This window comes from Dendrobates tinctorius, unplaced genomic scaffold (assembly GCF_039654945.1).
Source record: "Dendrobates tinctorius isolate UK_male_01 unplaced genomic scaffold, ASM3965494v1 ptg000162l, whole genome shotgun sequence".
Taxonomy (NCBI): domain Eukaryota; kingdom Metazoa; phylum Chordata; class Amphibia; order Anura; family Dendrobatidae; genus Dendrobates; species Dendrobates tinctorius.
In genome coordinates, this window is record NW_027361829.1 from 29150221 (window position 1) to 29294399 (window position 144179).

The 144179-nt window shown below is 46.3% G+C and overlaps 1 long non-coding RNA gene across 1 annotated transcript; it reads right to left on the reverse strand.

Moving 5' to 3' along the window:
* Positions 1-23097: 23097 nt before the first annotated feature.
* Positions 23098-104598, reverse strand: LOC141052574 (uncharacterized). The gene is made up of 3 exons (XR_012220843.1): positions 104547-104598; positions 97907-98012; positions 23098-23435 (listed from the first exon to the last, which is right to left on the reverse strand). It is a non-coding gene; the product is annotated as an uncharacterized lncRNA (long non-coding RNA).
* Between the last annotated feature and the right edge of the window lie 39581 nt (positions 104599-144179).

Below are 144179 nucleotides of genomic sequence, written 5' to 3' on the forward strand. Positions count from 1 at the left end.
TCCTCGCAGTGCCTCCCAGGGTCGTCGGCGACAGCAACGCGGCGGTCACCAGCGTGTAAGTATAAATATTTTTGCTTTTTTTTTTGCACTTTTTATTTCATTTCTTTTGTGGAGGCTAATTATGTTATTTTTGTATTTTTCTTTAACAGCCTTCACAGCGTGCTCCCGACTCTGACGGTGAGGATGGAGGACTCGATGTGGACCACCTCATCGATCTCGTCAGAGAAAGGGAGCCGCTCTGGAATATGGCTGACCGCCGCCACGCTGACCTTATCGTTACCCGACGACTCTGGGAGGAAATCTGTTCGCTCCTTGTGGGCCGCTGGGAGGACCTCGATGTTCGGGCCCAGATTAAAGAGCGTAAGTATATACAGTACCGGTTGCTTGATGTAAACCAGTGCTTCCCGAACTCCAGTCCTCGTGGTCCCCACGGATCATGTGTTCAGGATTTCTATTTACTATGGAAATCCTGAAAACATGACCCCTGGGGACCATGAGGACTGGAGTTTGTGAAACACTGATGTTGTATACTAACCACTCCTTTCTCGTTTCAGGGAACAGAATTGTGAATCGGTGGCGGTCTGTGAGGGATCGTTTCAAGAAGGAGTTCAATAAAGAGATGCGGGCCCAGAGTGGATCTGGAGGACGCAGGAGCAAGTAAAAGTACGCACAAGCCCTGTCGTTCCTCCGGGAAACAATGGTCACTAGAAGGTAAATATTACACACCACATGTGAAAAAAAATGTTAGATGTAACTTTTTTTTTTCAGCCAGGGCCATACCATGTCAGTATTTTAATTGTTTTTTTTTCTCTTTATTCCACAGCACGGTGAGTAGCACTCGGGAGCCTGCACGATTGGACCCTTCTGAGGCGATCCCTGAGGAGACCGGCACCGAGGGACACTTAGACCGCCCCGGTACATCTGCACCTTCCCAGCCTTCCCACACATTCGACCCATCTGTCCCATCCACCAGCACAGGAGCATCGTGGCCGCCTACATTACATGAAGCTGCTGGTGAGGAGATCGCTTTCCCTTTACCCCACCCTTCTGCCCCTGCCACCTCTAGTACACCTGCGGGTACTGGGCGGCAGCGGCAGAGGGGTCAGGAAAAGAGTTATGCGCCAGAGTTCTTGCATCTGAATGCATCTTTCCAGAACTGTCTAAAAGTCTTGTCAGAGCAAATCTCCGCAGGCTTTCAGCTGATCAACTCCAGCATTCTGGAGGTGAAGACACTTCTGCAAACCATGCATTCAGAAGCAAGATCTTCGCCAAACCACACCTTTTTCAGGTCTGTTGTGGAGCGCATGGCAACACTATCTCCTACCCAGCAGATGCATGTAATGCATTCGTGCCACGGTGCTCTACAGCAGGTTACCTCCCAACCTCCACCTCCCACCACTGTAGTTCCTCCACCTGCACCCCCTCCAGCCACTTTCCATCCTCCCCCTCCTATTACATCTGCACCCCCTCCAGCCACTTTCCATCCTCCCCCTCCTATTACATCTACACCCCCTCCAGCCACTTTCCATCCTCCCCCTCCTATTACATACCAGCAACCTCACCAGTACCAGCAACCTTCCCAGTACCAGCAACCTCCCCAGTACCAGACATCTCCCCACTTCCAGCAACCTGCCCCGTACCAAACTCCTTCCCCGTACCAAACTCCTTCCCCGTACCAAACTCCTTCCCCATACAACTTTCCATCAACATCATCTGCTCCTACAGTCCCTGCCCAACCCTCCACTCCACCGCCCACCACCTCTTCTGCCTTCCACATGTCCACCCATTCTGTAGCTTTTTCCACACCATCACCTCTAACTGTTCCTTCCCCACCACGATCCCAGTCCTCTCTCCACACTCCCATTGTCGAAGTGTCCCGCAGCCCCTCCAGCAGTATTTCCACCCCACACTACACCGAGTTATAATGTTTTTTTTGTAATAAAAATGCCCATTTGGTTGGTTTCAAACCTTTATTAAAAAAGTTTTTTTAACTTTAAAAACAGTTTACACAAAAAAAAATATTTTAAATAAAAGTTAAATTATTGTTTACACTGGTTGTCTGTCATTTCTTTCTGCGGCGAAATATGTTTAAAAAAAAGGTTAAATACAGGGTATTTAAAAGGTAAAAAGGTATTCAAAACCAGGTATATAACTGTGGGTAAATTTTAGCTTTTTGCCACAGTTGTGTTCCTGGTTGTGTTTGAAGCAAAGTATTTCACCTGAAAAGTTGTGTTTATTGTTGGTGATTTCCTAACAATGTACACAACTTTTGTTAAAAGGTGAAATACTTTGCATAAAACACAACCAGGTACACACCTGTGGCCTAAAGCTAAAAATAGTAAGACCATGACAAGATAGCCAACTTTGGTTGGCAAAGGTATATACTGTTGGTCCAGAAGGTACACAAGTTTGGTTAGGGCACAAATCTTTCACACTCTGTCATCCTGCCAGTGTACTCTGCCTTGAGGTGACATAAAGTATAGTGCAAAATTGTCCCTCATTACTGAAACCGTCACAGAACTTCTAGTGGTAATATTTCCAATGACAACATCCATCTTCGCCAGTAACTTGCTCTTCTCTCCAACCTGCACTTTCTCCTCTACAACCTGTCAAAGAAGGGCTGTAGGAACATGCTATATATAGTTTTCCAGTAGCCAATCCCGTTCGGAAGGCCACAAGGGTCAATTTTAAAAACCAGATCCGGCGTAATCCGTCGAAAAACGGATAGAAAAATGGATGAACCGGATGAGACGGATCCGGTTTTGTCTGTCAAGAACAAGACGGATCCGGCAGAAAACCGGATCCGGCACATCAGGTTTTACAAAACATTTGCCGGATCCGGCATTCCGGCACGACGCCGGATCGCGCCTGACGCCGAAAACCTGATGTGTGAAAGTAGCCTTAGACATTTAACCACCATGCACTTGCAAGCGTGGACGGACTACCAAAACTCACGTACCACATGTGCACCTGCTCCCAAAGAAGGTAGTCAGCAACACTACATTGTTTCCCCCACTGTAAGCCCACTGGTTAGCACACCCCAAGCAGCAAATGTTGAGTTGTCGTCGCAAGGGCAAATCAGTCAGGGAATTACACTTTTATTGCAAGGAAAGACTGAATCTAGGCCATCAGAAAGAACACCAACTCCATCACCATCATCAACCCTCTCTCAGTCCACCATGTCCACCGCTAGTTCCACCATATGCAGCTCTCAAGTCCAGCTCACCCTAACAGACACTATGAGTAGGACAAGAAAGTACTCATCCTCTCATCTGCGCCCACATTGCCAAAGTAATCTCGTTAGAGATGATGCCCTATCGCTTGGTTGAAAGCGCAGCTTTCCGCGAACTCATGGCCTACGCAGTACCACGCTATGACCTACCCAGTCGCCACTTCTTTTCGCGCAAAGCCATCCCAGCCCTCCACCTTCATGTGAAAGACCGCATTGTCCATGCACTCAAGCAATCAGTTAGTGGAAAGGTGCACCTCACAACTGATGCATGGTCCAGTAGGCATGGCCAGGGCCGTTACGTGTCCATCACTGCGCATTGGGTTAATGTTGTGGATGCAGGGTCCACAGGGGACAGCGGTGGTGGGACAGTGCTGCCTAGCCCACGGTATAGGAAACAGCTGGCTGTAGGTGTTCGACCCTCCTCCTCCAGAAGCGAAAGCTCGTCCACAGAGCGCAGTCGCACGAGCACTCCATCCGCAGCTGCCAGTGTTGCACACAAGGTTTCCCCCTATCGATCAGCTAGTGGAAAGTGTCAGCAGGCTGTGTTGAAGATGATGAGTTTGGGCGACAGACATACCGCGGAGGTACTAGCCGACTACTTTCAGCGACAAACTGAGTCATGGCTGGGCAGTCTACATCTTGAGGCAGGCAAGGTAGTTAGTGATAACGGCTGGAATTTTGTGGCAGCCATAACCCTTTCAAAACTCAGACACATACCTTGCTTGGCTCACACCTTGAACCTTGTGGTGCAGTGCTTCCTCAATAATTATCCGGAGTTAACAGGCCTGCTCCATAAGGTTCGAAGACTGTGCTCGCACATCCGCCGGTCGCCCGTACACTCCAATCGTATGCAGAAGCTGCAGCGACTGCTCCACCTTCCCAAGCACCACCTAATTATCGACCTTGCAACAAGGTGGAACTCCACCCTGCACATGGTGGAGCGGCTGTGCGAACAGAGGCAGACTGTAATGCATTTATGGGAGGATACACGGGCAGGCACTTTGAGGGAAGACATGGAGTTGTCAGGTGTGCAGTGGTCAAAGCTGAAAGACCTCTGTAAAGTCCTTCAGTGTTTTGAGGGATGCACACGGCTGGTAAGCGCAGACGACGCCATCATAATCATGAGCATGCCACTTATGCGTCTGCTCATGCAAACCTTGACGCACATTAAGGAGCAGGCGTCTGCAGCCGAGGATGATGAGGAAGAGGAGGGAAGCCTTGATGACAGTCAGCCAATGCCTGCTCAGGGACCTCTCCTGGACGAGGTGGAGGAAGAAGAGGAAGAGGAGGAGGAGATTGATGATGGGGATGATTATTTAGGGGAGGAGGATGATGATGGGGATGATTATTTAGGGGAGGAGGATGCTTCTCATGGGGCAAGAGAAAATGTTGGCGTGGCAAGGTCTGGTACAGGCTTTGTGCGTGACTGGAGGGATATGGATTTGCCAGAAAGTGCTCCTCCACCCAGCACTCGCAGCGCATCATTGACACCGGGAACATTGGCCCACATGTCAGATTATGCCTTGCAGATCCTAAAAAGGGACCCCCGCATTGCCAAAATGATGAACGATGACAACTACTGGTTGGCCAGCATCCTGGATCCATGCTATAAAGGCAAATTCCAAAACATCATGCCACAGGAGAACCTTGACCTAATATTGGCTAACAAACAAGCAACTCTGGTAAACCGGTTGGTTGAGGCATTCCCAGCACACAGCAGCGGTGATGGTTCTCACACGAGCCGTAGGGGCCGGGGGCAACTTGGAAGAGGTGTTGGTGGTGCACACATCAGAAGTGACGTTGGAGACAGGGGTTTCATGACCATGTTGTGGACTGATTTTTTAAGTCCCACTCACACGACTGGTAATACTGCATCGATTGAAAGTGACAGGAGACAGCACTTGTCAACTATGGTTACAAACTACAGTACTTCAGAATGTTACCCCATAATAAGGATTGACGATTTTTTTTCTCTTATGTTGTTATTCGATATATGTTATTCTATGTCTATTTGTGGGTTCTCTAGTTTTCAAATTTTTTTCCGTACCTGTACAAGGTTGTTTATTCCCCACTCCCTTCCCTCCCTTCCTACCTTCCTTTCCCTACCCTGTTTATTTCTAAAAAAACAATAAAATTATTTGAAAACAAACTACTTCTCATCCCATATCGATGTTCTCCCTCACAGGTGATTCCCATTTGACTATTGGGCTGCTAAACTGGACGCCTGGCCTGAATTGGCCCAATATGCCTTACAGGAGCTCGCTTGCCCAGCTGCAAGTGTGCTATCGGAAAGAGTCTTCAGGGCTGCTGGATCAATCCTCACAGAAAAAAGGACCCGTCTCTCGACCCAAAATGTGGATGATCTAACCTTTATTAAAATGAACCAGGCATGGGTTTCCAAGGATTTTGTCACACCTTACCCTGATGACACATAGGTTGCCAGAAAAATGGCTTTCTTTGGTACTCCTCTTCCTGGGACTTGACCAATTTTGCCTTTAGCAGCAGGTGAATGTCCCACATCAACATATGCCACTTTGTAAACCTCACTAACTGGGCTGCCTCCTCCCCCCATGGTCGGGGTCACCACCTAGTGCATGCAACCGTGCGAGTGCCGTTGCCCTGGACAGGTGGGTGGGCCGACTCTTGGGCGCGGGCACTGGCACAGGGTCCCTCATAGTGCAATCAAGTGTCTCTGATGGTGGGGATGCACACCCTCCGTCAGACACACCGCTGTACTATGAGGGGTCCAGTGCCAGTACCGACGCCCACGAGTGTGCCCCCCTTACTTGGGCAGGGTCCCAGCATTTGCAATGTTTACCTCTCCCTGCTCCTCCGCTGTGTAGTCTGGGCTGTCAAATCCTTCACTGGGACTGACACTACAAATTTGGTGAACTGATAGAAGATGATGGTTAAGACGTAGCTATGCCCTGTCTCGCTGGCCGGGATCTAGCTTCAGATGATCAACGGCTTCCATTTCTTATGGACGTCGACTCGCAATGAGATGCAGTGGTGGTTTGTCATCAGCTTTCACAGTTTTCCTACTCACAGACGTGTGACATTCCAGCGCACATTTTTAAATGTGCCCTCTCATGCCAATCCAATTGAATCACCTACGGCCTATGGCTTCTGTGTTTTGCACTCCAAAGTTATGTGACAGATCATGATAGGCAGTGAGCACCATGTTTACATCTCTCCCTGTGATCAAAATTGGATGGATATGAGTAACGGCGATGGGATCAACGGTACTGCGATACAGCAAGACTTTCTTCACAAACAAATGGTTTTTGCTGTCTCTACACACTAATTAATTGAGGGTCAGCATCAACTCTGTGAATTGTGACAGGAGTTTTTCCCGTGAATAGTAATTCCTAGATTTCTGCAATCACTAGACTTTATGTCAGCAATTGTATGCATCTCATTTTCTATTGCGGAGAGTCTGGACTGTCTTACTGAGACAGAAATATAAATGAAGATCAAAAAGTGCCACCAAAAGTGTATACTGGTCTACGCTTCAAATACATTTCCTTTTTTCGACTTTTTAGATTGTTGTCTAATCCATACTGAGAACACGGAGATTTTAAATGTTTAAACTATGCTATATATACCTGCTTTCCAGTGATAATGCACGTACCCTTTCTCAACTTTGTACAATCTGGTCAAATCCATACTGGGCCTGAGAACGTCTGAGTCTGCCTCCTGCTCTATAGACATAGGTTTTTAATGTGTAAACTATGCTATACATACCAGTTATCCGGTGATACGGTACCCTTTCTCACCTGTGTCCAATCACGTCTAATCCATACTGGGCCTGAGACTGTCTGAGCCTGCCTCCTGATCTATAGACATAGGTTTTTAATGTGTAAACTATGCAATACATACCAGTTATCCGGTGATACGGTACCCTTTCTCACCTTTGTCCAATCACGTCTAATCCATACTGGGCCTGAAACCGTCTGAGCCTGCCTCCTGATATATAAACATAGGTTTTTAATGTGTAAACTATGCTACATATATACGTGTTATCCGGTGAATCTGTACCCTTTATCAACTTTCTACAATGTTGTAGAATCCATACTGGTCCTGAGAACGGCTGCCGAGCTGTTAAGCAAGCTACAGCACCTGTGGTTTGGACACGTTATTTTTTCATTTTTTCTGGAATGCCGGTTAGACCTTCCGGAATTGCGGTTGACCTGCACTTACTGGGAAATCATTGTTCGCGGGGAATAATTGAAATTCCAGATCCCCATCACTAACGGTGTTCAGCGGGTTATCTGCACCTGTAAGCGACAAAAGCTGGTCCTTTCAGTGTAGCGCGCATGCAGCCCCGGACATGTAAGGGCATGATAGACCTGATATTGCTTGATCTCGCGTGCCAGAGCCTCGCGTATCCCTCTAGTAAGCTTGACGCGTACCACGGGGGCATGCCGGAGTCTCTGTCGTTAACGGAATAAAGCTGACAAATCGCTAGCACAACTACAAACGGACATACCACACCACACACAGAATCGACAAAGGTTTCAATGTGTGCATCTTTTCTTTAGGTGGCATGGTTGTGGTTTCCCGGGTGGAAGGACAAATGATTCTGTATGGAGAAATATATGGGCCTCATTACTCTGTATAGCACACTATGCGGTGGCCATAATACTGTATGGAGTAATTTACTGTCCGTTTTTGGAGCTATTGGAAAATTTAAAATGTATATCAGTCATGAGATGTAAAAAGTGAAGTATTGTCCATTGTACTATACCGCTATTTCTCTGCTGTATAGGAGCCTCATGAATTGTGCTATGTGTTAAAGGGGCGCTCTTTGGCCCAGGGCACATGAAAACCTGGAGCCAGTCCTACCCCCCCACAAATTTAGCCAAATAACCCACATTTTTCAGTGCACAACTAGTATTATGAAGTAAATTAAGGTTGAAATGCTTCAGTAATAAGAATTGATGTTTTTGGCATTCAAAAGGGCACTGTAGGTGTGTTTCCTGTCCTCCACTCCCTGCCAACTTTGCTTCCCCATTGAGTTGCATTGGGTTTCGTGTTTCAGTCGGCCTTCGACTTTTCACGATAATCGGCCGATTTCGTTCGACCCGACATTTGCGAAAGTCGGGTTTCATGAAACCAGACTCAACCCGAAAAAAGGCAAAGTCGCTCATCTCTAGTGGTGAGATTTGGGATGAAGTGGCATGGGATCGGGTCAAGTGCACAGGTGGTGAGATGTGATCTTGACAGTAGAGTGGAGAGTCGATTTTCTGTAATGGTAGAGAACTTGGTTTTAGAGGAGGAGGACTGAGCACTTCGGAGGAAGGGCTGTCGTGATTGTCGACTAAAACTGTCTCTGATGCTATTAATCTTCTTCCTGAAAAATGAGGCAAAGTCTTCGGCTGAGATGAGTGGAGAGGGAGGGGGTCCTGGGGCCGGAGGAGAGAGTTGAAAGTGTTGAATAACTGTTTAGGGTTATAAAACAGGGAGGATATGAGAGAAGAGAAGCAAGTGTTTGTTTTACTGCAGCCAGTGTGGCCTTGAAAGTAGTGAGGGACTGTTAGAATGAGATGAAGTGCTCGTTGGAGTGGGATCTTTTCCATCTCTGCTCAGCAACCCTGGTAGCCCGTCTCTGTTGTTTGGTCTGGCTGGTGTGCCAGGGCTGTCTGTTGATTTTGGAAGCTTTCGTGTGTGTGAGAGGGGCAATTGTTTCCAGACCTTCAGCTATAGTGGTGTTATATAGAGCAGCAGCAGTATCCGCATTGGGTAGGGAACTTATGGCTGTAAGAGGGAGAAGGGATTCAGACAGTGAGTGTAGATTGAAGTGTTTAAGATTTCAGCGAGGGTGTGCAAGTTTGTGGAGTGGGGATTGTGGACAAGGAGTGGAGAGGGAAGAAAATGTAAGTATGTTGTGGTCAGAAAGAGGTAGAGGTGAGTTAGAGTGGTTAGATAGGGAGCAGAGGCAGGTGAAGATGAGTTCCAATGTGTGGCCATTGTTGTGAGTGGCTGCAGAAGACCATTGATTGAGGCTGAAGGAGGAAGTGAGAGATAGAAGTTTAGTGGCAGCGGAGAGGGAAGTGTCAATTGGGATGATGAAGTCACCCATGATGATAGTGAGGATGTCAGCAGAAAGGAAATGAAGTAGCCAGGTGGTGAAGTGGTTGAAGGTGGTGGATGGCCCTGGGGCGGTAAATCATAGCCAGTTGGAGGTTCAAAGGGGAATAGATGAGCACAGAATGCACCTCAAACGAAGGGAGGGTAACAGAGGGTGGTAGTGGGATTGGGGTGAAGGAGCAGATATCTGACAGGAGAAAAACAAATCCTTCACCATGCTTGCTGCTGGGGCAGGGGGTGTGGGAAAGGTGGAATCCACCATACGAGAGTGTAGCAGTAGAGGCTGTGTCAGAGGAGGTGAGCCAGGTTTTGGTGAGGGCGTGGAAGGAAAGTTTGGGAGTAATGAAAATATCAAGGATGTAGGAAAAATTGTTGCAGACAGAGAGGTTTCCATAGAGCTCCTGCTAGTGGGACTGGGGAAGGGTGGGCTGGGCAAATGGGTATAAGGTTAAAGAGGTTACGGAAAGTTGTGATAGAGCGTGGATGGGAGGTAGAAATGACTGAGGGGATGTGGTGAGGAGGACCAGGATTTGGAGCAATATCACCTGCATTGAAGAGGAGCAGATAAAGTGTTAGCAGGTGGGAGCAGGAGAGGGCATGAGGGGGCTGTCTGTGTTTGGAGACAAATGATTGTATGTGGATGAACAGTGCTGAGGAGGAGGTGAGATGGATGGGGAGAATTGAAGAAGAGATGAACAGTTCCTTACTAGGTATAGGGATTTGGGGGATTACCGGAAAGTGAAGGATTATAGGGGTGAGAGTGAAAACTAACAGAAACATTGTTTACAGTGACTGTCCAGTTCCCTTCTGGTTCAATTCTGGATTCATTCTGAGAATCACACTTGATTCACACGAGAATCACACGTGAAACACAACGCAGACTGATAGTCTTGACAAACATAGGGTCTGCAATATATTTGCTAGAAAGTGCATTCAGGTGTGAAGCAGAGAGGAGTGGTCTGTGCTTATCTTGGTCAGATAATTAAGAATGAGCCAGATGCATGTGATCAAGGCAGTGTCAACAAACTCATAAATAGTAGCAATGTATGTTGCTAATTGAATACGTCGTAGCACCCTGTACATTGCAGCACCCATTAGGATGTAGTGCGCAGGTCATCTGGAGACATACACCTGTAAATTATGTGGGCTCTCATAGCTAAAGAAATGTCAAACATGTGGACACTAAATGCGGTTTAGGCACAATGTGGGGCTCAGAACAGATGTGGGCGTTTAGATATGGGAGTGCAAAATTTGCTGGATTTCTTTGGAGGCCGAGGAGTCATAGTGCTTTTCCAGAGCTTTTGTGATACCATTAACATGGAAGCCCCTATATTTCCATTGACACATGAGGGACCTCAGGTTGCCATAGCAATGATCGATCCCTTGCTATGATGAGGCTGCATTTACAGCTCACTTTGATGTGAGACGTGACAATGAACTGCAGTGACCTCAGTGAGATCACCACTGCCACCATGATAAACAGTCTCACGGTGCAGTGCTGAGCTCAGTGAGTTTACCGCAGTTCACCGTGAACTGCAGTGAGCTCAATGCTGAACTTTGAGATTGCTCCTAGCTGGGAATGCAGCCTCAGTGACCTGAGGAAATGAGGTGACGTTGATGACGTTACCACTAGTCACTGATGCTGCGCACGCGACAGCTCATTCTCCCGTGGTCTTCAACCTGGACGGTGCCAATATGTGTCCACTTATCGCAAACATTGATTAAGGTGTAGTACAGAACGTCGGACAGGTGAAGGATGTGTTTTTTTTTTTACAGGAGACCATGGCTTCAACAAAATGCGTGTTGTTTATTATTTTCTGTTTCTATAGGAGACGATGGCTTCAATGGAATAGGCATTAAGTGAGTATAACTGTGTTTGTTATTTTTAAATAAAAAAGTAAAAATGTGTTTTTTTATTTCGAATAAAGGACTTTATTCTGGCTGTGTGTTTATTAGCAATATACTGTAGCTATATGATTAGTAATTGAAAGGCATCTTATAGACACCTCTCCATTACTAACCGTGGGCTTGATGTCACTGGGCAATATAAAGGTGACATCAACCCCACAAATATGAAACCCACTTGCAATCACCACAGAGTGGGGTAAAGTACCAAAATTGGTGCATCTAATAGATGTGCCTTTCTGGAGTTGCTGTGGGCTGATATTTTTAGGTTGGGGAGAGCAATATCCATGGACCCATACCAGCCTGAAAATACCAGCCTCCAGCTGCCTGCTTTAGCTTGGCTGGTTTTCAAAAATGGGAGTGAACCCATGCCTTTTTTTTAAACAACTTATTTTAATAATTTAAAAAAAATGGCATGGGAACCCCTCTATTCTTGATAACCAGTCATGATAAAGCTGACAGTTGAATGGTATAGAAGAGACTCCATGCAGTTTTTTGCTCATTTATTTAATGCGCAGGTGCTGACTGGGGAATACTCTCATCATCGGTGCTTGCTCTTGCTGTTATCAACCATAGCAGGCATAGGCTGATGGGGGTACCACTCTCCCAACAGCCAATGCCCGTGACCAGAGGTAAACTTTTTACCACTGGTCACAGCTGCTCGCTCACACTGTCCTCTGATAGCTTGGAAGCTGATGTGCTCAAACCAGTAGTAAAAAGTTTACCCACTGATCAGTGCTGCCAGTGTTTCTCATGCTTTCATGCAGATAACTGCATGGGAATCACCTGATGTTTGTGATTTGGAGAAGTCCATGTTCAGGGTCAGTGCACGAAAAATAGGTGTTCAGTACAGACTGTGAACTTTACTGTTTGGGTTTGCCCATCTCTACCGATAAGGGTAGGTGCACATGTTGAGTAAAATTTCTGTACCATTTCTGCATCTCTTGGCAGGAAGAATGCAGCTGCAAAAATGTGCATTTTGGTGCGTTTTTGCATGCGTTTTTGATTGATTTGAGTGCAGTCAATGGTGAAAAATGTAGTCCAAAAACGCACAGAGAATTAACATACAGCAGATTATTTTCTGCACCAAATGTGCAAATCAAAAATACTTAACGTGCATGACACTTTACAGTAGGTTTCTCATTCACTTTGGTGACATCAGGTTTTGCTTCAGGTTTTGTCACGAACCCGCGTAAAAAAAATTACAAAAATGCACCAAATCTGCAAAGTGTGCATATACTGTAGCCTAAAATTTTGCACAAGTTTTATGAGGCTTATATAGCAACAAACTGTACCCAAGAAGGTACAATATTCTATGGATCAGCAATATAATACTGATAAATTTTGAATAAGTTTTTTGACTATTATATAGCAACGAAATGTACTTCAGACCACAGAATATTCTTTGGGCGAGCAATATAATAACGATTCATTTTTCAACAAGTATTTTGAGGCTTACACAGCAACAAAATCTACCCAAGAATACGTAAACGTCTGAGGACAAGCAATATATTATAACAATCAATTTTTTAACAATTTTTTTGAGGGTTATATACCATCGATATCTACCAAAGGATATGTTATAGTCTATGGATGAGCAATATAATGCTGATACATTTTTGAACAAATTTTTTGAGGCTTAAATAGCACTGAATTGTACCCAAGAAGATGTAATACCCTATGGATGAGGGATGTATTACTGAAACATTTTGAACACATTTTTTGAGTGTTATATACCAAAGAAATGTACCTAAAAGCAAGTAATACTCTATAGATGAGCACTATAATACCCATACATTTTTAGCAAGTTTTTGGAGGCTTATATAGCAACAAAATGTAAGCAAGAGCACATTATGCTGTGTGGATAAGCAATATAATACCGATAAATTTTTGAACAATTTTTTTGAGGGTTATATAGTAAGGAAATATACCCAAGAATACTTAACACTGTAAGGCTGAGAAATGTAACCCAGCAAAATTTTGAAACTCTTTTTAGCGTTATATATCACCAAAATGTATCCCAGAACATGGAACAGTGTAGGGTAAGAAATGTAAACAAACAAGCAACATTTTTAAACTCTTTTTGTTGTTTGCTGTGTCATGTTGTGAATTGTACCACCAAAAATTTGACAGAAAGCATGTAATATTCTATGGATGAGTAATCTAATCCAGAAATATTTTTCTACTTTTTTTATCATTAAAATCCCTATTATAATTGCCAGACCTGAATTAACAAGCACTTTTCACCTACCTTGTCCCCCCTATTTCCTTGTAGATTGTAAGCTTGTGAGCTTGTGAGCAGGGACCTAATGTCACTAATGTCACTGTTTAAATTGTCTTAACTAGAGTTGAGCGACTTTTGGTTTTTTAGGGTCGCGTTTCGTTTCGTGAAACCCGACTTTTCCAAAAGTCGGGTCGAGCAAGATCGTCCGATTATAGGGAAAAGTCGGGGTTGTCCCGAAACACGAAACCCAATGTAAGTCAATGGGGAATAAAAGTCGGCAGTGAGAGTAGGACAGGAAACATACCTACAGTGCCCATTTGAATGCCAAAAGCATCAATTCTTCTTACTTAAGCTTGTCAACCTTAATTAACTTCATAATACAAGTTACGCACTGAAAAATGGGGGTTATTTGGCTAAAGTTGTGGGGGGGGGCTGGCTCCAGGTTTTCATGTGCCCTGGGCGAAAGAGCGCCCCTTTAACACATACCAAAACTCATCATGCTCCGATACGGCAGAGAAATAGCGGTATAGTACAATGAAAAATACTTCACTTTTTACATCTCATGACGAGGCCCATCTATTTCTCCATACAGAATCATTGGTCCCATATAATGTTTGAAACAGTATATGATGAGCTCCACATAATGCTACAGTATATGTTGGTCCCCATGGATGAAGCTCCACTGTCTTATGGGCTCAAATAATGCTCCAAACATAATGGGCCCCATTTCTAATGCTCTAGTGTATAATGGGCCCTGTAAATGCTGCTCCAGTGTCTGATGTCCACCTTTGGAATGTTCCAGTGTATGGTGGGCCCCATCTATCATTCTCCAGAGTAACGTGCTCCCCAAAAATTGCTGTCCCAACATTGAAAACAATCAAATAAGTCTCCTCGCTAGGGAATCCCTGTACTAGTCTGGACTCCTCGTCGTCCCCATCTTCCATCTCACTGCACAGTATTTCAACCTTGCAAGTGCTGTGATCCTGAGCAAGCAGGGGGGGCCCACTCGTTGGCGACGGCACTGGCACAGGGCCCCTGATAGAACGGTGGTGTGTCTGATGGCGGGTGGGCCGAACCTGCACTTTCATCTGCAGCTTCCTCTTTGTCACCGTGTAAGATGGAACTGTATATGGGAAGGGTAACCTGAGTTTCATCAGGGTCAGATTCAGGCCGTGTAGCGTGCGAGGGGAATGTAGTGGTCTGGGTCAATGTACCAGCAGATTCATCGAGCAGTGGCTGGGCATCAGTGCACTTGTGTCGCCCCCAGGAGTACGGTCGCCACAGTGGCATTACCTTCCTCCTAGGGAGTGTGATGTCATGCTTGGGAGCAACAAAGGATCTCTCTAGCAGGTTAACTGATTGGGCGGCGTTATTCCCACGAGTCATGACCCTCCAAACAGCGTTCATGAAGGCAAATTGTTTGTTTTACGTGGGCAGTATGGTTGCAAAGCTGAACCTTAAAGGAATGTCCAGAAGGGCACCACCAGGAGTGGAGCCTACGGTTAAATTCGACTCCACCTGGGAAACCTCAACCATGCCAGCTACAGAACAGATGCACACATTGCAAGCTTAATTCCGTTAACGAACGAGACTCCGTCATGCCCCGCGGTCCGAGTCCGGCTTACTAGAGGGACACGTGAGGCTCTGGAACATGAGATTGGCCAATAACTGGTGTGTCATGCCCTTACATGTCCGTGGCTGCATGTGCGCTACACTGAAAAGGCCAGCGTTTGTTGCTTACAGGTGCAGATAACCCGCTGAACAACGTTAGTGATGGGGATCACTGATTACAATTATTACCCGCGAACAATGATTTCCCAGTAAGTGCAGGTCAACTGCAGTTCCGGAATTAGGCCTAACCGTCATTCCTGAAAAAATGAAAAACTTACGTGTGCAAACCACAGGTGCTGTAGCTTGCTTAACAGCTCGCCAGCCGTTCTCACGCCCAGTATGGATTACACGTGATTGCACAAAGTTTAGAAAGGGTACCGTATCCCCAGATAACATGTATGGATAGCGTACACATTCAAAATATATGTCTCAGGAGGCAGGCTCAGACGGTGTTAGGCCCAGTATGGATTGAACGTGATTGCACAAAGGTTAGAAAGGGTACCGTATCCCCGGATAACATGTATGGATAGCGTACACATTCAAAATATATGTCTCAGGAGGCAGGCTCAGACGGTGTTAGGCCCAGTATGGATTGCACGTGATTGCACAAAGGTTAGAAAGGGTACCGTATCCCCGGATAACATGTATGGATAGCGTACACATTCAAAATATATGTCTCAGGAGGCAGGCTCAGACGGTGTTAGGCCCAGTATGGATTGCACGTGATTGCACAAAGGTTAGAAAGGGTACCGTATCCCTGGATAACATGCATGGATAGCGTACACATTCAAAATATATGTCTCAGGAGGCAGGCTCAGATGGTGTTAGGCCAAGTATGGATTGCACGTGATTGCACAAAGGTTAGAAAGGGTACCGTATCCCCGGATAACATGTATGGATAGTGTACACATTCAAAATATATGTCTCAGGAGGCAGGCTCAGACGGTGTTAGGCCCAGTATGGATTGCACGTGATTGCACAAAGGTTAGAAAGGGTACCGTATCCCTGGATAACATGTATGGATAGCGTACACATTCAAAATATATGTCTCAGGAGGCAGACTCAGACAGTGTTAGGCCCAGTATGGATTGCACGTGATTGCACAAAGGTTATAAAGGGTACCGTATCCCCGGATAACATGTATGGATAGCGTACACATTCACAATATATGTCTCAGGAGGCAGGCTCAGACGGTGTCAGGCACAGTATGGATTTGATGGCCCAGATTACACAGCGGAGGAGCAGGGAGAGGTAAAGATTGCAAATGCTGGGGCCCTGCCCAAGCAAGGGGGGCCCACTCGTGGGCATCGGTACTGGCACTGGGCCCCTCATAGTACAGCGGTGTGTCTGACGGCGGGTGTGCACCACCACCGTCAGAGACACTTGATTGCACTATGAGGGACCCTGTGCCAGTGCCCGCGCCCAAGAGTCGGCCTACCCACCTGTCCAGGGCAACGGCACTCGCACGGTGTCGTGCGCTAGGTGGTGACCCTGGCCATGGGGGGGGAGGCAGCACAGTTAGGGAGTTTTAGAAAGTGGCATATGTTGATGTTGGACATTCAGCTGATGCAAAAGGCGAAATAGGTCAAGTCCTAGGAAGAGGTGGACCAAAGCAAGCCATTTTTCTGTCACCCTATGTGTCATCAGGGGAAGGTGGGACAAAATCCTTGGAAACCCATGCATGGTTCATTTTAATGAAGGTTAGATCATCCACATTTTGGGTTGACAGACGGGTCCTTTTTTCTGTCAGGATTGATCCAGCTGCACTGAAGACTCTTTCCGATAGCACACTTGCAGCTGGGCAAGCGAGCTCCTGTAAGGCATATTGGGCCAATTCAGGCCAGGTGTCCAGTTTAGTGGCCCAATAGTCAAAGGGGAATGACCTGTGTGGGAGAACATCGATATGGGAGGAAAAGTAGTTTGTAACCATGGTTGACAACTGCTGTCACCTGTCACTTTCCATCGATGCAGTATTACCAGTTGTGTGAGCGGTATTTGAAAAATCAGTCCACAACATTGTCATGAAACCCCTGTCTCCAACGCCACTTCTGCTGTGTGCACCACGAACACCTCTGCCAAGCTGCCCCCGGCCCGTACAGCTCGTGTGAGAACCATCACCGCTGCTGTGTGCTGGGAATGCCTCAAGCAACCGATTTACCAGAGTTGCTTGTTTATTAGCCAATATTAGGTCAAGGTTCTCCTGTGGCATGATGTTTTGTAATTTGCCTTTATAGCGTGGATCCAGGATGCTGGCCAACCAGTAGTCGTCATCGTTCATCATTTTGGCAATGCGGGGGTCCCTTTTTAGGATCCGCAAGGCATAATCTGACATGTGGGCCAATGTTCCCTGTGTCAATGATGCACTGCAAGTGCTGGTTGGAGGAGCACTTTCTGGCAAATCCACATCCCTCCAGTCACGCACAAACCCTGTACCAGACCTTGCCACGCCAACATTTTCACTTGCCCCACGAGATGCATCCTCCTCCCCTAAGTAATCATCCCCATCATCATCCTCCTCCTCCTCTTCTTCCTCCACCTCGTCCAGGAGAGGTCCCTGAGCAGACAATGGCTGAATGTCATCAATGATTCCCTCCTCCTCTTCCTCCTCATCAACTTTGGCTGCAGACGCCTGCTCCTTAAGGTGCGTCAAAGTTTGCATGAGCAGACGCTTAAGTGGGATGCTCATGCTTAGGATGGCGTCGTCTGCGCTTACCAGCCGTGTGCATTCCTCAAAACACTGAAGGACTTTACAGAGGTCTTTCAGCTTCGACCACTGCACACCTGTCAACTCCATGTCTGCTCTCAAAGTGCCTGGCCGTGTATCCTCCCACAAATGCACTATGGCCTGCCTCTGCTCGCACAGCCGCTCCACCATGTGCAGGGTGGAGTTCCACCTTGTTGCAATGTCGATAATGAGGCGGTGGTTGGGAAGGTGGAGCAATCGCTGCAGCTTCTGCATACGAACGGAGTGTACAGGCGACCGGCGGATGTGCGCGCACAGTCTTCGCACCTTCTGGAGCAGGGCTGTTAACTCCGGATAATTTTTGAGGAAGCACTGCACCACCAGGTTCAAGGTGTGAGCCAAGCAAGGTATGTGGCTGAGCTTTGAAAGGGCTATGGCTGCCACAAAATTATGGCCGTGATCACTAACTACCTTGCCTGCCTCAAGATGTACACTGCCCAGCCATGACTCAGTTTGTCGCTTCAAGTACTCGGCCAGCACCTCGGCGGTATGTCTGTCGCCCAAACACATCATCTGCAACACAGCCTGCTGACGCTTTCCACTAGCTGCTCGATAGGGGGACACATCGTGTGCAACAGTGGCAGCTGCAGATGGAGTGCTCGTACGACTGCGCTCTGTGGACGAGCTTTCGCTTCTGGAGGAGGAGGAGGAGGAGGAGGGTGGAATGCCTACAGCCAACTCTTTCCTATACCGTGGGCTAGGCAGCACTGTCCCACCACCGCTGTCCCCTGTGGACCCTGCATCCACCACATTAACCCAGTGCGCAGTGATGGACACGTAACGACCCTGGCCATGCCGACTGGACCATGCATCAGTAGTGATGTGCACCTTTCCGCTCACTGACTGCTTGAGTGCATGGACAATGCGGTCTTTCACATGATGGTGGAGGGCTGGGATGGCTTTGCGAGAGAAGAAGTGGCGACTGGGTAGGTCATAGCGTGGTACTGCATAGGCCATGAGTTCGCGGAAAGCTGTACTTTCCACCAACCGAAAGGGCATCATCTCAAACGAGATTAGTTTGGCAATGTGGGCGTTCAAACCCAGTGTACGCGGATGAGAGACTGAGTACTTTCTTGACCTACTCATAGTGTCTGGGAGGGTGAGCTGGACTTGAGAGCTGCATATGGTGGAAGTAGCGGTGGACAGGGCGGACTGAGAGAGGGTTGATGATGGTGATGGAGTTGGTGTTCTTTCTGAAGGCCTAGAATCAGTCTTTCGTTGATATAACAGTGGGATTCCCTGACTGCTGTGGCCTTGCAACGACACCTCAACATTTGCTGCTGTGCTAACCGGTGGGCTTACAGTGGGGGAAACAATGTAGCGTTGCTGACTACCTTCGTTGTGATCAGTTGCACATGTGGCACTTGAGGTTTGGTGTTGTGTCCACGCTTGCAAGTGCATGCTGGTTAAATGTCTAAGCATGCAACTGGTATTCAAATTTTTCAGATTTTTCCCTCGGCTAAAGGTCTTTGCGCACTTCTTACAGATAACCTTGGCCTGATCATGAGGATTTTGTTCAAAAAAGTGCCACACTGCACTCTTCCTACTTTGGCAGACATTTTGCGGCCTAGCACGCTGTGATCTTTTGACCCTCTGGACAAGCTGTCCAGCAACTCTTTTGATGTTTGGAACCTGTCTTTGGAGTGCTCCGGGCCTGCCAGATAACAGCTGTTGCGATGTCGATGTCTGCTGTGGATGCTCCTCATCTGAGCAATTGGAAGCAGCACCCTCTTCCCCCAATGGATGCCAATCTGGGTCAACAACTGGGTCATCCATCACCTCCTCTTCTATGTCATGTGCACCTTCCTCTGTGTCACCGTGTATGGTGGTATAGTGTGCGGGAAGGGGCACCTGAGTCTCATCAGGGTCAGAATCTGGCTCTGTACACTGCGAGGACAATGTAGTGCTCTGAGTGAATGTACCAGCAGAATCATCCATCAGCGGCTGTGCATCAGTGCACTCCATGTCAGATTCATCTTGGCCTGGGTAATTCACCATTTGACTTGATAATCCAGGCATGGTATGTGAAAACAGCTCCATGGAGTAATCAGTAGTATGGCCTGCGTCATCCTTCAATCTTGGTTGGGGTGAAGGACACAAGGAAAGGTGTGGTTCATGAACATGAGCCTCCAATGACGACTCAGTGCTTTTACTTTTTACAACTGAAGAAGAGGAGGCGATAGAGCTGGAGGCTGAGTCAGCAATGTAAGACAAAACTTTTTCCTGATGCTCTGGCTTTAAAAGCGGTTTGCCAACTCCTAGAAAACTAAGCGTTTGAGGCCTTATGTAGCCAGACGATGACGCAGGCTCAACACCTCCTGCATTCGGTCCTATTTTGCTCTTGCCACTACCATCAGATCCACCACCAACACCATCATTACCAGCTGCCAACCCCCGCCCAATTCCACGGCCTCTTCCACCAGCCTTCCTCATTTTTGGTAGAAATGTAGACAAAATCCAACAAACTATATAGTATGTAAAACAAGGTACAAGGTGTCTATAGGACAGGGGAGATTTTGAATTTCTGCACACACTTTTGGACACTGGACACTTTTGGATTGTGTGAGGCCCACTGATATCTGAGCGCTATGTGACAGGCTCGATGGCACAGCTGTGACCTAAGTGACTAGAGGATAAGTGAGATTTTGAATCTCTGCACACACTTTTGGACACTGGACACTTTTGGATTGTGTGAGGCCCACTGATATCTGAGCGCTATGTGACAGGCTCGATGGCACAGCTGTGACCTAAGTGACTAGAGGATAAGTGAGATTTTGAATCTCTGCACACACTTTTGGACACTGGACACTTTTGGATTGTGTGAGGCCCAATGAATATCTGAGCGCTATGTGACAGGCTCGATGGCACAGCTGTGACCTAAGTGACTAGAGGATAAGGGAGATTTTGAATCTCTGCACACACTTTTGGACACTGGACACTTTTGGATTGTGTGAGGCCCAATGAATATCTGAGCACTATGAGACAGGCTCGATGGCACAGCTGTGACCTAAGTGACTAGAGGATAAGTGAGATTTTGAATCTCTGCACACACTTTTGGACACTGGACACTTTTGGATTGTGTGAGGCCCAATGAATATCTGAGCGCTATGTGACAGGCTCGATGGCACAGCTGTGACCTAAGTGACTAGAGGATAAGGGAGATTTTGAATCTCGGCACACACTTTTGGACACTGGACACTTTTGGATTGTGTGAGGCCCACTGATATCTGAGCGCTATGTGACAGGCTCCATGGCACAGCTGTGACCTAAGTGACTAGAGGATAAGGGAGATTTTGAATCTCTGCACACACTTTTGGACACTGGACACTTTTGGATTGTGTGAGGCCCAATGAATATCTGAGCACTATGAGACAGGCTCGATGGCACAGCTGTGACCTAAGTGACTAGAGGATAAGTGAGATTTTGAATCTCTGCACACACTTTTGGACACTGGACACTTTTGGATTGTGTGAGGCCCAATGAATATCTGAGCGCTATGTGACAGGCTCGATGGCACAGCTGTGACCTAAGTGACTAGAGGATAAGGGAGATTTTGAATCTCTGCACACACTTTTGGACACTGGACACTTTTGGATTGTGTGAGGCCCACTGATATCTGAGCGCTATGTGACAGGCTCGATGGCACAGCTGTGACCTAAGTGACTAGAGGATAAGTGAGATTTTGAATCTCTGCACACACTTTTGGACACTGGACACTTTTGGATTGTGTGAGGCCCAATGAATATCTGAGCGCTATGTGACAGGCTCGATGGCACAGCTGTGACCTAAGTGACTAGAGGATAAGGGAGATTTTGAATCTCTGCACACACTTTTGGACACTGGACACTTTTGGATTGTGTGAGGCCCAATGAATATCTGAGCACTATGAGACAGGCTCGATGGCACAGCTGTGACCTAAGTGACTAGAGGATAAGTGAGATTTTGAATCTCTGCACACACTTTTGGACACTGGACACTTTTGGATTGTGTGAGGCCCAATGAATATCTGAGCGCTATGTGACAGGCTCGATGGCACAGCTGTGACCTAAGTGACTAGAGGATAAGGGAGATTTTGAATCTCTGCACACACTTTTGGACACTGGACACTTTTGGATTGTGTGAGGCCCAATGAATATCTGAGCGCTATGTGACAGGCTCGATGGCACAGTTGTGACCAAAGTGACTAGAGGATAAGGGAGATTGGATTGCTTTTAAAAAAGCAGTTTGCGGAGCAGTGGGTAAACAGCAATGCCAGCCTGTCAGGAAGCCTTAAAAGGCAGCCCAACAACCAACACTACTGATACACCACAATATAGCCTCCCCTTGCACTGCACACACAGTGACTGGTGTGTTGTGCAGGCCAAATTGCTATCAGCAGCAGAAGCAGTTTTTTTTTCTTCTCAGCAGGACAAAAAAAAAAAATTGGGATTGCTTTTAAAAAAGCAGTTTGAGGCCCAATGAATATCTGAGCGCTATGTGACAGGCTCGATGGCGCAGCTGTGACCAAAGTGACTAGAGGATAAGGGAGATTGGATTGCTTTTAAAAAAGCAGTTTGCGGAGCAGTGGGTAAACAGCAATGCCAGCCTGTCAGGAAGCCTTAGAAGGCAGCCCAACAACCAACACCACTGATACACCACTATATAGCCTCCCCTTGCACTGCACACACAGTGACTGGTGTGTTGTGCAGGCCAAATCGCTAGCAGCAGAAGCAGTTTTTTTGTCTTCTTCCCTGCCTAACGCTCTCCCTACAGAATCAGCAGCAACCTCTCCCTATGCTAAGATCGGCAGAAGTAAGATGGCGGTCGGCGTGCACGCCCTTTTATACCCCCTGTGACGCCCACCAAAGCAAGCCAATCACTTGCATGCCCTTCTGAAAGATGGTGGTGACCCGTGCCTATGTCATCACGTTGCCCACAGTGTCCGTGGATCCTGATTGGCTGAAAAAGAGCGCAAAACAAACTTTTGAAACGCGACTTTGGCGCGTAAGTCGCCGACCTCGTGGCCGACCTCATCCTAGGGTCGGGTTTCGTTTCATGAAACCCGACTTTGCCAAAAGTCGGCGACTTTTGAATTTTTTCGACCCGTTTCGCTCAACTCTAGTCTTAACTTGTATTGAATTTATTGTCTGTACATGTCCCCGCTTAATTGTAAAGTGCTGCAGATTATGTTGGTGCTATATAAATAAAAATTATTATTATTATTATTATTATTATTATTACTGTAACGAATGGAAGCGGAGGCAGAGATGGTGAAGTTCACATTCGTTTTTATTTTTAAAGTGGGACCTCGGGACCACGGTTCTGGGGGCTCCGAAGGGGGCGTGATTAGTGAGCCCCGGGTACCCGTAGTAAAGCCCCTCAGACAGGGCCAGAATGCAATACCCGGAGGACACAGGTGCTACCTCCAGTTAGACCCCGAACACGTGGCAGCTGTCCCAGCGGGACAAAAAGGGATAACAGTAGTTACAGCAGAGTCCGTAATGGGCCGGGTCCTGGATCCGGGTAGATGGTAAGGAGTCGGTTCCAGTGATCTTCTCACAGTCCTCAGACACGGATGGCTGCTGGCGGAACGGGATGGCTTTCGCCCAGATGGTTGCAGATATAACCAGGAAGCAAAGGATACAGATATGCTGTGGAGACAGACAGCATTAGTAAATGCACAGAGACTGGAGATGCAGCGCAGACAGGGTAGCATGAGAACCGGATGTAGCAATGATAGATACTCGTTGCTCCGGCTCTCTCCCTATGGAGGAGAGGCCAGAAATAGCAGCCAGTGCTCTGCCATTGGTTAATTGCATTTTTTGAATAATACACGCCGTCCGTTTCAGAAGGCAGGAGAGCGGGCGGGCGTGCCCTAATAGCCTTAGCTACAGATCTCCCCACAGGACGCAAGGAGGTGGAGGCAGGAGGGAGACCAGAACGCTGACCAGCAGCATGAGATCCAGAGGAGGCCAGCTGCCGCCCATGGACAGCACGTAAGGCTCGAGGTGAGTGCCCAGAACGAGGGGCAGCAGCAGACTGGGAAGCAGTGCCAGGACGGTGACCAGGTGTAACAGTGGTAGACCTGGGCGCCGCGCCAGGACAGGGTCCGAGTGTAACAATTACATACCACCATAATGCAACAATAATCATGTTAAACTATATAGAGAAGTCACTCAATCCATAAAAAAATCTTAAATTTTTTGAAAGTGTACTTTATGTATTTATACACTCATAAAGGCATTACAGAAAGTGCAAAGCCAGAGAAAAATTATGAGGAGGTTCATCCATAGACCTCTGAAAGTCAACAACTGGTGGGTCTCATTCAAATATTTTAAAAATATATTATAACGGATTTGCACAATGCTGCAGCAGCTCAAGGATTTTATGGCTGTTCTCAATTCTAATTCTTACAATACAGGGATAATTTATAGATATAATCTGTGAAAGATTGACTTTCTGGATGTCAGCCTGGAGGTGGATGAATTCTTGTCCATCCAGACTGATATCTATCAAAAAGAGACGTCAGTAAATTCTTTGATTCATGCGAAATCAGATCACAGCCAAGCCACCATTAGGGCCATCCCAGTTGGACATTTCCTGAGAATGAGGCAGATATGCTCCTCGGATGATAGATTTGAAACACAGGCGGATGATCTCAAGACCCGATTTGAGAAAATGGGTTAAAGCAGGAGATGTATATGTCATGAGTATGAAACGCACCCCAGGGCCGGGGGTACTCGGTACCGGGCCGATCAGGCTCTTTCACAGGGGAAGTGTGTCACGATGGTGCTAGTGACCCGGTCCGTGGCCCTGGGTGTCCAGATGTAGATGATGGATGTGCAGATGAAGGGGAAGAATGTAGGATAGTTGAAGGGGAAAATGAGATTCGTGACGCCACCTGTGGTATTCAGCAATGCAGCTGTTAAGCCGATGCTGCTCTGCAGATCCTCTGGGACGGTGTTAGGGCAGCGGGGATGGTAAAGCTCTCCACAGGTAGAGCTGTGTCCCAGGGCATTTGAGCCAGTGACGGTGGTGGTGAATGCGGTGTACGGCAGGCAAGATGTAAATGATGCAAAGGACACAGTTGGGTGCAGTTTCAGGGTCTTTACTCACAATTCCTGCATGCGGTAGCCCACTTAGTACTGTGTCCTCCTGGTGAGGGGTCCAGCCAACTCCCAAGTAGATCAGGAACACCTTTTCAGGACTCCTCTTTATGTTCTCCTTTCTTGGCCGTCTCTCTCTGCGCTGATTTCTCCCTTCTTTCCTGCTCTGCGCTTTCATAAGCAGTGTCCCCAATCCAGCAGCCTCAGACCTTGCCGAGTGACGTGGGTCAGGCCCCGGGGTCCTTTCTCTCTACGGCTGCCTTTTTAAGGAATGCTTGTGGATTTGGCTGTCGCACTAAAGTCGCTACAGCCTCCGGTTTTCTAGCTGAGCTTTGTAGTTCTCCACTAGCCTCGGCTTTCGCACTATCCGCACCCCTATGACCCCTTCCTTTCTCATGGGAGCTTCTTCTTATTAGCGGTGTCTCTCTTTCTCTAACTCTCCCCACGTCAGTCCTACTCCTCCGCTGTCTGGTCACGGACTGACTAGTTTCTGGAAGGATCTATTTACCTCAGAACTAGCTCCTCCCACCAACTGTCACCTTTCTCTCCCTAATTGGATGTCCTCAATCACTCCACTGCCTTAGCTCCTCCCCCTCTACCTACCTTTCCCAATCGCTTCCCAACACCCTTTCCTAGCCAGCCTGGGATGAGGCCATCCTCCCAAAGGGTACACCCAGATGCCCTGACTAAAGCCCCCTTTACACACTGTGATATCGCTAGCAATATCGCTGTAAAGTCACCGATTTTGTGACGTTGCAGCGATATTGCTAGCGACATCGCTGTGTCTGATACTTACCTCCGACCCGCTCCCCCGCTGGTTATCGCTGATCGCGCGAGAAGCTGCTGGACCATTCCACGTCGTCCACTTCCTGCGGCACTTCCTGTGACGATGAGCGACGCGTGGAGCCGGGCGGGAGGACGCAGGATCGCCGCGTCTGACAGGTAAGTAGCGATCCCCGTCCCCTGCGATGTCGCTGGTGAGATCTGCCTGAGTGGCAGCTCACTAGCGACCACCTAGCGATTCACCAGCGATCCTGACCGCGTCATATCGCTGGTCGGGATCGCTGGTGAGTCGCTAGGTGTAACGGTACCCTAACTAGCGTGTGTTGTGTGCGAGTGATAGGAGTCCTGGGTGGTGCTCCCTCCTTTCCTGAGGGTGGAGCACTACACCTCTGGATGAGGTGCAGTACCTCTGTGGCGACTGGACCCTCAAGGGCGCCACAAGTACATTAGGGCTAAGTCCAGTCCTGAAATCATCTCTTATACCAGAGTAAAAAGGAGAAAAGGGACAAGAAAATCCATTTAATCTCTGTGTTCAATCATTAGTGGGACAACATGAGAACAATTCTTAACAGGCACTGGCCAATAATGAGTACCAAACCCTCCATGGGACCCTTTCTGGATGACTAATGACCCCACACAGATCTAAAAATCTTAAAAACCTATTGGTCAGAAGCCACTATATCGTACCAGCTGTAAATCCTTTTGGCTCAAGGGGACTTATCAAGGGATGTTACACCTGAGGGCACTGTCTTGCTTGGGCCAATGTCCTCCGCTGCACCTCCTTTGATTCTGCAGATTGCAGGATTCATTTTCAAATTATAGATACTATTTCTTGTAGACGTACAAACATCATTTATTATGCTACCTTCTGTTGCCCATTTATTTATGTGTGGCTTCCATCAAGAGAACTTAGGGTGAGAGTGCGGGATCATGTGCTGGACATTGTCATTGTCATGACCAAGACCCCTCCAAGCTAAAAACCATACTCAGGCATTTTAAGGCCTTCACAGTTGTGACTCTTGGGTATTTATGGTTAGGGGCATTGAGCCTATTCACACTGTGATAAGAGCTGGAGTTTTTACTCCATTTATTGCATGTATGCATCTCTGGTGGAAGTAATCCTTGGCTATTGCCTATATTGGTCCTGTTACATTGGCTCAGGACTGCTACATATCCTATGGTTTCTGTCTTAGCAATTTTGTTTTACACTGGGATAAGAGGTTGCAATTCCAAGCAGCTCCTAGCCCAGTGTGAACTTAAATGGATTGTCACACTGGGAACTATGACACAAGACGGTCTAAATGAGTCACTTAATGTTGCTCCTTTTCTATAACAGATCTCCATTTAATATACCAGTTATGGGATATATCATATTCCCTCCTGTTTTAGCTATTAGCAGATTTTAAACATTTGTTTTTTTATAGTGTTAAAAAAAGTGTTTTCTTTTTTCTTTTCTATAGTTTAAGCACTTTAATGGTACTCGCTCTTAAGCCTTTGATTCTCCCTTCTTTTCTGGCAAAAAGAAAATCTACAGTTGTTGTCATCCTACTAAGTTCTATGAACCTTTGGCTAAATCTGTGGCCTCCCAGACAACGAGAAAAAGTGCAATGGCGTTATTGAATTATATTACTGTATAATATGTTGTTTCGCCCATAGACAAATGTTTTTGCATACTCTGTTACCTTTTGGGAGGAAAGCAGTAATGGGTCAATCAATACCTAATATTGATTACTACATTGTAACCTTAAGTGTCAGACATGGCTGCTGTGCGCATGCGCTCATCCACTCCCTGCTTCCGACCCGTGATACTCGGTGCCTTGGCATCCCTCACACTTGACTTGGAGCTATGGCAAGCGCCTTGATTTCACTCATGCTCATAGGGGTGCTCTTGCCGCGTTGCACAAAAGCAGCACGGCTGGTCGGGAGCGCATGCGTCGTTACACTGCAGCCATAGATGAACCCGGTCACATGAACGCCATGTGACCGGTTACCAGGGCCACATAAAGGTCCTGTTTAAGAGTACCATAACACCTCCCCATGAGGAAGCATAGGCTACTGACCAGGTGAAACACACATTCGGGTTGTTGAATGTCTGTGTGAATTTCCCATACGTCTATAAACTTGGGTAAGATGTCTTTTTTATACACTTCTATTGTGCTGTTCAGCAATTTAGGCTGCGGTGTAGGCTTAGCTTTTTCTAACAACTTTTTGCTGGAGAGTGCCTTCCACATATACTATGAATCCACATGTACTATTGTCCCTTTACAAATGTGGGGTATGTGGTTACTATACAATTAGAGGCACCTCACTGCAATCAATTACTTTTGTACGGCAACATATCTTGCCCCACTACATAAGTGCTTATAATGATATATGTGGAAAAAAAAGTTTATCTACTGATGGGTATCAATCACAACTGCATGTCCTTTCTTGCACTTTTTTACATGTCATGTAATTGCTTGTCAATTTTATAAATGAAGACTGTTTATACTTTTTCTCCTTTATTGCTATAGGATTTACACAAAGTACAAAGTCAGGAAAAAATTATAAGGATGGTCATCTAAAGACCCCTGAAAGGCAACCACTGGTAGGCCTCATTCAAATATTTTAAAAGTGCACTTGCTGTACTTCTACACTCATAAAGGAAAAAAAATATAAGCAGATTAATACAGTAATCCTCTTTAGGTGTCCGCTGTCATTAGTTACTGAATGCTGGCTCTGCTGTCTGCAGTCCAAAAGAACTCCAGCAGTAATCCTGATATGTATGGTTCTCTCACCCCCAATCCTGATATGTATGGTTCTCTCACCCCCAATCCTGATATGCATGCTACCCCTCAACCCCATATCCTGGTATGCATGGTCCCCTGACCCCCCAATCCTGGAATGCATGGTCCTTTCACCCCCCAATCCTGGTATGCATGGTCCTCTTACCCCCCTTTCGGGGTATGCATGGTCCCCTCACCCCCCAATCCTGGTATGCATGGTCCTCTCACCCCCCAATCCTGGTATGCATGGACCCCTCACGTCCCTATCCTGGCATGCATGGTCCCCTCACCCCCCTTTCTTGGTATGCATGGTCCACTCACCCCCTTTGCTGGTATGCATGGTCCTCTCACACCCCAATTCTGGTATGCATGGTATCCTCATCCCCCTTTCCAGGTATGCATGGTCTCCTCACCCCCCTATCCTGGTATGCATGGTCCCCTCACCCCCCTTTCCTGATAGGCATGGTCCCCTCACCCCCAATCCTGGTATGCATGGTCCTCTTACCCCCCAATCCAGGTATGCATGGTCCCCTCACCCCCCTATCCTGGTATGCATGGTCCCCTCACCCCCCTTTCCTGGTATGCATGGTCCCCTCACCCCCTATCCTGGTATGCATGGTCCCCTCACCCCCCAATCCTGGAATGCATGGTCCCCTCACCCCCCAGTCCTGGTATGCATGGTCCCCTCACCCCCCTTTCCTGGTAAGCATGGTCCTCTCACTCCCCAATCCTGGTATGCATGGTCCTTTCACCCCTCTTTCCTGGTATGCATGGTCCTCTTACCCCCCTTTCAGGGTATGCATGGTCCCCTCACCCCCCAATCCTGGTATGCATGGTCCTCTCACCCCTCTATCCTGGTATGCATGGTCCTCTTACCCCCCTTTCCTGGTATGCATGGTCCCCTCACCCCCCAATCCTGGTATGCATGGTCCCCTCACCCCCCAATCCTGGAATGCATGGTCCCCTCACCCCCCAATCCTGGAATGCATGGTCCCCTCAGCCCCCAATCCAGGTATGCATGGTCCCCTCATCCCCCTTTCATGGTATGCATGGTCCCCTCACCCCCCAATCCTGGTATGCATGGTCCCCTCACCCCCAATCCTGGTATGCATGGTCCTCTTACCCCCCAATCCTGGTATGCATGGTCCCCTCACCCCCCTATCCTGGTATGCATGGTCCCCTCACCCCCCTTTCCTGGTATGCATGGTCCCCTCACCCCCTATCCTGGTATGCATGGTCCCCTCACCCCCCAATCCTGGAATGCATGGTCCCCTCACCCCCCAGTCCTGGTATGCATGGTCCCCTCACCCCCCTTTCCTGGTAAGCATGGTCCTCTCACTCCCCAATCCTGGTATGCATGGTCCTTTCACCCCTCTTTCCTGGTATGCATGGTCCTCTTACCCCCCTTTCAGGGTATGCATGGTCCCCTCACCCCCCAATCCTGGTATGCATGGTCCTCTCACCCCCCTATCCTGGTATGCATGGTCCTCTTACCCCCCTTTCCTGGTATGCATGGTCCCCTCACCCCCCAATCCTGGTATGCATGGTCCCCTCACCCCCCAATCCTGGAATGCATGGTCCCCTCACCCCCCAATCCTGGAATGCATGGTCCCCTCAGCCCCCAATCCAGGTATGCATGGTCCCCTCACTCCCCTTTCCTGGTATGCATGATCCCCTCATCCCCCTTTCATGGTATGCATGGTCCCCTCACCCCCCAATCCTGGTATGCATGGTCCCCTCACCACCCTTTCATGGTATGCATGGTCCCCTCACCCCCCAATCCTGGTATGCATGGTCCCCTCACCATCCAATCCTGGTATGCATGGTCCCCTCACCCCCCAATCCTGGTATGCATGGTCCCCTCATTCCCCAATCCAGGCATGCATGGTCCCCTCACCCCCCTTTCCTGGTATGCAGGTTCCCCTCACCCCCCTTTTCGTGTAGCCACGACCAATCAGCGTCACGGCCCTCTGTTCGCGACCAATCAGCAACACGGCCCTGTAGCCGCGACCAATCACTGCCGCGGCTCTCTAGCATGTAAAAAAATAATATTAAAAATAAAAAAAAGTTATTCTCACCTTCCGACGGCCTCCTGTCTTCTTTCCACGCGCCTGGCCTCGCATTCCCAGTAACGTCGGTCTTCTTTCTTGCTCTCGCGAGAGTGACGCCATCAGTGGTCTAAGCTGCAAAGCATTACTGGGAACGCGAGGCCGGGCGCGTGGAAAGAAGACAGGAGGCCGTCGGAAGGTGAGAATAACCTTTTTTATATTTGAATTCTCTTTTTTACAGATTAAGGCCTGCGCCCGATTGAGCGCTCCGCCCGACTGCGCCTGCCGCTGATTGGTCGATCAGCGGCAGGCGCAGCTTACCGTTACAAACAGCTGCGCTTGTCGCTGATTGGTTCCAGCCTGGCGGGGGCCTGGCGGCCGCGACCGATCAGTGACCCGCGATTTCGGTTACAGACAGACATGATAAGAAGATTATATATATAGATGGGGACCGGTAGATTCATAAAATGAAGAATGTTTGTCTTAGATAATTACTGGAACAAACCGCATTAATAAGGCGGTAGACTGAGATGAGGAAGGAGAGCCTTAAAGGCGATAAGTTTAAATTACTTGCTATAAAGGGGTGGGAAACTAGTATACAGTAGTAACTAGTACAGGGTAGAGACATCACTAGAGCAGTTGGACAGAGAGAGGAGGTTGGATTCTGCATTCAGAATCACTTGTAGAAGAGAACATTTAGATACGGGAAGATGGATTTTTAGTAAGAAGCAGTAATCAGGATGAATATGAATCAGATCATCAAAAACACCGAATGTTACTAATGTATATGTGATTATATTGTAAGGATAACCCCTTTAAGCATATTCAAATTAATATTTAAATATTAATGCATATCTCAAAATACTCTACTACACGTTCTCAAAGGACATCCCTTACGGCCTTTCTAATGATCTAGGCTGCCTGTAGAAAGGTGAACGTTTGCTATTGAGCAATCATTAGGGCATTCATATGTGGGAGCTAGGTTGTATATGTGAAACACAGGTGTGTCAAAGATGCAGAAAAGGATTTAAATACATAAACTTATATCTAATAACTGAAATGGTATATTCAAAGTAGCTTACATGATATTTCGATTAATCTCCTTGAAACATTTTGTATCAATTACTTTACTTGTCCTGTAATGATCCTTGGTTATACCATGTAGTGTAGCTCAGAGTTTCATTTACAATTATATAGGCTTCCGGAATTATATATACAGCATTCCTCTATTGAACATTATCACAAAAAAGTTTGTTTTGCTTCAGTTCTGTTCACACCTGTGTAAAGCTTTGCTTATCTTTTTTCATCTCTACTATGAATAGCAGCACCCTGGAATCTTAGATAGCGCCTTCCCCTGACCTTGTGTCGCCTTCCTCCCTTCCAGATTATAAGCCCCAGCAAGAAAGAGTCGCTATCCTTACAGTATTTGCTGGCCTGTCACTAATTTAGTCGTGTTTATTGTACTTGTTTTATGTTATATGCTGGCTATGTATTGTTTAATACATGTTATGCATTGTAAGCCCTGTTTGCATTTTTTTCACATGTTTAGCTCCCTGGAATTAAGATTGCTTCAAAATAAATATTAATATTAATAATAAACTATGTACAATTAATATACAATACATTTAAAATATATCATACCTTTATATACATTTTTACGCTTAGCAATATTTTAGCTTTGTTATAATATATGATATTTAAAAAAAACAATTGTACAGTTTAGGCGAACAATATTCAGCGTTACAAATTGTATAATACTATGTTGAAAAATCTGTTTGTATAATTAAACTTGAACAAAGTGATCAATTATTATAGGTAATGGAGGTTGATTACCAAAACAACTAGCATTATAACATAATACGGACATTCTAGTACATTAGTTCAATGCATATTATAAGCATGAAATATATGGTTACTGCTCCACCTTGTGGACAAAATTGAAAACTGGGAATGGATTGCACCTATTTTAAATACTAAAGAATAACACTTTACGTTTTCTACTAAAGGTCATCAAATTAGTGGTCTCATTGTGTATAAATCATATCATAACATTTGTCAATATAATAACATAATATTTGTATATTATATTTGATTATTTTAATATTTTTCATACTTCCCAACCATGCCATATTGAGCAGGAAAATATAAATTGTATCCCAAATTTCCTTCAAGCACCGTGTTCATATATATTGAGTGCACCACTCCTGAATGACCTTTATAACATCGCGGTCGCGTGACCTCTACGTCATCAGAGGTCATTCTAGCAAAGCACGCCTGGGAACGGAACTTGCCGGCAGCGCCGCTGAGGACTCCGGGGGCCAACAGAGGGTAAGTATATCCCGATTTTTTTATTTTAATTCTATTTTTAACAGGATTTTGGTACCCAGAGCATGGAGGAGAGTCTCCTCTCCTCCAGACCCTGGGTACCATCCGCACATGAAGCGCTCACTTTACACATGGTGGGCATAGCCACATGCATATAGTGAGCGTTTCAATGCAATCCTAGGGCGGCGGAATTGCTGCAATTCCACAAAATTAATGGACATGCTGTTAGGCATCAAGTTTCACCCACTGCGCAGGGGGATTCTCGAGCTATGTCCTCTGCGGTCTTCCATTTCTCTGCAGCCGCAGAGATTCCTGCTTCGTAAAGACGTCGGTCCAGACGTCTTGCCCAGGCTGATGCTAGGCGTCTGGTTGCTTCTTCTGGCTCTGCTATAACTCCATCCTTGAGTCAGCAACAAGTAGACACTTCTTGGACTCAGTCCTGTCTTTTGGGTACTGAGCATGCCCGTGGGACGACCTCTCATTGGAGGCCAGAGGTCACATGCTCAGGTCCCGTTCCTGCTTGGGTTAGTCCACTACTGGGAAGGTCCCGGAAGGACGCCGCTATAAAAGAGCCGCATGGCCGCTCGGCCAGGAGCTAGTATAGACTCTTATTGTATATTGTGTGAGTGATGATGGATGCATGTATCTGGTGACTGACTCATTATGACTCCCCTCCCTTGGATACGTATGGTATAGGGCTATAGAGTTAGAGTCAGCGCCTACTAGTGGCTTGGTCTGTGCCACAGTGCTTCCATATCTCAGCACCTCACTCAGCGCCATATGGTGCCGTCCAGAGCTGAGCACCTTCAGAGCCGCATTAAGCGGCTGCATCCGCCAGTACGACGCCGTGCGCCAGTCTAGCGCTTTCCTCCATTTTTCCGGGTGGTTAGTGGCATCCGCCAGAGCGGTGCAGTTTGCACATAGTGGGCTTTTGTTCATTTAATTTGTTTCTTTTGGCACCACTGTTGCGGTGCAGAGCACTAGTGTGACTAGAGCGACTCTAACCCATTGTCTCAGGGGTAGATTCCTGTGTCTATACACCAGTGCTCACATTGCTGAGCTCTGTGAGCATAAACAGGCTGCGGCATTTGTGTTTGGCAGTCGGGTGGCTCTGTGAGGTAACAGAGTCCGCCTCTGTACACACTAGGTGGAGTTAACCCCGTGTGTTCCTCTATTGTACCGCCATATAACATCCGCCATTACCGAGCAGCAGTTTGTCATCTCTGCACGATGGACTCCGGGTTGCGATCGCACTTTATTATATTTTATATTTAGTGCGATCCGCAACCCTAACACATGCTGCGGATTTTACCGCTATGCGATTCTGCAGCGGAAAAATCCGCAGAATTGGCACAGCAACTGAGGAATCCCATAGGATTGCATGGGATGCGTTTTGTTAGCGTTTTTTAAGCGTTTCTGCAGCAGCAAAAACACGGCGGAAATGCTTAAAAAATGCAACGTGGGCACACTGCCTTAGAATCACAAATACAGCTGAGTAGTGTTGAGCGACTTTTGGTTTTTTAGGGTCGAGGTTCGTTTCATGAAACCCGACTTTTCCAAAAGTCGGGTCGAGCAAAATCGTCCGACTATAGGGAAAAGTCGGGGTCGTCCCGAAACACGAAACCCAATGTAAGTCAATGGAGAATTAAAGTCGGCAGTGAGAGGAGGACAGGAAACACACCAACAGTGCCCATTTGAATGCCAAAAGCATCAATTCTTCTTACTGAAGCTTGTCAACCTTAATTAACTTCATAATACTAGTTACGCACTGAAAAATGGGGGTTATTTGGCTACAGTTGTGGGGGGGGGAGGGCTGGCTTCAGGTTTTCATGGGCCCAGGGCCAAAGAGCGCCCCTTTAACACATACCACAACTCATGATGCTCAGATACGGCAGAGAAATAGCAGTATAGTACAATGAAAAATACTTCACTTCTTACATCTCATGACTGATATCCATTTTAAATTCTCCAATACCTCCAAAAACGGACAGTATATAACTCCATACAGTGTTATGGCCAGCGCTTAGTGGACTATACAGAGTAATGAGGCCCATATATTTCTCCATATGGAATCATTATTCCCATATAATGTTTCAAACCGTATATGATGAGCTCCACATAATGCTAAAGTATATGTTGGTCCCAATGGATGAAGCTCCACTGTCTTACGGGCCCAAATAATGCTCCATATATAATGGGCCCCATTTCTACTGCTCTAGTGTATAATGGGCCCTGTAAATGCTGCTCCAGTGTCTGATGTCCACCTTTGGAATGCTCCAGTGTATGGTGGGCCCCATATATCATTCACCAGAGTATAGTGCTCCCCAAAAATTGCTGTCCCAACATTGAAAACAATTACATAAGTCTCCTTGCTAGGGAATCCCTGCACTTCTCTGAACTCCTTGTCGTCCCCATCTTCCATCTCACTGCACTTGGCTTTTTAGGCCCTCCCACCGGCAGAGACACTTTTGCGTGCTATACGGTGCCCTGTGCCAGTGCCATCGCCCATGAGTATGCCTCCCCACCTGCTCAAGGAACCTGCACTTTCATCTGCACCTTCCTCTTTGTCACCGTGTAAGGTGGTATAGTATGCGGGAAGGGGAACCTGAGTTTCCTCTGGGTAAGATTCTGGCTGTGTAGAGTGCGAGGGGAATGTAGTGGTCTGGGTCAATGTACCAGCAGCATCATCCAGCAGTGGCTGGGCCTCAGTGCACTTGTGGCATCCCCAAGAGTACGGTCACCACTGTGGCATTGCCTTCCTACTAGGGAGTGTGTTGTCAAGCTTGGGAGCAACGAAGGATCTCTCTAGCAGTGAAACCAGCACAAAACACATTTCCCACTCCAGGCCAGCAGGGAGACCTCTGAACCTGACTGCTGAGGAGCTGCTCTCTGTGGTCGGGAGGAGGTAAGTTAGGGCACTCTGTGCAGGGAAGGGGAAGTGTGTGGACGTGAGAAGGGGAGCTGGAGGATGAGCAGAGTTAAGGCTCACTCCTAGCTGGAGCGCATGGTCCGGATTCCGGTCTTCGAGTTTGTAGGGACACTGACGTTCCTGCAGCAGAAACCGGGGGAAGTAGCAGCTATAAATGCTCTGTACCCAACTAAGGCTCGGAGGCCCCAGCATCGAAGTGTGCGAGGCAGAAGGAAAAGGCTACAGCTGTCTGCCATACAAGTAAAGTCTGAGGAACATCTGTTAGACAGGAGGCGTTTCAGTGAAACACGGTCCTGTGAGTGCTTCCCCCACAAGCGCTAGAAAGGAGACGTTCAGGAAGGTACATGTTGGCGGAGTGTTGGAAGGGAGCTTTCCATTCTGGTCCCGGAGGTTGGCAGAGGTCCTGACCCGGAGGACACAGCACGGAGGCAGGCATCTGTGTAACCTGCAGACTGTGAGTAAAGCTTTGGAACTGCACGCTCTGGTGTCCTACAGTTATTCCAGCACCGCTACATCTGTGTACCAGCACCTACACCGCCTGTGCCTTTCACCCATCACTACATCTGCACTTCCCTGGGACTCCAGCTCCACCTGTGGGGAGCTTCACCATCTTTGCTGCACAACACCATCAATCCCAGAGGATCTGCATGCAGCGTGGGCCTAACATCTATGTTGCCAAACACCACAGGTGGCGTCAAACTATCTATATAAACTCTTTACCATTATACCACGCCATTTACATGGGCGCCCAGGGCCACCGTCCGGGTCACCGCTGCTGCGACACATCCTACTGACACCGGCCCGGTACCGAGTACCCGACAGCCCTGGGAGGGCGACCCATATGCCGACTGCTGATCGGGCGGCGTTATTCCCACGAGCCTCCAAACAGCATCTCTGAAGGCAAAGTTTTTGGTTTCCGGGGGCAGTATGATTGCAAAGCTGAACCTTAACGGAATGTCCAAAAGGGCACCACCAGGAGTGGAGCCTGTGGCTTAATTGGACTGCACCCGGGAAACCACTACCATATAAGCTACAGAAAAGATGGACAGATTGCAAGCTTTGTCGATTCTGTGTGTGGTGTGGTATGTCCGTTTGTAGTTGTGCTAGCGATTTCTCAGCTTTATTCCGTTAACGACCGAGACTCCGGCATGGCCCTGCGGTACGCGTCAAGCTTACTAGAGGGATACGCGAGGCTGTGGCACGTGAGATCGAGCAATAACCGGTCTAGCATTCCAGTACATGTCCGGGGTTGCATGCACGCTACACTGAAAGGACCAGCTTTTGTCGCTTACAGGTGCAGATAACCTGCTGAACTCCGTTAGTGATGGGGATCTGGGATTCAGATTATTCCCCGCGAACGATGATTTCCCAGTAAGTTCAGGTCAACTGCAATTCCGGAGTTAGGCCTAACCATCATTCCTGAAAAAATTACGTGTCCAAACCACAGGTACTGTAGCTTGCTTAACAGCTCGGCAGCCATTCTCAGGCCCAGTATGGATTCAACAACATTGAAGAAAGTTGATAAAGGGTACAGTTTCACCAGATAACACGTATATATGTAGCCTAGTTTACACATTAAAAATATATGTCTATAGATCAGGAGGCAGACTCAGATGTTCTCAGGCCCAGTATGGATTTGACCAGATTGTACAAAGTTGAGAAAGGGTACTTTATCACTGGATAGCAGGCATATATAGCATAGTTTAAACATGAAAAATCTCCGTGTTCTCAGCATGGATTCACAGCAATCTAAAAAGTGGAAAAAAGGAAATGCATTTGAGGCGTACACAACTATATACTTTTGGTGTTATTTTTAAATCTTCATATATATTTCTGTCTCAGTAATACAGTCCAGCCTCTCCGCAATAGGAAATGAGATGCATACAATTAGTGACATAAAGGCTATTGATTGCAGAAATCTAGGCATTATTATTCACGGGAAAAACTTCCGTCACAATTCTCATAGGTGATGCTGACCCTCAATTAATTTGTGTGTTGAGACAGAGAAAACATTTTTTTGTGAATAAAGTCTTGCTGTATCGCACTTCCGTGGATTCCATCACTGTTACTCATCTCAATCCAATTTTTATCACAGGGAGCGATGTAAACATGGTGCTCACTGGCTATCATGATCTGTCACGTAACTTTGGAGTTCAAAAGACAGAAGCCACAGGCCGTAGACGATTCTGTTTGATTGGCATGAGAGGGCACATTTTGAAATGTGCGCTGGAATGTCACACGTTTGTGAGTAGGAAAACTGTGAAAGCTGATGATAAACCACCACTGCATGTAATTGTGAGTCGACGTCCATAAGAAATGGAAACCACTGATCATCTGGAGCTAGAGCCCGGCCAGCAGGACAGGGCATAGCTACATCTTAACCATCATCTTTCAGTTCAATCAATTTGTAGTGGCAGTCCCAGTGAAGGATTTGACAGCCCAGACTACACAGCGGAGGAGCAGGGAGAGGAAAACATTGCAAATGCTGGGGCCCTGCCCAAGCAAGGGGGGCACACTCGTGGGCGTCGGTACTGGCACTGGGCCCCTCATAGTACGGTGGTGTGTCTGACGGCGGGTGTGCACCACCACTGTCAGAGACACTTGATTGCACTATGAGGGACCCTATGCCAGTGCCCGCGCCCAAGAGTCGGCCTACCCACCAGTCCAGGGCAACGGCACTCGCACGGTATCGTGCGCTAGGTGGTGACCCCGGCCATGGGGGGGCTGCCCACTTAGGGAGGTTTACAAAGTGGCATATGTAGATGTGGGTCATTCAGCTGCTGCAAAAGGCGAAATAGGTCATGTTCGCGGAATAGGAGGAGGACCAAAGCAAGCCATTTTTCTGGCAACCTATGTGTCATCAAGGGAAGGTGGGACAAAATCCTTGGAAACCCATGCATGGTTCATTTTAATGAAGGTTAGATCATCCACATTTTGGGTTGACAGACGGGTCCTTTTTTCTGTCAGGATTGATCCAGCTGCACTGAAGACTCTTTCCGATAGCACACTTGCAGCTGGGCAAGTGAGCTCCTGTAAGGCATATTGTGCCAATTCAGGCCAGGTGTCCAGTTTAGCGGCCCAATAGTCAAAGGGGAATGACCTGTGCGGGAGAACATCGATATGGGAGGAAAAGTATTTGTTAACCATAGTTGACAACTGCTGTCTCCTGTCACTTTCCATCGATACAGTATTACCAGTTGTGTGAGCGGTCCGTAAAAAATCAGTCCACAACATTGTCATGAAACCCCTGTCTCCAACGCCACTTCTGCTGTGTGCACCACGAACACCTCTGTCAAGCTTCCCCCGGCCTGTACGGCTCGTGTGAGAACCATCACCGCTGCTGTGTGCTGGGAATGCCTCAACCAACCGGTTAACCAGAGTTGCTTGTTTAGTAGCCAATATTAGGTCAAGGTTCTCCTGTGGCATGATGTTTTGTAATTTGCCTTTATAGCGTGGATCCAGGATGCTGGCCAAACAGTAGTCGTCATCGTTCATCATTTTGGCAATGCGTGGGTCCCTTTTTAGAATCTGCAAGGCATAATCTGGCATGTGGGCCAATGTTCCCGGTGTCAATGATGCACTGCGAGTGCTGAGTGGAGGAGCACTTTCTGGCAAATCCACATCCCTCCAGTCACGCACAAACCCTGTACCAGACCTTGCCACGCCAACATTTTCACTTGCCCCACGAGATGCATCCTCCTCCCCTAAGTAATCATCCCCATCATCATCCTCCTCCTCCTCCTCTTCTTCCTCCACCTCGTCCAGGAGAGGTCCCTGAGCAGACAATGGCTGAATGTCATCAAGGATTCCCTCCACCTCGTCCTCCTCATCAACATTGGCTGCAGACGCCTGCTCCTTAAGGTGCGTCAAAGTTTGCATGAGCAGACGCATAAGTGGGATGCTCATGCTTAGGATGGCGTCGTCTGCGCTTACCAGCCGTGTGCATTCCTCAAAACACTGAAAGGACTTTACAGAGGTCTTTCAGCTTCGACCACTGCACACCTGTCAACTCCATGTCTGCTCTCAAAGTGCCTGGCCGTGTATCCTCCCACAAATGCATTATGGCCTGCCTCTGCTCGCACAGCCGCTCAACCATGTGCAGGGTGGAGTTCCACCTTGTTGCAATGTCGATAATGAGGCGGTGGTTGGGAAGGTGGAGCAATCGCTGCAGCTTCTGCATACGAATGGAGTGTACAGGCGACCGGCGGATGTGCGCGCACAGTCTTCACACCTTCTGGAGCAGGCCTGTTAACTCCCGATAATTATTGAGGAAGCACTGCACCACCAGGTTCAAGGTGTGAGCCAAGCAAGGTATGTGGCTGAGTTTTGAAAGGGCTATGGCTGCCACAAAATTACGGCCGTTATCACTAACTACCTTGCCTGCCTCAAGATGTACACTGCCCAGCCATGACTCAGTTTGTCGCTGAAAGTACTCGGCCAGCACCTCGGCAGTGTGTCTGTCGCCCAAACACATCATCTGCAACACAGCCTGCTGACGCTTTCCACTAGCTGCTCGATAGGGGGACACCTCGTGTGCAACAGTGGCAGCTGCAGATGGAGTGCTCGTACGACTGCGCTCTGTGGACGAGCTTTCGCTTATGGAGGAGGAGGAGGAGGATCGAACGCCTTCAGCCAACTGTTTCCTATTCCGTGGGCTAGGCAGCACTGTCCCACCACCGCTGTCCCCTGTGGACCCTGCATCCACCACATTAACCCAGTGCGCAGTGATGGACACGTAACGGCCCTGGCCATGCCATCTGGACCATGCATCAGTTGTGAGGTGCACCTTTCCACTCACTGACTGCTTGAGTGCATGGACAATGCGGTCTTTCACATGATGGTGGAGGGCTGGGATGGCTTTGCGAGAGAAGAAGTTACGACTGGGTAGGTCATAGCGTGGTACTGCATAGGCCATGAGTTCGCGGAAAGCTGCGCTTTCAACCAACGGTAGGGCATCATCTCTAATGAGATTAGTTTGGCAATGTAGGCGTTCAAACACAGTGTACGCGGATGAGAGGATGAGTACTTTTTTGTCATACTCAGAGTGTCTGGTAGGGTGAGCTGGACTGGAGAGCTGCATATGGGGGAAGTAGCGGTGGACCGGGCGGAGTGAGAGGGGGTTGGTGATGGTATTGGTGGTGATGGCCTAGATTCAATGTTGTGTTGCAAAACCATTGTGATTCCCTGAGTGCTTTGGCCTTGCGACGACACCTCAACATTTAGTGCTGGTGGTGTGCTTAACGGTGGCGGTGGTCTTACAGTGGGGGAAGTGATGGAGCATTACTGGCTACCTTCAGTAGGAGCAGGTGCACATGTGCTACCTGAGGTTTTGTAGTCCGTCCATGCTTGCAAGTGCATGTTGAGTAAATGTCTAAGCATGCAGCTGGTATTCAAATTTCTGAGTTGTTTACCTCGGCTAAAGGTCCTTCCGCACTTCTTACAGGTAACCTTTGCCTCATCAGTAGGATTTTGGACAAAGAAGTGCCACACTGCACTCTTCCTACTATGGTATACATTTTCTGGCCTTGCACACAGTGCTAAGTTGACCGTCTGGCCAAGCTGTCCTGCAACTAGTGTTGAGCATTCCGATACAGCAAATATTGGGTATCAGCCGATATTCGCGGTGTCGGAATTCCGATACTGAGTTCCGATACTTTTTGCATATCGAATACCAGAATCGGAAGTTCCCATAATGCTATGAGCCAGTTTGATTTGATTCAGCCAATGAGGAAGCCTCAGAAGTGTGGGCACATCCTGTTAGGCATGTAGGCATGTTAACTAATGGCATGGCTGTGATTGGCTGCTGAAATGATGTCATGATGCACTATAAAAGCCGCCGCCGTCATTTAGGGTTCACTCTGCTGTGAATTCAGTTAGGGACAGGTTGCTGTTCAAGACTCTGAGGGACAGTTAGAGATAGCGATTTGCTAAATAATATTGTGCTTTACCCAGGCTACATTATCAATCACTGTAGCTTTCTTTTGCCTTGCAGCGCTGTTCACAGCTGTCTGCAAGGTCTGTGTGAGTGCAGCTCATGCTGTAGTGTGTCCTGCAGCCACCTCTGGTTGTAGGCCACTCAGCGTGCGTCACTGCCTCATACATATTTTTGTTTTATTGCTGCTCATTTTTCATTAATTCTCCTATTAGTGTGCATCCATCCGTATGCATATACATTGGTTGCAAACACTATAGGAGTAGACAGCGGAGCCTTTCTGCAGCCTTTCAGTGCTAGTGCCAGTTCTCTGCACTGTTCACGGCTGTCTGTGAGGTCTCTGTGTGTGAGTGCAGCTCACGTTGTAGTGTGTTCTGCAGCCACCTCTGGTTGTTTTCCGCTCAGCGTGCGTCACTGCCTCATACAAAGTCCTTTTTTTGTTTTATTGCAGCTCATTTTTCCTGATTTTTTTCTCCTATTAGTGTGCTTCCATTCGCATCCATCTACATTGGTTGGTTGCAAACACTATATAGGAGTAGATAGAGGAGCCTTTTTTCTGACTTGTGTCCTGCAGCCGCAGCCAGATTAGTATTAGCCTATTTTTTGGAGCCTCATCTATTGCATTGTAGGTTACCTTCCTGCATTGTAATAGCTCCAAAAAGTTTGTGATACTATCGCCTTCACATCTCTGGTCACATCCTTTTTGTTTTTTAAAAAAAACCCACGTAAATAAAGTTCACCAAACACTCCACTTGACAGTTGTGTAGGCCACATTAGCTCATATTAAAGTGTAGTCCACACACTTTATAAAATTAGTGTTTCTTATACCTGTTAGCAGCTGTTCAGGAATAAGCACACTAAGCTCCCCCTTTGTACTTTTCTGCCTATCTTTATCAGTCTACCAAGATGAAGAAGGCAGGGAGTAAGGCACGTGGTCGTGGGCGTGGAGTTTCAGCAGGGAGAGGACGTTGGGATTATGTGCCTGCTGCGGGCACCGGTGACTCAGCATCCCCCAGTTTTACCAGGCAACAGTCCTTTATGCGCAGCTTTGTAGGACCTCGCCGTACCCCACTGCTGCGGGACAAACAAATTGAAGCCGTTGTCGGATGGATGGCAGCTAACGCATCGACTTCAATGACTTCCACATCCTCTCAGGGCCAGAGCACTGAAGAGCAACCATCTGTCTCTTCACCACCTGCCAAATTGCCCAGGCAGTCAGAGAGTCCTGGACAGGAGCCATCTCTACTTCTGTTCTCTGAATCTCTTGGCTTGGAAAGAGGGGGCCAGCCAAGCAGAATTCTAGAATGTGAAGAAGAGGGAGTATGCAGTGATGAGCAACTGCTTTGTCCCTCTGAATCTGAAGAGGCGGGTGGGCCAGTGCCTATGGTCAGCACACCTCAGTGCGCATCAGATGATGAGACTCAGGTACCACTTTCTGGTGCGTACTGTGCTGGCGAGACTACCCAGGAGAAGCAGGTGTTTGAAGAGGGGAGTGTAGATGATGAAGTCCTTGACCCATCTTGGCGTGAGGAACAGGAAGGTGGTGGGAGCATCTCTGAGGAAGAGATTCCCCGAACGGCCAAAACAGGAGGGAGAGGGAGGGGGCAGACTTGGTTGATAGTAGCCTCCACTTCGGCACCCGTTAGGAGCATTCCTCTTCCAAAACCCAAAACGAGCGCTCCCAGGACTTGCATTGTGTGGTCCTTTTTTGACACAGTTGCAGATGACATTTGCTTTGTCAAATGCAAGCTGTGTAATCATAAAGTCAAAAGAGGGAAAAGTGTCAGCAACCTGAATACCACAAATATGTGGAAACATGTGCGGACCAAGCACGTGGTGGAGTTACAAAGACACACTGAAGACGTAGGCCAACCTTCAGCACCACCTACCACCTCTTCAGCTCGTGTTGTAGCCTCTTCCTCCAGCTCACACACAGCTGGTTCGGCTTCCTCACAGGATCACCATAGAAGAACCTCTGGCACTGTTGTCCAGAGACCGAGTGACATTCCACCCACAGCACCACGTTCCCTGTCATCCTCACACTCCCAGGCCACTCTACAGCCATCGGTAGCACAGGCATGGGAGAAAAGGCGGCCATACTCGGCAAACCATCCCCGAGCACAGGCTCTGAATGCTGGCATTGCCAAATTACTGGCCCTTGAAATGCTCTCATTCAGTCTGGTGGAGACTGACACCTTCCGTAACTTCATGGCATTGGCAGTCCCACAATACACTGTGCCAAGCTGCTTTTATTTCAGCAGGCAAGCTGTCCCTGCCCTGCAAAAGCATGTGGAGGGAAAAATTAAACATGCGCTACTAAACGCCGTCAGTAGCAAGGTCCACCTGACCACCGATGCGTGGACCAGTAACCATGGACAGGGATGATACCTTTCCCTCACTGCCAATTGGGTCAATGTTGTGGAGCCGGGTACAGATCTTGAGAGTGGCGCTGTACAAGTTCTGCCAACTCCAAGGATTGCAGGAATCCAGTCTGTACGCATTGACTCCTCCTCATTCTCCAGTTCCTCAGAATCAGCGCTGCAGGAGCCTGTTACGACCAATATGAGCACAGCCGTGGCCAAACGTCAACAGGCCGTACTGAAATTAATTTCTTTGGGGAATCAAAGCCACACAGCGCAGGAGCTCTTGAATGCCAGGACTGCGACGTGTGGTTTGTGCCAGCGAATCTCCAGCCAGGCTTGGTAGTGTGTGACAATGGCGGAAATCTGGTGGCAGCTCTGTTCCTAGGCAACCTCACTCACATCCCATGTCTGGCACATGTGCTCAACTTGGTCGTGCAGAGCATTCTGAGGGACTATCCGGATCTTGATGCACTGCTGCGCAAGGTCCGCATAGAGTGCTCTCACTTGCGGCGTTCCAGCATGGCAAGATCGCGCATTGCAGCTCTGCAGCGCCGATTCCGCCTTCCGGAACATCGCATCATATGTGACCTACCCACCAGATGGAATTCAACATTACATATGTTGGAGCGGTTGTGTGAGCAGCAGGCAGCAGTAATGGAGTTCCAGCTGCATCAGGCGCAAACAAGTCGCACTGTGCGCCGGTCACACTTCAGCACCACTGAGTGGGCCTCTATGAAGGACATCTGCCACGTTTTGCGCGCCTTCGATGATTCCACTCGGATGGCGAGTGCAGATGATGCACTAGTCAGCATGACTGTCCCCCTTATCTGCCTGCTTCAAAAAACACTGCAAGCACTAAGGGAGGAGGTTTTGGAAGAGGTGGAGGATGAGGAGTCACAAATGCCATCTGCTTCTAGACAGTCTGCGCAACGTGGTTCCTCACAAAGGCCTAGGCAGGGGACACTTTGTGAGGAGGATGAGGATGAGTCAATGGAGGAGTAAGATATCTCTCCAGAGGAGGGAGGTACCCAATGCTCTATTAGTCAGTATGTACAGCGAGGGTGGGGTGATGCAGAGTAGGCAGAGATGACGCCTCAAGCAGGGGACAGCATTTCTTGGGCAGTTGGGAGTCTGCAGCACATGGTTGATTCCATGCTGCAGTGCCTGAGAAACGACCACCGCATTGCCCACATTCTCAACACGGCTGATTATTGGGTGTACACCCTCCTAGATCCTCGCTACCGGGACAACTTACAAAGCCTCATAACACCGTTGAACCGGGAGCGTAAAATGTGGAAGTACAAAGACACACTGGTGCATTCCATCATGTTCTCCATTCCACCTGAGAGCAGTGCTGCTAGTGCTTTACAAAGCAGCTCTGTGTGTCGAGGCAGTGGAGGAAGCTCTGCACAAAGAGGGAGCAGAGGCAGCCACTCAGCACAAGGCAAGACCAGTATGGCCCAAATGTGGCAAAGTTTTGTGTGCCCGCCACAAATGTCTACACCATCACAGATGGCTCCAGTCAACGGGAAGCAACGTTTCCGTCAGATGGTGACAGACTACATGTCTTGCCCTGTCAGTGTACTCCCCGACGGCTCTTCCCCCTTCAAGTTTTGGGTCTCTAAGCTGCATACATGGCTAGAGCTTAGCCATTATGCATTGGAGATGCTGGCTTGCCCTGCTGCTAGTGTATTATCGGAACGCATCTTTAGTGCCGCAGGTGGTATACTGACAGACCGTCGCACGCAACTATCCTCCGATAACGTTGACCGGCTTACTTTTCTGAAAATGAACAAGGCCTGGATCTTGCCGGAATTTGCCAGTCCTCTTCCAGAATAAATAATTGGTTGGCAACAGTATCCAGGTCTCCTGTTGTGTTCATGTTTCTACCACCTGAATTGTAATCCCTGGGCTCCAACACCGCCAGTTGTTGCTCACAAGTGCCCTCTGCACAGAGAAAAACACTAGCTCCTGTGTTAGTGGGGTTCAGCAACGCCAGCTGCTCCCCTGCTGTGTGTCAGGCAATATCTCCTGCTCCCTCCATATTCAAACTACATCGGATTTTACACTTGCTCCAAGTAGGCCTCAGCCTAAACCCTGATTGACCCTGGGCTCCAACATCGCCAGTTGCTGCTCAGAAGTGCCATCTGCACAGAGAAAAACACTAGCTCCTGTGTTAGTGGGGTTCAGTAACGCCAGCTGCTCCCCTGCTGTGTGTCCAGCAATATCTCCTGCTCGCTCCACATTCAAACTACATCAGATTTTACACTTGCTCCAAGTAGGCCTCAGTCTAAACCCTGATTGACCCTGGGCTCCAACACCGCCAGTTGCTGCTCAGAAGTGCCGTCTGCACAGAGAAAAACACTAGCTCCTGTGTTAGTGCGGTTCAGTAACACCAGCTGCTCCCCTGCTGTGTTTCCGGCAATATCTCCTGCTCCCTCCACATTCAAACTACATCAGATTTTACACTTGCTCTAAGTAGGCCTCAGCCTAAACCCTGATTGACCCTGGGCTCCAACACTGCCAGTTGCTGCTCAGAAGTGCCATCTGCACAGAGAAAAACACAGAAATAAAAGGGCTAGGAACAGGAGAACACCATTGTGGCTAAATAAGGATGTAAAAAGGGCAATAAATAACAAGAATAAGGCATTTAGGAAGCTAAAACAAGAAGGCAATGAAGAAGCATTAAAAAGTTATAGAGAAAAAAATAAAATGTGTAAAAAACAAATAAATTTAGCAAAAGTGGAAACTGAGAGACTCATTGCTAAGGAAAGTAAAACAAACCCCAAACTATTCTTTAATTATATAAACAGTAAAAAGAGTAAAATTGATGGTGTCGACCTTTTAAAGAACAATGAGGGTGAAATCATAGCGAGCGATGTGGGAAAAGCAAATGTTTTAAATACTTTTTTCTCAACAGTGTTCACACAGGAAAAGGATTTGCCAGGGGAAATGCAGAGTGATAATGTAAACTCCCCATTAAGTATTACCTGCCTAACCCAGGAAGAAGTGCAGAACCGCCTTAGTAAGATTAAAATTGACAAATCACCAGGCCCTGATGGCATTCACCCTCGGGTATTAAGGGAGTTAAGTAATGTGATAGACAGGCCTCTATTCCTTATATTTAAAGACTCTATAGAAACAGGGTCTGTTCCTTTTGATTGGCGGCAAGCAAATGTGGTACCAATATTCAAAAAGGGGTGTAAAAGGGAACCTGGAAACTATAGGCCGGTAAGCTTAACATCTGTTGTGGGTAAAATTTTTGAAGGGTTTCTAAGGCTAGTTTCACATTAGCGTTTTTTTGCGCAGCGCATCGTGCGCATAAAAAACGCAAAGAAAAACGCAAAACAAACGCGCGTTTTTTTAACGTCATGCGCACGCTGATGCGTCAAAAAAACGCAGCGTTGCTTGCGTTTCAGGCTGGTTTCACATTCGCGCTTTTTAAGCGCACGCACGGCCGGGGGTAGCTCCGCCCCCGAGCCGGCTCTCTGCCCGGCGTGCCCGCCCCTTCCTTGTAGCGCCGCCTCCTAGCGCACTTTTCGGATTTTGGCGCGCACGGCGCACCGTCAAAAGTGCGCAGCGCAGGTCAAAGCGCAACTAGCGCACGGCCTGCGCACGATCTGCGCACCCTATGCTAAAGATAGGGTGCGCCGATCGCAGGCGCCGCTGTGCGCTAGGAGGCGGCGCTACAAGGAAGGGGCGGGCACGCCGGGCAGAGAGCGTAAAAAGCGCGAATGTGAAACCAGCCTTACATGCGTTTTTGCATGCGTTTGCGTTTTTTTATGCACATGCGTTTTTAGGTGTGACATTTTTTCCATTGTCTAGAGAACATTCTAGACTTGTTTCACTCAAAAACGCATGCGCAAAAAAACGCAACCGTGCGCAAGACCATGCGCACGCATGCGTTCCCATAGGCTTCAATGTGTTGTTTTTGCGCAATCCGTGTGCAAGCGTGCGCATGCCTTTTTTTTGCCGAGACAGGGCGCACCAAAAAATGCAACATGTTGCGTCTGGCGCACCTGGCGCAAAAGACAAAAAAACGCATGCGCACAAAAACGCAAGTGTGCGCAAGACCATGCGCACGTCATGTTAAACACAGGTGCGCAGTGCGCATGCGCACGGGTGCGCACGATGCGCTGCGCACAAAAGCGCAAATGTGAAACCAGCCTAAGGGATACCATTAAGGAATATCTCAAGGTTAATAAATGTTTAACTCCATATCAACATGGATTTATGAAGGATCGCTCCTGTCAAACTAACCTGATCAGCTTCTATGAGGATGTAAGCTCTCAAATGGACCAAGGAGAATCATTGGATGTAATTTATCTCGACTTCTCTAAAGCATTTGACACTGTCCCACATAAAAGATTGGTAAGTAAGATGAGAAAGCTTGGGCTAGGGGAAAATGTGTGTAGATGGGTAGGTAGCTGGCTTAGTGATAGAAAACAAAGAGTGGTTATTAATGGTGCATACTCAGATTGGGCCAGGGTTACTAGTGGTGTACTACAGGGTTCTGTATTGGGCCCCCTACTATTTAATATATTTATTAATGATCTAGTGGATGGCTTACACAGTAAAATATCAGTATTTGCAGATGATGCAAAACTATGTAAGGTAGTTAACACAAAGGAGGACAGTTTGCAACTACAGACAGATTTGAGTAAATTGGAGAATTGGGCTGAAAAATGGCAAATGAGATTTAACACAGATAAGTGTAAGGTTATGCACATGGGAAGGAGAAACAGATGCTATAATTACTTACTAAATGGGAAACTGCTGGGGAAATCAGACATGGAAAAAGACTTAGGCATCTTAGTCAATAAGAAGCTAAATTGGAGTGCCCAGTGTCAGGCAGCTGCCACAAAAGCAAATAGGGTCATGGGATGCATTAGAAGAGGTCTGGGGACACGAGATGAAAACATAATTCTCCCTCTGTACAAATCACTCGTCAGACCACACTTGGAATATTGTGTGCAATTTTGGACGCCGGTGCTCACGAAAGACATTACTGAGCTTGAAAGGGTCCAAAGGCGGGCTACTAAAATGATAAATAGAGTTGGTTCACTACAATACCCAGAAAGGTTATCAAAATTAGGTCTATTTACTCTAGAAAAGAGGATACTTAGGGGAGACTTAATATATATGTACAAGTATATCAGAGGGCAATACAGAGATCTCTCCAATGAACTGTTTGTACCAAGGACTGTGACAAGAACAAGGGGGCATTCTCTTCGTTTGGAGGAAAGACAATTTCTGCACCAGCAAAGAAGAGGGTTCTTCACGGTAAGAGCAGTGAGGCTCTGGAATTCTCTTCCTGAGGAAGTGGTGATGGCCAACTCACTAAATGAATTTAAGAAAGGAATGGATGCTTTTCTTGTGAGTAACAGTATAGAAGGTTGCGAATAACAGAATATTATAGGTAGATGGTTGACTCAGCTTAGGGGAAGGAATTTTTTTCCCTATGGAGAAAATTGGCTTCTACTCTGTCGGTTTTTTGCCTTCCCCAGGATCAACAATGCAGAACAGCTGCACTAAAAATAGGCTGAACTAGATGGACATAAAGTCTTCTTTCAGCCTTCAAAACTATGTTACTATGTTGCTATATTACATGCTCCAGTGTTAGTGGGGTTCAATAACGCCAGCTGCTCCCCTGCTGTGTGTCCGGCAAAGTCTCCTGCTGCCTCCACATTCAAACTACATCAGATATAAAACTTGCTCCAAGTAGGCCTCAGCCTACTCCATGATTGACCCTGGGCTCCAACACTGCCAGTTGCTGCTCAGAAGTGCCGTCTGCACAGAGAAAAACACATGCTCCAGTGTTAGTGGGGTTCAGTAACGCCAGCTACTCCCCTGCTGTGTGTCCGGCAAAGTCTCCTGCTGCCTCCACATTCAAACTACATCAGATATAAAACTTGCTCCAAGTAGGCCTCAGCCTACTCCATGATTGATCCTGGGCTCCAACACTGCCAGTTGCTGCTCAGAAGTGCCATCTGCACAGAGAAAAACACTAGCTCCTGTGTTAAGGGGGGTTCAGTAACGCCAGCTGCTCCCCTGCTGTGTGTCCGGCAATGTTTACTGCTGCCTCCACATTCACACTACTACTGATTTCAAACTTTCTCCAATTAGTAGTAGTGGGAATGTGGACAGAGCAGGAGACATTGCCGGACACACATTAGGGGATCAGCTGATGCTACTGAACCCCAGTAACACAGGAACAAGTGTTGATTGTGCAGATGGCACTTCTGAGCAGCAACTGGCGGTGTTGGAGGCCAGGGTAAATACTAGAGACAGAGTGGAGCCACAGGCCTAATTGGAGCACATTTAAAATCAGTAGTAGTCTACAACAGATATTAAACTATGCTATACCACCTTACACGGTGACACAGAGGAAGGTAAAGAGGAAGGTGCAGATGACTTTGAAGAGGAGGTGATGGATGACCCAGTTCTTGACCCGGATTGGCATCCATCGGGGGAGGACGGTGGCGCTGGCAATAGTTCAGATAAGGAGAAGGATCCACAGCAGGCATTGACATTGCAGCAGCGGTTATCTGGAAGGCCCGTAGCTGTCCAAAAACGTGGACCAAAAACTAAAAGAGTTGCAGGAGAGCTTGGCCAGATGGTCAACTTAGCACAGCGTGCAAGGCCAGAAAATGTATACCATAATAGGAAGAGTGCAGTGTGGCACTTCTTTGTCCAAAGTCCTACTGATGAGGCAAAAGTTGCCTGAAAGAAGTGCGGAAGGACCTTTAGCCGAGGTAAACAACTCAGAAATTTGAATACCAGTTGCATGCTTAGACATTTACTCAACATGCTCTTGCAAGCGTGAACGGACTACAAAACCTCAGGTAGCACATGTGCACCTGCTCCGATTGAAGGTAGCCAGCAACGCTCCATCGCTTCCCCCACTGTAAGACCACTGCCACCATTAAACACACCACCAGAACTAAATGTTGAGGTGTTGTCGCAAGGCCAAAGCACTCAGGGAATCACAATGGTTTTGCATTGATACACTGAATCTAGGCCATCACCACCAATACCATCACCAACCCACTCTCACTCCATCCGGTCCACCGCTACCTCCCCCATATGCAGCTCTCCAGTCCAGCTCACCCAACCAGACACTCTGAGTATGACAAGAAAGTACTCATCCGCTCATCCGCGTACACTGTGTTTGAATGCCTACATTGCCAAACTAATCTCATTAGAGATGATGCCCTATCGTTTGGTTGAAAGCGAAGCTTTCCACGAGCTCAAGGCCTACGCAGTCCCACGCTATGACCTACCCATTCGGCACTTCTTTTCTCGAAAAGCCATCCCAGCCCTCCACCTGCATGTGAAAGACTGCATTGTCCATGCACTCAAGCAATCAGTGAGTGGAAAGTTGCACCTCACAACAGATGCATGGTCAAGTAGGCATGGCCAGGGCCGTTACGTGTCCATCACTGCACAATGGGTTAATGTGGTGGATGCAGGCTCCACAGGGGACAGCAGCAGAGGAACAGTGCTGCCTAGCCCACTGTATAGGAAACAGTTGGCTGTAGGCTTATGACCCTCCTCCTCCTCCATAAGCGAAAGATCGTCCACAGAGCTCAGTCGCACGAGCACTCCATCCTCAGCTGGCAGTGTTGCACACAAGGTGTCCCACTATCGAACAGCTAGTGGTAAACCTCAGCAGGCTGTTCTAAAGATGATGTCTTTGGGCGACAACAGACACACCGTGGAGTTACGGGCCGACTACTTGCAGCGACAAAGTGAGTCATGGCTGGGCACTCTACATCTTGAGCCAGGCAAGGTAGTCAGTGATAACGGCCGTACTTTTGTAGCAGCCATAGCCCGTGCAAAACTCACACACATACCTTGCCTGGCTCACACTTTGAACCTAGTGGTGCAGTGCTTCCTTAATAATTATCCAGAGTTAACATCCCTGCTCCATAAGGTGCGAAGGCTGTGCTCACACATCTGTCGCTCAAACGTCCACTCCAGTCATATGCAGAAGCTGCAGTGATTGCTCCACCTCCCCAAGCACCGCCTAATCATAGACGTTGCAACAAGTTGGAACTCCACCCTGCACATGGTTGAGAGGCTGTGTACACAGAGGTAGGCTGTAATGCATTTGTGGGAGGATACACGGGCAGGCAGTTTGAGGGAAGACATGGAATTGTCGGGTGTGCAGTGGTCAAAGCTGAAAGACCTCTGTGAAGTCCTTCAATGTTTTGAGGAATGCACACGGCTGATAAGCGCAGACGACGACATCATAAGCATGAGCATCCCACTTATGCATCTGTTCCTGCAAAGTTTGACGCACATTAAGGATCTGGCATCTGCAGTGGAGGAGGAACAGAAGGAGGAGGAGGAGGAGGGAAGCTTTGCTGACAGTCAACCATTGTCTGGTCAGGGAACTGTCCTGGATGAGGTGGAGGAAGAAGAGGAAGAGGAGGAGGAGGAAGATAAGGGGGATGATTATTTTGGGCAAGAGGATGCTTCTCAGGGGGCAAGAGAAAATGTTGGTGCTCCAAGGTCAGGTACAGTGTTTGTGCGTGACTGTAGGGATGTGGATTTGCCAGAAAGTGCTCCTCCACCCAGCAGTGCCAGTGCATCATTGACACCTGGAACATTGGCCCACATGTGCGATTATGCCTTGCGGATCCTAAAAAGGGACCCCCGCATTGCCAGAATGATGAAGGATGACAACTACTGGCTGGCCAGCATCCTCGATCCCCGCTACAAAGGCAAATTACACAACATCATGCCACAAAAATACCTAGAGATATTATTGGCTAACAAACGAGCAACTCTGGTAAACCGTTTGTTTGAGGCTTTCTCAGCACACAGCAGCGATGCTGGTTCTCCCACGAGCCGTAGTGAGTAGTGATGGGCGAGTCCTAAATTACTCGGAATCGCTTGACTCTAGCGAGTCCGAGCCCGGGACTCGCTACTCGTTGCGAGTCTAGCGAGTCCAATGTTAATGAATGGGGAAGCGAGTCTTAGCGAGTAATGTGTGATTTACAAATCGCAGATGTGTCTCGGAAAGCGCTTGCATTGGCGATTTGTAAACCCCACTCGCAACAGTTTGTTGCTGCTGTGTCCGAGTCCAAACTCGCATTTGTTTGTCTTATTTAGCGCCGATGAGGCGAGGGAAGTGATTTTCTCTAGCACACACCATGCTTTGAGCAAACAGGAAATAATCCGAGTCGAGTTGACATACGCACACACACAGAGCAATACAGAGCAATCATGGCCAGTGTCACTGTCAACACGCTGCAGTTGATTGATCTGGTGGAGGCTCGGCCCCTGCTTTGGCTCCCCACTGACCCTGCCTATGGGCATAACATCCAGCGGACTACAGCCTGGAGGGAGATCGCTCAAGTGATGTTCCCTGCACTGCTACGGCCACGACCTCGTCCCTTTGCAACCTCTTTTTGGGAAATTGTGGTTTTTGTGACATTGTTGACAAATGCACAGTCACCGAGATGGAGTTAGGTGGTGCTGTAGGCGTCACTTGCTGGCGGGGTAAGTGTGTGTGCTGACACCTAGCAGTGAAGCTGCACACTAGTCCCTGCACTGTGCACTGCACTGTAAGGCTTGATCCTCCCTGCCTGCCTGCCTACAGTCTACACAGTACTCCTCTGTCCTCCTGGTAGCTCTCAGAAGAGCTGTTTGGGTTTAATATAAGGAATCTTGAAGTTTCCCTACACTAACTGACAATCCCTATGATCTGCTCAAGCATCTACCTCACCCTGCTCTATCTCAGATCTCTCAGGAATGTAGAGGAAATGGCGGTGGAAAAGGCTTATATACAGCCTCGCCTCTCATACATGACATAGGCATCACGATGGACAGAAGCCAATCATAGTCCTGCCACAACCAACATTACTGAATATGATTGGCTAACATGCTTGTCCATCTAAAAAAGTTTTCTGACCTAACACGCTAGGCTGTCTCGGAAGCTTTGTAGGAACATAACAGATTCTATATTTGCGAGTCCCGAATCCAGTATACAGGACTCGGGATTCATAGACTCGCTCAGACTCGCTCACAATCGCTGTGTGTTGACATAGGCTGTCTTGGAAACTTGTAGGAACATAACAGATTCTATATTTGCGAGTCCCGAATCCAGTATACAGGACTCAGAATCGTAGACTCGCTCAGACTCGCTGTTGACAGCGATGTGATATAGCGAGTCTAGCGAGTGAGAAAAAAAAACTCTGACAAAACTAGGATTGCCATTGACTTGCATTGGACTCGTTACTGTGCGAGTAATCACTGGGAGACTCGCCGAGTAACGAGTCCAGCGAGTCCCTTACTATTCGCCGAGTAACGAGTCCTAGCGAGTAGACTCGCCCATCCCTAGTAGTGAGCACAATGGAAGAGGTGTTTGTGGTGCACACAGCCGAAGTGGCGTTGGAGACAGGGGTTTAATGACCATGTTTTGGAATGATTTCTCAAGTACCACTCACACGACTGCTAATACTGCATCGATTACAAGTGACAGGAGATGGCAGTTGTCAACAATGGTTACAAACTACTTCTCCTCCCATATCGATGTTCTCCCTCACAGGTCATTCCCCTTTGACTATTGGACCTCTAAACTGGACACCTGGCCTGAATTGGCACACTATGCCTTACAGGAGCTCGCTTGCCCTTCTGCTAGTGTGTTATCTGAAAGAGTCTTCAGTGCTGCTGGATCAATCCTGACAGAAAAAAGGACCCATTTGTCGACCCAAAATGTTGATGATCTGACCTTCATTAAAATGAACCCTTCATGGGTTTCAAAGGATTTTGTCCAACCTTCCCCTGATGACACATAGGTTGCCAGAAAACTGCCTCGCTTTTGTTCTCCTCTTCCTCGGACTTGCCCAATTCTGCCTTTTGCAGCAGCGATTTCCAGCCTACACATCAACATATGCCATTTTTTAAACCTCCCTAACTGGGCTGCCCAACCCCCATGGGCTAGGGTCAACACCAGGCACACCCGGGCAAATGACGTTGCTCTGAACAGGTTGATGAGCCCACTGATGGCCGACGGCACTGGCACAGGGCCCCTCATAGTACAATAGAGTGTCTCTGATGGTGGGGGGGCCCACTTGCCAACAGACACACCAGCGTACAATGAGGGGCCCTGTGCCAGTACCATCGCCACGAGTGTGCCCCCCCTGCTTGGTCATGGCCACAGAACCTGCAAGTTGCAATACTTACCTCTCCCTGCTCCACCGCTGTGTAGTCTAGCCAGTTAAATCCCTCACAGGGACGGCCACTAGAAATTTGGTGTATTGATCAATGATGGTTAAGATGTAGCTATGGCCTGTCCTGCTGGCCTCTACCTTCAGATGATCAATGGCTACCATTTGTAATGGACGTCAACTTACAAGCTGATGCAGTGCTGCTTTATGATCACCTTTCACAGTTGTGGTAGTCACAGACTTGTGACATTCCTGCCACCATTTTTCAATGTCTCCTCTCAGGCCAATCCAATAGAGTCGCCTACGGCCTGTTGCTTCTGTCTTTTGCACTCCAAAATGACCAGACACATCATGATAGGCAGTGAGGACATGTCTACATCTCTCCCTGTGATCACAATTTGATGGAGACGAGTAACGGTGATGTGATCCACACTACTGCGATAAAGCAATCCTTTCTTCACAAAGAACCGTTTTCGCTGTCTCCACAGACACAGTAATTGAAGGGTCTGCATCGCCTCTGCAACATCTACTGGGAGGTTTTCCCACGATGAGTAATTCCCAAATTTCGGCTAACACTCGACTTTCCGTCTGTACTTGTATCCATGTAGTTTCCAGTAGTGGAGAGTCTTGACTGGCTTATTGAGTTTGAAATATATACGAAGATTTAAAAGTACCACAACACTGCATACTGTTGTATGCTTCGAATACCTTTCCCTTTCTCTACTTTTTAAATTCTGGTGTAATACATACTGAGCCTGTGAGTGTCTGTGTCTGACTCCGGAAGTATAGATGGAAATTTACAATTACCCCTAGACTGGATACACCTGGTATGTGCTAATACAGTACCTTTGTTCAAAATTTTTTATTACAGTATCATCCATAGTGAGTTAGCATGTGTGGTTTACGCCTTCTATATATAAGGTGAATCGGAGATACCAATTTTTACCCTATACTCGATACAGCTTGTATCTTGTTATACAGTACCTTTGTTCAACATTTAGTATGACGGTCAAATCCATACTGAGTAAGCGTCTGAGAGTGACTACGGGACTATGTATACAGAGATTTCAATTGTACCCTATAATATATATACGTGCTATCTTGTTATCCAGTACCTTTTTTACAACATTTTTTGTTATGGTCAAACTCAGACTGAGTGAGCGTCTGAAGGTGACTTCGGAAATATATACTGATATAGAAGAGTTAATGGTTTGCTTTTATATCCCTTTAAATGCCTTTAAGACTTCAATTGCCTTTTGCCTTATTATTGCTAGAATTATTCTTATGTAGACTAGTAGTCTCTGTCTTCAAGGAAACTATACTTGTTATCATATTTGTTCTCAACAACGTGTTCTGGGTTCATTGTAAACAAGGTACGACCCTGAGGTGATGGTGGGGGCCAAATGAGCTCCATAGAGTCACATATTGTTGTAAATGGTGTAAAAAACATGTCTTGTATTTTATTACGTCAGATAAAGTGATTTGACCACGGCTTGTGTGTTGAAGTCTCTTTGTCTCCAAGCGCGTGCAACAGAAAGGGCGAAAAACCTCACAATTCGGACTCACTGGTGATCTGGACAGCTGACGCTTGGTCAGAACGAAAACAGCTATGACAGTTTTTGACGCCCAACGGGGACCGTGGAAACCAGCCTATTCGGAATCCGTATGTGGGAGCTTCCTGGGAGGTTGAAAATGCAGAATCCAGGCTGCAACAGGTGAGAACATTTATTCTTACATTGATTCTGCATCTGCAACCTTTCTAAGGATGTCTACATATCTCTGGGTAAGACTGTACAAACACGGTTCAAAAGAACCCACATCACCAGTGAGTGGTGAGTATGTCTGTATGAGAGTTGAATAATAGAGTAATAAGATAATAATTGTCATCTGTATTATCTGTTAAACTGTTCTGGCAATATACTAATATACTAACTGGTTGTGTACTGGTGTACTGTGTAGCACAAACAAAGTCTGGTATAGACTCTGTGCAGTTGTTGTTGTTGTTTTTGATTGGCAGTAAATCATATGAGGCTGTATTTTGTATAGGGCTGTGGTTTTTGGTTGGTTTGGACCGTCTGACGTTGGTTTGGTTTTCATTGATTCTTGTTGTTTAAAGAAGTTGGCTTTGGTGCTCTCGGTGTGTCAGTGGACACTGCTGTAGGTTAAAGTGTCAATCAAATCCAAAGTGCAAGATAGTCAGGCTGTGTGAATCCTTGTATATATGTCTATGAGAACCTCTGAATAAGATGAGAGATGAGTAATTGAGTATAAATATATCCCTGAATGAGCACGTATGAATGAATCATCACACATCATTTTTGTGTCAAGAGATTTGTTACCTTTCTAGTTGTGGTGGAATCCCAGACAGATGTGTTATAGATATTTCAAATCTACATCTGAGACTGAATGAATTGAGTAATGATATAGCTCGTGTTATATGTGGCATTACATTGTAAAGTTTCCTGAATGCATTTGGCCAGAAAAAGGGCAAGACATGGTTAATCTCATTATACAGTTATCTGCTCTTACAGTGAAATCCTGTGATTTTGAGTTTCTTTGTAGAAATTGATTTTGATAAATCTAAAGAACTACGGAATTCTGTGAAGGACGACGCTGCATTCTAATGGGAGGGGGGAATGATGCCGCTGCGCAGTTTTTCTTCTCCCTTCGCTCTTATCTCTGCTGAGTGTGAGTTGTGCTCAAAATTCTCTGTAATTCTATCCGTAAGGTACGCGCTGAAAGATTTGTGCATTTTAAAGCAACAGTACTTAATTGAAGTTGGAAGTTAAAAGTAAAATATGGTGCCTAATTTAGAAGGAAATTGTAAGTGATTGTTTGGTAATTGTAAGTGATTGTTTGGTAATTGTAAGTGATTGTTTGGTCATTGTAAGTGATTGTTTGGTCATTAATGTGTTTGAACCTGCTTCTAGTTGTGTGATTGATTTGTATAGCAAACTGTGTATCAACAGAGGAGGCAGCCGACTGTACGGCTGATAAAGTAGGTCAGAGGCCTATCACACCTGGGCCTTCTTACTTTAGTCAGCGGGTGTTTTGTTGTGGGTGAGAGGCGAGGGCGAGGAGCCCTCTGGATATAGCTTGGCAGGCTCACTCTGACTTGCTATGTCAGAGGAAAGGTGAGCTTTCTAAGTTGAAGTAGCCTTCCCACAATCCATGGAGCTGGGCTAGAAGGAAAAAGGCCTATTCCTATCTAGTCAGCTGATCTAGCGGGTGAGAGGCAGAGAGCCTTCCCGTTACATCCTGTAGGTCTACCGGGTGAGAGGCAAGGAGCCTTCCCGCTACACCTTGGCAGGCTCTCTCTGACTTGCTAAGTGTGGCCTGTAAGACAGAGGTCCAGGCACACTGGGAGGGCATTTCAGAAGAAAGGTGAGCTGTCGGCAGAAAAAGGTTGAAGCCATGGCAACTTTTTCTGTGTACAGTCGGTGCCCCCAATGAGATCCAAGACAGCTATGCAAGTTGTAAAGGACAGAGAAGAAAGGAAGCAGTGAAACAGGTTGGACCAATATTTAAAAAAGCAAAAATACCAGAGTGTTAATTTTTGGATGTACAAAAAGGCACAGACAAGGGAAGAAAATAGCAAGTGAATAAATGATGCTTGAGAATGAATGTGCAGCAGTATGGAAGGTGTATTATGAATGTTTTGATTGACAAAATTTAACCAGAGACCCAGACAAAACAGATGGACTTGTAAACACTGTGGTCAGACTCAGACAAACCCAGACTGAATAGCTACTTGTGTGACCTGTGCTACTGACCTAAGCGAATTGCACTAAATCCTATCCAGACAAGATCATAAGAAGCTGACATAATAATGTGGATAGTGGGTAGTGGGGACATTGACCTTTGAGGAGTAAGCTGACAGTAGACATCAGACGACCAACCCCATCAGGACCTAGAAGTGCGACTAGAAAGATGCAGGTGTATTATCCCTGGAGCCCCTCTGACCAGCTAGCTTTGTTGAAGCAGTTGCCTGACCCTGAAGACCAATCATTCCCATTTTACAGACACATAAAGGAAATACAGCAGACATATAAGTGTACCTGGGCAGACCTAGAGAGGTTGGTGAGTTTAAAGGCAGGTGACGCACTAAGACATATAATAAAGACACACACAGATGTGACAAAGAATCAGGCTTGGAGCATGGATGATAAATCTGCATGGTCTGGGGAGACGTACTGTGAGTCACTAAGACAATGGGCTACAGTGGAACAATCAGAGCAGTCCGTACTCCTGACTAATGTGACACAGCAAAAAGGAGAGAGGGTAGAGATGTACTTTGGACAGTTACAGCTGAAATGGGCAGACATGGGGTACATTTGCATAAACCCACTTGATGTTAGAATACTGGTGAATGCATTCATTGACGGTATGAACAAAGACTTACGAGACGCAGTACAGACAGCCAGACCTGAATGGAGATATGTAGATCCGAAAAGACCTCCTTAAGGTAGCTAAAGAAGTTGAGCAAACAAGGACAATAAGACGACCTGTCATGTGTGCTGGAACACAAGGAAAACAGTGGAGATGTAATAAGGGACCAAGGGTCCTAGAAACAGTGAGGTGCTGGAATTGTGGTACTTACAAAACTTATTGTTAGTGACAATACCCCTATGAATTTACTGGGAGCAGATGTGCTGAGTGCGATCCCGGCCACCATACAGTACTCTCCTGAGGGTATTACAGTCACAAGTCCCCTCTCAGATAAACATTTGTGTAAGATTGCGGCAATGGTGTATATGACAAAAGCGGTGAAACTAACACCTGACACCAAAATGCCTGAGGATGAAGAAATGGGACAGGGGCCCAACACTGTTTGGGCAAGGGGGGAAAAATGATGTGGGTCGGTTGCCCATTCCCCCTGTCATGATTAAATTGAAAAAAAAAGGAACCACTCCTCCTTGTTTTAAGCAATACCCCTTGAGCCTAGCCAAATCAATTCCCCCGAGCAGAGATATTAGAGAGTATGTTAAGGCAGGGGGTTCTGGTGCAAAGAAACCCCTCCTGGACTGCAAAGATCTTCCCCCTGCGACACCACTTTGTATCCCATTAGGAAAAAAAAAGGACTCAAGGGTTTGCTGACACTTACAGAAAGGTTCATGACATAAGGGCTATTAATGATGATACAGTGAGTGTGACCTCAATCGTCCCTAACACACACACACAATACTGTCACAGATCCCAGTAATGTCAAAATGTTTCACAGTCATTGATTTAGCAGGTGCATTTTTCTCTGTACCCCTGCACCCTGACTGTCAGTATCTTTCTCCTTTACTCATAAAGATGAACAATATTGTTGGACAGTCCTCCCACAAAAGGGGAAAGAAATCCCCTGCCATCTATTCAGCAGCAATGGCAGGGATCCTTGTGTAGTGGCAATCACCTCATTTGGTGATTGTACTATTACAGTACGTGGATCACCCTAAGGGTTGCAAGGTCTCACGTGACAAATTACAGTATTACAAACAAAAGGTGACATTTGTTGGGACATTGTATTGCCGAAGGTACCAGACACCTGACGGGAAACAGGCAATTCAAAATCTCCCTCTACCCTGGTCACATCAGCATCTATGCACTTTCCTAGGTTTAGTGACCTACAGTAGGCCTTGGATAAGGTCCGCTTCACAAATATTCCAACCACTTTATGACTGCTTGTCATCAGACCCAGGAACTCACACAAAATTGATTGTGTTTGTGCGGTAGGAGCAGCTGCACTACTACTAGGAAAGGCATGTGAGGTCACACTGACGTTTCTTTTGACAATCTATTCCCCACATGACACCCATGCCATACTGGTACAAGTTCAACCAAAACATCTGTCTATGGCCAGACAGCTCCGACTTGAGTGTGCTCTACTAATTCCTGAGTATGTCACCCGCAAAAGATGTAACGTTCTGAATCCAGCCACCCTCCTGCCTGTGGATTCAGAAAAGGGGGAATTGGTGACCGTATTAGCGAGTGAGGAAGGACACTTTGACATGACACATGAACATGTCTGCATAGAACTGATGAGTCAGGAGACAGTTGGGTTTGCACACGTTCATGAAAAACCTGTTCCTAATGCAGACTTTGAGTTTCTTTTTTTGTAGATGGCCCCAGATACCACCAGGATGGACGATTCTACACTGGATATGCAGTAGTATCCTCACATGAGGTCATCCGAGCGGAACCACTCTCTCCTCACATATCGGCACAGGAGGCAGAGTTGAAGGCACTCACTGAGGCGTGTAGAGCCGCTGCAGGTAAAGTCGCTAATATTTTCACAGATTCGAAGCCCATTAAAAATGCAGAGCTGGTGAAACAATTGATGGAGGCATTGATGCTACCAGTCCAGGTTGGCATTGTCAAGGTAAAAGCACACACAAAGGTGACTCCGTGGAGGTAGAGGGCAATAGAAGGGCGAACGAGGCTGCTAAAATAGCACAAGGCGGCCTAGAGAGAGCAGTGGACGGTGGCGGGGAGTCAGCGTATTCCAGCCACATTGGGTCTAGATGTCCTGAAATCCCTCCGGCAAAAGGCTACCCAAACAGAGAAGGTACACCGGGGGAGACTGGGAGCTGAGCTGAACTCAAATGGAGTATGGGAGAATAAGGATAAAATGAGCCCACCAAAGTCCCTGTTCCCAATCATGGCGGAAGCAGCACATGGCCCCACTCACACCTCAAAAAGTCACATGTGTGCCATGGTAGATGCCTTCTGGATCGCTCCTGGTTTCAGTTACACAGCCGCGAAACTTGTACAATCATGCCTCATCTGTGCACAGCACAACCCAGGTAAAACAGTAAAAGTCCCTAAGAAAGCGACATCTAGGCCTCTCTACCCGTTTCAGAGACTGCAGATTGATGACATACAGCTACCAAGGTAGGAGTGTATGTAAATATCCTAGTATGTGTAGATCTCTTCTCTGGTTGGCCGGAAGCCTGTCCGGTAAAATGTGCAAATGCTAAAATGACTACAGACAAACTGATGAAAGAACTGATCTGCAGGTATGGTGTCCCAGAAGCCACAGAAACAGATAGGGGTACACACTTCACGGGAGAAATAATGAGGGAAGTCATGCAGGCCCCGGGTGTACAGCAAACATTTCATACACCATATAGGCCACAAAGTAGTGGGAAGGTAGAAAGACTAAATGGGACACTTAAACTGAAAATTCAAAAGGCCATGGCAGAGACAGGAAAGAGCTGGGTAGAGTGCTTGCCTCTTGCACTCTTTTCAGTCAGACACACTCCAAATAGAAACACAGACTTGTCTCCTTCTGAAGTCCTGTTGGTAGTGCACCAAAGACTGGTCTGTACTTCCCACAGGTGCTACAAATGCAACACGGTGCTATGACAGCCTACGTCCAGGCCTTGCAGGATAGACTTAATGTGGTGCATAAACGTGTGTTCTCATACATTCCAGATCCTAATGCCAGTGCAGATGTGCATCAGCTGAATCCAGGTGATTGGGTGGTTATACGCAGACACGTGAGAAGGAGCCTGGACCCATGATTTGACGGCCCCTTCCAAGTCCAGCTGACCACATCCACTTCAGTAAAACTTGAGGGAAAGCCCACCTGGATCCACGCCAGTCACTGCAAGAAGGTCCTATCAACAGCAGAATGACTGTACATGCTGGCAGTGACAGGATTACTGCACTCTACAGAGACACAGGACAAACTCTTAAATGCTGATTGGGACAACAAACTTATTCGGCATCATGCTCTTCTTATAAAGGACATGGAAGGACAGAAACCGAAGGACTGTTGGATCTGTACACACAGCCCTGTATCTGCGAGGACTATGCCGTACTTAGCCTTACCTCTGGAGCCATGGGAGGTATTAACCCCACACTGCATACACAATGAGACTTGGACTCAATCTAGGTGTGCCCTGTGATATATCTGCCTCATTGGCTATAGTCGAATGGGCCGCTAATCCCTGGTTTCAGTTTAATATAACGCGGCCTAAAGGTACAAATGTGGTGGCGGGAATATGACTCAGATGTCGGAAATATGGTCGCAAGGAGGAGGACTGAAATCCCTCACTCAGACCCTATTCCCAATGATGGACTGTAGTTCAGTCTTCAACACACTGGAGCAGACACCTGTGTTGAGGACAATAATTGCTTCCACATATACACTCGAGATCAAACACAGGTTAATGATACGGTGTACCAAGATGGTGTTGAAGGCTGTAAATCATCTACGGGTAAAATAATAAGGAAAGAAAGGGGTAAATGTACATCTGGTATAAGTGGAAAACAAATGAATATACTTGGTGTGCCTACAGTAGGTCAGGACTTTTGAGTTTATACCAATGTATACAGACCCCTGGTCACGTTTGTGTTCTCCCTGACGGAGTATTCTTGGTTTGTGGACATCGTGCCTACAGGTGGGTGAGCCCGGACATAAGAGGGGTTTGCACTCTTGCTAAACTGACACAAGCCACTTTCATAGTTCCTCATAGTAAAATAGACACTGCAGCAGTTCCAATTCATACCTTGTATAGAAGGGCTGCAGACAATAAGCCCCGGCCACATGGTAGGCCGCATCTAGTAGAAATGGGGATAACAAATAAAATATTCTGTACTATGCTAATATACCCCTTCATAACACAACTGTGGGATAAATTAGTGGAAGCTACCGACTGCCTTGACGATCAGATTTTCCAGATTCTTGAAGTACTTGATGAAACTAATACAATACAGAGACAATTAATCGTAGTTACTAAGCAACATACTATAGTACTAGATTACCTGACCGCAAAAGAAGGAGGAATGTGTCAAATAATTGGTCCCACCTGTTGTAATTATATGGACCCTGCTGGCAATCTCCCGATCAGGGCCAGTATAGACAAAATAGGTGAACTTCGAGACCAATGGTTAAAACAACACAGTGAAAGCAGAGACTCCTGGTGAGGTAACACATTCTCTTTTCTAAATCCAGCAAATTGGTTTAATGGCCTTGCAGGATGGATTTTTTTTTATTTTTATTTTTGGCATTATATAGACTTGTATGCAAAGTTTGTTGTTTTGCTTATTGTTTTAAGTAGCCGTAAAAGCACTAATATATGTATTACTTAAGCTACTGAATAATGTATGCATAAAAAAAGAATCTAAGGCTGAACCTTCTGTAGTGTATCATAGACCCCAGGTGGCCATTGCTGATGGGGAAGGGGAGTGTCCACACTGAGGGTGGATGGGCGAAGCAGGTAGGAAGCCCCCTTATGGATACTAGACCCATGAGACAGTAGCTCCTTTGTGGACATCAGCTGACCCTGTGGCAAAGGTTATACCATTTACAAAAGGGGGAAATTGATATAGAAGAGTTAATGGTTTGCTTTTATATCCCTTTAAATGCCTTTATGACTTCAATTGCCTTTTGCCTTATTATTGCTAGAATTATTCTTATGTAGACTAGTAGTCTCTGTCTTCAAGGAAACTATACTTGTTATCATATTTGTTCTCAACAACGTGTTTTGGGTTCATTGTAAACAAGGTACGACCCTGAGGTGATGGTGGGGGCCAAATGAGCTCCATAGAGTTACATATTGTTGTAAATGGTGTAAAAAACATGTCTTGTATTTCATTACGTCAGATAAAATGATTTGACCACGGCTTATGTGTTGAAGTCTCTTTGTCTCCAAGCGCTTGCAACAGAAAGGGCGAAAAACCTCACAATTCGGACTCACTGGTGATCTGCACAGCTGACGCTTGGTCTGAACGAAAACAGCTACGACAATACCGAGATTTCAAATTTGGCCAACACTGTATGCAGTTGTACCCTTCTGAAACAGTAACCTTTTTTGCTATTTAGATTCTGGTGTAATCCATAATGAGCCTATGAACGTCTGTCTGTTTCTCCGGAAATATATTTGGAGCTTTAAGATTACCCCAACACTGTATACAGCTGTACACTTGTGTTACATTACCCATTTACAGCTTTTCATATTCTTGTGTAATCCATACTGGGCCTGAGAGTGTTTGTGTCTGCCTCCTGAAATATATACAGAGATTCATAATGTTTACACTATACTATATATACCTTGTATCTTGTGATACTGTACCCTTTTTCAACTGTTTATTTTATTGTGTAATCCATACTGAGCCTATGAGCGTTTGTGTATGACTCACAAAATATATACGGAGATTTGCTGTTATCCCTAGACTGTATAGAGCTGTATGCTTCTGATACAGTGCCATATATATCTGCCTGTATTTTGGGTCCATTTTCCAAAACATGAGGAAGTATGGTGGAAGAGGATGCGGACGTGGGCGTGGGAGGCCACCTGGTACTGATGGTGGTGGTGGTGCATCTGCTGGTAGTGCCAAAAACACAATAGCAGCTAAGGCAGGAGATGTTGAGCCTGCGTCATGGTGTAGCTCTGGAAGGCCTGTAAGGCTCCCTTTTCTGGGAGTAGGTAGACTGCTTTTAAAGCCAGAGCATCAGGAACTGTTTTTGGCTTACATTGCTGAAACAGCCTCCAGCTCTATCGCCTCCTATTCTGAAGTTTAAAAAAAAATGCAAGCACTGAGTCATCAGTGCAGGCTTCTGGTCAGGAGCAACCCCTTTCCTTGTTTCCTTCACCCACACCAAAAGTGAAGGATGAAGCAGCACACACTTCAGATTACTCCATGGAGCTCTTTTCACATACCATGCCTTGGTTAATTAAAAATGGGGCCCATCATATACTGGAGCATTCCAAATGGGGGACATCAGACACTGGAGCAGCATTTACGGGGCCCATTATACACTGGAGCATTAGAAATGGGGCCCATTATATATGAAGCATTATTAGGGCCCATCATACACTGGAGCATCATCCAAGAGGCCCATCATATACTGGAGCATTACAAAAGGGGGACATCAGACACTGGAGCAGCACTTACAGGGCCTATTATACACTGGAGCATTAGAAATGGGGCCCATTATATATGGAGCATTACTAGGGTCCATCATACACTGGATCATCATACATGAAGCCCATCATATACTGGAGCATTCCAGATTGGGGACATCAGACACTGGAGCAGCATTTATGGGGCCCATTATACAGTGGAGCTTTAGAAATGGAGCCCATTATATATGGAGCATTATTAGGGCCCATCATACACTGGAGCATCATCCATGAGGCCCATCATATTCTGGAGCATTATAAATGGGGCAGATCAGACACTTGCACAGCATCTATGGGGCACATTATACACTGGAGCATTACAAATGGGGCCCATTATATATGGAGCATTATTAGGGCCCATCATGCACTGGAGTATCATCCATGAGACCCATCATATACTGGAGCAGTACAAATGGGGGACATCAGACACTGGAGCAGCATTTACGGGCCCATTATACACTGGAGCATTAGAAATGGGGTCCATTATATATGGAGCATTATTAGGGCCCATCATACACTGGAGAATCATCCATGAGGCCCATCATATACTGGAGCATTACAAATGGGGGACATCAGACACTGGAGCAGCACTTACAGGGCCTATTATACACTGGAGCATTAGAAATGGGGCCCATTATATATGGAACACTATTAGGGCCCATCATACACTGGAGCATCATCCATGAGGCCCATCATATACTGGAGCATTATAAATGGGACAGATCAGACACTGGAGCAGCGTCTATGGGGCACATTATACACAGGAGCATTAGAAATGGGGCCCATTATATATGGAGCATTATTTGGGTCCATCATACACTGGAGCGTCATCCATGAGGCCCATCATATACTGAAGCATTCCAAATTGGGGATATCAGACACTGGAACAGCATTTACGGGGCCCATTATACAGTAGAGCATTAGAAATGGAGCCCATTATATATGGAGCATTATTAGGGCCCATCATACACTGGAGCATCATCCATGAGGACCATCATATACTGGAGCATTCCAAATGGGGGACATCAGACACTGGAGCAGCATTTACAGGGTCCATCATACACTGGAGCATTAGAAATGGGGCACATTATATATAGAGCATTATTTGGTCCCATAACACACTGGAGCATCATCCATGGGGACCATCATATACCATCATATACTGTAGCATTATGGGGAGCTCATCATATACTGTATGCAACATTATATGTAACCATGACCAATTATTCTGTATGGAGAAATATATTAGGCTCATTATTCTGCATGGCGCACAATGTGGTGGCCGTAATACTGTATGGAGTAATATACTGTCCTTTTTAGAGCTATTGTACAATTTTACAATAAATCAGTCATGTCATGTAAGCAGTGAAATATTTGTCATTGTACTATACCTATATTTCTGTGCCGTATCGGAGCATCATGAGTTGTTGTATGTGTTAAAGGGGCGCACTGACACTCTTTGGCCCAGGGCACACGAAAACCTGGAGCCAGCCCCACCCCCCCACAACTTTAGCCAAATAACCCCAAGTTTTCAATACGTAACTATTATTATGAAGTAAATTAAGGTTGACAAGTTTCAGTAATAAGAACTGATGTTTTTTGCATTGAAATGGGCACTGTAGGTGTGTTTACTGTCCTCCACTCCCTGCCGACTTTGCTTCCCCATTGACTTGCCTTGGGTTTCGTGTTTCAGTCGGCCTACGACTTTTCCCTGTAGTCGGCCGATTTTGTTCTACCGGACTTTTGCGAAAGTCGGGTTTCATGAAACCTGACTCGACCCTTAAAAAGGCAAAGTCGCTCATCTCTAGTATCAACCATTGAGGACTCTCAATTCTAAATATTCTTCTATCTACTGGCTAACACTGTACAAAGATATATATCTTTCCTGTATTGCCTGCACCCGTGTCTCAAACAAGAGGTAATGCTATCTGGGAGATGTTTAGGTGGAGCTACAGGTTTGTACTCATTGCTGGCTTTGAGCCCAGAAAAAGGGATGAGGGTAAATGTAGTCTGAGAATCCTGAAGATACGCAAACAAAATAAAAGACACACCTAAGTAAAAAAAAGATAGTAACTACATTATTAAAAATACGTAATTCGTAGAACCTGGCAAATGTAATATTTGCTCTATTTTTTAGTCAAAGTGTCAATACTATAAAACTGTAATGCCCCAATTCATCAAGACGTCTACTGTATATTCTTGTCTTGCTGAAGCCAGTGCTGGAATATACTGTGCCAAATAACCACCTCTTAAAGGGAAACTGTCACCCCATTTTGGACTATCAGCTGCCGGCACCGCCATCAGTGGCTTATCCATAGCATTCTGTAATGCTGTAGATAAGCCCCCGATGTAACCTGAAAGTTAAGAAAAAAGAGTTAGATTATACTCACCCTGGTGTTCGGTACTGTCCGATGGGTGTCGCGGTCCAGCGCCTCCCATCTTCATATGATGATGTCCTCCTTGCTTCTCCCTCAGCTCCTGCACAGGCATACTTTATCTGCCCTGTTGAGGGCAGAGTAAAGTACTGCAGTGCGCAGGCGCGGGACCTCTCTGACTTTTCCCGGCGTCTGAGCACTTCAGTACTCTGCTCTGCCCTCAACAGGGCAGATAAAGTATGCCTGCGCTGGAGCTGAGGGAAAAGCAAGGAGGAGGACATCATTGTATGAAGATGGGAGGCACCGGACCGCGACACACACTACACCCACCCCCGCCCCCCGGTGAGTTTAATCTAACATGTTTTTCTTATCTTTCAGGTTTCATCGGGGGCTTATCTACAGCATTACAGTTTTAAACCACAAAGCTAACGTAAACTGCTTGATGAATTGGGCCCTTAGTTTTGTGTATTGTGGTAAAGTCCTAATTTATAATTAAAAAGACACATGAGTGCAATGTAAAATAGGTAACAATAGTCAAAAGGAAGGCTGGGCATTAAAGTGTTAAGAAATACCAGATCATAGTACAAAAATGGTATAAGAATATGCTTTCCTGAAGTGAGGCTGCTTTGTTAGCTTTAGTTATTCCAGTACTCTGCTTTGAATAGGCTTCTAATAATAGTTGTGCGCTCTTTAACATTGGCCAAGAATCATATATCAACATTTCCTCTCTGCCATTATTTGCATAGGAGGTGTAGGCTCTTCACCCTCCATATGAGCAATAAGTGAAACATTGGGAATGACAAGAAATATCCTCAGTGAAGCAGACCGAAGGTCGAGTATAGGCCAGTTGTCATTAGTCTCCTGCAATGAAAGGTTAGGAAGAATAGAAGGATACTGATAACAGGAATACATTGATATGTTGAACTATGAGTTTTTTGCTGCACTTATAGTTTAATATTTAAAATAATATCTGACTAGCATTTTGGGAAACAGCAGATGATACATTGCATTCAAAGCTTTGAAGCAGGGCTGTTCCTAGTAGTAGCAAATCTCAAAAGCTGTGCATTCTTCTCTAAGGGTGAATTTCCACATAATGCATTCCTTGCGCTTTGGACGGAGCGGAAACCCCACTCCGCCCAAAGCCCCGTCCCTTCTGTACGAGCGGTGATACCGCATGTGCTCGTTGAACACATGCGGTATCACCGCATCGCATACATAGACTGGGTTATTTACCTTGCGGAGACTGAGCATCTCCGCAAGGTAAACAGACATGCTGCATTCTAAAAAGACACACCACATGTCCGGTTTCGTGGATGTGTCACCCGCGTATTAGTACGCATAGTGGAGACGGGATTTCATAAAATCCCATCCACTATGCTGTAACATCTGGACTATGCGGATTGAACGCTGCAGCTGTACGCAGCGTCCAACCCACAGCTAATCTGGATATAATACGGCCCGTGGAAACATACCCAAAAGAGAATCTGTCACCAGGTTTAGGAGAACCCATCTTAAGGCCCTGTCTCACATAGCGAGATCGTTAGCGAGATTGCTGAAACGTCACAGATTTTGTGACGCAACAGTGACCTCGCCAGCGATCTTGCTACATGTGGCACATAGCGGCGACCTGGCCCCCGCTGCGATCTCACTGATCATGCTTGAATGTCCTGGGCCATTTTTTGATCGCTCGTGTCCCGCTGGCCAGCATGCATTTTTGTGTTTGATGCCAACGAGCGAGCTCGTTGGTGACTCAGAACTCAGGGACGCAGGCTGGAGTCGTCAGAAAAGCTGCTGTGTGACAAGGTCCCAACGACTGCCAAGGTCGTTATACGGATCGCTGGATCGTTGCTGCGTCGTTGAGTAGATCTGTCTGTTTGACAGCTTACTAGCAACCATTTAGCGACGTATGCATCATACCATTAATGGGGACCGTCCCAGGTTATCAAACTGCATCTTCTATTACGGCGCACAAAAACTAAGTACTCCATTTTATCATCTTACTCCTGATGAACCTCGGAAGAGGGGAAACGCGTCGAGTTTACTTTTGGAGTCATGTCTGTTTTCTTTCTCATTTTTTGAACTATTATTAATCTGTTTGTGCTGTGAACTGTACGATTATGATACACTAATCATAATCATTATGCAAGCTATATCACTTTGGAATCATGGTTGGGCTACTAAGCCGTCTCGTGCTGTGAACCGCATGACTACATGCAAACCAGATCTTTATATCTAGAGTTCACTTTTAGAATTATGGTTGTTGTTCTGTTCTAAATCTACTGTTCTTTTATGTTGTGAACCATATGATCACGTGCAAACCATACCAATCTGGGGTCATGGACATTCCCCTTTTTTTATTTTTATATCACTGGAGTACCTAACCCTTTCGTGCTGTGAATCGCATGATTGCATGCAAATCATATGTTTAGATTTATATGCTATAGTTTGTTGTGGACATTTGCTGTCATTTTGATTGATATACACAATGCAGTTCTGGTGAATCTTTCACAGGTTTAGGGGTTTGCTGTGTACTAGTAGATTTATCAGTGACCTGTGTGCCACATGCCTGGTGAGAGATTTGGATTGGTGATTTGATATCTGATATCTCTTGGCAGATGTTATATATGTCCCTATAAACTTCACACTGCTGGCTATCCCAGGGGGGTGTTACTGAGTAGTGAATTAGTTCAGGAATAGGATATGAGACACGTTAGATCTTCATCAATATAGGTATTAATAAGAAGAAGATTAATTTATTATAGGGACAAAGAAAGATTAACCTATTGATTCCGACAGCATACAAAGCAGAAAAATATCTTTGAAGACAAGCTATGAAGATCTTTTTCAAACAATTATCTTCTTTCTCACCTACTAATTTAACCTCTTATCACATCCCTGCCACTATAGGGCCCTATAGGGGTAGCAGGGAGAGCTGTCGAGGAGTGGGGGGCCAATTGCACAGGTCCTAGGGCTCCAACCTCCACTGACAGGAAGGGACACACATGCCATTGTAGGGATAGGCACCTCCCTATGGTGTTCATTCTTTTGGGTATGATGCATTACTAATTTTAGTGTAATTGATTTTGTATTTTTGTAATAAAGTTTGACATTTTTTAAATGAGTACATGAGATAACTGTGAGCATTTAGTGACGTACCAACGATCCTTACCAGGCCATATCGTTGTCGGGTCCGCTGGTGTGTCACGTAGTGTAACGGTACCCCTAGCGCTCATACTCACTAGCAGGAAACTCGGACGAGTCTCGCACGTCAATACCCGGCACTGCTGCAGGCACTAAGGACCGGAGCGTTCAGCTGCATAGAAAAACATTCAGCTGAACGCTCCAATCCGAGTGCCGGTGGCCTTGCCGGGTATTGACTTGCGAGACTCGTCCGAGTTTCTCGCAAGTGAGTATGAGCCCTTAGAGAAAAAACCTGGTGACCGATTCACTTTATGTACCCAACATATCATAACAGACAAGGAAGTAATGCCATAAAATATAATATTTTATTAAGGCACAAAGGCCAAACATTAAAAACCACTATAAAAAGAGATTCCAGCTCAAATAGGCCAGACAAGGTAAGTATACAAATATATATGAAAGTATACAACAAAAAATAATAATAACAAAGGTGTTCTACCAGTAGGACATATGAAGTAATATCTCATATAGCATCATAGTGACTGGTAAGAATATCTCCCTACGGCATACACTATAATCTTTCCGCACAAAGTGATAATGTAATAGAGACGGGTAGAACATACCTAGCAACCACCTAAAATGTAGAACATCCTGTAATATATCCCAAGTGGTATGTAAGTACCGATGAAGGTCATGTGATAGTAAAAATACAGCGGTATGCCAGTCATGATTCCACCCCATCTCCCCTACAAAGCAGTGAAAAATCAAGCACTAAGGCACACATGGATTTCATCTACCATACCTAAATGGTGTCTGCATGATATAATCATATGTATATACCCAAAGTGTCCCTATATTAGTATACTAGCTAGTTTATAGCAAATGTACCACATGCAGTCACATAAGTAGGTGTACACTACACCTTACATTAATACAACGGTGTTATATAATGAAAACATTATCACAAAAAAATTCTTGCAAGAGAAAGCAAATGGATGTTTCTTTTAGATACAAGGTTACTGCATGGATTCAATAATAGAATGGATCTAGCAATACATTATAAATAATTTCTGATATCATGTTTTTCCAAGTAGTGCTATTATATCTCAGTCATAATGTTTTCATTATATAACACCGTTGTATTAATGTAATAATGTGTGTTTTTAATTATTTCTTTATCCTGGTCAGATAACTTTGTTAGCGCAGGTACTGTTCACACTGATGCTTTTTTTCTCTACTTGCTTCCGGAAGCTATACTGTAGAGTTAATATTGAAGGATGTTATCCACACCTGTTACTACTTCTTGATTATGAGGTTAAGAAATGTTTTTTCTACTTAAAAATGTTGAAGTATTCCAGTCTTGGTCCGTGCAACACAAAGGAAACAGGTATTTACCATCCAGAGTTCGGAGGTTAGCTGGTCTATGTGTTGTTTTGCTATTCATTCTGGGAATTTATTGGACCGCGCTTTATACCTCCAGCACATTGTTGCGAATCTTATGATGCAAAGACAGTACTTGATATTTTAACAATTTTATCGGTTATATGTCAACGGTGTGACAGCATTGGATATAATATTCACTATGGATAATCAACAGACTCGCCTAAATAAATTGGCAGCTATTATTAAGAGGACAATCTGGAAAGTCCCTGTTTATTGATCCTGATTCCCAAATGGTGAAGCTGGAGCAATTGCTTACCAGAGAACAAAGATTATGGTGGGATCATAATTAGTGTTGAGCATTCCGATACCGCAAGTATCGGGTATCGGCCGATACTTGCTGTATCGGAATTCCGATACCGACTTCCGATATTTTTTCAATATCGGAATTCGGCATCGGAATCGGAAGTTCAGTTGATTGACGGCCTGACGTCATCATGATGCGCGGTGTGTGCGCATCATGATGCGCCGTCATTTCGGGCCTTCCGGGGGTCTCTGCCGGCCTGCCGGGGGGCTGTGCCGGCCTGCCGGGGGCTGTGTGGACTGCCCGGGGTCTGTACCGGACTGCCGGGGGGCTGTGCCGGCCTGCCGGTGGTCTGTGCACCCTGTGGGGGTCTGTACCGGCCTGCCGGGGGGCTGTGCCGGCCTGCCGGGGAGCTGTGCTGATGTCCGGGGGTCTGTGCAAGCATCGTCCGATGGGACTACAAGTCCCATCGGGCGATGCCTGCTACCATGACAGTGATTGACACATTAGCCAATGATGGGACAGTAGTAGTCCCATCATCCGGCTAATGTGTTAAATGTTAAAAAAAAAAAAAAAAAAAAAAAAAAAATACTACATACATACTACATGCATGCTACATACATACTACATGCATGCTACATACATACTACATACATACTACATACATGCTACATACATACTGCATGCTACATACATACTACATACATACTACATGCATGCTACATACATACTACATATATACTACATACATACTACATACATGCTACATACATACTGCATGCTACATACATACATACTACATACATACTACATGCATGCTACATACATACTACATATATACTACATACATGCTGCATGCTACATACATACTACATACATACTACATACATGCTACATGCATGCTACATACATACTACATATATACTACATGCATGCTACATACATACTACATGCTACATACATACTACATATATACTACATACATACTACATACATGCTACATACATACTGCATGCTACATACATGCTACATGCATGCTACATACATACTACATGCATGCTACATACATACTACATGCATGCTACATACATACTACATGCATGCTACATACATACCACATACATACTACATGCTACATACATACCACATATATACTACATACATACAATACATCATACAATACATACATAGACATACAGTACATATAACATAGAGTAACATACTTACCAATACTTGTCACATTGTTCCCCGAAGCCATTGTCTATTCCGGGATAAATATTAACATAACAAACCACAAAAATACTCACCCACGATCCGAAGCAGTCCACGAGTGTGTCCCACGACGATCTTGGGTAGAGAACTGCAGCATCAGATGATGCTGCCGTTCTCTACGGGCTGCAGGAATCCAATGACGGAAGGTAGGTATCCTTCCGCACTGTATTCCTCCGCCACTTAAAAAAAAAAAGTCCCTAGTCTCACTTTATGCCATTGCTGTGTGGGAAATTCCCACACAGCAATGGCATAAAGTGAGACTAGGGACTTTTTTTTTTTAAGTGGCGGAGGAATACAGTGCGGAAGGATACCTACCTTCCGTCATTGGATTCCTGCCGCCCGTAGAGAACGGCAGCATCATCTGATGCTGCCGTTCTCTACCCAAGATCGTCGTGGGACACACTCGTGGACTGCTTCGGATCGTGGGTGAGTATTTTTGTGGTTTGTTATGTTAATATTTATCCCGGAATAGACAATGGCTTCGGGGAACAATGTGACAAGTATTGGTAAGTATGTTACTCTATGTTATATGTACTGTATGTCTATGTATGTATTGTATGAATGTATTGTATGTATGTAGTATATATGTGGTATGCATGTAGTATGTATGTAGTATGTATGTAGCATGCATGTAGTATGTATGTAGCATGCATGTAGTATGTATGTAGTATGTATGTAGTATGTATGTAGTATGTATGTAGTATATATGTAGTATGTAGTATGAATGTAGTATATATGTAGTATGTATGTAGCATGTAGTATGTAGCATGCATGTAGTATATATGTAGTATGTATGTAGCATGTAGTATGTAGCATGCATGTAGTATATATGTAGTATGTATGTAGCATGTAGTATGTATGTAGCATGCATGTAGTATATATGTAGTATGTATGTAGCATGTAGTATGTATGTAGCATGCATGTAGTATATATGTAGTATGTAGCATGTAGTATGTATGTAGCATGCATGTAGTATGTAGCATGTATGTAGCATGCATGTAGTATATATGTAGTATGTATGTAGTATGTATGTAGCATGCATGTAGTATATATGTAGTATGTAGCATGTAGTATGTATGTAGCATGCATGTAGTATATATGTAGTATGTATGTAGTATGTATGTAGCATGCATGTAGTATATATGTAGTATGTAGCATGTAGTATGTATGTAGCATGCATGTAGTATGTAGCATGTAGTATGTATGTAGCATGCATGTAGTATATATGTAGTATGTATGTAGCATGTATGTAGTATGTAGTATGAATGTAGCATGTATGTAGTATGCATGTTGTATGTATGTAGCATGTAATTTTTTTTTTTTTTTTTACATTTAACACATTAGCCGGATGATGGGACTACTACTGTCCCATCATTGGCTAATGTGTCAATCACTGTCATGGTAGCAGGCATCGCCCGATGGGACTTGTAGTCCCATCGGACGATGCCTGCACAGACCCCCGGAGCCTGCACAGCCCCCCGGCAGGCCGGCACAGCCCCCCGGCAGGCCGGCACAGCCCCCCGGAGCCTGCACAGCCCCCCGGCAGGCCGGCACAGCCCCCCGGCAGGCCGGCACAGCCCCCCGGCAGGCCGGCACAGCCCCCCGGAGCCTGCACAGACCACCGGAGCCTGCACAGACCCCCTGGCAGGCCGGCACAGCCCCCCGAAAGGCCCGTACAGACCCCAGAGAGGCTGTACAAGGGCAGGAAAGGGTTTTTCTTATTCCGATACCGGAAGTCCCATAGACTTGAATGGGACTTCCGGTATCGGAATCGGCGATACCGATACTTTTTTTAAAGATCGGCCGATACCATCCGATACGATACTTTGAAGTATCGGACGGTATCGCTCAACTCTAATCATAATTCATTAAATGGCTACTTGGAAAGAGCCATGATTCCTAGAGGCTTGAGATTAAAAAAATACTCCACTACTGCATATGGAGATGCCTTTCAGAAGAAATGGGATAACATCTTAAGTGATTGTTCCCGGAGTTTGATTAAACTTATTGTGGAGGAAGAAAATATAGAGCTGCCCAAAAAATGCAATCAAGGAATCGCAATCTTCAGAGGAGTTTTCTAAGTTTCAAGAACGTGTTCAGAAGAACTTGAAAAAGAAAGAAAATGATATTATTGCTATCAAAAAAAGGAAATTCCAACGGGATCTGTATGATTATAAAAATGATAAAGTGTATAACTGGACTAGTAATCCTTCTTCTATTTTAAGAAAACGGAAACCATGGTTTAAAAAATCTAAAGTATCTTTTAGAAATAATCCGTACATTTTGGATACCACCTTTGGAAAAACATCGGGTGACTCTACAGATACATCTACCACCTCTACCAACACGTTGTCTTCCTGGAAAAATAATAAAAAAGGCTCCTCCAATAAAAGCATGCATAAAGAAAAAACAGTGTCAAAAAACGGGAAAGAAAACGCAGAAGAGAAGGAAGAAAACATAAATCCAAGAGGTTTTCAAATGAGAATCAAAAATTACAAAAAACGTTAAATATTCCGGTGTTTAACTTATCCAGTTATATTCTGTCTGAGTCTCAAATTGCTCTCCTTTCCAAAGGTCTGGGGTTTTCTCCTACTAATAAATTTAATCTTTATGATACTATTCTTGAAGTGAATCATTTTGCACGTACAGTTGTGGCCAAAAGTATTGACACCCCTGTAATTCTGTCAGATAATACTCAGTTTCTTCCTGAAAATGATTGCAAACACAAATTCTTTGGTATTATTATCTTCATTTAATTTGTCTTAAATGAAAAAAACACAAAAGAGAATGAAGCAAAACGCAAAACATTGATCATTTCACCCAAAAATGGGCCAGACAAAAGTATTGGCACCCTCAGCCTAATACTTGGTTGCACAACCTTTAGCCAAAATAACTGCGACCAACCACTTCCGGTAACCATCAATGAGTTTCTTACAATGCTCTGCTGGAATTTTAGACCATTCTTCTTTGGCAAACTGCTCCAGGTCCCTGATATTTGAAGGGTGCCTTTTCCAAACTGCCATTTTTAGATCTCTCCACAGGTGTTCTATGGGATTCAGGTCTGGACTCATTGCTGGCCACTTTAGAAGTCTCCAGTGCTTTCTCTCAAACCATTTTCTAGTGCTTTTTGAAGTGTGTTTTGGGTCATTGTCATGCTGGAAGACCCATGACCTCTGAGAGAGACCGAGGTTTCTCACACTGGGCCCTACATTATGCTGCAAAATTTGTTGGTAGTCTTCAGACTTCATAATGCCATGCACACGGTCAAGCAGTCCAGTGCCAGAGGCAGCAAAGCAACCCCAAAACATCAGGGAACCTCTGCCATGTTTGACTGTAAGGACCGTGATCTTTTCTTTGAATGCCTCTTTTTTTCTCCTGTAAACTCTATGTTGATGCCTTTGCCCAAAAAGCTCTACTTTTGTCTCATCTGACCAGAGAACATTCTTCAAAAACGTTTTAGGCTTTTTCAGGTAAGTTTTGGTAAACTCCAGCCTGGCTTTTTTATGTCTCGGGGTAAGAAGTGGGGTCTTCCTGGGTTTCCTACCATACAGTCCCTTTTCATTCAGACACCGATGGATAGTACGGGTTGACACTGTTGTACCCCCGGACTGCAGGGCAGCTTGAACTAGTTTGGATGTTAGTCGAGGTTCTTTATCCAACATCCGCACAATCTTGCGTTGAAATCTCTTGTCAATTTTTCTTTTCCGTCCACATCTAGGGAGGTTAGCCACAGTGCCATGGGCTTTAAACTTCTTGATGTCACTGCACACGGTAGACACAGGAACATTCAGGTCTTTGGAGATGGACTTGTAGCCTTGAGATCGCTCATGCTTCCTCACAATTTGGTTTCTCAAGTCCTCAGACAGTTCTTTGGTCTTTCTTTTCTCCATGCTCAATGTGGTACAGACAAGGACACAGGACAGAGGTTGAGTCAACTTTAATCCATGTCAACTGGCTGCAAGTGTGATTCAGTTATTGCCAACACCTGTTAGGTGCCACAGGTAAGTTACAGGTGCTGTTAATTACACAAATTAGAGAAGCATCACATGATTTTTCAAACATTGCCAATACTTTTGACCACCCTCTTTTTTATGTTTGGTGTGGAATTATATCCAATTTGGCTTTAGGACAATTCTTTTTGTGTTTTTTCATTTAAGACAAATTAAACGAAGATAATAATACCAAAGAATTTGTGTTTGCAATCATTTTCAGGAAGAAACTGAGTATTATCTGACAGAATTGCAGGGGTGCCAATACTTTTGGCCACAAATGTAATTTAACTCTAAAACTGCATTTTGATACTGAAATGGTTCATGAACATGATGATTTTCCTGCTGCAAGTGGTTTGCGCAGTTCACACAATAGGGTTTTCATGACTTCTTTTAAAGAACAAATGTCCTTGAATAACCTTAGACAATTGGAGAGTGAAACTAATGTGTCTGATTATGTTAATCTTAATGACACTTTTAACATGTGTTTTTCTGATTATTACTCTGTGAAATCGAGACCAGCTGCACTGGATTTTTTTCAGGAGGCTATAGAAAATGATTTAATAAATCTTAGTAAAAATCTGGAAAAAAAAGTCACGGTTTTAATCTTAGCCTTTCTGAACAGAAATCCATTGCTGAGCTTCAAGACATCTCTGACCTCCTTATTCTGCAAGCAGATAAAGGAGGCGCCTTTGTGACTATGAATGTATGTCTTTACTAGAAACTCAACCTGCAGGATTTGGAGGATATAAGTACTTATATTGAGTTGAGACAGGATCCTACATCAGATTTCAATAAAAAAATGAATGTCTTGTTACATGAAGGGCTAGGAACGAGTGCCATTACAAACAAAATTATGAAGTATCTGTATGTAGAGAATCCCATTATTCCAGTTTATCACTCACTTCCTAAGGTTCATAAGGAAATTTTTCCTCCACCTATGAGACCTATAGTCTCTGGTATAGGTTCCTTTAGTGAAAGGCTTTGAGAATGGGTGGATCATTTTTTTATAACCTCTAGTCCCATTGACACCTAGTTTTCTTGGGGATTGCAGGGATGTTGGTGGAATCTTGGAGAGAATACAGTGGCAGAAGAATTATGTTTGGTTGTTATGTGATGTGGTGGGACTTTATCCCTCTATTCCACATCATATAGCTTTGAGATGCATTAGGTACTATTTACATCGGTACAGCTCATATGACATAAACATCCAAAAGTTTATTATTTCTGCAATAGAGTTTCTCCTTGAACACAACTATTTTTCATTTAATAATAGATTTTTCTTATAAACACAGGGCGTTAGCATGGGAGCACGCTTTTACCCCGTCCCTTGCTAATATAGTCATGGCTACATGGGAGGAAAATTTCATTTTTTGTGATGATAACCCTTATAAAGATGGTATTGTCTGGCTAGGAAGATATATTGATGATTTGGTGTTTATTTGGGATAAAAATGTTTTGGGAGATCCTTACATTAGTGATTTTTTCAACTATCTAGATACCAATGACTACAATCTTAAATTTACCAGCTCAGTACATAATTTTTCGGCTAATTTTCTGGACTTGACTCTAACAGGTGATTTGATCACACATCAGATTAATATTTCACCATACAGAAAAAATACGTATTGTAATAGTATTCTAACGGCTAATTCCAATAATCCCAAACATACTATTAAAAACATTCCTCTTGGTGAATTGATTCGGCTAAAAAGAAATAGCACACAAGAATCCATCTGTAAAAAAGAAGCGGACTTAGCGTGCACCAGATTAAGTGAACGAGGGTATCCTAGTTATTATTTGGAAAGAGCAAAAAAACTGGTAGATAATATGGATAGAGCCCATTTGCTGTACTCTAAAAATAAAAAGACAAAATGCAATAATATTGGTAATGGTTCAAATAAAGTTAATTTTACTATATCTTTTAGTCCCCAGTATCATAATATTGTTACAATTATTAAGAAATATCTGCCCATTCTGTGTCAAGATAAAATCTTAAAAACACTGGTAGATAGTGAATCTATTTTGTTTGTTGCTAAACGTGCCCCCACTCTAAGTTCACTTTTATCTTCTAGCCTTTTCAGGGATCCCTTGTCTCTTAACTCACAGGATACCAACTGGTTAAAAACCAAAGGTTTCTATGGGTGTGGAGCTAATGTGTGCAAATGTTACAAGCATGCCAAAAAATCTAAAACATTTATGTCTATGCCCAATAAGGCTGGTTTCACATTAGCGCTTTTTAAGCGCACGCACGGCCGGGGGTAGCTCCGCCCCCGAGCCGGCTCTCTGCCCGGCGTGCCCGCCCCTTGCTTGTAGCGCCGCCTCCTAGCGGACAGCGGCGCCTGCGATCGGCGCACCCTATCTTTAGCATAGGGTGTGCAGATCGTGCGCAGGCCGTGCGCTAGTTGCGCTTTGACCTGCGCTGCGCACTTTTGACGGTGCGCCGTGCGCGCCAAAATCCAAAAAGTTCGATTTTGGCGCGCACGGCGCACCGTCAAAAGTGCGCAGCGCAGGTCAAAGCGCAACTAGCGCACGGCCTGCGCACGATCTGCGCACCCTATGCTAAAGATAGGGTGCGCCGATCGCAGGCGCCGCTGTCCGCTAGGAGGCGGCGCTACAAGCAAGGGGCGGGCACGCCGGGCAGAGAGCCGGCTCGGGGGCGGAGCTACCCCCGGCCGTGCGTGCGCTTAAAAAGCGCTAATGTGAAACCAGCCTAAGACTTTTGATATTCTTTCATATATTAATTGTAATACCGCCAATGTTATCTATTTAATTAATTGTGAAATTTGCAAAAAACAGTATGTAGGTTGCACTATGAATACTTTAAAAAAAGGATCAGAAAACATCTTTCTGATGCAGTTAATTTGCCACCAGCAGGAGCCTCTGTAGTTTCCCGACATTTTTCACAACTACATGGGGGTGATGTCAAGGGTTTTTCTTTTATAGGCATTGAACAGGTTAAAAAAAACAAAGAGGGGGGAATTATCACAAAAAAATTCTTGCAAGAGAAAGCAAATGGATGTTTATTTTAGATACAAGGTTACCGCATGGATTCAATAATAGAATGGATCTAGCAATACATTATAAATAATTTCTGATATCATGTTTTTCCAAGTAGTGCTATTATATCTCAGTCATAATGTTTTCATTATGTAACACCGTTGTATTAATGTAATAATGTGTGTTTTTAATTATTTCTTTATCCTGGTCAGATAACTTTGTTAGCGCAGGTACTGTTCACACTGATGCTTTTTTTCTCAACTTGTTTCCGGAAGCTATAGAGTTAACATTGAAGGATGTTATCCACACCTGTTACTACTTCTTGATTATGAGGTTAAGAAATGTTTTTTCTACCTAAGAATGTTGAAGTATTCCAGAAGCAGTTTGAGAACGTGAAGAAAGAGGCAGTTGTTTTGTTACCTTCGAAACACGTAGTCTGTTCAGCATTATGTCTGCATCTTGTTACTGAACTCTGGATTTTTTAAATTATCTGCAATAAAAATTCTTGGATTTTATTATACTACCAGAAGTTTCCGCTTGCTGGACTTTTCTGCCTTGATTTCTACATTGTTGGACTTGTTCCCTGTCTTGGTCCGTGAAACACAGAGGAAACAGGTATTTACCATCCAGAGTTCAGAGGTTAGCTGGTCTATGTGTTGTTTTGCGATATATATACATATATAGGTCAGTGAGACACACACATATATATATATATATATATATATATATTTCCTAGAGATATAGATAGCAGAATAGGTGAAAAATCAATTGTCGGCATCTGTAAAATCTTTACAGAACCCAACAGGATATGAGACTTGGTTTACATATAGTAAACCATTGCATATCTGTTATTTCTTTATATGTCCCTCACTAACAATGTTAGTAATGTATGTGTAAAATTTTGGAGCTGTAGGTGTTAAATTAAAGGATTAATTCACAGAAAAAACTGGCTTGGGCTCCCTCACAATTTTCTCCACCAGAGAGGGCAAGCCAGTGAGTGAGGGCAGATATTAATAGCCTAGAGAGTGACCATTGTTTTTGGGCCCACCTCGGCTAAAAAAATCTGCCCCCAGCCACCCCAGAAAAGGCACATCAGTAAGGTGCGCCAATTCCAGCACTTACCCGCTCTCTTCTCACTGCCCTGTAGCAGATGGCATATGTAGGGTCGGCATTGGGGCAGGCAAACCAGGCAACTGCCTAGGATCCCCACTCCCTCAGGGGCCCCCAGCTAGCGGCATATCATGCAGCCACTATGGGGACAGTGAGGCAGGGGGGCCCGCCTGCTGCCAGCGCCAACTCCCCCTGCCGTCGTTGCATTGAACTATACCGGTATCTGCCGGTACAGTTCAAAGCAATGATGAAGGAAAGAGCCTCTGACAAGGCGGGTGCGCGATGACATCATTGCACACTCACTGTGTGCCAGGCACTGTAGCTGCTGAGACAGGAGCCAGCCATCAGCAGCACTGGAATGAGGAGAGGTGAGGATTGTGTTTTTATTTAATCAGCTGACACAGAGAAGCTGCCACACGCCAGCTCCCAGGAATCAATTGTACTTGCATCTGTACAGATGCGATAACAATTGAATCTCTGACCGCTGGGTCAGAGCGATGCCAGTAGCGTGATCAGGTCATGTGAGCAGGTCATGTGGGGGATTTGGAGTGGGGATGGGTTTTTTAATGTGTGGGGGATTTGGAGTAGACATGGGGGTTATTTAATGTGTGGGGGGATTTGGAGTGGGGATGGTGGTTACTTAATGTCTGGGGGGATTTGGAGTGGGGATGGGGGTACATAATGTGTGGGGGGATTTGGAGTGGGGATGGGGGATACTTAATGTGTGGGGGGATTTGGAGTGGGGATGGGGTACTTAATATGGGAGGGGATTTGGAGAGGGGATGGAGGGTGCTTAAAAGGAATCTGTCACCTCATTTTTGGCCTATAATCATTCTGTAATGCTGTAGATAAGCACCCGATGTAACCTGAAAGATAACAAAAACAAGTTAGATTATACTCACCGGGGAGCACAGTCCGGTGCGGTGGGTGTCGCGGTCTGGCGCCTCCCATCTTCCTGCGATGAAGTCCTCCTTCTTACTTCTCCCACGGCTCCTGTGCAGGCCTACTTTATCTGCCCTGTTGAGGGCAGAGTAAAGTACTGCAGTGTGCAGGCACTGGACGTCTCTGACCTTTCCCGGTGCCTGCGCACTGCAGAACTTTATTTTGCCCTCAACAGGGCAGATACAGTATGCCTGCACAGTAGCTGCGGCAGAAGTAAGAAGGAGGACGTCATCGCTAGAAGATGGGAGGCGCCGGACCAGACCGCGACACCCATTGGACCGGACCAGACCCTCGGGTGAGTATAATCTAACTTGTTTTTCTTATCTTTCAGGTTATGTCAGGGGCTTATCTACAGCATTACAAAATGCTGTAGATAAGCCCCTGATGGTGGTGGCCGCACCTCCTAGGCCAAAAATGAGGTGTCAGATTCCCTTTAATGTGTGTGGGGGATTTGGGGTGGGCATGGGGGTTATTTAATGTGTGGGGGGATTTGGAGAAGGGATGGGGGATACTTAATGTCTGGGGGATTTGGAGAGGGGATGGGGGTACTTAATGTGTGGGGGTTATTTGGAGTAGGGATGGGGGTTACTTAATGTGTGATTTGGAGTGGAGATGGAGGGTACTTAATTTGTGGGGGGGATTTTGAGTTGGGATGGGGGATACTTAATGTGTGGGGGGATTTGGAATGGGGATGAGGGGATACTTAATGTGTGGGGGATTTTGAGTGGGGATGGGGATATTTAATATGTGTGGGGACTTGGAGTGAGTGTAGGGGAGGTGGACTGACGTATGGACCTGTCTGCAGTGGGAAGGTAAAGGTATAGTGTGCTTTAGGTGGACTGCTGTATTAAAAGAAGGGAGACAGCTGGAGATAGGAGAGGTGGGTGTAGTACTGCAGTTTGGCCACAAGATGGGAGTAGAGAGTTGTGAGCAAAGGACTGAACATCATCAGCTTAGGGTTACGAAACCGCACAGTCATGGGGGGCACGGTTACAAGAACTCTAGGGGGAATTCCCAAGGAGGGGGATAAAAGGAGGCTGGAGAGTTCTAGAAGTGGTCAGTCCAGGGAGAGGAGCTGAGGAGTAAAGAAGACCTAAGGAGGCGAAGCACAGTGAAGAAGCTCCAGAGGGGACTGACAGCTGAGACAGTCAGGGGGATGGCCCTGACAGGAGAAGCCGCAGATGGAGAGACAAGAGAAGCCACAGATGGAGAGAGCCTGGGGGTACCACAAGACAGACGTACTCGGGCAGGCGAAGCGCTGTAGTGGTAGGCCTAGGGCAGCTGCAGTGAAAGAGCAGCGAGGGCCGTCATACAGAAGTAAGGAGGAAGCGAAGGTACCCGGGTCTGTGTTCAGAGACTGTCTAGCCGCTGCTGTATGTTGCTGCGGGTCTTTGAGAAGACAGCCAATAAAGAGAACCTGTTGGACTCACTTCAGTTTCCGTCTCAATCTGTTCGTGGTGGTAAGAGGACCACCCCCCATTTGGCTCACCTACCTACATGGGGATGAGGGGATACTTAATGTGTGGGGGGATTTGGAGTGAGGATGTGGGGTACTTAGTGTTTGGGGGGATTTGGAGTGAGGATGGGGTACTTAAAGTGTGGGGTAATTTGGAGTGGACATGGGGGTTATTTAATGTGTGGGGGATATGGAGTGGGAATGGGGGATACTTAATGTGTGGGGGTTATTTGAAGTAGCGATGGGGGTTACTTAATGTGTGGGGAGATTTGGAGTCAAAATGGGGTACTTATTGATTGTGTGGGGGGATTTGGAGTGGGGATGGGGGTTATATAATGTGAGGAGAGATTTGGAGTAGGGATGTGGGATACTTAATGACTGGGGTGATTTGGAGTGGAGGTGAAGGGTACTTAATGTGTGGGGGGATTTGGATTGGGGATGGGGTACATAGTGTGTGTGTGATTTTGAGTTGGGATGGGGGATACTTAATGTGTGGGAGGATTTGGAATGGGGATGAGGGGATACTTAATGTGTGGGGGGATTTGGAGTGGGGATGGGGATACTTAATGTGTGGGTGGGATTTGGAGTGAGGATGGGGGTACTTAAAGTGTGGGGTAATTTGGAGTGGACATGGGGGTTATTTAATGTGTGGGGGATATGGAGTTGGGATGGGGATACTTAATGTGTGTGGGGATTTGGAGTGGGGATGAGGGGACACTTAATGCGTGGGGAGGATTTGGAGTCGGGATGGGGGATACTTATTGTGTGTGGGGGATTTGGAGAGAGGATGGGGGATACTTAATGTGTGGGGGGATTTGGAGTGAGGATGGGGGATACTTAATGTGTGGGGGGATATGGAGTGGGGAAAAGTTATCCCAGTCTGGAAAGGAGAGGTCAGTGTAAAGAGCATGTACAATAAGAGGGACAGCGTAGGGTCACATTTTGTGCAGACAATATAGTGACAATATAGTGAGGGGCAATTATTTATTCAGGGGCTCAGTGTTCTGCAGTTATTTTTATTCAGGAGCATTATAATGACACTTCTATATTTAAGGGCATCATGTGGAGATTTGCTGCAGAAGACCGGAGAAGATGGAAGTCTGCAGAGACGGCTAAGGATGAGAAAACTCATCATGGGGTCTTGGCAAGATGAAGAAAAGAAGAATGACTCCAGTGACGACGTCATCTATAAGGTACCTGGATGTAAATGTTATTTGTGAAACTAATTCTCATGTTTTATTTATTTTAAGCACATTCAAGGGGTTGTCCAGGTTTGTGCTGAGTCTGCAGTCATTCTATGTGACTGCAGACTTCTGTATTCTCACAGTGCTCACTGAACGTTGTTAGGATTCTCTTGTGCCGGTGATTTACATACATGCGGAAACATGCTGACTAGACATGTGTGGCCTCACTCAATAAAAAATACACAGAGTGAGGCCAGGCATGTCTAGTCGGAATGTGGCCACAAGTATATAAATCATATGCTTGTGCTGACCTGACCGTGTACTCTTGCCACCGGTAAGGGAGAACCCTAAAAACTGTGCAGTGCATTCGTTGTGAGAATTCAGAAGCCTGCAATGTCAGGATTCAGCTGTAGAGGTTCCAGTAGTCATCACATGGACGCTTCACTCATATACGATTTTCATACCTATGGTCCTGTGACAACGAGCTTCTCATCTGCTTCTCTCAGTTTTTCACTGAACATTGAAAGCATAAGGGAGAGCAGCTCGTCGGTACGTAACTAAGTGTGCAAATCGCATATGTGTTGGGGGGGGTGCCGAACCAAATTCTTGCCCTGGTTGCCAGAAAGCCTAGATACACCTCTGCAAACAAGTGTCCCTAAAGGCAATTTCAAATGTGGGCACTGTTCTTTTTGCTCTTTTCATCTCACGGGGTGCTCCTTACAAGTTAGATCGATATCGCATCCGGTTTGTGATTTTTTCACATGCAGGACCATTTATTTAGTTTATGTTTTGTTTTGCCCCTGTATGTTTTTCTATATTGGCAAAACAATACGGCCACTTTTTGTGGTTATGAGATTATGAAACCATTTTAATTCTATCCGTTCGGGAAAAGTGGTGCCACAATTGACTACACATATGACAGGTCATCATGGGGGAATCCAGAGGCATTACGCTTTGCGGGGTTGGAGTGGGTTGTCTTACCTGATCAGGGAGGTGATTTCCATTAGCTTCTTCTCAGAAGGGAGGCGAGATGGTTTATGCACACTAGAGCGCTGGAAGCAACAGGTTTCAACTATAAAATTGATATGTCGGTATTCTTATAATTGCTTCTTTTTTTTTTTGTCTGCAGTAGTGTGTTATTCTCTGTTTTTTGATCATTTTAATTGATTTTACCTGGTCTCATATTATGTTACACCTTTCCCAGGTGGGTGGGATTGATTTGATCACATTATGGTAAGGAGGGAAAGGGGGAGGTATTTTGTCCTGTTGCAGGTATATACCTTGTCACTTCCTTTCTCCCATAGGACCCGTAGAAGTGCATTTGCATGAAACGATCGTCATCCTGCTCATTCCGCATGAAACTCTCCTGTCTTGTTTGTTTTAAACTGCCTCAATAAAGTGGATTTTTAACCCCTTCACCCCCAAGGGTGGTTTGCACGTTCATGACCGGGCCAATTTTTACAATTCTGACCACTGTACCTTTATGAGGTCATAACTCTGGAACGCTTCTATGGATCCCAGTGATTCTGACACTGTTTTCTCGTGACATATTGTACTTCATGATAGTGGTAAAATTTCATTCAAATAACTTGCGTTTATTTGTGAAAAAAATGGAAATTTGGCAAAAATTTTGAAAATTTCGCAATTTTCCAACTATGAATTTTTATGCCCTTAAATCACAGAGATACGGCACACAAAAAACTTGATAACTAACATTTCCCACATGTTTACTTTACATCAGCACAATTTTGGAACCAAAATTTTTTTTTGTTAGGAAGTTATAAGGGTTAAAAGTTGACCAGCGATTTCTCATTTTTACAACACCATTTTATTTTTAGGACCACATCACATTTGAAGCCACTTTGAGGGGTCTATATGATAAAAAATACCCAAATGTGACACAATTCTAAAAACTGCACCCCTTAAGGTGCTCAAAACCACATTCAAGAAGTTTATTAACCCTTTAGGTGCGTCACAGGAATTTTTTTGAATATTTAAAAAAAAATGAACATCTAACTTTTTTTCACAAAAAAAATTCTTCAGGTTCATTTTTTTTTATTTTACCAAGGATAACAGGAGAAATTGGACTGCAAAAGTTATTGTGCAATTTGTCCTGAGTATGCTGATACCCCATATGTGGGGGTAAACCACTATTTGGGCGCATGGCAGAGCTCGGAAGGGAAGAAGCGCCGTTTGACTTTTTCAATGCAAAATTGGCTGGAATTCAGATCGGACGCCATGTCACGTTTGGAGAGTCCCTGATGTACCTAAACAGTGGAAACCCCCTACAAGTGACCTCATTTTGGAAACTAGACCCCCAAGGAACTTATCTAGATATGTGGTGAGAACTTTGAACCCACAAGGGCTTTACAGAAGTTTATAACGTACAGCGGTACAATTAAAAAATCATATTTTTTCCACAAAAATGATCTTTTCACCCCAATTTTTATTTTCCCAAGGGTAACAAGACCCTGAAAGTTATTGTGCAATTTGTCCTGAGTATGCTGATACCCCACATGTGGGGGTAAACCACTATTTGGGCGCATGGCAGAGCTCGGAAGGGAAGCAGCGCCATTTGACGTTTTTGGCTGGAATTGAGATCGGACATCATGTCGCGATTGGAAAACCCCTGATGTACCAAAACAGTGGAAACCCCCCACAAATGACACCATTTTGGAAACTAGACCCCCTAAGGAACTTATCTAGATGTGTGGTGAGAACTTTGAACCCCCAAGGGCTTCACAGAAGTTTATAACATAAAGCCGTACAATTAAAAAATCATATTTTTTCCACAAAAATGATCTTTTCACCCTCAATTCTTATTTTTCCAAGGGTGACAGCACCCCAAAAGTTATTGTGCAATTTGTCCTGAGTACGCTGATACCCCACATGTGGGTGTAAACCACTATTTGGGCGCATGGCAGAGCTCGGAAGGGAAGCAGCGCCATTTGACGTTTTTGGCTGGAATTGAGATCGGACACCATGTCGCGATTGGAAAACCCCTGATGTACCTAAACAGTGGAAACCCCCCACAAATGACACCATTTTGGAAACTAGACCCCCTAAGGAACTTATCTAGATGTGTGGTGAGAACTTTGAACCCCCAAGGGCTTCACAGAAGTTTATAACATAAAGCCGTACAATTAAAAAATCATATTTTTTCCACAAAAATGATCTTTTCACCCTCAATTCTTATTTTTCCAAGGGTAACAGCACCCTAAAAGTTATTGTGCAATTTGTCCTGAGTACGCTGATACCCCACATGTGGGTGTAAACCACTATTTGGGAGCATGGCAGAGCTCGGAAGGGAAGCAGCGCCATTTGACGTTTTTGGCTGGAATTGAGATCGGACACCATGTCGCGATTGGAAAACCCCTGATGTACCTAAACAGTGGAAACCCCCCCACAAATGACACCATTTTGTAAACTAGACCCCCCAAGGAACTTATCTAGATGTGTGGTGAGCACTTTGAACCCCCCAGTGCTTCACAAAAATTTATAACGCCCGGGCGTGAAAATAAAAAATTCGTATTTTTTCCACAAACATGATCTTTTAGTCACCATTTTTTTTATTTTCCCAAGGGTAACAGGAGAAATTGGACCCCAAAAGTTGTTGTCCAATTTGTCCTGAGTATGCTGATACCCCATATGTGGGAGAAAACTACTGTATGGGCACACGTCGGGGATCGGAAGGGAAGTAGTGACGTTTTGGAATGCAGACATTGATGGAATGGTCTGCGGGTGTCATGTTGCCTTTGGAGAGCCCCTAATGTACCTAAACAGTGGAAAACCCCCACAAATTACCCCATTTTGAAAATTAGACCCCCTAAAGAACTTATCTAGATGTGAGGTGAGCACTTTGAACCCCCAAGGGCTTCACAGAAGTTTATAATGCCAGGGCATGAAAATAAAAAAATCGTATTTTATCCACAAACATGATCAATTATTCCCCAATTTTTTTATTTTCCCAAGGGTAACAGGAGAAATTGAACCCCAAAAGTTGTTGTCCAATTTGTCCTGAGTAAGCTGACACCCCATATGTGGGAGAAAACTACTGTATGGACACACGTCAGAGCTCGGAAGGGAAGTAGTGACGTTTTGGAATGCAGACTTTGATGGAATGGTCTGCGGGTGTCATGTTGCCTTTGGAGAGCCCCTAATGTACCTAAACAGTGGAAACACCCACAAATGACCCCATTTTGGAAACGAGAACCCCTAAGGAACTTATCTAGATGTGTGGTGAGCACTTTGAACCCCCAAGGGCTTCACAGAAGTTTATAATGCCCAGGCATAAAAATAAAAAAATCGTATTTTTTCCACAAACATGATCAATTAGTCCCCAATTTTTTCATTTTCCCAAGGGTAACAGGAGAAATTGGACTGCAAAAGTTGTTGTCCAATTTGTCATGAGTACGCTGACACCCTATATGTGGAGAAAACTACTGTTTGGACACACGTCGGGGCTCGGAAGGGAAGCAGTGCCATTTTGGAATGCAGACTTTGATGGAATGGTCTGCGGGTGTCATGTGCGTTTGGAGAGCCCCTGATGTACCTAAACTATTGAAACTCCCAACAAGTGACCCCATTTTGGACACTAGACCCCCCCACGGAACTTATCTAGATGTGTGGTGAGCACTTTGAACCCCCAAGTGCTTCACAGAAGTTTATAACGCTCGGACGTGAAAATAAAAAAATCATTTTTTTCCTCAAAAATGATATTTTTGCCCCCAATTTTTTATTTTCCTTAGGGTAACAGGAGAAATTGGACCCCAAAAATTGTTTTGCAATTTGTCCTGAGTAGGCTGATACCCTACATGTGGGGGTAAAACACTGTTTGGGCGCATGTCAGAGCTTGGAAGGGAAGGAGCACCATATGACTTTTTCAACTCAGAATTGGCTGGAATTGAGATCAGACGCAATGTTGCATTTTGAGAGCCCCTGATGTGCCCAAACAGTGGAAACCCCCAATTCTAACTCCAACCCGAACCCCAACACACCCCTAACCCTAATCTCAGCCCTAACCCTAGCCTAACCCAAGCCCTAACCCTAGCCCTAACCCTAGCCCTAACCCTAGCCCTAACCCTAACCCTAGCCCTAACCCTAGCCCTAACCCTAACCCTAATGGAAAAATGGAAATAAATACATTTTTTTAATTTTATTATTTTTCCCTAACTAAGGGGGTGATAACGGGGGGTTTGATTTACTATTTATGGCGGTTTTTATTTTTGGCAGCTGTCGCACGCTAAAAGACACTTTTTATTGTAAAAATAGTTTTTGCATCACCACATATTGAGAGCTATAATTTTTCCGTATTTTGACCCGCCGAGTCATGTGAGGTCTTATTTTTTGCGGGACGAGTTGACGTTTTTATTGGTACCATTTTCGGGCACGTGACATTTTTGATCGCTTTTTATTCCGATTTTTGGGACGCAGAATGAACAAAAACCAGCGTTTCATGAATTTCTTTTGGGGGAGTGCGTTTACACCGTTCCGCGTGCGGTAAAAATGATAAAGCGGTTTTATTCTTCGGGTCAGTACGGTTACAGCGATACCTCATTTAGGTCGTTTTTTTATGTTTTGTCGGTTTTATGCAATGAAAACTATTTTAAATAAAAAATAATTATTTTTGCATCGCTTCATTCTGCGAGCTATAACTTTTTTATTTTTTCGCTGATGATGCTGTGTGGCAGCTCGTTTTTTGCGGGACAAGATGACGTTTTCAGCGGTACTATGGATATTTATATGCGTCTTTTTGATCGCGCGTTATTACACTTTTTGTTTGGCGGTATGATAATAAATCATTATTTTTTGCTTCGTTTTTTATTTTTATTTTTTAAGGGGTTCGCTAAAGGGGTTAACTAATGGGACAGTTTTATAGGGCGGGTCGTTACGGACGTGGTGATACCTAATATGTGTACTTTTATTGTTTTGGGTTTTTTTTATTTTCAAAAAATGAATTTATTGGGGAATATTTTTTTTTCTTTTTACTAATTTATTTGGCGATTTTTTTAAAATTATTTTTACACTTTTTTTTTATTTTTTTTTTACTTTATTACATAGTCCCAGGTAGGACATCACTGTCCTGTGACAGATCGCTGATCTGTCACATCACAGATCACTGTGACAGATCAGCAATCTGTCACAGGCATTGAAGAAGACTGGAGGAAAGGAGACCCCCGCAGCAGCGCTGCACATTGCGCTGCCGTGGGGGCCTCAGGGAAGCACGGAGGGAGCCCCTCCCTGCCGATGCTTCCCTTTAACTCCCGGTACACCGCGATCATGTTTGATCGCGGTGTGCAAGGGGTTAACGTGTCGGGGGCGGTCCGTGACCGCCCCTGACACATAGTGCCGGGTGTCAGCTGTGATAATCAGCTGACACCCGGCCGCGATCAGCGGCGCTCACCACGTGGGCGCCGCTGATCGCAGTAGACGTACTATCCCGTCCATGGGCATAGGGGCCCGGGTCCCATGGACGGGATAGTACGTCGGATGTCAGGAAGGGGTTAAAGGGGCAGTGAGGGCAACCCTCTTCTCTTTTTCTGTGCATGGACATTTGCTCTGTTTTTTCATTGGGTTGGCATCCGTGAGACCTGGGCAAAGAAGCCAAATAGCGGTCTGGATAACAATAAAAGGTTTTGGACATTGGTGCTGCAGCAGTGCGAATCTCTATTCCACTTGCTTTTTGGACTATATCAGCCTTAAAAAAGATTGTCTTATACAGAGCCTGGGGCAGTGCTTTCCAGCAAATGACTTGTGCAAAAGATAAAGTTGTGCAGATAATAATCTTTATATAGCGCTAACATATTCCTCAGCGCTTTACAGTTTTGCACACATTTTCATCACTGTCCCCGATGGGGCTCACAATCTAAATTCCCTATCAGTATGACTTTGGAGTGTGGGAGGAAACCCACGCAGACACAGGGAGAACATACAAACTCCTTCCAGATGTTGTCCTTGGTGGGATTTGAACCCAGGACTCGAGCGCTGCAAGGCTAACCATTGAGCCACCGTGCTGCCCTAACCAGAAGTACCAAAAGAGATTATGAGACCTTGATCCTTACCCCATCCTCTTGGGCACATTTCGGGGATATAGCACAAATAAGGACAATTGTAGAAACAATGACTCTGTGGGGAATGTTCTAGTGCACTCCTATTAAAGGGAACCTGTCATTATGCTGAGTAACCTACAGACAGTGTCAGATTGGCGCCGTTATAATGATTACATTTATACCTTGGTTGAAGAAATCCATCTTGTGATGGTTGTTTAATCTTTATTTTCAGTTTTGAGTTAACCCCATAGTGACAGAGCCATTTTACAGCTAAATGACCAGGCCAAGTTTTACAATTCTGACCACTGTCACTTTATGAGGTTATAACTCTGGAACGCTTTAACGAATCCTGCTGATTCTGAATTTGTTTTTTCATGACATATTGTACTTCATGAAAGTGGTAAAATTTCTTCAATATGTCTTGTGTTTATTTATGAAAAAAATGGAAATATGGCGAAAATTTTGAAAATTTTGCAATTTTAAAACTTTAAATGTTTATGCCCTTAAATCAGAGAGATGTGTCACATAAATTTCTTAATAAATAATATTTCCCACATGTCTACTTTACATCAGCACAATTTTGGAAACAAATTTTTTTTTTGCTAGGAAGTTATAAGGGTTAAAAGTTGACAAGCGATTTCTCATTTTTACAACAAAATTTACAAAACCATTTTTTTAGGGACCACATCATATTTAAAGTCATTTTGAAGGGTGTACATGACAGAAAATACCCAAAAGTGACACCATTCTAAAAACTAGACCCCTCAAGGTGCTCATAACCACATTCAAGAAGTTTATTAACCCTTTACGTGCTTCACAACTAATGCAATGTGGAAGGAAAAAATTAACACTTTTAACAATTTTTTTTATTTTCATAAGTGGTAAAAGAGAAAATAAACCACAAAATTTGTTGTGCAATTTCTCCTGAATATGCCAATACCCTATATGTGGGGGTAAACCACTTTTTCAGCGCACGGCAGAGCTCGCAAGGGAAGGAGCGCCGTTTGACTTTTCAACGCAGAATTGGCTGCAATTGAGATCAGATGCCATGTTGCGTTTGGAGAGCCCCTAATGTTCCTAAACAGTGGAAATCCCCAACAAGTGACTGCATTTTGGAAACTAGACCCCTTAAGGAACTTATCTAGATGTGTCGTGAGCACTTTGAACCTTCAAGTGCTTCACAGAAGTTTATAACGTAGAGCCGTGAAAATAAAAAATCATTTTTTTTCCACAAAAATGATATTTTCACCCCAAAATTTTTATTTTGACAAGGGTATCAGGAGAAATCATACCCTCACAGTTGTTGTGCGATTTGTCCTGAGTACACTGATACCCCATATGTGGGGGTAAACCACTGTTTGGGCGCGCGGCAGAGCTCGGAAGGGAAGGCGTACCATTTGACTTTTTCAATGCAGAATTGGCTGTAATTGAGATTGGACGCCATGTCACTTTTGGAGAGCCCCTAATGTGCCTAAACAGTGAAAAAAACCCACAAGTGACACCATTTTGGAAACTAGACCCCTGAAGGAGCTTATCTAGATATGTGGTGAGCACTTTGAACCCCCAAGTGCTTCACAGAAGTTTATAACGCAGAGCAGTGAAAATAAAAAAATTTTTTTTCCTCAAAATTGATTTTTTAGCTGATCTAGATGTGTGGTGGGCTCTTTGAACCCGCAAGTGCTTCACAGAAGTTTGTAACGCAGAGCCGTGAAAATAAAGTATTTTTCTTTCCACAAACATGATTTTTTTTTTAGCCCCCAATTTTTTTATTTTCCCAAGGGTAACAAGAGAAATTAGACCCCCAAAGTTGGTAAATAGTGGAAACCCCTCAATTCTTGCTCCAACCCAAACCCCAACACACCCCTAACCCTAATCCCAATGCTAACCCTAATCCCAACCCTAATCCCTAATCCTATTTCTAACCCTGATCCTAATTCACCCTAACCCTAATTCCAACCCTAGCCCTAACCCTAATTCCAACCCTAACCCTAATTCTAGCCCTAATTCTAATTCCAACCCTAACCCTAATTCTAACCCTAACCCTAACCCTAGCTCTAACCCTACCCCTAACTCTAGCCCAAACCCTAGCCCTAACACTAGCCCTAATGTAAAAATGAAAAAATATATATTTTCTTTATTTCATTATGTTTGCCTATCTAAGGGAGTGATAAACGGGAGGGCTATTTACTATTTTTTTTATTTTGATCACTATGATAGTTTATCATAGTGATCAAAATGAATGAATGGAATCTGCCGGCCGGAGCCTGCAGATTCCCGATGGGCGCACTGTGCATGCGCCCGCCATTTTCTCTGGATCCAAGATGCCCACCTGAGGAAGCCACAGGGACCCAGGACCACCGGAGGGGACAGAGGACCACCGGGAGGTACAGGGGGGATCGTGGACTTTATATCTCTCTCCTCTGATGTGCGATCACATCAGAGGAAAGAGAAATTAAATGCAAAATCGCGGCTTTTTTTGCGGTCGCAGTGATAGGGTTAATAACGGCAATCGCAAAAGCGGGGTCAGTAAAAACCGACCCGATTCATGTTCTCTGGGGTCTCGGCTACCAACGGCAGCCGAGACCCGAGAGAAAATCCAACATTGGGGGGTGCTATTTACTTTCTCCACAGAATAGTGAATTAATGGCGCTGTGGTTTAAGTACCCATAATTACCGCCGTTAAAAGGCGTATCATCGGTCGTTAAGGGGATAATGTTAATCTTGTGCTCTGTGGCAGGGCTGGGGGGGTCATCATGTGGTGCTCTGCTGAGGTTTTCATCTATATGGCTTCTGACAGGTCACTAATCCCTCAGTGAGTAGGAATAAGTATAATAAACTTGGCACTCAAACTGGATGATGAGTAAATAAAGTTTTAATGCAGACCACAATTAGCACATAACAGATGTTTCAGTTATTTAAGACCTTCCTCAGTGTACTGTAACTACTGTAACAAAAAGTAAAATAAATTCATAAGGTAAGCAAAGTATACATTGAGTGCCCTGCAGGGCCAGGGGTTACTCGATACCAGAACTTTCAGGCTCTTTTAAGAGGGAAGGTGTCACGGTGGTGATGGTGCCCCAGTCCGTGGCCCTGGGTGTCCAATAAAGAAGATGGAAGTTCAATGAGGAGAAAGATGGTGGGATAATTAATTGGGAAGAGGGGAATCGTGACGCCACCTGTGGAAAGCCGACGCTGCAATGCAGATTCACTGGGACGGTGTTAAAGCAGCGAAGATGGTGAAGCTCTCCACGGGCAGAGCTGTGTCCCAGGGCAGTTGAGCCGGTGATGGTGAATGCAGTGTATGGCAGGCGAGTTGTAAATGACACCAAGGACACAGATGGGTGCAGTTTCTGGGTTTTAATCACAAGTCTTGTGCACACGATGACCCGCTTGGTACTGTGTCCTCTGAGGGAGGGGTCCAGCAAACTCTCTGGTAGATCAGGAACACCTTTTTAAGGCTGGAGTCACACTAGCGAATAAATCGGACGAATGCAATACGATAAAAAATCGCATTGCATTCGTCCCAATGTTATTCTATGGTGCGGCTCCCATCATCCGATTTTTTTTCGGAACGTTTCCTCGGACCGAGACAATCACAGCATGCTGCGATTGTCACCGATTTTCGGATCGGACTTGCCAATGCAAGTCTATGGGTGCGATTAAAAATCGAATTACAAATGGACCACAAGTGTGAATTGCGATAAAATCACAAGACTTCTCCAGGTCAACAGGAAAGAGCATCAGGCATTGGCATTGGATGTCAATTGGATGCTTAGATGCAAATAAAATTGGTTCATAGCCAGAAATTCGGATGACAGACGGATCCCTGGACAAGAAACCTTTGTGCAATTTCATACTGTAAAAATCGGACCGATTTTTTAATCATTGTGTGTGACTCCAGCCTAAGACTCCTCCTTGTGTCTCCTCTCTAAGCCGTGTCTCTGCGCTGATCTCTCCCTTCTTTCCTGTCCTGCACCTTCAGAAGCAGTGTTCCCAGTCCAGCAGCCATGGACCTTGCCGGGCGATGTGGGTCAGGCCCCAGGGTCCTTTACTTCCACAGCTGCCTTTTTGAGGAATGCTCGTGGATTTGGCTGTCGCACTACAGTCTCCGGCTTACTAGTTGAGTCTTGTACGGTATACTCCGCTAGGCTTAGGGGCCGGCTCCCTGACTCTGGCCTGGTACTTCCTTTCCAGGATACGGGCCCCACGGTTGACTTTCACACTATCCGTGCCTCTAGGACCCCTTCCTTCTCTTAGGAGCTTTCTTCTCGATGTTTCTCGCTTCTCTGACCCTCACTCCTCTCACGTCAGTCCTGCTCTTCTGCTGTCCTGCCACCGACTGACTGGATATTCCAGAAAAATCCTTTACCTCAGGCTTAACTCCGCCACTCACTCCTCTGACTGGCTGTTCTAAAATCACTCCACTTCCTAAGCTCCTCCCCTTCTACCTACCTTTCCCACTCACCTTCCAACATCCTTTCCTAGCCAGTCTGGGATGAGGCCATCCACCCGAAGGGTACACCCAGCTGCCCTGACTAGACTAGTGTGTGTTGTATACGAGTGTTAGGAGTCCTTGGTGGTGATCCCTCCTTACCTGAGGATGGGATACCACATCTCTGGATGAGGTGCAGTACCTGTGTGGCGACCAGACCCTCAGGGGCGCCACATACCCCTCTCGTTAAACACAGCACGTCTGCGGGCTGGAATAGAGCAAAAACAAATTTTATGAGATACTTGCAAAATTTTTCTTGTAATGCAGCATTACAACAGTTTTCTTTCTTAAATTTATACCTTATAGACTTGAATTAATAAAATACCATCTCTTCAATATAAAGACGCGTATCAAACGTCAAAGATTCAACATTCAAATATAAACATTTATGTAACTCATTTGAATAAAACATTTTTCTTTCAAAGTTCAGTCCATCCCTGACCGGGGTATTTTCCTTTGGTGCGATGCGGGGGACCCATCTGTAAACCCCCAATGTAGGCCTTGGGTGGGCTACAAGGCATAGTTGATCTGTACTTTGTACCACGTTTTCGGCCATGCCAAATGGGTTTTTGTTCTGTGGCATTAACCCTTTCACGACCCATGATGCCTACGTAGGCATCATGAAAAGTCGTGCCCAAACGACCTATGACGCCTACATAGGCGACATGCTATAAATCGCCCTCCTGCGGGTCGGATGACTGGGGTCACTGAAAGGTCACCCGACCCGCACACAGAGGAAACTCGATGATTAATCCCAGGGGGCGTGGCTTAGCCCCCACATGCCTCTGATCGCTCTGATTGGCTGTTAAAAGTGAAACAGCCAATCAGAGCGATTTATAATATTTCACCAATGAAATTTGGCGAAATATTACAATCCAGCCATGGCTGATGCTGCAATAGCATCGGACATGGCTGGACACCGACACCCGACCCCCCCACACCGACTGGCGGGGCCGATCCCACCGATGGACGGCGGCGATCGGTCACCGCCGTCGTCATCTGCTCCGCCTCCCCTTCCTATTGCTCCCCCCCACCTTCCGATTCCCCCCCGGTACCTCCGATGTCCTGCTGTGGCTCCCGATGTCCCGCCATCCGGATCATGGGTGCCACCATCTTGCAAAATGATGGGCGCATGCGCAGTGCACCTGCCATTGTCCAAGATGGCGGCGCCCATGAATTTGCTGGCCGCCCATTCATTTTTCATTTTGATCACTGTGATAAACTCTCACAGTGATCAAAATGAAAAAAAGTAAACGCACCCCCCGTTTATCACCCCCATAGCAAGGCACAAGCAGTAAAATAAACAAAATATTTTTTTTTTCCATTTAGGGTTAGAATTAGGGTCAGGGTTGGAATTAGGGTTAGGGTTAGAAATAGGGATAAGGTTAGAATTAGGGTTAGGGTTAGAAATAGGGTTAGGGTTAGAAATAGGGTTAGGGTTAAAATTAGGGTTAGGGCTGGAATTAGGGTTACAATTAGGGTTAGGGGTGGGTTGGGATTAGGGTTAGGCTTGTGGTTAGGGTTAGAGTTGGGATTAGGTTTAGGGTTGTGTTGGGGGTTAGGGTTGTAGTTAGGGTTATGATTAGGGTTGGGTTAGTGGTGTGATGGGGTTAGAGTTGGAGTTGGAATTGAGGGGTTTCGACTGTTTAGGCACATCACGGGGTCTCAGAACGCGACATGGCGCCGTGATTTATTCGAGCCAATCTTGCATTCAAAAAATCATACAGTGCTCCCTCCATTCCGAGCCCCGATGTGTGCCCAAACAGTGGTTTACCCCCACATATGGGGTATCAGCATACTCAGGAAAAATTGCACAACAACTTTGGGGGTCTAATTTCTCCTGTTACCCTTGGGAAAATAAAATATTGGGGCTAAAAAAATGATTTTTGTGAAAAAAAAATGATTTTTTATTTTCACGGTTCTGCGTTATAAACTTCTGTGAAGCACTTGGGGGTTCAAAGTCCTCACCACACATCTAGATAAGTTCCTTTGGGGGGTCTAGTTTCCAAAATGGGGTCACTTGTGGGGGGTTTCCACTGTTTAGGCACATCAGGGGCTCTGCAAATGTAACATGACTCCCGCAGACCATTCCATCAAGTCGGCATTTCAAAACGTCACTATTTCGCTTCCGAGCCCCGAAGTGCGCCCAAACAGTGGTCCACCCCCACATATGGGGTATCAGCATACTCAGGACAAACTGGACAACAACTTTTGGGGTCGAATTTATCCTGATACCCTTGTGAAAATAAAAAATTGCGGGCTAAAAAATCATTTTTTGAGGAAAAAAAAAGATTTTTTATTTTCATGGTTCTGCGTTATAAACTTCTGTGAAGCACTTGGGGGTTCAAAGTGCTCACCACACATCTAGATAAGTTCCTGGGGGGGTCTAGTTTCCAAAATGGGGTCACATGTGGGGGGTTTCCACTGTTTAGGCACATCATAGGCTCTGCAAACCTAACATGACGCCTGCAGACCATTTCATCAAGTCGGTATTTCAAAACGTCACTACTTCCCAGGCAGTGGCTCCCCCCCACATATGGGGTACCAGCGAACTCAGGATAAACTGTACATCTACTTTTGGGGTTCAATTTCTCCTGTTACCATTGTGAAAATAAAAAATAGTGGGCTAAAAAAATCATTTTTAAGAAGAAAAAAAAATATTTTTATTTTCACGGCTCTCCGTTATACACTTCAGTAAAGCACCTGGGGGTTCCAAGTGCTCACTATGCATCTAGACAAGTTCCTTAGGGGGTCTAGTTTCCAAAATGCGGTCATTTGTGGGGGAGCTCCAAAGTGTAGGCAGACAGGGCCTCTCCAAACACGACATGGTGTCCGCTAACGATTGGAGCTAATTTTCCATTCAAAAAGTCAAATGGTGCACCTTCCCTTCTGAGCCCTGCCGTGCGCCCAAACAGTGGTTCCCCCCACATATGGGATACCAGCATACTCAGGACAAACTGAACAACAACTTTTGGGGTCCAATTTATCTTGTTACCCTTGTGAAAATAAAAAATAACGAGCTAAAAAAATCATTTTTGAGAAAAAAATGATTTTTTATTTTCAAGACTCTGCCTTTATAAACTTCAGTGAAGCATTTGGGGGTTCAAAGTGCTCACTAAACATCTAGATAAGCTCTTTGGGTGGTCTAGTTTCCAAAATGAGGTCACTTGTGGGGGGTTTCCACTGTTTAGGCACATCAGGGGCTCTGCAAACGCAACATGATGCCCGCAGAACATTCCATCAGTCTGCATTCCAAAATCACACTCCTTCCCTTCTGAGCTCTCCCATGCGCCCAAACAGTGGTTCCCTCCCACATATGGGGTATCGATGTACTCAGGACAAATTGCACAACAACTTTTGTCATCCAATTTCTCCTGTTAGCCTTGTGAAAATAAAAAATAGCGGGCTAAAAAATCATTTTTGAGGAAAAAATTTTTTTTTTATTTTCAAGGCTCTGCGTTTTAAACTTCTGTGAAGCACTTGGGGGTTCAAAGTGCTCACTACACATTTAGATAAGCTCCTTTGGGTGTCTAGTTTCCAAAATGGGGTCATTTGTGGGGGAGCTCCAATGTTTAGGTACACAGGGACTCTCCAAACACGACATGGTGTCCACTAACGATTGGAGCTAATTTTCCATTCAAAAAGTCAAATGGTGCTCCTTCCCTTCCGGGCGCTGCCGTGCGTCCAAACAGTGGTTTATGACCACATATAAAGCATCGGTGTACTCAGGAGAAATTGACCAACAAATTTTAAGATCCATTTTATCCTGTTGCCCATGTGAAAATGAAAAAACTGAGGCTAAAAGAAAATTTTTGTGAAAAAAAGTCCTTTTTTTCAATGGATCAATTTGTGAAGCACCTGGGGGTTCAAAGAGCTCACTATGCTTCTAGATAAGTTTGTTGAAGGGTCTAGTTTCCAAAATGGCATCACTTGTGGGGGAGCTCCAATGTTTAGGGACACAGGGACTCTCCAAACTCGACATGGCAACCGCTAAATATTCCAGCATATTTTCCATTCAAAAAGTCAACTTGTGCGCCTTCCCTTCCGGGCCCTGCCGTGCGCCCAAACAGTGGTTTATAACCACATATGAGGTATTGTTGTACTCAGGAGAAATTGCCCAACAAATTTTAGGATCCATTTTATCCTGTTACCCATGTGAAAAAGAAAATATTGATGCTAAAAAAAATTTTTGTTGGAAAAATTAAAATGTCCATTTTTTCCTTCCACATTGCTTTAGCTGCTGTGAAGCTCCTGAAGGGTTAATAATCTTCTTTAATGTAGTTTTGAGTATCTTGAGGGGTGCAGTTTTTAGAATGGTGTCACTTTTTGGCATTTTCTGCCATATACACCCCTCAAAGTGACTTCAAATGTGAGGTGGTCCCTAAAAAAAATGGTTTTGTAAATTTTGTTGTAAAAATGAGAAATCGCTGGTCAACTTTTAACCCTTATAACTTCCTAACAAAAAAAATTTTGTTTCCAAAATTGTGCTGATGTAAAGCAGACATGTGGGAAATGTTATTTATTAACTATTTTGTGTCACAAACCTCTCTGGTTTAACAGAATAAAAATTCAAAATGTAAAAAAAATTGCGAAATTTTGAAAATTTTCGCCAAATTTCCGTTTTTTAACAAATAAATGCAAAAATTATCGACCTAAATTTACCATTATCATGAAGCCCAATATGTCACGAAAAAACAACTTCAGAATCACTAGGATGCGTTGAAGCGTTCCAGAGTTATTACCTCATAAAGGGACACTGGTCAGAATTGCAAAAAATGGCCAGGTCATTAAGGTCAAAATAGGCTGGGTCATGCACTTTTCCAAAGTCCGGACAGAAAACCAAGATGGAGTACCTTAAGAAGTGCTAACTTTTTACATTAAAAGTTTTGGGTTATTCATCGTTCATAACCTCACAGTCTTTCTAAGGCTAGTTTCACACTTGCTTTTTTTTGTAGCGCGTTTTTCCCGCAAAAAAACGCATTGAAAAAACGCATACATAAGCATACAACTGCTGCGTTTTTTTCAAGCATTTTTATGAGCATGCAGGAAAAAAACGCAGCGTTTTTATGCGTTTGTATGCGTTTTTAGGGCGTTTTTACCGCGTTTGCGTTTTTTTCCAACATTTTTAGGTGGCCCCTCACACTACCCAAACCATGACTTTACTAACCCTAACCCTGACCCTAACCCTAACCCTAACCCTAACCCTAACCCTAACCGTAACCCTGACCCTAACCCTTAACAAAACCATACTTAACCCTAATCCTGACCCTAACCCTGACCCTAATCCTTAACAAAACCATACTTAACCCTAATCCTGACCCTAACCCTGACCCTAACCCTAACCCTAACCCTGACCCTAACCCTAACCCTAACCCTGACCCTAACCCTAACCCTAACCCTGACCCTAACCCTTAACCAAATCATACTTAACCCTAACCCAAACCCTAAACCCTAACTAACCCTAACCCTAACCCTAACCCTGACCCTAACCCTAACCCTAACCCTGACCCTAACCCTAACCCTAACCCTGACCCTAACCCTAACCCTAACCCTAACCCTGACCCTAACCCTAACCCTAATCCTGACCCTAACCCTAACCCTAACCCTAACCCTGACCCTAACCCTTAACCAAACCATACTTAACCCTAATCCTGACCCTAACCCTGACCCTAATCCTTAACAAAACCATACTTAACCCTAACCCTGACCCTAACCATAACCCTGACCCTAACCCTAACCCTAACCCTGACCCTAACCCTAACCCTAACCCTAACCCTGACCCTAACCCTTAACAAAACCATACTTAACCCTAATCCTGACCCTAACCCTGACCCTAACCCTTAACCAAACCATACTTAACCCTAACCCTGACCCAAAACCCAACCCTAACCCTGACCCTGACCCTAACCCTAACCCTAAACCCCCTTAACTAACCCTAACTCTAACCCAAACCCCTAAATTCCATGGTTAAAAAAAAAAAACGCATATGCAAAAAAACGCTTACATGAGCATGCCAGTGCGCACATATGCGCATCCATAGGCTATAATGGCCATTTTTAGCGCAAAACGTGCGCATATGTGCGCATGCGCTTTTTTGCAGGGCCAAAAAATGCAACATGATGCGTCTGGAAAATCCAATCGCACACCCCAAAAAAACGCAGCGCATGAAAATCGCATACATGCGCTTACAAGCGCGCAGGTATGCGCACCCATGTTAAATATAGGGGAAAAAACGCATGCGCAGGTTAGCGTTTTTTTCCAGCGCTAAAAAACGCAAATGTGAAACCAGCCTAAGAACCATAAAACAGACCTAACCAGGATAATAAAACAGACCTAACCAGGTAATACTTAATAATGACATGAACTGTTTAACTATTTACAGTCATATATTGTAGTTAAACATTTATGCTTGCTTCCTGGGTAGTCCCTGAGACTGGCCACTACCTGGCCGAGACAGTTCTTGCTGCATGACAACGCCTGCATCAGTGCCAGCCATAGTACCTTCTGCATCAGCCTCGCCTGACTCCCATGCTATATTATAATGTGCCCTTCCAGGTGTAGGGGCCACGGGGACAGGAAGGGGGCCTATCAGGGTATCCTCAGACCTGATGACTGGGTCTGCGGCAGCTACGGTATTTGGTAGCTTGTCCTGCTCTAACTTCCATCCTACTACAGCAGTCAGAGACAGATCCCCTGCACTTGTACTTTTGTCTCCTTCTGTGCAATATACCACTGCCATTACCTCACGTGCGGCCACCATTGCTACTGCTTCTTCTTCCCTTTCCTTCCTGTCTGCTCCTAACGCTTTCCAGGGGCAGGCTTTCCTATGCTCTTTATGCCTATCAAAGTAATGCAGGAGGTGGGTCTTTCCTCCTGACAGACACCTTTGAATCACATGATAGCATTGGCAGTGGGCGGGCATCATCTCTGCACTCACTCACTGGCCCCTCCCCCACAGCTAATTCCTCTCAGCTCCTGCTGGCTGTAATTTGACAAACCAACAAACCTGTGATGCAGCTATTTAACCAGCACTCAGTAACAGTGACGCAGTAAACAATGGCACAGTTAGGCAATGATTTAACAGCCCAGCATACTCATTATCACTAAATGCAAATAAACCTTCAGCATTACTATAAACTCTTTTACACAGTATAGTAAATTTCTTGCACACTTATACATTAAAGCTTCTTGCACTCAAAAGAGTTTGTGTTGGATGCGAGTGTTAGGAGTCATGGGTGGTGATCCCTCCTTACTTGAGGGTGGGATACCACACCTCTGGATGAGGTGCAGTACCTCTGTGGCGACTGGACCCTCAGGGGCGCCACATATGCATCCATGACAGACATTGTCAAGAGTTATTAATATATCAGAAAAATGAGACAGAGGGTTCATAGTAACATTATATCTGCACATATATGGAGTTCCCTCTACAGTGAATATAGAGAGAAGAAATCAAAAATAAAGGATAAAGAAACCAACCAGGAGAGAGTTAGGAGACGGTAAAACTTACCGGACTGCTCAGTGTTAGGGTGGAAAAATAAACAGGTAATGGGACTCAGTGTGCTCTATGGATACATTGTGCAGAACAAATGGATGAAGCCAGGGTTAGTATTTACTTTTATAAAGCCTGGTATAGGTTATGCCTACCCTTGGATAAGCGATGATGGAGTGATCCAGGCAGAACGCGGCATGCACTGCTGGTCCAGGGTAATGTCCATGTACCTGTAGTGCCTGTATAAGGAGACTAGAGGTGGGACATGTGTAGATATGTGCTACCAATCGTATAGTGCTCAGGCTGTAAGACCAGATGTGACGTAACCAGAAGTTACATAAGTATGCATTCCAAGGAACGGAAGGACACGTTTCACTAGAGGAATGTGTGTTCCACAGTCAGTTTATGAGTTCGAGAGAATGAAGTCCAAAGGAAGGTACCAGGAACAATGGCAACTTGTAGAGAAATTTGGGTCGCCCTCCCAGGGCCGTGGGGTACTCGGTACCGGGCCGGTATCAGTGGGATGTGTCACAGCAGCGGTGACCCAGTCCGTGGCCCTGGGTGCCCAAGTAATAGGAAGAGATGTGAATGGTGGAATGAAGTTAGATGAATAGTTCGTGACGCCACCTGTGCTGTTCGGCAAGGGAGGTGTTAAGCCGACGCTGCAAACAGATCCTCCGGGACAGATGGTGTGGTGCAGCAATGATGGTATAGCCCTCCACAGGCAGGGCTGTTGTCCCAGGGCAGTGTAGATGTGGAGACACTTAGAAGGTGTAGTGTCTGGCGCAGGGGATTTTGCAGGGCCAGGTGGACGGACGCAGGAAGAAATGGAGGACACCAGGGCATGTAGTTCCAAAGCTTTACTCACAGTCTGTAGTGCCCGCTTCTGTGCCGTATCCTCAGGGTCAGGGACTCAGTCAACCTCCAGGCAAGATGGAATGCTCCCTTCTAACACTCCACCAACTTATGTGCCTTTCCTGAACGTCTCCTCTATAGCGCCTTTAAGTGTGAAGATCTCCTAGTACTGAGTTACACCGGAGTTCCTCCTGACAGATGTTCCCAAGAACTCTACTTGTATGGCAGACAGCTGTAGCCTCCTTCGGGGACTCCTCTCTCCTGAGTCCCGACTCTCTATCCGTGTTGCTGTTGTGCCCCAAGTCTTAGATGGGTGTAGTGCATTTACAGCCCACTACTCCACCGGTGTCTGCTGCAGAACCATTAGTGTCCATACAACCTCGGGGACCAGGCCCCAGCCTTGCACTTAGAACTTCTAGGCAGGGTTCTTCCTCTAACCCACATCCTCTGTGTTCCCTTTCACTCCTACGTTCCATACTTGTCTTTCCCTTCTATGGAAGCTCAGGCTTCGGTTCAATGTCTTTCTCCTTCTTTCCTTTCCCGTGCCAGCTGGCTCAGATCACTGAGGCAGCTGCAGCACTCCTTCCTCCATCCCTCTTCCAGGGATCCCCACTCCTCTCCGAGTGGCTTACTCCCTCAGATTGACTCTCCTCCAGACTGACTCTCCTCGAGACTGACCTTCTTCAGACTGACTGACCTCAATCCTGAAACCATCCCGCTCTTTTATATGTATTCTAAACTCCACCCACCTTCCAGCACGTCTACTTTAGTGTTCCAAGCAGGGAACCACCAAAGGTGCTCTGCTTCTCTCTAAGCAAAGAGCCGCAATGTGGCTTTGCTGAACTACTCTGTTGTATGGGGTGCGAGTGTTGGAGCGTGGTCAGGAGCCTCCAACTTACCTGGATAGTGGGGCACCACACCTTAGGAGAAGGTGTAGTACCCCTGTGGCGACTGAGCCTCAGGGGCACCACATATCACACAGGATAAGATTAGATACATGGCTCAGCAGTCAGTATCACACAGGATAGGATTAGATACACATTCAGCAGACAGCGTCACACAGGATAGGATTAGATGCATGGCTCAGTAGACCGTATCACACAGGATAGGATTAGATACACGGTTCAGCAGACAGTATCACACAGGATAGGATTAGATGCATGGCTCAGCAGACAGTATCACACAGGACAGGATTAGATACACGGCTCAGCAGACAGCAACACACGGAATAGGATTTAATACACAGTTCAGCAGACAGTGTCACACAGGATTGGATTAGATACACAGCTCAGAAACAAGATGTGCCAAAGGAGAGGACATTTTCATTCCAAAAAGTCCACTCATTCCATCTGATTTGCCTTTTGATTTTAAATGCCTCCAGTTTTCACTTCGACTGGCATTTGCAGTGTCCATTAGCAAGACTCAGGGACAGTCCTTGAAAGTAGTATCGATTGATTTGCAATCTCCATGCTTTTCTCATGGTCATCTTTACATGGCCTGTTCAAGAGCTGGAACTGCCAAAAATCTGTTCATCTTTGCACCAAAAGGAAAAGCCAAAAATGTTGTTTATCAAAAGACTATTGAATGAGTTGAAAATAAAATACTATCAATACTTAGTTACAGTGCTGTGCAAATTAATTGGGACAAAGCATTTTTTTAAGTAAAATCGTAAGTTGATTACCAGTCAGTGAATCAAACCAGTTTCAACTGCTTTGAACAGGCACTCACACCTGTTCAAAGCAGTTAAAACTGGTTTGAATCACTGACTGGTAACCACCTTATGATTTTACTTAAAAAATACTTTGTCCCAATTAATTTGCACAGCACTGTAATTTGTTTTGCAAATGTACTGTTGAATATATGATGTGAAATGTTTTTATGTGCAATATAATTATTATAATTTGTTATAACTAACCACAGTTAGTTACTATGCCCGGGCAACGCCGGGCTCTTCAACTAGTAGTAACACTAATAATGCCGAACAGAAAACATTAGTTTTATGTGATTATACCAGCAGAAGAAAGCATAAATGTCCTACATTGTTCTGGAGATTTCAGAAGCAGTGCAATGTTATGTTCGCATTGTAAATAATGCTCAATTTAATGGGGAAAGTATGACACCCTCTTGGCACTTGTAACAAGAAAATATGCAAGTATGAAATGAAATGACTAAACTAAGTCTGCTCAAGTAAAATATGTTTCAGGAATGTAAATCTGCATGTTACAGGTAATTTCTTTTGTAGTGTGAAATGCATTTATGCCTTAAAGTTGTCAAACACAGTTGATTGCTGCAATAGTTTTACTGAGGCACAGTGTGAAACATATACACAAACAGTTTTTTAGCAATGTGGAACATATTTTTCAGACCATAGAAAAGTATTTGGATTGTTAAAGATTAGAGATGAGCAAGATGAGCATCAGTCACCACTAGAGTTGAGCGAAACGGGTCGAAAAAATTCAAAAGTCGCCGACTTTTGGCTAAGTCGGGTTTCATGAAACGAAACCCGACCCTAGGATGAGGTCGGCCACGAGGTCGGCGACTTACGCGCCAAAGTCGCGTTTCAAAAGTTTGTTTTGCGCTCTTTTTCAGCCAATCAGGATCCACGGACACTGTGGGCAACGTGATGACATAGGCACGGGTCACCACCATCTTTCAGAAGGGCATGCAAGTGATTGGCTTGCTTTGGTGGGCGTCACAGGGGGTATAAAAGGGCGTGCACGCCGACCGCCATCTTACTTCTGCCGATCTAAGGCTGGTTTCACATTTGCGTTTTTTAGCGCTGGAAAAAAACGCATACGTGCGCATGCGATTTTTCCCCTATATTTAACATGGGTGCGCATACCTGCGCACTTGTAAGCGCATGTATGCGATTTTCATGCGCTGCGTTTTTTTGGGGTGTGCGTTGGTATTTTCCAGACGCTGCATGTTGCATTTTTTGGCCCTTGAAAAAATCGCATGCGCACGTATGCGCACGTTTTGCGCTAAAAATGGCCATTATAGCCTATGGATGCGCATACGTGCGCACTGGCATGCGCAGGTATGCGCTTTTTTAGCGCAGCGTTTTTTGGGTGGTGTCCACTTTTTATCCTAGTTAGAATCTTCTAAAGTCCAAAAAAAAAAGGCTATATAAAGGAGGTGCCTGCCAAAACTCTGCCACTACTACACTAGACAGATTGAAGAGCAGACATTCAACCAAGAACCCATTATATCAGCGAAGAATGTGAGTATATTACATTATATGCCTGTCCTTTTAAATTATGTATGTACTAATGATTTTTATTATTTTTACATGCAGTATGTCTTCAGAATCGGAGTATTCCCCATCGCGGCAGGAATTGGCGCAAGCAGACCGTGAGGTGATTATTTTCGTGCATCTGGTAAGTATATCTGCTGCTTCTCCAAATCTCTTACGTTTTTTTCAACTTTCAGACATCGTCATCATCATCTGCGGACGGGAATAGTGAGGGCGAACAGCAGGAGCAGCGAAGCCAATTCCCGGTGGTTATACGTAATGTAAGTATCAAATGATTTGTAATGTTTTTTTTTTTTTTTTATCTTCTATTTTTACTCTTTTTTTTGTTTCTTTTTTTGTAACTTTTTAGTAAATTTAAATTTGATTATTCTAATGAATGTGTTTTGTCTAGGTTCCACAACGGGATGAAGACGTCTACCTGGATAATGAGCAGCTCATCAGCCTGGTCCAGGAGCGTTCGCCGTTGTGGGACAGCCGTGACCGGCTGTACAAGGACAATGTGGTGACACGGCGGCTATGGAATGAGGTGGCCGCAGCGTTGATGGATGGCTGGGACAGCGCCACAGCATCCGCCAAAAAGGCGTTTAGTGAGTATTTCCCTGCTCTGTATTGTGCCGCAGTGACTGTTGTCCTTGACGGCACTGTTGGGTTTCGTGCTAGGCGTATTCTAGCAGGAAACCCAACAGTGTCATCGTGGTCTACAGTGACTGCTTTGAGTATTGTATTGCTACATTGTGCCGCAGTGACTGTTGTCCTTGACGGCACTGTTGGGTTTCGTGCTAGGCGTATTCTAGCAGGAAACCCAACAGTGTCATCGGGGTCTACAGTGACTGCTTTGAGTATTGTATTGCTACATTGTGCCGCAGTGACTGTTGTCCTTGACGGCACTGTTGGGTTTCGTGCTAGGCGTATTCTAGCAGGAAACCCAACAGTGTCATCGTGGTCTACAGTGACTGCTTTGAGTATTGTATTGCTACATTGTGCCGCAGTGACTGTTGTCCTTGACGGCACTGTTGGGTTTCGTGCTAGGCGTATTCTAGCAGGAAACCCAACAGTGTCATCGGGGTCTACAGTGACTGCTTTGAGTATTGTATTGCTACATTGTGCCGCAGTGACTGTTGTCCTTGACGGCACTGTTGGGTTTCGTGCTAGGCGTATTCTAGCAGGAAACCCAACAGTGTCATCGTGGTCTACAGTGACTGCTTTGAGTATTGTATTGCTACATTGTGCCGCAGTGACTGTTGTCCTTGACGGCACTGTTGGGTTTCGTGCTAGGCGTATTCTAGCAGGAAACCCAACAGTGTCATCGGGGTCTACAGTGACTGCTTTGAGTATTGTATTGCTACATTGTGCCGCAGTGACTGTTGTCCTTGACGGCACTGTTGGGTTTCGTGCTAGGCGTATTCTAGCAGGAAACCCAACAGTGTCATCGTGGTCTACAGTGACTGCTTTGAGTATTGTATTGCTACATTGTGCCGCAGTGACTGTTGTCCTTGACGGCACTGTTGGGTTTCGTGCTAGGCGTATTCTAGCAGGAAACCCAACAGTGTCATCGTGGTCTACAGTGACTGCTTTGAGTATTGTATTGCTACATTGTGCCGCAGTGACTGTTGTCCTTGACGGCACTGTTGGGTTTCGTGCTAGGCGTATTCTAGCAGGAAACCCAACAGTGTCATCGGGGTCTACAGTGACTGCTTTGAGTATTGTATTGCTACATTGTGCCGCAGTGACTGTTGTCCTTGACGGCACTGTTGGGTTTCGTGCTAGGTGTATTCTAGCAGGAAACCCAACAGTGTCATCGGGGTGTACAGTGACTGCTTTGAGTATTGTATTGCTAAATTGTGAAGCAGTGACTGTTGTACTTGACGGCACTGTTTTTTTTTATCAACAGTGGACAAAGTCCGAACACGTTGGCGTTCGATCAAGGACCGCTTCAACAGTGATGTTCGTGCTGAGGGCCAGGTTCGCAGTGGATCTGCGTCAAGGACCAGAACTAGATACCGTCACTATCACGCGTTGCAGTTCCTAAGACCGGTCCTTGCCACAAGATCGTAAGTATTATACATTTTGGGTTTTTATTTTTATTAATCTGTGTTTTTCTAATCCACAGCTGATGCTTCTTGTAAAGGCATGGTAGTAATGATTTTCCTTTCTTCCACAGCACCTGGAGCAGCACCCTGCAACCTGGCCCTGGAGCGGTCCTTCCTCGGACGTCCTCTGACCCGTCCCAGCCATCCGACAGCCAGGAAGCACCTTGCAGGTCAACCACACACACAGCTGGTGACCAGGAAGCTGGGCCATCAGGTGTTCCCCTGTCCCAGGTCTCTGCCACTGGTTATGCGGGCACTACCCGCCAGCGGCAGAGGGCCTTGGACAGGAATGTCTTGCCCGAGTTTATGCATTTGAGCGAGACATTTAATTCCAGCCTCAAGTCACTGTCCGACAGAGTTGAAAGCGGTTTTGCACTGATGGAACGTGGTTTTAACCACTTTGAACACCGCTTCAATTCTGTAGAACAGCGCCTTGACCGTCTGGAGGCCGACCTCAACAGACCAGCACACCATTTTTTTAGTAAGATTGAAAAGGGCATGGCGGAACACCTTAGTCCTGATCAACAGCTGAATGTGCTGCAGGCCTGCAACAATGCTTTCTTGCAGGCTATGCAGCATAATCGGTACGGTCAGCAGTCAGTGGTGTCCTTTCCACCTGTGCCACCATTGACTCGCTTCACCTCACTACCGACTTGTGCTGCATACCACTGCACGGACACCTCTCTTCAAAGGCTGGACACCCACCGTTACACCACCACAAGTCTGAGTGCAGCTGGTCACTTCACCGACACCACCATGGCAAGCGCTGCTCCTGTCTGGAGCACCACCGCCAATCCCATGCATGCGTGGAGCTCAGCCACCACTAGGCAAACATGGAACAGCCCTGCCGCTACAACAACATGTAGTAGCCCTGCCACCACCACTCTGCAAACCTGGGCCATCACTGCCGCCACCAGTCCTCCTGCAAGGACGAGCACTGACCAAGAAGAGCAGCATCAGCCACCTCAGCAGCAGCAGCCAACTCAGCAGCCGCCACCTCAGCAGCAGCAGCCACCTCAGCAGCAGCCGCCACCTCAGCAGCAGCAGCAACCACCTCAGCAGCAGCCGCCACCTCAGCAGCAGCAGCAACCACCTCAGCAGCAGCAACCACCTCAGCACCAGCTGCCACCTCAGCAGCAGCCGCCACCTCAGCAGCAGCCGCAACCTCTGCAGCAGCAGCCGCCACCTCAGCAGCAGCAGCCATACCAGCAGACGGGGGACCTACATTCCATATTTGCCCCTACTTCAAGGCGAAATCAATCAAGGCGGGCATTGGGCCAAAGTCGGTCCAGGCACACAAGCCTACGGCGACATGCCATTACAACTAATGTAACTGAACAGATTTCCTCTCCTACAAGTGTTCCAAGTTTAATTCCCTTAACTGGACTACCTTCCCCCACAAGTTTTGTTGCCCCTTCCCCTCAAACACCGTCTTCAACTGCAAGTGTTGCATATTCCCTGCACACCCCCAAATTGAAACCATCTGCCCCCAAACGCCGTAAAAAATAATTTTTAAATTTTTTTTTTGTGATAAAAAATAAATTTACATTTGTGGTTCACCATTAATAAGTTTCATTAATGTTGTTTGCGCCGCTCACACACACTGATGGGTAAATACATGTTAAAAACCAACCCAAGGGCTAGTATAGTCATATGTGAAATAACATGGACTAGTATAGTCATTCAAAGGCCTAGTGTAATAACTCTAGTTTTACCAAATAGAATCTGGTTTCATGAAAAACAAATTGTTGAAACTTGTCTAAAAAATAAAGTTTCTTTCTAGTTTCACCACTTTGTTTTTGGTGAAACAAGATGCTAGTTGTTTAAAATGCTAGTTGTTAAAAATCGAGTTATTACAGTAGGCCTTGGTATGACTATACTAGGCCGTGGTATTTCACATATACTACTAGCCCCAAGGCCTAGTATACTCATATTTGAAATACCACGGCCTAGTATAGTCATTCCAAGGCCTAGTGTAATAACTCTAGTTTTACAAAATAGAATCTGGTTTCATGAAAAACAAACTGTTGAAACTTGTCTAAAAAATAAGTTTCTTTCTAGTTTCACCAGTTTGTTTTTGGTGAAACAAGATGCTAATTGTTAAAAATCGAGTTATTACAGTAGGCCTTGGTATGACTATACTAGGCCGTGGTATTTCACATATACTACTAGCCCCAAGGCCTATTATACTCATATTTGAAATACCACGGCCTAGTATAGTCATTCCAAGGCCTAGTGTAATAACTCTAGTTTTACAAAATAGAATCTGGTTTCATGAAAAACAAACTGTTGAAACTTGTCTAAAAAATAAGTTTCTTTCTAGTTTCACCAGTTTGTTTTTGGTGAAACAAGATGCTAGTTGTTAAAAATCGAGTTATTACAGTAGGCCTTGGTATGACTATACTAGGCCGTGGTATTTCACATATACTACTAGCCCCAAGGCCTAGTATACTCATATTTGAAATACCACGGCCTAGTATAGTCATTCAAAGGCCTAGTGTAATAACTTTTAATGGAGCAGATTACATTCATCCACTCAATGCTGACTTGTATTCCCCATGGACTTTCATTGGGGTTGGGTTTTGAGTGTTGTGTTTTGAGAAAATCACATACTTTGTTTTAAACTATTTGCACAATTTTATCTTGAAAAAAAATGGTTTCCTGATTCATGGCCTGCAGCTTTGCTCATTCCAATATATTTAACGCAGACTAGCAATGCTGCATTTTAACTCGTATGTGTATTTACCTGCCCAGGTGTGTGAACATAACAAAATTCAGTTATACATGGGAAGTTTTTTAATTAATCGGAGTTTAAAAAATATAGTGCACTCAGTAATGGTATCAAATAAGGATTTTTATTACCATAAACAACAACATTACACCATTTCATCTTGCCAGTGCACCCGTCCTACATCAGAAATAAAGTAGGCCGCAAATTTGTCCCTCATTTGGCCAACTTCAACGGATGACCTGAGAGTGTGCTGAGTGAATTCAGGCAATGGGTTAGGAGCATCATCGTCCAGTTCAAAGGTCGGGTGCTCTTTAGCCATCACAAAGTTATGTAGAACCACACAGGCCTTCACCACCTCATCGACTGTTTCAAGTTTAAGATTAATGGCCGTGCCCAGAATTCGCCATCTGGAAACAAGAATCCCAAAAGCACACTCGACAGTTCTTCTGGCCCTGGTCAGCCTGTAATTAAAAATTTTTTTGGTGTGGTCCAAGTCCCGGCTGGAGTAGGGTTTCAGTAAGTTTCCGCACATTTGAAAAGCCTCATCGCCAACCATTACAAAGGGCAGTGGCGGAGCTTCGGTGTGAGGAAGAGGCCGTGGCATAGGGAAATTAAATTGGTTGCCATACAACCTCCGGCCCATGTCTGAGTTTTTAAAAGCCTGCGAGTCATTACCACGGCCAAATGCTCCAATGTCCACTGCTACAAACATACATCCGGCATCCGCAATTGCAATGAGTACTATTGAAAAGTACTTTTTGTAATTATAGTACTCAGATCCCGTTCTTTGGGGTTTGATGATCCGTATGTGTTTCCCATCAACAGCTCCCAAACAGTTGGGAAAATTGCATACTGTCCATAATTTGTCAGCAATTTCCATCCACTTTTCAGCGGTGGGCAGGGGCATAAATTCTGGGCAAAGAACATTCCAGAGAGCCCGGCAGGTGTCAGCAACAATTCCAGACAAGGTAGAGATTCCAATACGGTACTGGAAGTGTAGTGAGGATAGGGTTTCTCCAGTCGCCAGGAATCTGTGAACAGACAAAGAAGTAAAATTAATATTTATGTATATTATTTTTAAAAACTATAAAAAAAATATTAGTACATTCACGAAAACTAATTACCCAAGGTTTTGAATACTAAATTTACAAAAAAAAACATCAGACCACACCCCTTTGTTTTTAAAACATACCGTAATGTCACCAGTAGCCGTTCCTCAGGAGGAATCGCACGACGGAGCTGTGTGTCCTGTCTCCGGATGGATTGTTGGACACGAGCAAGCAAATCCATGAAACTTTCGTGGGACATCCGGATATAATCAGTAAATTTCTCCGGGTTTGCACGTAGCTCGCTGTAGAGGGTGTGGTATGCCCCACGGCTCTCCCGGAGTTCAACAATCGGATGTATCCACATACGCCGCCGTCTTCGCTGCCTCTCTCTCTTCCTTTGTTCATGGCAAGCAACTGCATACGCCTGAGCCATCGCGATGTCCAAATCCAAGTTGAAGTGAAAACTCTTCCAGCGCAGATCCATGGTCACGAGAAGAATCAAGCAAATGTGAAGAATACTGTAGACAGGGTGTATATATATTAACATACCACACCCACAATGAAGTCCCATTGGTCTTGTGTGTTGTTGAATGGTTGTTTTTTCTTTTTTGTGGGGTTTTTCCAAAATCTGTAAAAAAACGCAAACGCACAAAAAACGCATACAAACGCGCAAAAACGCTGCGTTTTTTTCCTGCATGCGCATTAAAATGCTGGAAAAAAACGCAGCGTTTGTATGCATTTGTATGCGTTTTTTTAATGCGTTTTTTTGCGGGAAAAACGCGCTGCAAAAAAAAGCAAGTGTGAAACTAGCCTTAGTATAGGGAGAGGTTGCTGCTGATTCTGTAGGGAGAGCGTTAGGCAGGGAAGAAGACAAAAAAACTGCTTCTGCTGCTAGCGATTTGGCCTGCACAACACACAAGTCACTGTGTGTGCAGTGCAAGGGGAGGCTATATTGTGGTGTATCAGTGGTGTTGGTTGTTGGGCTGCCTTTTAAGGCTTCCTGACACGCTGGCATTGCTGTTTACCCACTGCTCCGCAAACTGCTTTTTTAAAAGCAATCCAATCTCCCTTATCCTCTCGTAACTTTGGTCACAGGCAGCTGTGCCATCGAGCGTGTCACATAGCGCTCAGATATCAGTGGGCCGCACACAATCCACAAGTGTCCAGTGTCCAAAAGTGTACGCAGAGATTCAAAATCTCCATTATCCTCTCGTCACTTTGGTCACAGGCAGCTGTGCCATCGAGCGTGTCACATAGCGCTCAGATATCAGTGGGCCGCACACAATCCACAAGTGTCCAGTGTCCAAAAGTGTACGCAGAGATTCAAAATCTTCATTATCCTCTCGTCACTTTGGTCACAGGCAGCTGTGCCATCGAGCGTGTCACATAGCGCTCAGATATCAGTGGGCCGCACACAATCCACAAGTGTCCAGTGTCCAAAAGTGTACGCAGAGATTCAAAATCTCCATTATCCTCTCGTCACTTTGGTCACAGGCAGCTGTGCCATCGAGCGTGTCACATAGCGCTCAGATATCAGTGGGCCGCACACAATCCACAAGTGTCCAGTGTCCAAAAGTGTACGCAGAGATTCAAAATCTCCATTATCCTCTCGTCACTTTGGTCACAGGCAGCGGTGCCATCGAGCGTGTCACATAGCGCTCAGATATCAGTGGGCCGCACACAATCCACAAGTGTCCAGTGTCCAAAAGTGTACGCAGAGATTCAAAATCTCCATTTTCCTCTCGTCACTTTGGTCACAGGCAGCTGTGCCATCGAGCGTGTCACATAGCGCTCAGATATCAGTGGGCCGCACACAATCCACAAGTGTCCAGTGTCCAAAAGTGTACGCAGAGATTCAAAATCTCCATTATCCTCTCGTCACTTTGGTCACAGGCAGCTGTGCCATCGAGCGTGTCACATAGCGCTCAGATATCAGTGGGCCGCACACAATCCACAAGTGTCCAGTGTCCAAAAGTGTACGCAGAGATTCAAAATCTCCATTATCCTCTCGTCACTTTGGTCACAGGCAGCTGTGCCATCGAGCGTGTCACATAGCGCTCAGATATCAGTGGGCCGCACACAATCCACAAGTGTCCAGTGTCCAAAAGTGTACGCAGAGATTCAAAATCTCCATTATCCTCTCGTCACTTTGGTCACAGGCAGCGGTGCCATCGAGCGTGTCACATAGCGCTCAGATATCAGTGGGCCGCACACAATCCACAAGTGTCCAGTGTCCAAAAGTGTACGCAGAGATTCAAAATCTCCATTTTCCTCTCGTCACTTTGGTCACAGGCAGCTGTGCCATCGAGCGTGTCACATAGCGCTCAGATATCAGTGGGCCGCACACAATCCACAAGTGTCCAGTGTCCAAAAGTGTACGCAGAGATTCAAAATCTCCATTATCCTCTCGTCACTTTGGTCACAGGCAGCTGTGCCATCGAGCGTGTCACATAGCGCTCAGATATCAGTGGGCCGCACACAATCCACAAGTGTCCAGTGTCCAAAAGTGTACGCAGAGATTCAAAATCTCCATTATCCTCTCGTCACTTTGGTCACAGGCAGCTGTGCCATCGAGCGTGTCACATAGCGCTCAGATATCAGTGGGCCGCACACAATCCACAAGTGTCCAGTGTCCAAAAGTGTACGCAGAGATTCAAAATCTCCATTATCCTCTCGTCACTTTGGTCACAGGCAGCTGTGCCATCGAGCGTGTCACATAGCGCTCAGATATCAGTGGGCCTCACACAATCCACAAGTGTTCAGTGTCCAAAAGTGTACGCAGAGATTCAAAATCTCCACTATCCTCTCGTCACTTTGGTCACAGGCAGCTGTGCCATCGAGCGTGTCACATAGCGCTCAGATATCAGTGGGCCGCACACAATCCACAAGTGTCCAGTGTCCAAAAGTGTACGCAGAGATTCAAAATCTCCATTATCCTCTCGTCACTTTGGTCACAGGCAGCTGTGCCATCGAGCGTGTCACATAGCGCTCAGATATCAGTGGGCCGCACACAATCCACAAGTGTCCAGTGTCCAAAAGTGTACGCAGAGATTCAAAATCTCCATTATCCTCTCGTCACTTTGGTCACAGGCAGCTGTGCCATCGAGCGTGTCACATAGCGCTCAGATATCAGTGGGCCTCACACAATCCACAAGTGTCCACTGTCCACAAGTGTGTGCAGAAATTCTAAAACTCCCCTGTCCTATAGACACCTTGTACCTTGTTTTACATTACTATATAGTTTGTTGGATTTTGTCTACATTTCTACCAAAAATGAGGAAGGCTGGTGGAAGAGGCCGTGGAATTGGGCGGGGGTTGGCAGCTGGTAATGATGGTGTTGGTGGTGGATCTGATGGTAGTGGCAAGAGCAAAATAGGACCGAATGCAGGAGGTGCTGACCCTGTGTCATTGTCTGGCTACATAAGGCCTCGAACGCTTAGTTTTCTAGGAGTTGGCAAACCGCTTTTAAAGGCAGAGCATCAGGAAAAAGTTTTGTCTTACATTGCTGACTCAGCCTCCAGCTCTATCGCCTCCTCTTCTTCAGTTGTAAAAAGTAAAAGCACTGAGTCATCATTGGAGGCTCATGTTCATGAACCACACCTTTCCTTGTGTCCTTCACCCCAACCAAGATTGAAGGATGATGCAGGCCATACTACTGATTACTCCATGGAGCTGTTTTCACATACCATGCCTGGATTATCAAGTGAAATGGTGAATTACCCAGGCCAAGATGAATCTGATATGGAGTGCACTGATGCACAGCCACTGATGGATGATTCTGCTGGTACATTCACTCAGAGCACTACATTGTCCTCGCAGTGTACAGAGCCAGATTTTGACCCTGATGAGACTCAGGTGCCCCTTCCCGCACACTATACCACCATACACGGTGACACAGAGAAAGGTGCACATGACATAGAAGAGGAGGTGATGGATGACCCAGTTGTTGACCCAGAATGGCATCCATTGGGGGAAGAGGGTGCTGCTTCCAATAGCTCAGATGAGGAGCATCCACAGCAGACATCGACATCGCAACAGCTGTTATCTGGCAGGCCCGGAGCACTCCAAAGACAGGTTCCAAACATCAAAAGAGTTGCTGGACAGCTTGTCCAGAGGGTCAAAAGATCACAGCATGCTAGGCCGCAAAATGTCTGCCAAAGTAGGAAGAGTGCAGTGTGGCACTTTTTTGAACAAAATCCTCATGATCAGGCCAAGGTTATCTGTAAGAAGTGCGCAAAGACCTTTAGCCGAGGGAAAAATCTGAAAAATTTGAATACCAGTTGCATGCTTAGACATTTAACCAGCATGCACTTGCAAGCGTGGACACAACACCAAACCTCAAGTGCCACATGTGCAACTGATCACAACGAAGGTAGTCAGCAACGCTACATTGTTTCCCCCACTGTAAGCCCACCGGTTAGCACAGCAGCAAATGTTGAGGTGTTGTTGCAAGGCCACAGCAGTCAGGGAATCCCACTGTTATATCAACGAAAGACTGATTCTAGGCCATCAGAAAGAACACCAACTCCATCACCATCATCAACCCTCTCTCAGTCCGCCCTGTCCACCGCTACTTCCACCATATGCAGCTCTCAAGTCCAGCTCACCCTCCCAGACACTATGAGTAGGTCAAGAAAGTACTCAGTCTCTCATCCGCGTACACTGGGTTTGAACGCCCACATTGCCAAACTAATCTCGTTTGAGATGATGCCCTTTCGGTTGGTGGAAAGCACAGCTTTCCGCGAACTCATGGCCTATGCAGTACCACGCTATGACCTACCCAGTCGCCACTTCTTCTCTCGCAAAGCCATCCCAGCCCTCCACCATCATGTGAAAGACCGCATTGTCCATGCACTCAAGCAGTCAGTGAGCGGAAAGGTGCACCTCACAACTGATGCATGGTCCAGTCGGCATGGCCAGGGCCGTTACGTGTCCATCACTGCGCACTGGGTTAATGTGGTGGATGCAGGGTCCACAGGGGACATCGGTGGTGGGACAGTGCTGCCTAGCCCACGGTATAGGAAACAGTTGGCTGTAGGCGTTCGACCCTCCTCCTCCTCCTCCAGAAGCGAAAGCTCGTCCACAGAGCGCAGTCGTACGAGCACTCCATCTGCAGCTGCCACTGTTGCACACGATGTGTCCCCCTATCGAGCAGCTAGTGGAAAGCGTCAGCAGGCTGTGTTGCAGATGATGTGTTTGGGCGACAGACACACCGCCGAGGTGCTGGCCGAGTACTTGAAGTGACAAACTGAGTCATGGCTGGGCAGTGTACATCTTGAGGCAGGCAAGGTAGTTAGTGATAACTAGTGTTGAGCATTCCGATACCGCAAGTATCGGGTATCGGCCGATACTTGCTGTATCGGAATTCCGATACCGACTTCCGATATTTTTTCAATATCGGAAGTCGGCATCGGAATCGGAAGTTCAAAGTTGATTGACAGCCTGACGTCATCATGATGCGTGGTGTGTGCGCATCATGATGCGCCGTCATTTCGGGCCTTCCGGGGGTCTCTGCCGGCCTGCCGGGGGGCTGTGCCGGCCTGCCGGGGGGCTGTGTGGACTGCCCGGGGTCTGTACCGGCCTGCCGGGAGGCTGTGCCGGCCTGCCGGTGGTCTGTGCACCCTGTGGGGGTCTGTACCGGCCTGCCGGGGGGCTGTGCCAGCCTGCCGGTGGTCTGTGCACCCTGTGGGGGTCTGTACCGGCCTGCCGGGGGGCTGTGCCGGCCTGCCGGGGGGCTGTGCTGATGTCCGGGGGTCTGTGCAAGCATCGTCCGATGGGACTACAAGTCCCATCTGGCGATGCCTGCTACCATGACAGTGATTGACACATTAGCCAATGATGGGACAGTAGTAGTCCCATCATCCGGCTAATGTGTTAAATGTTAAAAAAAAAAAAAAAAAATACTACATACATACTACATGCATGCTACATACATACTACATGCTACATACATACTACATACATACTACATACATACTACATACATACCACATATATACTACATACATACTACATACATACTACATACATACTACATATATACTACATGCATGCTACATACATACTACATGCTACATACATACTACATACATGCTACATACATACTACATGCTACATACATACTACATATATACTACATGCATGCTACATACATACTACATGCTACATACTACATACATACTACATACATACTACATGCATGCTACATACATACTACATGCTACATACATACTACATATATACTACATGCATGCTACATACATACTACATGCTACATACATACTACATATTTACTACATACATACTACATACATACTACATGCATGCTACATACATACTACATGCTACATACATACTACATATATACTACATGCATGCTACATACATACTACATGCTACATACATACTACATATATACTACATACATACTACATACATACTACATGCATGCTACATACATACTACATGCTACATACATACTACATATATACTACATGCATGCTACATACATACTACATGCTACATACATACTACATATACACTACATACATACTACATACATACTACATGCATGCTACATACATACTACATGCTACATACATACTACATATATACTACATGCATGCTACATACATACTACATGCTACATACATACTACATATATACTACATGCATGCTACATACATACTGCATACCACATACATACTACATACATACTACATACATACTACATGCTACATACATACCACATATATACTACATACATACTACATACAATACATTCATACAATACATACATAGACATACAGTACATATAACATAGAGTAACATACTTACCAATACTTGTCACATTGTTCCCCGAAGCCATTGTCTTTTACGGAATAAATATTAACATAACAAACCACAAAAATACTCACCCACGATCCGAAGCAGTCCACGAGTGTGTCCCACGACGATCTTGGGTAGAGAACTGCAGCATCAGCTGTTGCTGCCGTTCTCTACGGGCTGCAGGAATCCAATGACGGAAGGTAGGTATCCTTCCGCACTGTATTTCTCCGCCACTTAAAAAAAAAAAGTCCCTAGTCTAACTTTATGCCATTGCTGCGTGGGAATTTCCCACACAGCAATGGCATAAAGTGAGACTAGGGACTTTTTTTTTTTTTTAAGTGGCGGAGGAATACAGTGCGGAAGGATACCTACCTTCCGTCATTGGATTCCTGCAGCCCGTAGAGAACGGCAGCAACAGCTGATGCTGCAGTTCTCTACCCAAGATCGTCGTGGGACACACTCGTGGACTGCTTCGGATCGTGGGTGAGTATTTTTGTGGTTTGTTATGTTAATATTTATTCCGTAAAAGACAATGGCTTCGGGGAACAATGTGACAAGTATTGGTAAGTATGTTACTCTATGTTATATGTACTGTATGTCTATGTATGTATTGTATGAATGTATTGTATGTAGTATGTATGTAGTATATATGTGGTATGTATGTAGCATGTAGTATGTATGTAGTATGTATGTAGCATGCATGTAGCATGCAGTATGTATGTAGCATGCATGTAGTATATATGTAGTATGTATGTAGCATGTAGTATGTATGTAGTATGTATGTAGTATGTATGTGGTATGTATGTAGTATATATGTAGTATGTATGTAGCATGTAGTATGTATGTAGCATGCATGTAGTATATATGTAGTATGTATGTAGCATGTAGTATGTATGTAGCATGCATGTAGTATATATGTAGTATGTATGTAGCATGTAGTATGTATGTAGCATATATGTAGTATGTATGTAGTATGTGTGTAGCATGCATGTAGTATATATGTAGTATGCATGTTGCATGCATGTAGTATATATGTAGTATGTATGTTGCATGTAGTATGTATGTAGTATGTATGTTGCATGTAGTATATATGTAGTATGAATGTAGCATGTATGTAGTATGTAGTATGAATGTAGCATGTATGTAGTATGCATGTTGTATGTATGTAGCATGTAATTTTTTTTTTTTTTTTTACATTCAACACATTAGCCGGATGATGGGACTACTACTGTCCCATCATTGGCTAATGTGTCAATCACTGTCATGGTAGCAGGCATCGCCCGATGGGACTTGTAGTCCCATCGGACGATGCCTGCACAGACCCCCGAAGCCTGCACAGCCCCCCGGCAGGCCGGCACAGCCCCCCGGAGCCTGCACAGCCCCCCGGCAGGCCGGCACAGCCCCCCGGCAGGCCGGCACAGCCCACCGGAGCCTGCACAGCCCCCCTGGCAGGCCGGCACAGCCCCCCGGCAGGCCGGCACAGACCACCGGAGCCTGCACAGACCCCCCGGCAGGCTGGCACAGCCCCCCGAAAGGCCCGTACAGACCCCAGAGAGGCTGTACAAGGGAAAAACAGGATTTTTCTTATTCCGATTCCGGAAGTCCCATAGACTTGAATGGGACTTCCGGTATCGGAATCGGCGATACCGATACTTTTTTTTAAGATCGGCCGATCCATTCCGATCCGATACTTTGAAGTATCGGACGGTATCGCTCAACTCTAGTGATAACGGCCGTAATTTTGTGGCAGCCATAGCCCTTTCAAAACTCAGCCACATACCTTGCTTGGCTCACACCTTGAACCTGGTGGTGCAGTGCTTCCTCAAAAATTATCCGGAGTTAACAGCCCTGCTCCAGAAGGTGCGAAGACTGTGCGCGCACATCCGCCGGTCGCCTGTACACTCCGTTCGTATGCAGAAGCTGCAGCGATTGCTCCACCTTCCCAACCACCGCCTCATTATCGACATTGCAACAAGGTGGAACTCCACCCTGCACATGGTGGAGCGGCTGTGCGAGCAGAGGCAGGCCATAATGCATTTGTGGGAGGATACACGGCCAGGCACTTTGAGAGCAGACATGGAGTTGACAGGCGTGCAGTGGTCGAAGCTGAAAGACCTTTGTAAAGTCCTTCAGTGTTTTGAGGAATGCACACGGCTGGTAAGCGCAGACGACGCCATCCTAAGCATGAGCATCCCACTTATGCGTCTGCTCATGCAAACTTTGACGCACCTTAAGGAGCAGGCGTCTGCAGCCAATGTTGATGAGGAGGAAGAGGAGGAGGGAATCCTTGATGACATTCAGCCATTGTCTGCTCAGGGACCTCTCCTGGACGAGGTGGAGGAAGAAGAGGAGGAGGAGGATGATGGGGATGATTACTTAGGGGAGGAGGATGCATCTCGTGGGGCAAGTGAAAATGTTGGCGTGCAAGGACTGGTACAGGGTTTGTGCGTGACTGGAGGGATGTGGATTTGCCAGAAAGTGCTCCTCCACCCAGCACTCGCAGTGCATCATTGACACCGGGAACATTGGCCCACATGTCAGATTATGCCTTGCGGATCCTAAAAAGGGACCCCCGCATTCCCAGCACACAGCAGCGGTGATGGTTCTCACACGAGCCGTACGGGCCGGGGGCAGCTTGGCAGAGGTGTTCGTGGTGCACACAGCAGAAGTGGCGTTGGAGACAGGGGTTTCATGACAATGTTGTGGACTGATTTTTCAAATACCGCTCACACAACTGGTAATACTGCATCGATGGAAAGTGACAGGAGACAGCAGTTGTCAACTATGGTTACAAACTACTTTTCCTCCCATATCGATGTTCTCCCACACAGGTCATTCCCCTTTGACTATTGGGCCGCTAAACTGGACACCTGGCCTGAATTGGCCCAATATGCCTTACAGGAGCTCGCTTGCCCAGCTGCAAGTGTGCTATCGGAAAGAGTCTTCAGTGCAGCTGGATCAATCCTGACAGAAAAAAGGACCCGTCTGTCAACCCAAAATGTGGATGATCTAACCTTCATTAAAATGAACCACGCATGGGTTTCCAAGGATTTTGTCCCACCTTCCCCTGATGACACATAGGGTGACAGAAAAATGTCTTGCTTTGGTCCACCTCTTCCTGGTACTTCACCTATTTCGCCTTTTGCATCAGCTGAATGTCCAACATCAACATATGCCACTTTCTAAAACTCCCTAACTGTGCTGCCTCCCCCCCCATGGCCGGGGTCACCACCTACCGCACGACACCGTGCGAGTGCCGTTGCCCTGGACAGGTGGGTAGGCCGACTCTTGGGCGCGGGCACTGGCACAGGGTCCCTCATAGTGCAATCAAGTGTCTCTGACGGTGGTGGTGCACACCCGCCGTCAGACACACCGCTGTACTATGAGGGGCCCAGTGCCAGTACCGACGCCCACGAGTGGGCCCCCCTTGCTTGGCCAGGGCCCCAGCATTTGCAATCTTTACCTCTCCCTGCTCCTCCGCTGTGTAATCTGGGCCGTCAAATCCATACTGTGCCTGACACCGTCTGAGCCTGCCTCCTGAGACATATATTTTGAATGTTTACGCTATCCATACATGTTATCCAGGGATACAGTACCCTTTCTAACCTTTGTGCAATGACGTGCAATCCATACTGGGCCTAACACCATCTGAGCCTGCCTCATGCTGTATAGACATATATTTTGAATGTGTACGCTATCCATACATGTTATCCGGGGATACGGTACCCTTTCTAACCTTTGTGCAATGACGTGCAATCCATACTGGGCCTAACACCGTCTGAGCCTGCCTCCTGAGACATATATTTTGAATGTGTACGCTATCCATACATGTTATCCGGGGATACGGTACCCTTTCTAACCTTTGTGCAATGACGTGCAATCCATACTGGGCCTAACACCGTCTGAGCCTGCCTCATGCTGTATAGACATATATTTTGAATGTGTACGCTATCCATACATGTTATCCGGGGATACGGTACCCCTTCTAACCTTTGTGCAATGACGTGCAATCCATACTGGGCCTAACACCGTCTGAGCCTGCCTCATGCTGTATAGACATATATTTTGAATGTGTACGCTGTCCATACATGTTATCTGGGGATACGGTACCCCTTCTAACCTTTGTGCAATGACGTGCAATCCATACTGGGCCTAACACCGTCTGAGCCTGCCTCATGCTGTATAGACATATATTTTGAATGTGTACGCTATCCATACATGTTATCCGGGGATACGGTACCCCTTCTAACCTTTGTGCAATGACGTGCAATCCATACTGGGCCTAACACCGTCTGAGCCTGCCTCATGCTGTATAGACATATATTTTGAATGTGTACGCTATCCATACATGTTATCCGCGAATACGGTACCCTTTCTAACCTTTGTGCAATGACGTGCAATCCATACTGGGCCTAACACCGTCTGAGCCTGCCTCATGCTGTATAGACATATATTTTGAATGTGTACGCTATCCATACATGTTATCCGGGGATACGGTACCCCTTCTAACCTTTGTGCAATGACGTGCAATCCATACTGGGCCTAACACCGTCTGAGCCTGCCTCATGCTGTATAGACATATATTTTGAATGTGTACGCTATCCATACATGTTATCCGGGGATACGGTACCCCTTCTAACCTTTGTGCAATGACGTGCAATCCATACTGGGCCTAACACCGTCTGAGCCTGCCTCATGCTGTATAGACATATATTTTGAATGTGTACGCTATCCATACATGTTATCCGCGAATACGGTACCCTTTCTAACCTTTGTGCAATGACGTGCAATCCATACTGGGCCTAACACCGTCTGAGCCTGCCTCATGCTGTATAGACATATATTTTGAATGTGTACACTATCCATACATGTTATCCGGGGATACGGTACCCCTTCTAACCTTTGTGCAATCACGTGCAATCCATACTGGGCCTAACACCGTCTGAGCCTGCCTCATGCTGTATAGACATATATTTTGAATGTGTACGCTATCCATACATGTTATCCGGGGATACGGTACCCCTTCTAACCTTTGTGCAATGACGTGTAATCCATACTGGGCCTAACACCGTCTGAGCCTGCCTCATGCTGTATAGACATATATTTTGAATGTGTACGCTATCCATACATGTTATCCGGGGATACGGTACCCTTTCTAACCTTTGTGCAATGACGTGCAATCCATATTGGGCCTAACACCGTCTGAGCCTGCCTCATGCTGTATAGACATATATTTTGAATGTGTACGCTATCCATACATGTTATCCAGGGATACGGTACCCTTTCTAACCTTTGTGCAATCACGTGCAATCCATACTGGGCGTGAGAACGGCTGGCGAGCTTTTAAGCAAGCTACAGCACCTGTCCAGACAAGTACAGGGATTCCCTAGCGAGGAGACTTATTTGATTGTTTTCAATGTTGGGACAGCAATTTTTGGGGAGCACTATACTCTGGAGAATGATAGATGGGGCCCACCATACACTGGAATATTCCAAAGGTGGACATCAGACACTGGAGCAGCATTTACAGGGCCCATTATACACTAGAGCATTAGAAATGGGGCCCATTATGTTTGGAGCATTATTTGGGCCCATAAGACAGTGGAGCTTCATCCATGGGGACCAACATATACTGTAGCATTATGTGGAGCTCATCATATACTGTTTCAAACATTATATGGGACCAATGATTTTGTATGGAGAAATAGATGGGCCTCGTCATGAGATGTAAAAAGTGAGGTATTTTTCATTGTACTATACTGCTATTTCTCTGCCGTATCGGAGCATGATGAGTTGTGGTATGTGTTAAAGGGGCGCTCTTTCGCCCAGGGCACATGAAAACCTGCAGCCAGCCCTCCCCCCCCACAAATTTAGCCAAATAACCCCCATTTTTCAGTGCGTAACTTGTATTATGAAGTTAATTAAGGTTGACAAGCTTAAGTAAGAAGAATTGATGCTTTTGGCATTCAAATGGGCACTGTAGGTGTGTTTCCTGTCCTCCTCTCACTGCCGACTTTCATTCCCCATTGAGTTACATTGGGTTTCGTGTTTCGGGACGACCCCGACTTTTCCCTATAATCGGACGATCTTGCTCGACCCGACTTTTGAAAAAGTCGGGTTTCACGAAACGAAACGCGACCCTAAAAAACCAAAAGTCGCTCAACTCTAGTCACCACATTACCCTAGCCTAAAGGGGTTGTCCACTTTTAACAATCTCTAATTGTTATAAGAGTTTCTGGATGAAAATGTGATTGCAATACATTTCCCTGCTAAAATCCACAGACATCAGCAATAATCTGTTTTGTGAACTGTCACCAAATAATCAATTTCACTCCAGCATCACCATTGGCATATGAAACTAACTACATATTTTAGTTCATTTTAAGTGTTGCATGTGTAATGTGGTACAGAACAAGTGTAAGAGACCCTTTATGAAAACACTTTCTACTCTGGCCAAGAGATCTGAATTCAGAACAAAGAAATCTCATAATTCCCTAAATGGATGTCTAAACATTGTCTTTCTACTGATCTTTGTTGCAAGAATTCCTTGCATTCCCTGCAAAAAATAATTTTAGACAATGATTTTTCATAACTAGGGATGGGTGAACCCGAAATGTAAAGTTCTGGACCCGTACCGAGCACATAGTGTTCGGTCACAAGGTCCCAAATATAGGTTTCCATGGGAAACCCGTGTTAGGCTGTGTTCACACACAGCATTTTTTTTTTTTCGCGTTTTTCCAGCGGATTTACCAAAAAATCCACTAAAAAAACGCTTAAAAGAAGCTTCCCATTTATTTTAATGCATTTTGCATTTTTTGTGCATATTGATGCGTGTTTACCGCGAAAAAATGCTTTGCGGTAAAAAACGCAGCATGCTCATTAATTTCATGGTAAATTCCGTATTTCTGGCTATTTTCTATGTGTCTGGGGACGCGTGGAAAAAATCGCGGCAAAAACGCGCAGAAAAAAACGCGCTTTTTCTGGGAAGGAGTCCTGTTTTTATGCAGAAATTTTCTGCATACATGTGCACATAGTCTTACAGTTTGGATCCAGTTCAGGTCCAGGGCCTGTAAAAGCATAAAATTAATTAAAAACATTATAATTATACTTACCTGTCCATCGACGCATCCTCCCATCCCACTGTCTCCCAGGCGCATTGGCTTCCGGGTCCGCTCATTATCTTCCGGCTGTATTCACTGCACTTGTCAGTCTTCGGCTTTTTCCAGCAGTGTTCGTGCGGTGACGTCAGGGTTCATGCAAGTTTGTGGTTCAGGCCATGAACTGGGGTGAACCCTGACGTCACCACACAAACTCTGCCGATGCCGGCCGAAAATTGCTGAGCAGTGGAGTGAATAACCCAGAAGTTAATGAGCGGCCCCGGAAGTTGATGCGTCCAGGAGACAGCGAGATGGGAGGAAGTGTCGCTGGACCGGTAAGTATAATTATAATATTTATTAATTTTATGCTTTATTTTACATCCCCCACCCTATCCCATATCTGTAAAGTCCAAGCTCGGAGTTTGGAGGCAGGTTCGTGTCATCTCGGGCCCAGAGCTAAAATTTTATACCCACCCATCCCAATCAGCAGGGGTTTGCCCATCACTATTCATAACTCTATATTGTGCTAATCCTTACTGGAAAAGTGGATATGTATAAATAAATTGACAACTCTGTGATACTTTACTTCTTGTTGCTACAATGTGTTCCTGCACATTTTAAAATTGTCAGGACTCATTAGAGTTCATACAGTGCCAAGTAATAGTTTGGGCATCTCTGGTAAAAATTACTGTTATTGTGAACAGTTAAGCAAGTTGAAGATGAAATGATCTCTAAAAGGGCTAAAGGCATAGATGTTAGGAATGGCGGAACGCACTAAATAAAAATAATAATAAAGTGCGTTCGCCGCTCGGGGTCCACCGTGCAGTTGTTGATATAACCGCTGCTAAGTGGTGGCAGGAGCAATATGGCGGTAATGCGCACAGGGCTAAACGTCACCAAGATGCGCAGAGCAATCTCTGTTAAGTCACAGAGAAGCCCAAATACAGCGGCGTACCGTCAATAGTAGCAGACCACGCAGCTGCTATGGGACCCGGACAGGTGAGGGGGCCCGCGACAGCCACTGCGGTTTGGCAGCTGTACTATGCTGACACAGTACTATCTCCTTTAATTAAATGTAAGCGCCAGCCGCCGGCCGCTGTATACCCCCTGGCCCCTTGAAGCTCCTCTTTCCTTGTTACCTGGTCAGCAGTTGGCTGAAGTCTCTGGTAGGATTTGCATAAGATCGCCATGCCTCCTGGCAGCCAGAGAGCAGCACACGTGCATTGTAGGAAGCAGAAAGCAGAAAACATTCAGGTGCCTCTCTCACTCAGGGAGAGGGACACACACACAAGACGGTGAGCACGGCTGGGGGTGGATTTTTTTTCTAAAAATGTGTCCCCTCACTATGCTGGCAGCCTGGCACTTTACATTTATAATGGCTCTGGCTGCACTTTGCACCTTAGGGAGGGGGGCCCGGCTGCACGCACTGTGGACGGTGGAGGGGGCCCTGCATGCACTGCAGGTGTGTGTGTAGATATATATATATATATATATATATATATATATATACACCACTGAGCCACCAATGATTCATTGTGCCTTGCTAAATGTCTGTGATATATATTGACAATCAATCAGCTTCTTGTTGGCCAATAGCTGATAGCCAATTTTTTTGGGAGAGGCCCCATTCAGACTTTTGCTATGGGGCCCCATGATTTCTATGTATGCCCCTGCCCAAACAAACACAAATACACAGACTGAGCCTGTTGAGGTCACAGTAGTCAGTATAATTACACACACGGTATCAGGTCACAGGAGTAGCCCAAGACGGCGGCACTACGTCCGTCTAGACCTACCTTGTGTGCGGCTTTGCAGCTGCGGATGCTAAGGAGAGCTGCTACTGCAGCGTGGCGTGGACACTGCCGCTGAACGACAAAGCTATGACGCAAGCGCAATGTCGGACGCTAGCAGCTGTGGATGTTGCAGCAGAGGAGCGCTGGTGCAGATTATAACTCAGTCCCTAACCACAAACGTGGTTTTATAATGAGTCATTCACCAAAATCATACATCCGTCCTCATACACACAGCAGCAAGTAAGTCTATACTAGCGCATGGCGGAACAGCCATGTGAGCCTTTTATAGCAGCCGGGACCTTCCGCAAGCCTCCAGATCTCTGAGATGGACCAATGAGATCTGGAGCGGGACCTGAGCACATGACTCCTGATCTCCAGTGGGAGATCGTCCCATGAGCATGCTCAGTAGGAAGACAGAAGGACTTAGCCTCAGGAGAGATTTGCTGCAAGGCAATCTCCTCTGCAGTAGATAAACAGCAGGAGACTGCAGAATGTGAGGGTCTGGATCCCTGCGGAGTAAACGCAGAAATCTGACGCCTAACATTACCCCCCCTCCTAGGGCCCCCTCCCCCCTGAGCCTTCTGATCCAGCAACTTGTGCCCATCAGAGGTATAGACCTCAGACTCGTCCAAGGCAAGTCAGATGTCCCGGTAGGTGACAGAGAGACCCGGGACAAGTGGAAAGCATCAGGGGCGGCAAGGTCGCCAGGTTTGAGAAGGGACCCATGGGAGACGATGGGAGTGGAAGTTAAAGTGGAACGCCACCGTGTGTCGGCAGGCGTCTCCACTAGAGTTGAGCGATACCAGCCGATACTTGAAAATATCGGATTGGAATGGATCGGCCGATCTTTAAAAAAAGTATCGGTATCGCCGATTCCGATACCGGGAACCAATGCAAGTCAATGGGGCCAAAATATCGGAATTAAAAAAAACCCTTTCTTTCCTTGTAGGTTAATTCTACATGAAGAAAAACAACTAAGAATAATGTAGAATGTATTGTGGGAGGTGGAGGAGACATTAAAGCCATAGAGGTTTAGCCCAATCAAATGGAATAGCAGGAATTAAACTTTTTTTTTAAAGATGTTAGGAGTTACAAAGATATTGACTATGTTAGCCTCATTTATATTTTGCCAGACATGTATGTCTTCTTCTTCTACTTCCTTTTTTTACATTCTTCTTCTTCTTCTTCTACTTCCTTTTTTTACATTCTTCTTCTTCTTCTTCTACTTCCTTTTTTTACATTTTTCTTCTTCTTCTACTTCCTTTTTTTACATTCTTCTTCTTATTCCTTTTTTTACATTCTTCTTCTTCTTCTTCTACTTCCTTTTTTTACATTCTTCTTCTTCTTCTTCTTCTTCTTCTTCTTCTTCTTCTTCCTTTTCTTACATTCTTCATATTCTTCTTATTCAACAATTATTATTCTACATATTCAGCTTATTCATCTTCTTCCTATTCTTCTTCATCATATTCTTGTTTGTGTCAGGCATTCCTGTAGTTGTTATCTAGAAAAGTTAGAAGTTTACACCTTCCGTTCTGCCTGTCACAAAAGATTTACAACAGGATTTGTCCGCGTTCAGTTTGGCCTGCAGCAGCAGGCCTTTTCCAGGGGCACCACGAGGAGGAACGGACTCACCCCCATACACTGCTTAGTCTTCTTCTGCTTATAAATAAGATAATATCATTTGCTCAGAGTATTAGTCTTATGCTTAATGTTCTTCTGCTTTGTTTTTTTTATGCTTCTTTGTCTTCTCTCTCTTGTTGTTCTGCATCTTGGTGGTTGTCTTCCTGTTCTTTGTCCTCTTGAACCAGCTGACGGTACTGGCACCCGGAGGGGCAGCAGAAGGAACAAGAGCCAATGGCACTACCGAGGACCAGCTGACGGTGCTGGAACCCGGTTACTAAGCAGGAGGTACCTGTGCTACAAAGCACTACCAAGGACCAGCAGACGTTGCCGGAACTCGGATACCGAGATGGAGGCACCTAGGCCAAAGGCTCTGACGAGAACCAGCTGACGGTGCTGGAACCCGGAGGGGTAGCATAAGCTGCAAGAGCAAATGGAAATAGCGAGGACCAGCTGACAGTGCTGGCACCCGGAGGGGCAGCAGAAGGAATAAGAGCCAATGGCACAACCGAGGACCAGCTGACGGTGCTGGAACCCGGTTACTAAGCAGGAGGTACCTGTGCTACAAAGCACTACCAAGGACCAGCAGACGTTGCCGGAACTCGGATACCGAGATGGAGGCACCTAGGCCAAAGGCTCTGATGAGAACCAGCTGACGGTGCTGGAACCCGGAGGGGTATCAGAAGTTACCCCTGAAAAGCAAAGTTGGCATGCCGCAAGCTGGCCGCAGTTACCGAATCACACAGTCCTACAGGGGGTGCTTGTCCTACTGGCACTATGGAACAAACCTTTCTTACCAGAACCCGCAGTCCACATAGGAAGCACCTAAACTGCTGGCACCCTAGCCTCGGCTAACCCAACCGCAACACGACATGGCAACTTGGGGTGGCAAACTGACATTGACACTTCCCGGAAACAGCAGGCAGGGCTGGAACCAAGCTGGGCAGGAGGGAGTACCCGTGCCAAAGTCAGTTATGAGCAGCAACTGGCGATGTTGGAGCCCAGGACAAGCACTTAGCAGGCTGAGGCCTGATGTGCTGTCAATTGGGAGGCAGCAGGACAGATTGCCATCAAAACAGCAGGGGAACAGCTGACGTTACTGAACCCCACAAACACAGGAGCTAGTGTTTTACTCTGTGAAGACGGCACTTCCGAGCAACAACTGGCTGTGTTGAAGCCCAGGGACAAGCACGGAGCAGGCTTAGGCTGCATTGAAGAAATTTTAAGATCGGTTGTAGACTACTAATTTGAACCAAGCTCCACTTAGGCCTGTGGCTTCACTGATTTTCGTATTTCCCCTGTCCTCCAACCCCGCCAGTTACAGCTCCGAAGTGGCGTCTGCACAATCCACACTTGTTCCTGTGTTACAGGTGTTCAGTCCGGTCAGTTAATCCCCTGATGTGTGTCCGGCAATGTCGCCTGCTCTGTCCACATTCCCATAATGGGAATGTGGACAGAGCAGGCGACATTGCCGGACACACATCAGGGGATTAACTGACCGGACTGAACACCTGTAACACAGGAACAAGTGTGGATTGTGCAGACGCCACTTCGGAGCTGTAACTGGCAGGGTTGGAGGACAGGGGAAATACGAGAGACAGTGGAGCCACAGGCCTAATTGGAGCACGGTTAAAAATCAGTAGTGGTACGACTGTGTAGGCAGCAGGAGACTTTGCCATCCACACAGCAGGGGATCAGCTGACATTACTGAACCCCACTGAGACACGGGAGCAAGTATCTCTTTCCGTGTGGACGGCACTTCCGAACTACAACTGGCTGTGTTGAAGCCCAGGAAATAGGAGGGTGTAGGCAGAGGCCTACTGTATTTTGATTGAGGTGACAGCAGGAGAGACTGCCATCCACACAGCAGGGGATCAGCTGACGTTACTGAACCCCACTGAGACACGGGAGCAAGTATCTCTTTCCGTGTGGACGGCACTTCCGAACTACAACTGGCTGTGTTGAAGCCCAGGAAATAGGAGGGTGTAGGCAGAGGCCTACTGTATTTTGATTGAGGTGACAGCAGGAGAGACTGCCATCCACACAGCAGGGGATCAGCTGACGTTACTGAACCCCACTGAGACACGGGAGCAAGTATCTCTTTCCGTGTGGACGGCACTTCCGAACTACAACTGGCTGTGTTGAAGCCCAGGAAATAGGAGGGTGTAGGCAGAGGCCTACTGTATTTTGAATGAGTTTACAGCAGGAGAGACTGCCATCCACACAGCTGGGGATCAGCTGACGTTACTGAACCCCACTGAGACACGGGAGCAAGTATCTCTTTCCGTGTGGACGGCACTTCCGAACTACAACTGGCTGTGTTGAAGCCCAGGAAATAGGAGGGTGTAGGCAGAGGCCTACTGTATTTTGAATGAGTTTACAGCAGGAGAGACTGCCATCCACACAGCAGGGGATCAGCTGACGTTACTGAACCCCACTGAGACACGGGAGCAAGTATCTCTTTCCGTGTGGACGGCACTTCCGAACTACAACTGGCTGTGTTGAAGCCCAGGAAATAGGAGGGTGTAGGCAGAGGCCTACTGTCTTTTGATTGAGGTGACAGCAGGAGAGACTGCCATCCACACAGCAGGGGATCAGCTGACGTTACTGAACCCCACTGAGACACGGGAGCAAGTATCTCTTTCCGTGTGGACGGCACTTCCGAACTACAACTGGCTGTGTTGAAGCCCAGGAAATAGGAGGGTGTTGGCAGAGGCCTACTGTCTTTTGATTGAGGTGACAGCAGGAGAGACTGCCATCCACACAGCAGGGGATCAGCTGACGTTACTGAACCCCACTGAGACACGGGAGCAAGTATCTCTTTCCGTGTGGACGGCACTTCCGAACTACAACTGGCTGTGTTGAAGCCCAGGAAATAGGAGGGTGTAGGCAGAGGCCTACTGTATTTTGAATGAGTTTACAGCAGGAGAGACTGCCATCCACACAGCAGGGGATCAGCTGACGTTACTGAACCCCACTGAGACACGGGAGCAAGTATCTCTTTCCGTGTGGACGGCACTTCCGAACTACAACTGGCTGTGTTGAAGCCCAGGAAATAGGAGGGTGTAGGCAGAGGCCTACTGTATTTTGAATGAGTTTACAGCAGGAGAGACTGCCATCCACACAGCAGGGGATCAGCTGACGTTACTGAACCCCACTGAGACACGGGAGCAAGTATCTCTTTCCGTGTGGACGGCACTTCCGAACTACAACTGGCTGTGTTGAAGCCCAGGAAATAGGAGGGTGTAGGCAGAGGCCTACTGTCTTTTGATTGAGGTGACAGCAGGAGAGACTGCCATCCACACAGCAGGGGATCAGCTGACGTTACTGAACCCCACTGAGACACGGGAGCAAGTATCTCTTTCCGTGTGGACGGCACTTCCGAACTACAACTGGCTGTGTTGAAGCCCAGGAAATAGGAGGGTGTAGGCAGAGGCCTACTGTATTTTGATTGAGGTGACAGCAGGAGAGACTGCCATCCACACAGCAGGGGATCAGCTGACGTTACTGAACCCCGCTGAGACACGGGAGCAAGTATCTCTTTCCGTGTGGACGGCACTTCCGAACTACAACTGGCTGTGTTGAAGCCCAGGAAATAGGAGGGTGTAGGCAGAGGCCTACTGTATTTTGAATGAGTTTACAGCAGGAGAGACTGCCATCCACACAGCAGGGGATCAGCTGACGTTACTGAACCCCACTGAGACACGGGAGCAAGTATCTCTTTCCGTGTGGACGGCACTTCCGAACTACAACTGGCTGTGTTGAAGCCCAGGAAATAGGAGGGTGTAGGCAGAGGCCTACTGTCTTTTGATTGAGGTGACAGCAGGAGAGACTGCCATCCACACAGCAGGGGATCAGCTGACGTTACTGAACCCCACTGAGACACGGGAGCAAGTATCTCTTTCTGTGTGGACGGCACTTCCGAACTACAACTGGCTGTGTTGAAGCCCAGGAAATAGGAGGGTGTAGGCAGAGGCCTACTGTCTTTGTAATGCGGAGACAGCAGGAGAGACTGCCATCTCCACAGCAGGGGATCAGCTGGCAATGATGAACCCCACTAACACTTGAACGAATGTGTTTGGCTCTGTGGAGACGACACTTCTGAACACCAACTGACGCTGTTGGAGCCCAGGATTAGGCGAGGAGCAGGCTGTGGCCTACTGGATTTTGGCACGTGAAGGCAGCAGGAGACTTGCCATCTCCACAGCAGGGGAACAGCTGGCAGTGCTGAACCCCACTAACACTCTAACGAAGGTGTTTGGCTCTGTGGAGACGACACTTCTGAACACCAACTGACGCTGTTGGAGCCCAGGATTAGGCGAGGAGCAGGCTGGGGCCTACTGGATTTTGGCAGGTGAAGGCAGCAGGAGACTTGCCATCTCCACAGCAGGGGAACAGCTGGCAGTGCTGAACCCCACTAACACTCTAACGAAGGTGTTTGGCTCTGTGGAGACGACACTTCTGAACACCAACTGACGCTGTTGGAGCCCAGGATTAGGCGAGGAGCAGGCTGTGGCCTACTGGATTTTGGCAGGTGAAGGCAGCAGGAGACTTGCCATCTCCACAGCAGGGGAACAGCTGGCAGTGCTGAACCCCACTAACACTCTAACGAAGGTGTTTGGCTCTGTGGAGACGACACTTCTGAACACCAACTGACGCTGTTGGAGCCCAGGATTAGGCGAGGAGCAGGCTGTGGCCTACTGGATTTTGGCAGGTGAAGGCAGCAGGAGACTTGCCATCTCCACAGCAGGGGAACAGCTGGCAGTGCTGAACCCCACTAACACTCTAACGAAGGTGTTTGGCTCTGTGGAGACGACACTTCTGAACACCAACTGACGCTGTTGGAGCCCAGGATTAGGCGAGGAGCAGGCTGTGGCCTACTGGATTTTGGCAGGTGAAGGCAGCAGGAGACTTGCCATCTCCACAGCAGGGGAACAGCTGGCAGTGCTGAACCCCACTAACACTCTAACGAAGGTGTTTGGCTCTGTGGAGACGACACTTCTGAACACCAACTGACGCTGTTGGAGCCCAGGATTAGGCGAGGAGCAGGCTGTGGCCTACTGGATTTTGGCAGGTGAAGGCAGCAGGAGACTTGCCATCTCCACAGCAGGGGAACAGCTGGCAGTGCTGAACCCCACTAACACTCTAACGAAGGTGTTTGGCTCTGTGGAGACGACACTTCTGAACACCAACTGACGCTGTTGGAGCCCAGGATTAGGCGAGGAGCAGGCTGTGGCCTACTGGATTTTGGCAGGTGAAGGCAGCAGGAGACTTGCCATCTCCACAGCAGGGGAACAGCTGGCAGTGCTGAACCCCACTAACACTCTAACGAAGGTGTTTGGCTCTGTGGAGACGACACTTCTGAACACCAACTGACGCTGTTGGAGCCCAGGATTAGGCGAGGAGCAGGCTGTGGCCTACTGGATTTTGGCAGGTGAAGGCAGCAGGAGACTTGCCATCTCCACAGCAGGGGAACAGCTGGCAGTGCTGAACCCCACTAACACTCTAACGAAGGTGTTTGGCTCTGTGGAGACGACACTTCTGAACACCAACTGACGCTGTTGGAGCCCAGGATTAGGCGAGGAGCAGGCTGTGGCCTACTGGATTTTGGCAGGTGAAGGCAGCAGGAGACTTGCCATCTCCACAGCAGGGGAACAGCTGGCAGTGCTGAACCCCACTAACACTCTAACGAAGGTGTTTGGCTCTGTGGAGACGACACTTCTGAACACCAACTGACGCTGTTGGAGCCCAGGATTAGGCGAGGAGCAGGCTGTGGCCTACTGGATTTTGGCAGGTGAAGGCAGCAGGAGACTTGCCATCTCCACAGCAGGGGAACAGCTGGCAGTGCTGAACCCCACTAACACTCTAACGAAGGTGTTTGGCTCTGTGGAGACGACACTTCTGAACACCAACTGACGCTGTTGGAGCCCAGGATTAGGCGAGGAGCAGGCTGTGGCCTACTGGATTTTGGCAGGTGAAGGCAGCAGGAAACTTGCCATCTCCACAGCAGGGGAACAGCTGGCAGTGCTGAACCCCACTAACACTCTAACGAAGGTGTTTGGCTCTGTGGAGACGACACTTCTGAACACCAACTGACGCTGTTGGAGCCCAGGATTAGGCGAGGAGCAGGCTGGGGCCTACTGGATTTTGGCAGGTGAAGGCAGCAGGAGACTTGCCATCTCCACAGCAGGGGAACAGCTGGCAGTGCTGAACCCCACTAACACTCTAACGAAGGTGTTTGGCTCTGTGGAGACGACACTTCTGAACACCAACTGACGCTGTTGGAGCCCAGGATTAGGCGAGGAGCAGGCTGGGGCCTACTGGATTTTGGCAGGTGAAGGCAGCAGGAGACTTGCCATCTCCACAGCAGGGGAACAGCTGGCAGTGCTGAACCCCACTAACACTCTAACGAAGGTGTTTGGCTCTGTGGAGACGACACTTCTGAACACCAACTGACGCTGTTGGAGCCCAGGATTAGGCGAGGAGCAGGCTGGGGCCTACTGGATTTTGGCAGGTGAAGGCAGCAGGAGACTTGCCATCTCCACAGCAGGGGAACAGCTGGCAGTGCTGAACCCCACTAACACTCTAACGAAGGTGTTTGGCTCTGTGGAGACGACACTTCTGAACACCAACTGAAGCTGTTGGAGCCCAGGATTACGCATGCCGCATGCAGAGGCCAATGGGCAGCGGTTTTTATGGAGGTTGTGGACTACTACTGATTCTAACCATGCTCCACTTAGGCCTCTGGCTCCACTGTCTCTACTATTTACCCTGGCCTCCAACCCCGCCAGCTACATCTCTGAAGTGGCGTCAGCACAATCTACACTTGTTCCTGTGTTACTGGTGCTCAGTCCCGTCAGTTGATCCCCTGATGTTTGTCCGGCAAGTTCGCCAGCTCTGTCCTCATTCCCACTACTGGTTATGGGAATGTGGACAGAGCAGGAGACCTTGCCGGACACACATCAGGGGATAAACTGATGGGACTGAGCCACAGGAACACAGGAACAAGTGTAGATTGTGCTGACGCCACTTCAGAGATGTAGATGGCGGGGTTGGAGGTCAGGGGAAATAGTAGAGACAGTGGAGCCAGAGACCTAAGTTGGGCACGGTTAAAAATCAGTAGTGGTTTGAATGTTGATGGGGCTGGTGACTTTGCCGTCCACACAGCAGGGGATCAGCTGGCATTACTGAACCCCACTAACACAGGAGCTAGTGTGTTTCTCTGTGCAGACGACACATCTGAGCGACAACTGGCTGTGTTGAAGCAAAGGGATTATAGTTCAGGTGGTAGAAAAATGAACACACCAGCAGACCTGGATACAGTTGCCAACCACTAATTTAGTCTGTAAGAGGAATGGCAAAGTCTTTGGAGATCCAGGCCTTGTTCATTTTCAGAAAAGTCAGCCGGTCAACATTATCGGAAGATAGTCGCGTGCGACGGTCTGTTAGTACACCACCTGCGGCACTAAAGACACGTTCCGATAATACACTGGCAGCAGGGCAAGCCAGCACCTCCAATGCATACTGGCTAAGCTCTGGCCATGTATCCAGCTTAGAGACCCAAAACTTGAAGGGGGAAGAGCCATCTGGGAGTACAGCGACAGGGCAAGACATGTAGTCTGACACCATCTGACGGAAGCGTTGCCTCCTGCTGACTCGAGGCGTCGCTGATGGTGTAGACAATTGTGGTGGACACACAAAACTTTGCCACATTTGGGCCATAGTGGTCTTGCCTTGTGCTGCGGCGCTGCCTCTGCTCCCTCTTTGTGCAGAGTTTCCTCCACTGCCTCGACGCACAGAGCTGCTTTGTAAAGCACTAGCAACAATGCTGTCGGGTGGAATGGAAAACATTATGGACTGCACCAGTGACTCTTCGTACTCCCGCATTTTACGCTCCCGGTTCAACGTTGGTATGAGCCTTTGTACGCTGTCCCGGTAGCGAGGATCTAGGAGGGTGTACACCCAATAATCAGCCGAGACGAGAATGTGGGCGATGCGGCGGTCGTTTCTCAGGCACTGCAGCATGAAATCAACCATGTGCTGCAGACTCCCAACTGCCAAAGAACCGCTGTCCCCTGTTTGAGGCGTGACCTCGGCCTGCTCTGCATCACCCCACCCTCGCTGTACATACTGAGTAGAGGTTTGTGTACCTCCCTCCTCTGGAGAGATGTCTTCCTCCTCCATCGACTCCTCCTCATCCTCCTCACAAAGTGTCCCCTGCCTAGGCCTTTGTGAGGAAACACGTAGCGCAGACTGTCCAGAAGCAGATGGCATTTGGGACTCCTCATCCTCCACCTCTTCTGAAACCTCATCCCTTAGTGCTTGCAGTGTTTGTTGAAGCAGGCAGATAAGGGGGACAGTCATGCTGACTAGTGCATCATCTGCACTCGCCATCCGCGTGGATTCATCGAAGGCACGCAAAACGAGGCAGATGTCCTTCATAGAGGCCCACTCAATGGTGCTGAAGTGTGAACGGCGCACAGTGCGACTTGTTTGCGCCTGATGCAGCTGGTACTCCATGACTGCTGCCTGCTGCTCACACAACCGCTCCAACATATGTAACGTTGAATTCCACCGGGTGGGTAGGTCACATATGATGCGATGTTCCGTAATGCCAAATCGTCGCTGCAGAGCAGCGAGGCGCGATCTTGCCGTGCTGGAACGTCGCAAGTGAGCGCACTCTATGCGGACCTTGTGCAACAGTGCAGCAAGATCCGGATAGTCCCTCAGAAAGCTCTGCACGACCAAGTTAAGAACATGTGCCAGACATGGGATGTGTGTGAGGTTGCCTAGGCCAAGAGCTGCCACCAGATTTCGGCCATTGTCACACACTACCAAGCCCGGCTGGAGATTCGCTGGCCCAAACCACACATCGCTCTCCAGCTTGATAGCATTCCAGAGCTCCTGCGCTGTGTGGCTTCGATTCCCCAAAGAAATTAATTTGAGTACAGCCTGTTGACGTTTGGCCACGGCTGTGCTCATATCGGTCGTAACAGGCTCCTGCTCTGCTGTTTCTGAGGAACTTGAGTAGGAGGAGGAGTCTATGTGTACAGACTGGAGTCCTGCAATCCGTGGCGTTGGAAGAACACGTACAGCTCCACTCTCCAGATCCGTACCCGGCTCCACAACATTGACCCAGTGGGCAGTGAGGGAAAGGTATCGTCCCTGTCCATGGTTACTGGTCCACGCATCGGTGGTCAGGTGGACCTTGCTACTAACGGCGTTTAGTAGCGCATGTTTTATTTTGCCCTCAACATGTTTCTGCAGGGCAGGGACGGCTCGCCTGCTGAAATAAAAGCGGCTGGGCACGTTGTATTGGGGGACTGCCAATGCCATTAAGTCCCGGAAGGTGTCAGTGTCCACCAGCCTGAATGACAGCATTTCAACTGCCAGAAGTTTGGCAATGCCAGCATTCAGAGACTGTGCTCGGGGATGGTTTGCCGAGTAAGGGCGCCTTTTATCCCATGCCTGTGCTACCGATGGCTGTGATGGATGGGAACGTGCTGCTATGGGTGGAATCTGACAGGGTCTCCGGACAACAGTGGCAGAGGTTCTTCCTTGGCGATCCTGTGAGGAAGCCGAACCAGCAGTGTGTGAGCTGGAGGAAGAGGGCGCAACACGAACTGAAGAGGTGGTAGGTGGTGCTGTACGTTGGCCTACGTCTTCAGGGTGTCTCTGCAACTCCAACTCGTGCTTGGTGCGCACATGTTTCCACATATTTGTGGTATTGAGGTTGCTGACATTTCTTCCTCTTTTGACTCTCTGATGACACAGCTTGCATTTGACAAAGCAAATGTCATCTGCAACTGTGTCAAAAAAGGACCACGCACTGCAACTCTTGTGAGCGCCCGGTTTGCCTTTGGAAGGAGGAATGCTCCTAACGGGTGCCGAAGTGGAGGGTACAGGCAACCAAGTCTTCCCCCTCCCTCTGCCTCCTGTTTTGGCCGGTAGGGGAATCTCTTCCTCCGAGCTGCTCCCACCACCTTCCTGTTGCTCACGCCATGATGGGTCAAGGACCTCATCATCTTCCCTCCCCTCTTCAAACAGCTGCTTCTCCGGGGTTGTCTCGCCAGCACCGTACGCACCAGAAAGTGGCAACTGAGTCTCGTCATCATCTGATGCGTACTGAGGTGTGCTGACCATAGGCACTGGCCCACTCGCCTCTTCAGATTCAGAGGGACAAAGAAGTTGCGCATCACTGCATACTCCCTCTTCTTCACATTCAGGAATGCTGCTTGGCTGGCCCCCTCTTTCCAAGCCAACAGATTCCGAGAACAGAAGTAGAGACTGTGATGGCTCCTGTCCATGTCTCTCTGACTGCCTGGGCACTTTGGCAGGTGGTGAAGAGACAGATGGTTGCTCTTCGGTGCTCTGACCCTGAGAGGATGCGGAAGTAATTGAAGTCGATGCGTTAGCTGCCATCCATCCGACAACGGCTTCAATTTGTTCCTCCCGCAGCAGTGGGGTACGTTGAGGTCCTACAAAGCTGCGCATAAAGGACTGTTGCCTGCTAAAACTGGGGGATGCTGATCCACTGGTGCCCGCAGCAGGCCCAGAATCCCCACGTCCTCTACCTGTAGAATCCCCACGTCCTCTCCCTGCAGAATCCCCACGTCCTCTCCCTGCTGAAACTCCACGCCCACGCCCACGCCCACGCGCCTTACTCCCTGCCTTCTTCATCTTGCAAGACTGCTTAAGATAGGCAAAAAAGTACAAAGGGGGGCCTTAGTGTGCTTATTCCTGAACAGCTGGTTACAGGTACAAGAAACACTAATTTTATGAAGTGTGTGTGTGTGTGTGGACTAGACTTTAATAGGAGCTGATGTGGCCTACACAAGTTCAAAATGTAGTGTTTGGTGAACTTTTTTTGTGGTTTCTTTGTTGGAAACAAACTCAAAGTATGTGAACAAAGAATTGAAACTGATAGTATCACCAACTTTTTGGAGCTATTACAATGCAGGCAGGTAACCTACAATGCAAAAGATGAGGCTCCCAAAAAATTGGGTAATACTAATCTGGCTGCGCCGGCAGGGCACAAGCCAGAAAAAAAGGCTCCTCTATCTACTCCTATATAGTGTTTGCAACCAACCAATGTTGATGGATACGGATGGATGCACACTAATAGGAGAAGAAAAAATGAGCTGCACTCAAAGACAAATATGTGTGAGGCAGTGACGCACGTTGAGCGTCCTACAACCAGACGTAGCTGCAGGACACTCTACTCAGCGTGAGCTGCACTCACACACAGTCAGAGGCCTCTCAGACAGCCGTCAACAGTGCAGCTAAGTGGGCACTGGCACTGACAGGCTGCAGAAAGGCTCCGCTGTGTACTCCTTTATAGTGTTTGCAACCACCGTAGATGGAGACGGATGGATGCACACTAATAGAAGAAAAAATGAGCTGCACTCAAATAAAAATATGTGTGAGGCACTGACGCACGCTGAGCGTCCTACAGCCAGACGTAGCTGCAGGACACACTACTCAGCGTGAGCTGCACTCACACACAGTCAGAGACCTCTCAGACAGCCGTGAACAGTGCAGCAAAGTGGACACTAGCACTGAAAGGC